The 118,208-nt window shown below is 39.8% G+C and overlaps 5 protein-coding genes across 7 annotated transcripts; all 5 read right to left on the reverse strand.

Annotated features, from left to right (window-relative positions):
* Positions 1-2,822: 2,822 nt before the first annotated feature.
* ncapd3 (non-SMC condensin II complex, subunit D3) lies at positions 2,823-51,687 on the reverse strand. The gene is made up of 35 exons (XM_033612450.2): positions 51,575-51,687; positions 48,503-48,675; positions 46,809-46,971; positions 43,533-43,699; positions 40,670-40,834; positions 40,516-40,577; positions 40,343-40,430; positions 38,150-38,283; positions 36,350-36,422; positions 36,037-36,162; positions 32,177-32,429; positions 31,835-31,873; positions 29,694-29,786; positions 27,049-27,122; positions 26,736-26,870; positions 26,383-26,603; positions 25,959-26,150; positions 25,568-25,665; positions 25,369-25,478; positions 23,961-24,068; positions 21,177-21,291; positions 20,600-20,695; positions 19,983-20,221; positions 18,453-18,532; positions 17,032-17,169; positions 16,302-16,435; positions 15,844-16,052; positions 13,551-13,661; positions 13,113-13,280; positions 12,224-12,336; positions 11,577-11,641; positions 10,998-11,045; positions 7,090-7,152; positions 6,880-6,928; positions 2,823-3,077 (listed from the first exon to the last, which is right to left on the reverse strand). Exons 1-35 carry the CDS (start codon positions 51,624-51,626, stop codon positions 3,008-3,010), a joined length of 4,224 nt encoding a protein of 1,407 aa, XP_033468341.2. The 5' UTR covers positions 51,627-51,687; the 3' UTR covers positions 2,823-3,007.
* Positions 51,688-52,708: 1,021 nt separating this feature from the next.
* On the reverse strand, positions 52,709-56,711 carry LOC117248137 (calcium homeostasis modulator protein 2-like). 2 transcript variants are annotated; one of them, XM_033612879.2, is made up of 3 exons: positions 56,487-56,711; positions 55,663-56,188; positions 52,709-53,624 (listed from the first exon to the last, which is right to left on the reverse strand). In XM_033612879.2, exons 2-3 carry the CDS (start codon positions 56,119-56,121, stop codon positions 53,211-53,213), a joined length of 873 nt encoding a protein of 290 aa, XP_033468770.2. In that variant the 5' UTR covers positions 56,122-56,188; positions 56,487-56,711; the 3' UTR covers positions 52,709-53,210. The 2 variants fall into 2 exon arrangements, with proteins under 2 accessions (XP_033468770.2, XP_033468768.2); XM_033612877.2 differs by having other exon boundaries at positions 55,570-56,188; positions 56,487-56,710.
* A 3,733-nt stretch (positions 56,712-60,444) lies between these two features.
* calhm3 (calcium homeostasis modulator 3) lies at positions 60,445-64,878 on the reverse strand. The gene is made up of 4 exons (XM_033614033.2): positions 64,533-64,878; positions 62,823-62,950; positions 62,583-62,710; positions 60,445-61,415 (listed from the first exon to the last, which is right to left on the reverse strand). Exons 1-4 carry the CDS (start codon positions 64,817-64,819, stop codon positions 60,966-60,968), a joined length of 993 nt encoding a protein of 330 aa, XP_033469924.1. The 5' UTR covers positions 64,820-64,878; the 3' UTR covers positions 60,445-60,965.
* Positions 64,879-67,162: 2,284 nt separating this feature from the next.
* Positions 67,163-87,779, reverse strand: hells (helicase, lymphoid specific). Of its 2 annotated transcripts, none has more exons than XM_033614013.2 (23): positions 87,413-87,779; positions 86,595-86,692; positions 84,544-84,662; positions 81,814-81,936; positions 81,663-81,704; positions 81,544-81,571; positions 81,356-81,414; positions 81,226-81,267; positions 80,893-81,120; positions 79,797-79,979; positions 79,479-79,622; positions 76,751-76,947; positions 75,644-75,737; positions 74,202-74,363; positions 72,982-73,124; positions 72,565-72,709; positions 71,472-71,555; positions 70,572-70,691; positions 70,241-70,357; positions 69,172-69,331; positions 68,898-68,994; positions 68,692-68,768; positions 67,163-67,939 (listed from the first exon to the last, which is right to left on the reverse strand). In XM_033614013.2, exons 1-23 carry the CDS (start codon positions 87,418-87,420, stop codon positions 67,851-67,853), a joined length of 2,559 nt encoding a protein of 852 aa, XP_033469904.1. In that variant the 5' UTR covers positions 87,421-87,779; the 3' UTR covers positions 67,163-67,850. The 2 variants fall into 2 exon arrangements, with proteins under 2 accessions (XP_033469904.1, XP_078016739.1); XM_078160613.1 differs by having other exon boundaries at positions 81,220-81,267.
* A 7,664-nt stretch (positions 87,780-95,443) lies between these two features.
* LOC117248293 (ras-related protein ORAB-1-like) lies at positions 95,444-111,790 on the reverse strand. Its single transcript, XM_033613236.2, has 6 exons — positions 111,411-111,790; positions 106,665-106,737; positions 104,155-104,250; positions 101,265-101,360; positions 98,928-99,059; positions 95,444-96,709 (listed from the first exon to the last, which is right to left on the reverse strand). The coding sequence occupies exons 1-6, from the start codon at positions 111,422-111,424 to the stop codon at positions 96,509-96,511; spliced, it is 612 nt and encodes a 203-aa protein (XP_033469127.1). The 5' UTR covers positions 111,425-111,790; the 3' UTR covers positions 95,444-96,508.
* Positions 111,791-118,208: the final 6,418 nt, after the last annotated feature.

A 118,208-nucleotide genomic window follows, 5' to 3' on the forward strand; every position in this document is an offset into this window, starting at 1 on the left:
TACGGCTGTGATGTTTCATCTCTCAGACCTGCGAGACATTCCTCCATACTTTGCTGAAACTCTGCAGGAGCCGAGGACAGGCTGAAGGGGATCCGTACCCACTCGTACAAACCCCATGGTGTTATAAAGGCTGTAAGTGGTCTGCTACTTTCCTCCAGGAAACCCTGACTGGTCCAGTACCGAGAACCATGCACTCCCACTGAGGCTGTTGAGTATGTATTGCACTCGGGGGATAGGGTGACGGTCTGGAATGGATTTTTGGTACAGTTCTCGGTAATCCACGCACAGAAGTAAACTCCCATCTTTCTTACGTACACAGACTATTGTCGCGAGGAGTATGGGGACCGGGATTTTTTAATCCATCCTCTATTCAGTAGGTCCCCCAAGTACTCTTTCACCTCCTTGTGGAGTGGTTTGGGTACTGAAGTGTAGGTGCACCTTCCTGGAGTTGTGTCACTCAATCAGATTTTTACCTGCAGAGATGGAATACATCCCACGTCATTATCATCTTTTGAGAATGCAGTACACTCTTCTCGTAGCATCTGCTTCACCTTTTCCTGCTGATCTGGGGTCAGGTGATCAACCGACACTGGAGGGTCCCAGAGATCTTGTTTGCATGTGTTCAGTGGTCTTTGTTCTCTGTGCTTTTCAGGAGCGCTAGCTGTGCTGGCTGTGTTTTCATTAGTGCTGGCTGTTTTGGTTGTATTTTTTGCTAGGACTGGCTACTCTGGTGGTGTTCTCATTAGCATTAGCTGGCCTTACATCTACTGGGTAAATAGCCTTGACTTGCTGTAGCTGTCCCAGCACTGTACGAGGGGTGAGAGTAATGTCATTGTTGCTGTCATTAGTGATTGGAATAGCCACCCTTGACCAATTTCCCTTCTGCAGGCAGATGATAGTTTCAGACCCTCTGGCAACTTTAGGACCTCCTCTGGTTCAAAGAGGAATTCAAATAAACACAAGAAGTTTGTGCTCTAGAGAAAGAATCAGCACTCAATGAATAACCTCCTAAGCCCTATGATAAGCTATTATGGCAAGGCTTAACTATACAGACCAGTGAGCAGTGATAACTAACATACAGCAGTAATCCCTCTCAATCATCACTTATGAGCCACTCTCAGGGTGTGGTGGTGTATTTTTCTGTGGAAGCTCTGCCCCCTGCCTGGATTTCCTTATTTCTTATACATGAAGCAGTCAGTCAAGTTAACATAATTAAATAAATAGATTTCCAAAATGAACCAACATTTTAATGTTTATTGTTTGTTGTTTGGGTCTTTAACAGAGGGTGTGGGACAATTTATTGTTTAATTCTTTGAAATTATTAAAACATGTCTGAAAATACACATTAAAATAAATCCATCATATTTTTCCATTCCTCACCTTCCTTGGAGGTAAATACAACGGTATGTTCAGTTTCAAAATGTGCACCATTTTGCTACAGCTTATGGGTTGACCAACATGTTTCTGTGAAACGATGTGCGATAAGGTTTGAGGTACATTTTGTCTCATTTGGTGGGTGTGTCAGAGGTGGTACCCAATCAGCAGTGAGGTGTTTCCCGTTCAAAAAAGCCATTTTGAATTGAATTGAACCTCATGGTATATATGCAGTGTGTTTGCATAACACAACAGGGTGTTCAAGGCACTATCATTTTCACTTGAATAAATGTTTTGCTACATTTTGTCAGGGCAGCCCAGGTCAGGACTGCAGCCTGAGACTGATAGGGCCTTCTGCCTTACAACCCCTGTCTGCATGCTTTAATATGCAATGCAATTTTATACAGTGTATGTAGTAGGGAGTCCCTGGTCTCTCTCTTTCAGCTAAGCGGTCCTTGGCCTGAAAAACCTTGGTCCAAGATGTTTGGCTCTCATTACTATGGCTCAGCTGTTGCTCACTTGAATTTATTACACACTGCAGTTGTTACTCATTAAACTGGATTGATCATTTGAGTAACATCTGGACTCTTAACCTGTCACTTGATTGTTACATAGACATCCAAACATTCCTACTAGAAGAAATCAAGCTTTGCTTAAGTTCAGTCAGGAAGACTTTCTTTATGCTATATCCATTCACAATTCTCTCTCTATCCCACTTCCACCACCTCCACCAATCAGCTGATTATGGACGTTCCCTCTCCTAGTTAGCCAATCCAACTTTGCCACAATCTCCTTCAGCCATTCATGTTGCTGCTGCCAAACTATAAATCTGTTCTCCTCTCTGCTCCTGTCAGCTGTCATATTAGGCGGAATCATCCCTCCTCCACCCCATTCACCTCCAGTCACCATATCCAGAGCCCAGGACAAGCTCATCAAAACCCCACTCCTCATCTCATCACCACCATTACAACCACAAACATCTAGACTCCATAAGGGGGTTCCCTGATCTGCTATGTCTTTACCACACTCCTGGAATAGATTACATCATGGTGGGGTCCCATCGGCAAAGATTTTTTTTGCATTTCTCATACTCTATTTTTCAGACTCATACATTCTCTTCTCTCAGAGGAAGTCTCTCCTGATTGAAATATCTTTGACTGGCATAAACATTCTTTAGAGATAATTATTGAAATAGAAACTGATATAAGGATTTGTTGTCTCAGTGTTAAAGTAATGTAAACACTTCTGAATGTACTGATTTAGAGTTTGGATTTAACAGTGTAATATTTCCACTGACTCTCACTTCAAAGGCTGTGGAGCTGAAAATCAAAACATACCGTAGTATGTAATAAAAATATGGCACAAAAGTAGGATGTTCCAAAGAAAGCACAGATTTTGATCTGACAATAATGTATATATGCAAGAATCTGGACAAAAAATTCTTAAGATGTATTGACATCATGCTCACCTTTATTACAAAAAAAAGACAAACAGTGATACAAACATACCAATAACAAAGATTATAAAATATGAATCAACAGCACATAGATGGAAATGGAGATGTAAGAAGTAATAAAATTAGCAGTTGTGTAAAGACAAAAAACAGAAGCAAAGACATGATGCTGTATGGCAACTAAACTTTAGATGATTTTTTATTCTGGCGGAGAGGAGACTGCACATTCCACTGCCTTGGTCCAGGAGCTCTGAAACACACAAGAGAAATCACATTTTAAATCACATCTTCTGAACAAAAACTGTCTCCTAACACACCTTTGCATGGAGTATAAAATAACAAAAATATTAATGCAATGTGTCAGACAAGCTTCCATTGGTGAGGGAGAAATCTCATAGAAGATACAAACCTGACAAACCTGATACAAACCTAACCTGGACAAAAACAACCAACACTATCTGCATGGAGAGATACCACTGACTGGGCTGTAGGGGTGTACCCTAAAATACCACAATATTTCAGGGTATTTCTGACAAATTAGAAAAAAATATATTATTACTTAATCATTATTAAAGCCACAGATATCGGAATTTCTCCCATCTAACGTTGAAATCATATATTGCATTCAAATGTATAGCGCACTCTAGTGCCTCACTGTTTCAAATGCGTATTGCAACAACAGTAGCCGCTGTGTACCAAATAGCTATGATAACACTGATGAAACCATGTCATCCAATACTTGATGGATTACTTTTATTTATTTTTTATTTAAAGGGACAGTGTGTAACATTTTTAGTTGTTTATTGGCAAAAATCGATGTCTACATTCATAAATATGTCATCACTGGTGTACTATTTCCTCCACCAATAATCTGACTTATTCTTGTAAAAGGAGAATTTTGGATTTGTTTGTACGTTGTGTGGGCAAGTCGTCTGGGGGGGTTGTTTCGATGTAAACCCGCCCCAACAGTCCTACTTTGCAAACACAGCCAGCATGGTGAGGAGGGGGTTTGGCAACTCACGTCACGTGTGTCTGTGTAGGAGCCTGAATAAATATAGATGAAGTAGGCTGGCTGTCCTTGTCTGCTCGCAGGCCTCTCCACTGGTACACCTTCATCTATAAAGCAATTATTGGACTACTCACCTCATACCTCTGCACCTACCTCACTTTCACATCAAATCCATCATACAGTTTGTGCTCTCTGGACTTTCTATCTGCCTCTGTCCCCAGAACTCATACTGAGCTTGGGAAGAGCGCATTCATGTACTCTGTTCCCTCCGCCTGGAACAGTCTTCAAAAATCACTAAAACTTATAATTTAAAACTCAGCTAACAGGCTTTATAATGGCAAATGGAGTGTGTAAATGTTTTACTGCATAGTATTTAATCATCATCATGCAAGTGTTCTTTTAGTGTGTATTGTGGTGCACTGTTTCTGTTTAAAGGCACTGTATGTAAGAATGTGGCCAAAACGGTTTCTGCACTCAAATTCAAAATACTGCTGTAAGTCGTGTCCGCCCCCCCCCCCCGATTCGAGGTTACTGGACAGCAGCATGCTGAAGACTGATTTGTTTGCCCACGGACGGCTGCCATGGCAGGGCCGCGTCGCCGCGTCCGTGATCTTCGGTTTTCCAGCGGACTGCTCAAGCAAGTCTGGCTTCTCTGCTGCTAACGCTGCTGCCGGGATACAGCTAAGGAGACTGCTAATGCTATGTACCGGGACACTGCTAATGCTGCTTGCCGTGCTGCTGTAGCTCAGTCGCAACTGTAACTGATGCTGAGACTCTACTGACTGCATGACTGGTAGACGGCGGTGGGTGGTGCAACAGGCCAAAACACAAATTCAAAACATAAACATGATTTGTGGACCGTAAAATATTTTTTTAAATGCGAATATTCTGGCTGTACTATTGTTGTCGGTGAGATCAGTATGTTATATGAACATTATTCCTTAGTCTCTGTGACATATTAGGAGGATTTTATGACTATTTGCTTGAGATTTCTTACATATAGCTCCTTTAACATGAACTTTTCCTCCTCAGGATCCCCTGTTGCCACCTTCTCTGCCCCATCCAGCCTTCTCCTCCTCTTCCCCCACCAGACTGTATTTGTAGGGCATAACCCCTCCATAGGACTCTGGGCCTTTCTCTCTTTTTTTCATGTCTGTGCTTTTTCTTTATGTGTGTCTTATTATGTTTTGTTCTCTAATGCTGCCATTTTGGCCAGGCCTTGCTCGTAAAAGAGATCACTTGATCTCAAGCAAATCTGCCTGGTGAAATAAAGGTTAAACAGTTCCCAAATACAAAAATGTACCCTGGAATCATTATATATAAATCAGCAGGAGATTACTTCTGTTTTAGCAAAATCCTAAATGATTTAGTTTTTTCCCACCTGGACCTTTATGCTCTGCCATTTCTCCTCTAATCATCACGCTGTAACCTGTGACAGGCTGTTATGCTACCATAACTCTTTTTTGTCGAGCCCTGAGAGTCACGTAGGTTTACATTACCAAGGGTTTAATCATGTGATGATACCGACTCCCATGTGTGCACGGCGAGAGAGGAGAGGGAGAGACTATGTGTTGCTGCCAGAGGAGCTGCTGTATGAGTTCCCTCTGCAGGAAGGGTAACTTCACTATGAGAGTCTGAGAAGTCCGGGGCTGTTCATAAAACATTCAGGATGCCATAGTTTATTCCACACCACTGAAGCTGCTCCTCTTTTTAGAACCACCACCGAGTCAGTAATAATTTTGCTTTCAGCCATGCTTGTTGTTGCCGTGGGTAGCAGTATGATGTCAGTATGTCAACAAGCCGAAGTATCGCGAGTATCACAATATACGTTTTTCGTATCATATTAAAAAAATATACTGGTATTATCGTAAACGAGATCATATGGCACATCCCTACTGGGCAAGGAAGGAAAATATATATATGTATGTATATGTACATATATATATATATATATATATATATAGAGAGAGAGAGAGAGAGAGAGAGATAGATAGATAGATAGATATTCATTTTGTTTGTAATTTAGGTGTACCAGTTCTTTAAAGGGCTGGGGGTTATTCATATCTTTTTTAAACTGTCAACATATCCCATGAAAAGACCCAAACCACAATGCATTAAGCATGTAGTAAGTTTTTGTTTTATTGGTGAACCTTATAAGTTGTAATGGAGCCGAAATGTGTAACATTACCTTTGTTAAATGTTGCTGTTGTTCCTGACTTCATATGAGTAAAGGAAAACTCTGCTAGCTGCTAGGCTAATTTATACAATATAAAATGTCTTAGTTTTGTGCTAATAACATTAGCATTTTGTATTTGTGGGGAAAATGTCTCCAGCAAAACACAAGTGTTTTTTCTGTGAATCTTGGGAGTGACAATGAAGCCGATTGAGCTGATGTGGTTACACGTGGTCTGTGGTTGTGTGGCCAGTTGGATGTTCTGCCAAATATATAAAACGACACTGGAGAAGTCTTATGGTAGTAACATGAACATTCACTTCACAGGCAACAGCTCTGGTGGTAATTTCCTGCAGTCAACATACCAATGGCACACTCCCTCGAAATTCTGGGACATCTGTGGCATTGTGTTGTGTGGTCAAACTGCACATCTTAGAGTAATCTTTTATTGTGACCATCATACAAGGCACACCTGTGTAGTAATGATGCTGTTGAATCAGCATCTTGATATGCCTCACCTGTCAGGTGGATGGATTATCTTGGAAAAGGAGGAGTGCTCTCTTACATGGATTTTAACAAATTTGTGATCAAATTTTAAAGAAATATATCTATTGAATGTGTAAAAAAACAAAAGTGTTGGCGTTTAAATTATTGTTCAGTGTATATTGGAAATGAAAATCTCTGATGGATCATTTTTTTATTCACAAATGCTGGTTTAGATGAATTACAAACACAGCTTTTACCATTTATTTACATGATATTATTGTTACTGTTAACTCCTTCAAACTACATGAGAAAGTGCCAGCAGAACTAGAACTGTGACTGAAAATAAAGACCGTGTGAAAGCAATGACAGAAGTAGTGAACTTACTGCTGCTCATTTGACCGCACATGAAGAACACTGGTCTCCCCGACGAGACCTGTGAGGACACAGCAGACACAGATTTATCTAAACCTAAACCATCTAAAAGTAAATGCAGAGTTGAGGTTGATTATTAACAAGACAGAAGGTTCTCATACTCATTAACTGCTGCCTCAACACCTAGCTAGTAAGATTACGAGAGAAGTCAGAGTAACTTACTTGTTCCTCGGTCACTGAAGATTGCGCTGAGTCCTTCATCAAAAGTTAAATTGATGTTGACACCTGGATTACAGGGAGGAGGACAGATGGACAGTTGGGGTTTAGGTGTGGGGATCAGATAAAAGATCTTCTCAATAAGCTAACAACACTAAAATGACAAAATCTGCAACACATAAAGATTGGACTGAAATGTTAAATCAATCAGAGGTAATCTAAGATTAATAGAAGAACCAGTAGCAGTACAAAACTCCCCCTAAAACTACTAGTTTTTTCATTTTTAGATTTCTGTTGGTGAACAGATTAAACAAACGAGATGCATCGTGTTCATCAGAGAGCTTTAGAGGTGTTTGTAGATGCATGTTTTTAACTTTTAACAGAGCCAGGCTAGCTGTTTCTCCCTGCTTCCAGTCTTTATACAACAATAAGTTAATTATGTCCTGACTGCCAGCATGCAGACATAAGACGGATATCAATCCGAACTTCCTACTCTTGTAAAAAATGTTATTTATTAACTTTCCTTCCTAAAATGTTGAACTTTTAAAGATTAACAAAAGCACATTTAAAACTAAAAAGCATTCAGACTATGAGAACACAGCCATGTGTGAAAGGGCTCCCATGAATTATTAAGGGACACATTTTCAAAGCTTTACTATGACTTTTCAAGGACCCATTAAAAAAAAATTAAAAAAATCCCATGACCATTCACAACGCATAACATGAACACAACTGTACGGTACACTTAATTCCAAAGGTTAATTATATTATCACATGCTGGCCGCAGACACAGAGCAGTAGTGCTCCCAGAGTGAGGAAGTGACAGCTGACAGTTCCGTGGGCCTGTCAGTTAATTTGTTTGACAAAAAAAAAAAAGCTCCTTACATCTGCTCTGTACCTTTGAACTACCATGCTCAAAGTACGCATTGATGGTCTGAGTGGTAACTAATAGCCCTAGGCTCCTAATGTAGATATTACTCAATCTAAAAAATGCTGCACGATTTAAAAGTTATTGAAATGTCATTCAAAAACATCAGATTCAAACTCTATTCAAACATAATTCCAGCTACCTGTCATATATGGAGGGAAAGACTACACGTGGAAAGAAAATCACAAATTGTGATGGTAAACAAAAGACCATGCATCGATGCATAGCTACACAGAGCACAGCTATGTTTCATCATCAGCTAGCTACAGAAAACAAACTTGCCATTTTGTTAGATTAGGTTTACAGTTATCCAACGGAGATTACTATAACAATTAATTTCATCACACACAACAAAATGTTTTTCAAAACTTTCAAGGATTGTACTAATTCCATGACTTTTCCAGGCCTGGAAAGAGAGTTTTTCATAATTGTGGGAACCTTGTGTACAATATTTGCAGTGAGAAATGATTTTTCAAACTGCAGTCCGGTGCTTGACATTTCCTGGATCCATCTTTTTCATTTTCATATCCTATGTAAAATTCTTGTCATTTAGATTGCCTGTGCTGTTTTTGTTTTTAATTCAGTCTACTCACAGTTAATTTCCAGAGAGGGATTGCTGATTTCAATTGAATTTTTGTAGTTTTAAATAGTAGTTTTATTGTCGTTTTTATTAGTATCTGTTCATTTTCGTCATTTTAGCCCCTTTTACACTGCCTGTTCAAGGCGGAAATACAGCGTTATTATGCTGCCTCACCGTGCTATATACGTTTTGATGACATGTTGTGTGTGCAACCCACCGCGGGAGATGTAAAAGGTAGCTTGTAGCAGTTAGCAACTAACTCAAAGATGAAGAACAGCAGCGGTCAATGTCTGCAAATTGTAAAAACAATGACATCCAGGAGCTCCTTACCATCCAAGCATAGGACGAGATAAGCAGCCATATAACAGGGAAGTTAAGTGATTGTTATTGCCATGTTTTGCCATTGTTATCATTTCAAGTGCTGCCAACACGTTTGTTATATGTCACATCAGAGGCGGACGTCGTTGTGCCACATGTAACGCCCGCCTCTATAGCTTCTGCGATGCCGGCATGCTGTCTGAAATCACACACTGGAGCAGCATGATGCAGCTATTGTTTAGTTCTGTGCAAAAATGCAAAGGTGGCATAAAGAAGGGACTCTGTAGTGGGTCTATAGCACCATCTTTGTGTAAAATGGGCTGTTGACATCCCAGTCTCAATAAACATATGTACCAGTGCCTCTTCATGCTTGTGGTGTTGACAAGTTTGATCAAACTGACAAAGACTCAAACGCAAAACATTTCCTGTATATATTTCATTATTATTATTATTATTATTCTTCAGGGTCTTTTTTTTTATTTCGGTTAAAGGAGCAATAAGCAAAATTCATCATTTCTAGACTGAAGGAATTAAAAATTGCTATGTGAAGAACTAGAGGTGTAATTTCATCTGGAGTATAGCATGACCTCACACACCCTCTCTCTGTGTTGATCTCCAGCCCATTGTTTACAAGCCGGTCCAGCTGCGCATTCATGTATGTTCATGTGAATCCCATGCGGAGGAAACACTGGGATGGGTTAATGTCTGGAGCTTGAGTTATTAGCGGCTCGGTCCCAGCAATGGGTCAGGCGTTACGGTTGTGTTAAGTGAGTAAGTTAGCCCGGCAGCCCAGCTAACATTTTCAATTAGCATTGTAAAATGTAGCCTCCCCGCGAGGCTACATTTTTGTAATATATTTGCTGAGATGGAGGCGAGGCTCAGTGACTTGAAGAGCCGATAGAAGCGCTCCATAGCTGTAAGTTACTCCAGTAGCCGGTGGCAGCCGACTCGGCTAGTGCTAACACCGGGAGCTAACGCTAACGTTCCTCCTCTTCTCTGTGAGTAAGAGCGATGTTTTAGCCTAGTGGCTGCCCGCTAGGCTAAAATATCACGTCAGGTTAAAGTGGGAAGAAGCAGCGGGTTTATCGGGCAGCTGAGTGAAGCTGGGTGAAGTGGAGGCTGCAGAGGAAACACCGGGATGGGTTAATGTCCGGAGCTTGAGCGGCTTGCGAGCCAGGCGGGCAGCCTGGCGGGCTCTAGCCGACCCGGATCCCAGCTTGTGCTAACACCGGGAGCTAACGCTAACGTTCCTCCTCTTCTCCGTGAGTGAGAGCGATGTTTTAGCCTAGCAGGCATGGCTGCTCAAGCTCCAGACATTAACCCACGAGCCAGCTGCCCGCTAGGCTAAAACATCGCTCTCACTCAGGGAGAAGAGGAGGAACGTTAGCGTTAGCTCCCGGTGTTAGCACTAGCCGAGTCAGCTGCCACCAGCTACTGGTGTAACTTAACAGCTATGGAGCGCTTCTACCAGCTCCTCTAGTCATTGAGCCTCGCCTCCATCTCAGCAAATATATTACATTTATTACAGGTACCATCATCATTGAAGTAGGCAGGGGAATAGCTCAACACAGCAGAGACCGAGACATCGCTAACTGCTAGAAGAGGCGAGTGGGGGGTGGAGGTGGTGGTGGAGAGCAGAGGTAGAGGGAGGAGTGGCTCATGACACACTTTGTTTTGGTCTACAGGCAGTGCACAACAGCAAACCTAGCGGTGAAACGATTTCGCTTTTTGCTCCTTTAACTAAAATGTTTTTCACACCTTGGTTTAGTTTTTAGTTTAGTTTAAGTAAATTACAATAACCTTGTTCTGTGCATACTATATCTATTGCATGTGTGAGGTTTCTTTCATTTTTGTACCTGTTGGAGTGTTTTTAGGGGAGTTTTTCTTTATCTGAAGCCAGGGTCCAAGGACAGAGGGTGTCGTATGCTGTATAGATTACAAAGCCCCTTAAGGCAAGTCGTGATTTGTGATATTGGGCTTTATGAACCTGACTGACCTGACTTAATACACACTTATGGATGACAGCATGCATTGAATATTAGGTGTGTGATGTGTTGCAGAGGTTCAGACGGCGCTGTGGGCTCCTACCTTTTGGTGTGCTGATGGCTCTGTCAGTCACTGCTCCTTTCGGCATCACTGTGAAGTCAAATAAGACAGTCAGTCAGGATGCTTTCAAATACTGACTCTGAATAGCAAAATAATCAGTCTGAATAAATTAACTATGAAAACTAAGTACTTATGATAATCAGAATAGGGATTCTATGAAATAATTTAATTACACTTTTACTTAAATCTATATTGAGCTTATAAAAGGCTGCATTATCTGCAGTTGTCTTCCTAACCCACCCCAGTACTCAAATAAATTATGAGATGATCTGTTTAATGCTAATCCAGATGAAAACACAGCTGTTGTGGTTCTAAAGTGAAAAGCGGCATGGCTAGTTTATGATGACTTTGTGTTGATGTATGAATCAATGCCCACACAGAATGGTCCTTCAAGTTCACAGGACTGTTTGGTTTATTCTTTTTTTTTTCCTGGTGCTATGACCTCTGACCCTTGAATCCCTTAAATGACACTTCTCCAACTGCTGCACTCAAGGGGATTTTAGATGAGCTCCCATAAACGTGTAACATGAAACTGTAGTTTTAACATCCAACGTGTCATACCTGTTCTTTCCAGAGCGATTGATTTAGACTGGACATGTTCCTCCTGCCTGACTCTGTCCGCACGCCTGATAAAACACACAGAGACAGAAACATTGTCTTTTTTTAAATGATGCCAAGTACATGCATACTGCACTGAAATACAGAGAAACCAAGGGCAATCCACAAAGTGAAAAAAAAAGCAAGAATGGAAAAAGTGGGTACCCTGGTGATCTAATGAAGACACATACCAAACAACTGCAGTGACCCTGATTCAATACCAGCATTTGTTGCATGTCATACCCCCTTTTATCTCTTTCCCAAGATTTCCTGTCTGTGTCTGCACTATGAACTATTCAATAAATGCCTAAAATCTTAAAAAAAACTCTTTTAAAGAAAATAGTAAATAAAAGTAAAATAAAAAACTGTCATAGTCCTTTAATTAACTTCCTAGCTACAACCAAGATGAATTGACCCACTACACCAGAATACAGTACTAAAGTCTGAGCAGAAAGTTAATGCTTCAGTCTGCAAAATGTACTTATTATTGGAGTCACTGAACTCTGTGAGCGACTTAAAGAAAGGGATAATCAACAGTTATAAATCAAAGATGAAAACAACAGCCTGCAGTGAGTTCTTGGTGTTGCTCAGCTGCTGTGATGGAAACCTACCTGTCAGTTTGTGCCAGTCTGGCAGACAGGGGGTTTGGACATGGCGGCTGTGGTGTGGCAAAGATAAACGGAAGGAGGGGCCTGGGCCTGACGGGAGAGCCCTGGACTGAACGCTGAGGAGAGAGCAGAATCACAATGACACCTTCACTGACTGTGGGGAACTCTGAGACACTGGCCTGCCCTTGTTACTAATGCAAGAAAATTAGTTTCATTATAATAACTTAAAATAATGAATAACTCATTGGTCATTCTTCCACAGTCAAAGATGATGTTATCAAATTTCTACAATGGTGTAAAGAAAAGCAGCAAATCCTCACATTTGAGAAGCTAAAACCAGAAACAGCATTTTAACTTAAATGATTAGTCAGTTATCAAAACAGATGCTGACTGATTTGTCAGTCAATAAAAAATGAATCAACTGAATAACAAATTCAGCTCTAATAACTTTATTTAATTACAATTTAATTAAATATTGTAATACAGAGAAACAGTAAATATTGTCTGAAATTAGAATAATGTCACACAACACATCACAGTGTTTAAAACAACTTTTCACATATTCATCCTTGTACAGTGTGTATCTGATAATATATTCAATCTAAAAATACATTTACAAAATATGTATGTTTTTATGACTTCCTGTAAAGCACAATGCACCTTTTTAAAATTGCACATAATTGCAATGCAATGTATTTTTGATTTTTCGAACTGCTAATTCAGTCTCCATCGTCATTCTAAAAATCAAATAAAATGTTGTGCAATAATTGAAGCCTAATTTTGCATATGAGCTATTAAATCTATTAAGCAATGTCATTAAATACCGGCAACTGACACACATAAAAGTTTATTCTTTTAAAGTTGCACTTGAGTCTATGTGGTGTGTTCTAACCTGTGCAGTGGGAATCCTGGTGTCTCCTGTCAAGTTGCAGTTGTCCATCTGTTGCTCCATCTCTCTCTCCTTCTCAGACATCTTCAGAGCAAAGTCAACTTCGGCTGCCAGCTGCTCATCTCCGGAGAAAAACTCCTTAACCTCGTTACGGTAGTCCTGCATCGTCACCTGATGGGAACAATGGCGTCATGGAGAAGTGTCACACAGGTGGGTGCAGCCTTAAAGGGCTTCCTGCTCCAAGGCTCCAATAATGACTCTTTTCATAGTACAGGTTGCTGACCCCTATCTTAGGCAATTCAATACAGTAGTAAAAAAACAAAACAAAAAAATAACAACTTGTTGCATATCATCTTTGTACACCTTTTTTTCTCATGGTGCCTGTCATCATGCTGCACACCAGTCGCATAGAGCATCCACGACTGCGTGCTGTAGTCTCACCTGAAGGTAGGCCATGAGGTCTCGGAGGACAGGAGAGCGTTTCTGCTCCAGCAGGTTCTTCAGACTGATGATGAGAGGAACTGAGTTCTCTATGAAGGCCTTCTTCTGAACCTGTGGATCAAAGCAGGAAGCTCAACTCAATTTTTTAATAGTATTCAACAGCTGGTACTTTTTGGAGGACGCTTGTATCATCAAACTCGTACTGTACCTGCAGCCTGATGTAGACTCACCTGCAATGTTGGGCAGTTGTGCAATACGTTGTAATGTGTTACAGTAATGTAATTACTTTAATGAGTAGTGCAATGTAGTACAATTTGTTATTCAGTAATTATATTACAGTTACTAATACCACTAACACAATTTTGATGTTTGGGGATCAATTTTTTAGCTGTCTAACCAGGAGTTAATGCAGAGTTAATATCAGTTTGGTCTCTCTGTGTTCAGTGGACACAGCAGTCCGGGATGTGCTAATGGCATATGGGTTTTAGGTGGGGGGGGGGGTTGATAAGACTCTACCAATGGAGAGAAAGTTGGGTCCTGGTAATCCCAAAGTTGTCTTATTCAGATGTGTGATGTAGGGCTGTGGTCAACCACAGAAAATCTTGGACAGCTGAAATTCTTACTCTTCAACCAACTGATTGGTCGATGGGGGGAAAAAATCTGCATGTTATCTCTGGATTAACTACATTGGCCACAGTGTGCAGCTTTTTTCTTGATGCCAGCATATTTTTGGATTCTTTGCAATGGGAGTGCCACGTTTTGCTATAAATGCCAGCAGGATGACGAGGCGCTGAGCATCTAATCTGCTTTGAGCACTACACGTTTGGCTTTTTTCTGTTTAATGAGAGCTGAAAAATGTTCCATATTGGTTAATATGCTGCGCTGGTCACTGTCACTTTTCACCCAGCTGTCAATTCAGAGTGGAGGAGGGGCGAGACAAACACCACAAAGACCAAATGTAACATCGTATATGTAAAAGCGCTGAAGTGAACAGCAACAACAACAGCAGAGGAGAAACTCATGCTGCTGGTCACACAGAGTGGCAGGTCCATCCTTTCTCCCTACATGTTTCAGTCTTCCCCTCATCCAGAGCAAGGGTCAGAGCAAAGACTCTAGCTTAAGTACTCCACCTTGTATTTACATTTTTACTTCTGCTGATATTCTGTATCATAGCCAGATGCAACCAAAGCATCACAGCTAGAAAAATGCTAGCACTCCCAGCTGAGCATTTTTCAGAAGAGCACCTGGTGTTTTCAGCTGGAAAACTAGAATTACAACCATGCCACTGTATGCCTCTGCAAGTCAAGTTGCAGTTACAGTTTACATCCATGTCTGTTCAGACTCATGCAGAGTCATAACAGTAAGTAGTTCTTCAAATATAGATGTTGAATCAGCACAGTTTTAAGGTGGACACCCAAGATTAGTGTCACCAATTCAGTATCTGACCAAATGTCCCCTCTTCTGTTCCTGAGTTATGGTGCTGAATATGGGCCAGAAAACATTATGATGTCACAGTGATGTTGACCTTTGACCTTTTGGATATTAAATGTTATCATTCCATCATTTTGATGTAGCTGAGCAGAGAAATATTAGTAAAGAAATGAGTTGTGTAATGCTACTTTCACTGCTGAGTAGAGCTGTTCTCATACTGATACCAGTATTGGAAATGCCTCTGATACTGCCTAAAATGCTGGATCGGGTATGCAAGTCTATGCACCAATCCAATATCATGTAATTCATTATTAAACTGTAAACGCCCAGAGGTCATTATGTCATACAGGCTGGGACATACTAGTACCTTTATTTACTATTTTTAAATATCCCTGGAATGCTGCAGTCTAGAAACTTACTTTAAATGGCCTCTGCTTTGTCACCATTGTAGTTTTCAGAAGAGAGCCCCAGTGCAATCGTAGCCCTTTCAGAAGCATTGTAATCCAGCATTGTACAACAGTGTTTTAGAGACTTTATAAAATGAATAAATCCAACAACAAATGTCTTTGTGATTATTTATCCATTAATCTGAGTTAAAGGGTGTTGTTGTTGCTGGTAGCCATTAGCTGAAGCCTACTGAGTGCAAGATGAATCACATGATGCATTGGGTAACAAGTTGTTATTCCATTTTTTAAACACTTTATTTGGCTTCTTGTAACCGAAATTGGTTAGTTATCAGAATCAGTATCAGCAAGGAAAACTTATTATCGGAACATTTTTACTGCAGAGTTATCATAGTAGTAAAGGATTGTCATTTTTTGATGAGTAACTGATTTGAAGTAACTTAGCCCATGATACTCACCTGTGACACCACCTTCTTCTGTGCAGCCTGCAGGACAGCCTTGGCCATGGTGGCCATGTTCTCTTCCTCTGGGTCATCCCCTGTAGCACCTCCTGCTGGAGTAGATATGGCCTGGAGCTTCATCTCCTTCAGACTCAAGATGTTGAAAGTCTCTGACAAAATTTCCGCACCATCTGCATCAAGAGGTAACTCCTCATCTGCAAAGCATGCTGGGATAGGAAAAGGCAAAAGGTTATAATTCATTTCTTTTTTCAGATTAAAACTGTTCTAGGCCCAAATTAGTGCTTTCTAACAGTCCAGAGTTCACAAAGAAATGTGTTTAGATGCCCCAAGATGTTAACTTTTCCTAAAACGTCCCTGAATGAAGAAGAGCTCAATCAGTTATTTTATACTCCAAGAGAAACCACCAGAGAAAGAAAAACACTTAGACCACTTTCTCAATCCACACATGTGCTCACCTAAGACAGTTTGGTTGATTTTCATGGTGATGTTGAAGCGCTGGGCGTCTGTAAAGTGCTCCAACAGGAAGCGGTAGATGCGAAAACGCTTCTCGCGGTGCTGAGCTCCTTTCAGGGAGAACCGAGCCTTTTCTCTGCATCAATCAAATAAATAAGTCAATGTACTGACAAAAAAAAAAATGACTGAATGAACTTAACAAATTATGCTACATGATACAAACTACTGTTTCAGTTTATTTGTCTTGTGAGATGAAACAGAATTGAATTTAAACCCAGCAAGCAATAGTCGTGATTTAAACGTATTGGCTATATTTAGCTCCGATTTAGTCTAGCTACATGTAACCCAAATCTAGCCGATTTAATTTTGAAATTGATTAAATGTAATGTTCGCCATTGCAGATGGCGTGCGGTATGATATTCAATCACGTATGGAGAGTCAACAGTAATTAAAATATGTTTATCTCCATTTTTTGGACATGGTCTCTACATAGCCGTATAATTGAAGACGTCTACACTTTGGCTATGGTTAGACGTCTACCAAATTTTCACTGACAGCCCAAATTCAGCCGTGATTTAGCCTAGACGTCAGGTCTTCATGTAGACGGCTATTAGACGTTTTTTAAACCAAAAAATGCTTGCTGGGAAGTGTCATCCTTGAAAATAATCACAGCGAAGGGAAAAAAAAGCTAAATGTGGAGTTGACAGAATCAATATCTACACAGCTTCTTACCTCTCACTTTGAGGGAACTTGTTGTAGGACTTGTGTTTGTTGTAGGAGTTAAAGTGGAAGATGCACTCGATGAAGTGCTGGCTGAACATTTCTGGGTTCTTCTTTAGCAGCAGGTGGAGCAGGCAGTATTCGCACAAACTGGAACAGGAAACAGGAGGCGCTCAGGTTTGATACTGTGGTGCATTTACTTAGGTGCTCAGAACAATTTTAGAGCTAAGCACATGTATTTCATCATCAGTTCATGTGCAGTGCCTCATATAGCAGATAATACAGTATGGCTCATATGGAGAAAATGTTTGTGCGCTATGATCTTTGTCTCAGACATTACAATAGTGAAACAACGATTTAGGTATAAAATGTCACACTTTGTTTGTTGTAGATGATTCCTAGACCTAAAGAATAAATAATAGTATAGAATAAATAATAATCCCACCGGTTAATAAACTTAAATAACTTATTACTGATTACAGTAGACATTTTACAGAAAAGATATTCAGCACTGATGCTCAATATCTGCAGAGCACTTTATTAAGTTATTCCTAATGCATGTTCCTGATTCCCAGGAGGGAGCCCTGCTGTGTGGAGTTTGCATGTTCTCCCCGTGTCAGTGTGGGTTTTCTCCGGGTACTCCAGCTTCCTCCCACAGTACAAAGACATGCAGGTTGGGGATAGGTTAATTGGTGACTCTAAATTGTCCGTAGGTGTGAATGTTAGTGCGAATGGTTGGCTGTCTCTATATGTTAGCCCTGTGATAGTCTGCCGACCTGTACAGGGTGTACCCTGCCTCTCTCCCAATGTCAGCTGGGATAGGCTCCAGCCCCCCCGCGACCCTCAAGAGGATAAGCGGTTACGAAAATAGATGAATGGATTGTAGCATCTGCTGTTCCACTAATTATTGATTTAAAAAAAAACCTGATGCTGACCAACAGCTACTGGATGCGTTGTGAGTTGTTGGGGAATGACAGAGATACCCTTTGATTCAGCAACATGTTTAAATAGTCTCCCCTGCTATCGCCAGAAGCAGCAGATATTTCTACAGTTTAAGGTGCATCTCAAAAGAAGCAAAGAGAAAGAGAATGGCAAGCGCTTGGTCTGCGGATGAAACACAAGCCTTGCCTCCTGTTTGCAGAGGGAATCCTGTGTACATTTCTACAGTGCAGAGAGAAATTTAATAACACCCTGACAAAAGTACAAGAAAGTTGTTTACCACAGTAACATCAGTGGGCCGGACAAAAAACTGTTCCACTGGTTCACAAGCACAAGTGTGTCATCAGTTAAAGACACACCTTCAAGCAGGTAGTCCTGAATCCCTGCAGCACTGGGCTGACATGAAAAGTCAGACTGAGTCAAGCCAAGCCAACACATGTGTATGGAAAGGACTATTAGTCATCATCTTTCTATCTATGCACAGAGTGATCTACCTTGCGATGGCAGGGACCGGGTCGACCAGCGCCACCGTGAAGCGAAAGAAGAGAGAGCCCTTCCATTTCACAAATTCCTCCTAGAAAAAGAATAAAGGCAATTAGAGGAAGACATTAAAAAGCACAGTTTGCTAATAGATTCCCAGAGAACAGCCTAGTGGCATGAAAGAGGAAGGCAGAGCTAACTGGTGCAGAATATTCCACCAGGTGGACCAAGATTAAAGGATTAAAAAGTGGCAACCTTTTTGGTGTCCAGTTTGTCAACTTGAACAACTATGAGCTGATTCTTGGTTGAGATTTCCATCAGCAATCAGATGTTTCTTAAGCCATTATTTTCAATCTCAATCAAATTCACTGTGTGGAACTGATAATAAAAATATTTCTCTCACAATGGTTTTAATTGTCCTCTTGGTGTCAAAGTTCAAGTCCAGCCCATTTTAATTGATGTTTGACAAATGCAGGGGAGCTGAGAATGCTTTGAATATATTAGAGGACCTATTGTGCTCAATTTTCAGGTTCATACTTGTATTTGGGGTTTCTACGAGAACATGTTTACACGGTTTAATGGTCAAAAAAAGACGTTATTTTCCATATACTGTCTGAGCTGGAACACCCGTCTGTTTAAGCCCTGCTTCTGAAATGCCAAGTCTGCTCCAATGAGTCAGTTTATCACGTCTCACACACATGCACTGCCACCATCATTACAGCATAGCAACATAGTATAGCGGCATTTCCTCCCATATAAAACTCACAAATAAAAGCTTCTACACTAAAATCTTTACAACCAGACATGTGATCTAAAATAAGGGACAAATTAACATCTGCCACCAAGATTACAGGTTTCCGTGACGATAGCATGTAGCTACATGTAGCTATGTACTTGCACCCAGGGAATGACTATAATGCAGTAACTATAGTGCCATTTTCTGCAAAGAAAAATTCACCAATAAATGTTTTTAAAACCAAATTCATTACATCCAGACACATTCCAGTAGGAATCTGATCTGAAATCAGGGAGATATTAACATCTGAAACAAGATTAGAAGTTTCCCTGATGTTAGCATGTAGCTACATGTAGCAGCATATGTAATGTAAATCCTTGCAGTAGTGGCCAAAAGCAGATGACCCTATATCGAAATCAGTCACACAGTCTTCACAGTCTGAAGCCTGAGGGTTTTGCCCACAGAGATTAATTTTATATACAGTATGTTTGCCTAATTACTTGAAACTTTAGTAACGTTTAATATGAACGTCAGACACTGACAGAAAATAAGGAAGTATAACAGTTCCCATTTCAACTGAAGTGAGTTTGAAATGCCTTTGCTGTTGCTAATTTATAATTCAGTATTTTCAAATAGCGTTTGTTGCTTTTATATAAAGTCAAGTGAAGAAAATTTGAGACAGCAACATGGCCTTGGACTTAAAATTATAGATGTTGATATAACCCAATTTCTGTTACATGAAACTACAATGAGTAATGAAATACATTTTTCAGACTGCAGCCCAGTGTAGAATATGTACAGTTCCCACCTGGAGCAGGTTGGTCAGCATGATGAGAGTCTGCTCCCTGATGACAGCTTCATCGTCTCGTAGACAAGCTGAGATGTTGGGGATGTAGTGATCCACAATGTTGGTGTATCGAACACACAGATCGCACATAATCACAACCACATTGTTGCGCACAGCCACCTCGGTGCCAACCTCCAGCTCCCTGGCAAACACCGGCAGGTACTTCTGGACTAGTTCCTCATGCTGCAGACACAGTTTACCTGAACCACACAGATGCCAATGGAGACAATGGAAACACTCAGTTACAAAGTCCCTCACATATAAGATAAAGCACAACCATAGAAATATACATATAAACAGTACATACATATATACACATACACCTACTTATGTGTGAAACACTGACAAGATTTAAAGCACACAGCAAAAATAAACAAACCTAAAGGCAGAGATAATCATAAAAAGGCTAACTTATAGAAGTGAGTTTTCAGCAACTGCTTAAAACCAACCACAGATTCAGTCAGAATTCTGACTTCTAACTCAGAACTCAAATATAATTTCTACACGTGGCCCTAATCATTGTCCGTATGAAATAAACACAAAGCAGACAGATATAAACTGAGAGATGGACAGTTTACCTAAAGCGATGACTCCATGAGCTCTGACTCTGGTAGACAGAGAGTTTGCTTTGAACTGGGACAGGGGCAGAGATGCTGGCAGCTCCTCAGGACACTCTGTCAATGATCAACATAAAGACCAAGTCATGCATCATACCACAGAATACATTTAATATTTTCTGTTACATTTTTAAGCCCATATGTGTAGGGTTGTGTTTGTTACTTTGGCTTCTTCTAAAAGTGGTATAGAAAATACACTGTAGCACAGAGCAAAGCACTCTACCTAAGCAATATTTTTTCAATTTCATGTTCTTATGTAATATTTATATGGAAAATAATACATTTTCTTCAAGAACTGAAGCTGCTCAAAAAGGAAGGAATCAAGTTAAATCTTGATTGGGTAACTACCAGCACTATTTTACCACAATTGGCTGGTGGGAGGAGTACACCTGATAACACCACGTGTCTCACAGTTCTTTCTGCTAACCTCCAAACCAGGTGTCAAGATGTTCAGTCAGAACACACAGAGAAACATTTCAGAGCCTGTTAATTTGAAAGAGACAGTATCTCTGTTTCTAAAGTTGTCCTTTCTCCGTACCTGCCAGTTTGCCAGAGTGTGTTGTGAGGACGGATTCCACCAGCAACACTGTCCTTTTGCCAACCTTGGCAGGACAGTGGAGTGACGCCACACCCAGGGTGTGGAGGTGTTTTACCTGGAAGAGAGAGCATTTTCAGCTATATCACGTACTGATCTGGCATGGTGCAGCACCCTGAGTGAGTAATATGACCCATACACACTAATTTGCAAACATATCTTTTTCAGCCCTGCATCCAGAATAAATGTCCCAAAACTAAGCTTTTCCAACATGCTGTTGTCTGTAACTTCTGTGGTGACCTTCTATTCTAAATGTTAATGTAGTACAATCCAAGCAGAGCTGTTGTCAGAAACCTGGACTTTCATTGATTTTATCAGATGAGGCAGTGACTCCACAATAAAGATTTCATCACTGCAGTGCAGCAGCTTGAGAATGACTTCTGGCTGACAAGTAGTGTTTATGAGCTGTGATTAAATAGCTATTTCATCCTTGTTCAGTTGTCTGACAAGAGAAACAGATACATATGTAGCTGAGAACGATATGTATTCAGCTGTATTAAACACAGTTGAGGTAAATAAACAGAGGTGTAACAGGCTGACACTCGGCAGAGTAACTGACTGTGAGCAGCCTGTTCAGTCACAGATGACTGTGTAGTAGCAAGGTTAAAAAAGACAGCTGTCTGCTTTCTCCATTATTAGCCTGATCTTATGTTAATTTTGTGATAAAATAAGGATTTGGTCAGCTGGGCTGTCTGTCTCACTCACTCTACACCAGATGCTGGCAGCAGTGTTGGGGAGTGTTGTTCCAGTAATATATTACATTTTAGCATTACCAAAGCAGGATCCAACAGGATTTCGTGTAATATTATTACATTTACAATGTCACGTAATGCATTACCCCCCGAAATAAACTGTTGCAATTGTATGTGCAAGTCATAAGGTAGTCTCAAATCATAACCTTCAAGTCTAAAGCAAGTCCCAAGTCACTGTGGTGAAAATCAAGCAAGTCAAGTCAAGTCCTTGCTATAAGTCAAGCAAGCTGAGTCAAGTCATTGGTCAGGTCAAGCAAGTCACAAGTCAAGTCATACTCACAAACTCATAAAGATAACATAACATAAACTGCATCTAGTGGTGGAATGTAACTAAATACATTTACTCAGGTGCTGTACAATTCTGAGTCTTTTCCTCTCATGCCACTGTCTACCTCTACTACACTACATTTACCTGACCATTTTAGTTACTAGTTACTTTACAAATGAACCCACATGTATCATGCAGATAGAATTGAATAAAACCACATGATGAAGCTCATGATGCCGCTGTACATACTGCCATTCCTCCGAGGAGAACTGCAGGCATAAGGACAGAGCTGTGGTAGTGTGGGAACAAATATCAGCTGGCGGGTCTTCCCCCGCTGTGATATATGCATCATCGTATTTTAAAAACAAAACATAACTTCTCTATATCTAGAAAAATACAAATATTAAATAAAGTCATGAATACCAAGTCCAAGTCAAGTCGAGTCTTTCATCAGTTTGCAACTCGAGTTGGACTTGAGTCAAGTCATATGACTTGAGTCCCCCACCTCTGCCTACAACTGCAGAGCGACACTGGCACACAGCCCCGTTCTTCTGCATAACTCTGGTGCTGCTGTAGCTGACCAGCACACTGGGAACCAGCAGGTGGGTCCTCCAGATCCAGTGTTTTAATTTCCACCCATCATAGTGACTTAATCACAGGCCAATCAGTTTGTTGTGTTAACCTCAACATTTGTTTATTGTGTTTCATATCATAGGCCCACGAATATTTATCCTATCTCATAATTTATAGACTTTGATCCTCTGCCTGACCCTCACTGTTTCCAAGGCTATTCATTTATTTTGAAAAGTCTAGGCTAGTCAGCTATTCTACATGATCACACTATTATTAATATAAACATGGGATTTTAATACAAAGTGGTAACCACTGTATGTGAACGCATGGGTGGATCAGACCTGCGCAGCACTGGATTTGAAATGAACTGTAACAAACTGGAGCTTCAATGCTTTGATAAGCTGCTGTGAAACAACATGACCTCCATCCATTTAAAATGAACATTAGTTCTTCTGAGCTCATTTTGGTGAAAGTAAAGCAAAAGTAGTGTAATAAGTAACTTATTACTCTACACAGAGAGTAATATTTTTAGGTAATGTATTACTTTAAAATGAAGGTAAATAGTAATATGTAGTATATTGCATTTATAGAGTAACTTGTCCAACACTGGCTGGCAGTGATGCTGTTTTGTTGTTTGCCAACTGAAAAGGAGGCAAAGAGGAAGAGATTGAGCTATTTTATGTTGAGGGGTTTATTGTGGACAGAAGTCTCTTCAAAAACAATATGTAAACCCTGTAAAAACAGCATTTTAAAAATAAGGGCTCTAGAAAAATTGCATAGGGAATATTTCACCATTTTATGACATTTTATTAACAAAACAATTTGAGATAGAGAATATAATAGGCAGACTAATAGATAATCATTAGTTGCAGCCCTATTTGATACCAGCAGCGAGATTGTGTGTTACCTTGCTCCTATCTCAGAGCAATCAGAGACTAGGGTGAGCAGTGGATAGTTTTGAGAGATACATGTGTTACAGCTACTCAAATAAAATAAATCATACCTTTTAAAAAACAGATATCTTTCAGGCCAGTGTTTAACAAACAACAGCAACAGGTTAATACTGAAAGCTGAATTTGAACCTGCATGGTAAAGAAGGTAAGAAGGAAATGAAAGCGGAGGGTTATAGCTCACCATCAGTTCCTCATTGAAATTCTGTGCTCCCTTTTCACTCAGGATGATGCTGGCTAAATAAGCCTCACAGATCGACACCAGTTCACCACAGTGCTGGTCCAGAAACGCCTGAAGTAAACAAAATAAATCACATTTAACATGACAGAAACTACAAGTGGGAATCAGGGCTGAGTCATGTTCTGATCAAATCAGGACAGACGCTGATGTGACGTACGGCATTTTAGGAGAATAATTATATTTGGCTGATAAGCTGTGACTGCCCTGTGCTCTGAGGTTTTGATTCTGTAGAAAATCCAAAATTATACAAAAATAAAACCATAAAAAGTTTTTGGGAAGCATGAAAAAAGTTTAGGTTTTAATCCCACAAACCATCATTTAAAAAAATAACATCGTCAATATCAGACTGACACTGGACAAGCCTAGGGCTGCACAATATGCTAAGAGAATTGTATTGCAATTATGTTGACAAATGCTGCAATTTCAATATGAGTTGTGAATTTAGTAGCAATGGTAATTTTGCATATCCCTTTCACTGAAAAAAACATAACAAATGATGATGATGCCATATTTGCTGGGGTCTGTACTGAAGAAGCATGTACTCTTACGTCTGGAATTTGTGAGCCAGGACATGTCTGTAGCACCACAAGGCTTTTTTTTTTTTTTTTTTAAATAATGGTATGTCATGAAACATTTTACATTTTTCAAAAAGTTGCCGCTCCTGCAGTTTGGATAATGCACTTGGCCAATAATATTTTGATTACTTGTGCAGCTCTAGTCAAGCCCCAGACCCTCAGGCAAGCCTTCTTGCTAGGCTGGACGACAGAGGTGCTTTTGGGTGCTCCGAAGATCCCAACAAGCCTAGAAGTATGTGTGTGCCAATTTGTGTTCACTCCCAATCAGAAGACAGTTACCACGTGAGTGAGAGTGTGTTTTTGAAATGGAGATGAGTCGGGATGTTAAATACTCAGTAAAAAATTTTTTTAAAAAATTATTTATTAAATTTTATTTAGTGAGATGTTGTCATGTTTTGAAGGATAATGTGTAAAGCTCATGGTTCGCAAACGCAGTATTTTTTTTCGAACAACCTTTAACCTTGAAGATTAAACTGTGCTCAATTTTGACTGTTTTCTGAGTGTTTTCCTACTTTTAGACCAGTCTATGTTTAACTTCCATTTAATTGTCAGGAAAAAAAATAGTCATCTGGAACATCCCCAGTGCCTTGGCTTTCGATCCTTAGTAGCAGAGCTAACAGTGCTGTCTTCTGACCTGTGGCAGGGGTAGACCTTTGATTTACATTTTGGACCCTAACATTGTTATTTATGAAACTATGCAGAAAATAAAAACCTTAATTACTGTGCAGCTATACTGTATATCAGCAGCTGTCAAGTGAAAAAACAAGATCTCCAACCTGAGTCTGTTTGACATCTTCACTGCAGCCAAGTTGATAAAGAGTCTCCACAGCAGCTGAGATCACCTCCAGAGACAAAGTAAAAGCCTTTAACCATGACATCAGATCACCTGGAGACAGAAACAGATGAAGAGAGAGATTATGTAGGTTCCATACTCCTCCTGTAAATTTACCCATCATCCCATACACATTCACTTACCAACTATCCTGTCTTTGGTGTCCTCATTCAAATGTGTGGTGATGTCTCCCATCACACTCAGGATGTGACAGCAGGTTGTCACATTTACATCCTTTGAACTAAGAGAAAAAAATAGAATTATCGCCACAGCAACCTTGACCTTTGACCTTCAACCACCGCCTTCTAATCAGTTCATTCTTGAGTCTAAGTGGACGTTTGCTATTGCTTTTACATGAATGGGTAGAAGGCACATACATACTGACCACACGAAAACATAATACTTACGGCTACAGCCATTGCCCCCGCGGAGGCATAATAAATAAATAAAAATCATCCAGGTAACACTGAATTCCCCGCTGAAAATAAAACGAGTTTGTAAATGTTGTCAATGAATATTATGTGTCCCTCTCACCTGACCATGCTGTCCCAGGTGTCCAAGATCTTGCCATAGGGCAGTGTGGGGGACGAAGCAACAACCTTAGAGAGCAGCAGCCAGGCTCCAGCGGCATGGTCAGCCTCAGTGTGTGAGATCAGGTTGGTGATGAACGTCTTTGTGAATTTGTTCTGCTTGGACCAGATAGTGAAGGCCCTGCTGAAGTATTGGCTGAAGCCCCAAGACAAAAAAGAAAATCAGTAACAGCTGTGGTGACGTGATTTTTCACCATACAATGAGGCTATTGGAAGGTCAGTTTTGAAAAATTAAACTTTTGCATTTCTTGTGTTTTGACCATTTTCAATCTAAATACAAATATGAAAGTATTCAGTATTTCACACAATTTCTGCTTAATTACTTATGTTGTACGAAAACAAACTGTACTGAATGTAGTTGGTCCAACCTGAGGTTCCTGCACTCGTGACAGAGCAGGCCCAGCAGATCCCAGGTCAGCCTCTGACTGGCATCCAGGTGGTGGTTGGCAGAGTATGGTTTGACCTGGCTGAGCAGCATCTGGTCCAGAGCCTCCAGGGCCTTGTCCTGTACTGAGTTCTCAGAGTCTACCACAGCTGGCACCACACCCTGCAGCCATGCCTTCTGCACCACACTGCACTCTGGTTTAGCCTGGTGGTCAGAGGAAATATAAAATGTGTGATGCATTTTCTTCTCTCTATTTTCTCATCACTAGATTGCTTGAACAGGTAATCACCATGCAAACTGTTTTAGTGTCTCTTAGAGCTGCTGAGTAAGACTCACAGTGAGCAGCTCTCCCACGCACTGCAGGGCCTTCTTCTTCACAGACACAGCCGGGTCTCTGCAGCGCTCCGACAGTGTAGCCAGGTTATCCCAGGTCATGGGGATCACATTGTGCTTCAGAAGACCCACCAAGGCCTGTGGAGTACCAGCAAAGCACAAAGGTTAAAGGTCATCTGTGCATCTCTTTGTTCACCAAAAGCATGCTGCACACAAAGTCAGGTTGAAACACATGTACTAGTGGCTGATCAGGTACTGTACTCATCATTATTTGGATTTGAAACATGAAGCTGTGGCAAAACCCAGTTCTTGATACCTGCAGTGCAGATTTTCTCACGTTAGTCTTAGAGTCTTTCACCCGCCGCAGGAGCAGAGCCAGGTTCTCTTTCACTGCATCAAAAATTGATAACAACACATGTCTTTGAGTCAATGTCAGACTTTGAGTGTATAATAAAACCAAACCAAATTTATTTTCACATACAATCGTACATAGCACAAGTTAGGACTGGGTGATCAAACAGGCTCGATAGGGGATTGCAATACAATCCATGATAACGATGACAAGCTTTGGAAATCTTTTCTCAATATGGATTGATCTAACAGCCTATCACACAGTTGAAATAAACGTGACAACAGTCACTCAGTCTGCAGCCTCTAGTCTCTGCATCTGCTTTGTTATTGTCTACACACACAGACAGCAGCATAACTTCAGAGCAGAAGCCACAGTGGGGGAAATGTAACAGACTTTAGGATATGTATTTTACTGGAGTCAGCAATGACAATGTTCACTGTTAGCGCGCAACAACAGGGAGACAGTATGACAGAAAAACTACATGAACCAAAATCACTTACTTAGGGTAAGGGACAATTTTGCCCAAATATTTATTGTAACATAAAACGTGACTTTTTTGGGCAAGTTAAAAAGATAGATGATCTACTTCAAATGAATAAATGTTTTAAAACTTTCTGGAGCTGAACACATGGGAAACAATGAATATATTATATCGTCATAAAAATATCCATTTGGTTTGCCTTGTAAAAAGCTTGTTCATTTGTCAGTTGATTGCATGTGGTAAATGTATATCAGCCTGATATGTGTGATGTTCATGCAAGAAGCATTGGGTAAATTATTTTAAAAAGTATAATTACTGCCCCGCAGTTGTATGTTTCTCTCACAGTTTACATCCATGTCTGTGAAAACATGGCTGCTTCACACATAGAAGATCTGTACAATCAGCACAGTTTCAAGGTGGACATCCAGGATTAGTGTCACCAATTAAGTATTTGACCAAAAATTCTCCCCACTGTACCTGAGACATGACGTTGAAAAATGGCCAGAACAGTGTTTTATGCAGAACATTATGATGTCACAGTGAAGGTGACATTTGACCTTTTGGAAATAAACTCTCATCGCTTCATTATTTTATCCTATTAGACATTTGTGTGAAATGTTGTTATAATTAGAATATGAATTCTTGAGTTATGGCCCAAAACATATTTTGTGAGGTAACACTAATCTTGACCTTCGACCACAAAATTCTAATCAGTGTATTCTTCAGTCCAAGTGGACATTTGTGCCAAATTTGAATTCCTTCAAGCTGCTGTTGAGATATCACTTTCATGTGAAAGAGACAGATGTAAGGTCACAGCAACTTGCAGAAATGTGATGTCTTCGGGCCACTCTGCCTGCAGTATCTTGCTTCCCCCTCTTTATCCACACCCAGTTTGTTCTACACAGCCACAGAGCTCGTTATGCCAGAGTGCTCAAAGTCAACTAGCATTATTCTCCAAAGCTGAGAAAACTGTTGACAAAAAATAGCTAACACAAGATCAATGATATGGAAGTGGTTTGGATATTTCTAAAGCAATGAAGCGCAGAATATGACAGTCTGAATAATATTCCATCGACACCAACTGAGATGGGAAAGAAAGCAAATCTTTTCCATCACCTGAAATGGTACCATCCCAGTGACCACAGCATTATTTTAATAAGTTACAAGGAAAGCTATCTTGCATTGTGCTGTTAAGGCAAATAAAGCATGTTTGCAAAGTTAAATGTTTACATGTAGAGGTTATTCAATATTCTATAATCACAAAATATATTCTAAACCAAGCAAAATACAATTTCTGCATTTACCCCATCGTAAGCATTATGCCATTTTCACACTGGATGCAGAAGTACCCTGATATGTCAGTTGTTGCGTTGCCACCTGCCAGCAGTGGCCTGGCCGTTCACCCCAGAACTGTATTTCTCTGCACCCATCAAGAAGTGATTTTGCTCATCTGCTCTGTTCTAATCACACTCGGCCTTTGTCTACTTCTGTGTGCATGTGTGTGCTCATCTGTCACTCTGTTTAGAGACAACTCACAAAACTTTGGAAGCATGGAATGTATTTTTTTGTCATTTATCATAATCATATCATTTAAATCATATCTAACATATCCTTTATATTGTTCATAATAAATTATCAGTGTGTTTTCTTGCCAGATTTGCTCAAGGGAAAAAATAGACCAGAGGCTGAAACTATCACACCAGATCATGAGCTGGCCATGAAGCTTGAGGCTGAGGTGCATCTAGTGCGAACAGCCCAACCGGATAACATCCACGTCCAGTGTGAACCTGGCTTTGGGAGCAGAAGGCAACCTCTGTACAGACCCCAGGAGAGAATTAACCTCACATGCATGTTTTGGTGTTGTAAGGTAACCAAAGCCCCTGGACGAAACCTACATGAACATGGGGAAAACATACAAACTCCACACAGAAAAGGTCCTGCAGGCCAGGATTTGAACCCAGAACCCTCTCTTTTGTGAGGTGCCAGTGCTATCCGCTGAGCCACTGTCTCAATATTAATATAAAGGAAATATCTAGACAAATGCACATTCATTTACAAAATATCAGCCTATACCCAATGCATGTGATAAAAATCCTTTGAAAGACATGCTGAGGTTGGTTTGTCTCACCGTCACAGTCGGAGCTGACAGTGCTGCTAATCTCCACAGTTCTGAATGGCAGCGTGCGGTAGGTTTTCTGAGTCTGCTGGGAGCTGAGGCATCCTGAAACACACAGTCACATATATAAAAACACCAACAGTTTAAACAACATGCAAGACAGTGAACCTGGCCTGGCTCTGAAACATTTTCCAGTACCTTTCAAAGGTACTGATTGAATCGTATCCGTAAGACTCTTTCACGTGCCGAGAGGTAACACTAAACGTGTGATCAAATTGTAAGCCTCATTCACTTACTTAAACAACACATTTAATTAAAGTTGCAAGCAGCAATGAACGGACCCACGCACCTTAGTTCATGCAAGGGGTACTGTGGGGATGCCAGTCGATGTGGCTGTGTACTTCTGTTAAAGTCAGACACTGCACACAGTAGTTAGATAGTATTTCCTGCTTGGACTACTGGACACTGGAAGTGACCTATTGCAAAATTAGTATCACTTCGTGTGTCCGCTATGTGGCAGTAGAGAGTACACACTATTTATAAGTAACATTGCTGTATATCATGCATAGACCACACTATGTAAATTTCATGTAAATCTGATTATCTTTGTCACATAAGGCTGCTTTCTGTTGTCAGTAGGTGGCGCTATAACTATGACTCATTATGGGCCTGTAGATGTTTTCAGGCCCAGACTCTCATCCAGCATGTGAAATTTTGGGCAGATTGGACTATGTAAAGTCAAGCTACAACACCTCTCTATGTCACCTCCAAACACTGAAATTTGCCTTGCTACTGAGGCAACACCATTCCACGAAAACACAAAAGCTTCCCAATTTGGCATTGTGACGATATTTACATTATGCTCAAACTTTGAGATGGATCTGTTGAGTCCTCAAGAATGAGCTTCTTAATGCTCTGTACCTGAAAAGTGCCTAAAATGGCATTTTCTCACATACAGTCAGAGTTCTCACAAGTTTTGATGTGTGCACCAAGTTTCATATGTGTAAAATGTTTTCAAGGGTACCAGGGTGTCAAAAATGCATTCAAAGGCTAAAGGTAATTAGGGGGTGCAATAGCACTAATGTGCCATGCCCAAGCCCAACTGCACCATCAAAAATAATTAGTTTGAACATTGTTACAAAGTTCTGTGAGTTTTTTTGCATCCTTAAGTCCTCAGACATTTCGCAGAATGAAAATTAACACACAAATCCAAGATGGCTAACTTCCTGTCGGCCAAGCCCAATCACTGCAGAACTTTGCAATTTTAACCAGTTCCAAACCATGTTGTGTGTGTAATAAGAGAGATGCACGATATTGGATTTTTTCCAATTAGCTGATATGCCGATATGTAACAACTCATTTGACCAATAACCGATACTGATATCCATATATCCACTTTTTTCCCCAACTAACTGCAGTAATCATCAAGTCTCCTCTGTAGTGGAATTAAAATCATAATATGCACACATACTCTTATTGTGATGACCCACCAGCAGATGCAGACATGACATAGAATGCTTTTCAATGTATGTACTATTCATTTATTGTATAAGGTAAGAAAAAGCATTATGGCCAATTCTGACATTTCATTTTAAAGCCGATATTGGCCGAAACAGATGCTGTACCAATTTTATCAGCATGCTCGCGGATTCCGATACTTAAGTTTAAAAAAAAAATAATCAGCCGATACTGATGACGTGCCGATATTATCGTGCATCCCTAGTAATAATTATCTCTGCAAAAACAATAGGTTCCTCAGAATTCCATTGCCAGGAACCACTGGGCCCTGGCGCTTTGGTGCTTGTGCCCTAACCAGCTAGTGATACATTTACATATATATAGTTTTGGTTTTAACCATTTCAACATGTTTGCAGACTGCAGATTTAAACTTGGTGCATACAAGTTGATTACCAACAGGAGTGAGAGCCAAAATCCCAGAAATAAAACTCAAGTTGTAATAAACCAGAATTCTCCTAAAAAGTGAGTCTGACAGAAATAAAGGCTAAAACTGATCTGTCTGGTAAGATTAATCTTCCCCAGCCCCTGCTCTCCAACCAAACTTTATTCTCAGAAACACTTGGTATGTTTTTCACCATCACTCTCTGTGGTCAGTCAAACAACATACTCTGTAATACTGAAACAAAAAGGTTTACCTTCTGTGATTTCTCCGTCCAACACTGTCTGGGTTCCAGCTAAACACAGAGAGTAGACAAGTTACTTGAGTGGAAATGTGTCCACAAAAACAGTTCATGACACAAACACAGCAGCTCTTAAAATAAATAATAATAATAACACTACTTTCCCTTCCATTCTCTAATGATAGAAAGAGTTGTGTGTTTTCATAGTTTAGCTCTACTAAGGGTACTGTCTACTGAAAATAATCCTGGTTTCAGATCCAAAATGAGCCCAAAGTCCTCACATCTACATAACCATACAGAATGGCTGTTTTCAAACTCAGGCCTTTCTAGCAGTCCATTGTATGTGTGCTTTCTCACTGGCAGAGAAGAGGTTATGGACGGCCCGGGTGACGTTGAGTGAAGGCAGCTCCAGACACTGGGCCAAGGAGGCAAGGGCATGGCTTTGGACGGTGGGAGAGTCATCCATCCGCCGAGCGAACAGCAGGCTCTGGATCAGGAACTTGTGTGGCAGGAAGCTACGGAGATCTTCATCCTGACACTCTTCCGGCCTCCTCTCTGGCTGCTCCAGCAAAACCATCACCACATCCACAGAAAACAGCCGGCACACCATCTACGGAAGTACACACTGTATCTATGCAGATTGCACTGATAAGATGTGATAAAGCCTGACTGATATTTAGACTAAAGCTACTGATAGCTAACATCCAGTGGGGGTATTTGGGGCCTGTCTTTATGCATTTAACAAACAAATTTTGTTTGTCCATTATATACTAAAAGGCTGCACTGAGGAATAGCAGGTTCATTTTCACACAAGTCGACCTTTCTGTTTGCCCCAGTATGTGTTTTCTTTGTCTTTTAATGGTTTGCTTATTATATAGGCCTGTTTGATTGTTGTTCATAGCACCACTCTTGTCAAAGGATTTTTATCGTGATTGCATGGGTGTGTTATTATTCTGCTTAATTAATTCAGCTTTCTCTACTGCATTGCATCTGTGACTTCCAACTGGAGCCATAACCCCCCTCTTAACTGCAGAGCCTCTGGACAAGATGCACAGACTAACAGTCCCTACAATACTGCACCAAGAAAAACATAAACTCTCTGTGAAACACCTGCCCAAATCACAATGTACGTTACTACATGATAACTTACAACTAAGCTTAAGTTGAACAAAGTCACAAAAAACAATACTGACTGAGAAATATCATTGGTAATATTTCAAAAATATCATATTGAAGTTAAGAGAGAGATATGTAAGGTATGTTAAAGGCACAGCTTGGATTATTTGGAGTGGGGTTGTGTGAGGAACTTATCCATAGTCAGTTTATTACATACAGCAGATGTCTACTGGCACACCCCTATTTTGGAGAAACAATGTACTGCTATGTTCAGCAGCAAAACATATTTTATCCACCTAAAAATAAGTCTATATCAGTTTAAGGGTATGCTTTATTGAGAATATTTTTACTGTTTTATCTTTTCATCAGACAGCCCTTTCAAACAGGGAAGTTGTTACCGACTTCAGTTCCCCATCATTGCTCTTGTCAAAACGCACCAGACCCCACTGATATAAACAGTCATTTTAGCTCACTGAACACGGGAGCAGCTGGTCTATGCTGCCTCAATCAGTTAGTTAGTTTGTATTATTGTGTGATTTTGGTGAATCTAAACTAACCCTTTTAAACGCCAAAGTCACACAATAACGCACACAAAATAGCTCATCCAGGCAGTGTTAGACCAGCAGCTCCTGTGTTCAGCCAAGTTAAATTACTGTTTTTTTTAACTGAGTCTGACTGTGAAGAGCAATATAACGGCTTAATTTAAAAGTTTGTTTGTAGTACAATAAAGTGGTGTAAATATTCTAAATATAGTGTACACTTACACTGATTTTTTAAGTGGTTAAAATATGTTTTGCTGCTGCCCCTGATTACAGCAGTACATTGCTTAACACCCGTGCCAGTGCTACTGCCTGCTTCTCCAAACTGGGGGTGTGCTGACTGACATCTACTGAAGGTAATTAATTGTGTATGGATAAGTACTTTATACAGCCCCACTTCAAAAGATCTGAACTATCCCTTTAATATCATTCTAAAATCATTAAACCTTCCAGACATGTTTCAAGTCCTGTCATGGATGTTACAGGAATATTACAGTGATATTTCAGTGATAATGTAAGGGAACAACTGCCCCAGGTTTATCTTTTATGTTTCTGTAGCCTATTTTTGATAGCATTTCCCACCTGCATACTGCTTTCATTTCCCCTAACAAGGTCAGCAGCACTCCAGAAAAGTGTCTTCAACAGCCCAGCATCAGTTATTTTGGAGAAGTGCTTATTTATATCAACAACTTGAAACTTAAAATAATGTGCGCCCTTGATAGTAATTTGTTATAAGCTTAGTAAATATCCTGCAGTGTATCTTAAGACAGTTACGTGTCTTGTATGTATATAATGTACAGTACAGGCCAAAAGTTTGGACACACCTTCTCATTCAATGCGTTTTCTTTATTTTCATGACTATTTACATTGTAGATTCTCACTGAAGGCATCAAAACTATGAATGAACACATGTGGAGTTATGTACTTAACAAAAAAAGGTGAAATAACTGAAAACATGTTTTATATTCTAGTTTCTTCAAAATAGCCACCCTTTGCTCTGATTACTGCTTTGCACACTCTTGGCATTCTCTCCATGAGCTTCAAGAGGTAGTCACCTGAAATGGTTTTCCAACAGTCTTGAAGGAGTTCCCAGAGGTGTTTAGCACTTGTTGGCCCCTTTGCCTTCACTCTGCGGTCCAGCTCACCCCAAACCATCTCAACTGGGTTCAGGTCCGGTGACTGTGGAGGCCAGGTCATCTGCCGCAGCACTCCATCACTCTCCTTCATGGTCAAATAGCCCTTACACAGCCTGGAGGTGTGTTTGGGGTCATTGTCCTGTTGAAAAATAAATGATCGTCCAACTAAACGCAAACCGGATGGGATGGCATGTCGCTGCAGGATGCTGTGGTAGCCATGCTGGTTCAGTGTGCCTTCAATTTTGAATAAATCCCCAACAGTGTCACCAGCAAAACACCCCCACACCATCACACCTCCTCCTCCATGCTTCACAGTGGGAACCAGGCATGTGGAATCCATCCGTTCACCTTTTCTGCGTCTCACAAAGACACGGCGGTTGGAACCAAAGATCTCAAATTTGGACTCATCAGACCAAAGCACAGATTTCCACTGGTCTAATGTCCATTCCTTGTGTTTCTTGGCCCAAACAAATCTCTTCTGCTTGTTGCCTCTCCTTAGCAGTGGTTTCCTAGCAGCTATTTGACCATGAAGGCCTGATTCGCGCCGTCTCCTCTTAACAGTTGTTCTAGAGATGGGTCTGCTGCTAGAACTCTGTGTGCATTCATCTGGTCTCTGATCTGAGCTGCTGTTAACTTGCCATTTCTGAGGCTGGTGACTCGGATGAACTTATCCTCAGAAGCAGAGGTGACTCTTGGTCTTCCTTTCCTGGGTCGGTCCTCATGTGTGCCAGTTTCGTTGTAGCGCTTGATGGTTTTTGCGACTCCACTTGGGGACACATTTAAAGTTTTTGCAATTTTCCGGACTGACTGACCTTCATTTCTTAAAGTAATGATGGCCACTGGTTTTTCTTTAGTTAGCTGATTGGTTCTTGCCATAATATGAATTTTAACAGTTGTCCAATAGGGCTGTCGGCTGTGTATTAACCTGACTTCTGCACAACACAACTGATGGTCCCAACCCCATTGATAAAGCAAGAAATTCCACTAATTAACCCTGATAAGGCACACCTGTGAAGTGGAAACCATTTCAGGTGACTACCTCCTGAAGCTCATCGAGAGAATGCCAAGAGTGTGCAAAGCAGTAATCAGAGCAAAGGGTGGCTATTTTGAAGAAACTAGAATATAAAACATGTTTTCAGTTATTTCACCTTTTTTTGTTAAGTACATAACTCCACATGTGTTCATTCATAGTTTTGATGCCTTCAGTGAGAATCTACAATGTAAATAGTCATGAAAATAAAGAAAACGCATTGAATGAGAAGGTGTGTCCAAACTTTTGGCCTGTACTGTATATGTATATAATTTTCATGTTTTCATTCAAGATTAACGTGCAATTGCCATATACTGGGGAATGATTTTGGACAATAATATAAAATACACAATACACCAACATGTAGCGTTTGAGGTAACTGTTGAGATGTGTTACCTTAGTGTGTCTGGAGAAGTTTAACAGCCACTTGATGAAGCGGGCATAGTCTGTACTTGCCATCTGAGACGTCAATATACCCACAGCCTGTGCTCCATGGCTTCGAAACTCACTCTTCTCCACCATCTAAACATCCCAAGCAAAACATTTTGTCACAGCTACACCAATGCATCAGCTAATACCACTGTAACAACAAACTATTCTAGCACTGCAATCTTCTGTAAATAGCTTTGGAAGTGATTGCTTTCCTAACTTTACAACATTAACAGTAGACAAGAACACTACACTACTGAGTGTCTGCTAGACGGTTCACCTGGAAGCAGATGTGCTGCAGGAGGATTTGCAGGAAAGGCAGTGCCAGCTCTTTCAGCTCATCCACAAGATGACTGTAATCACAAACACAAAAATCATGAACAGTCATAGTTTGTAACATGTCTTTAGTTAAATGGCTAGACACATCCCCAAATATTCCTAATGTCCTTGCCACCAACAGATACAAAGAAATTATCAGGAGATGGAGTTGCTTGATGTCACAATTTTTACATTATTCTTATGATGTAATTATCCCAATTAATTAAGACAGATGGAGATACCATAGAGGATTTTTTATAATACATTTCTATTGATTTGTAACATCTAAACACCTCTATGTGGGAGATTCTGACAAAATCCATTTCTGTTCATGTCCAGCAGATGGCAGTAGTGTTCATTTCTTCTAACCACTTCATCATTCGTCATTTTTTTCTTAACAGACATCCATGTGAACTTTATAAATTGGTGAGTTACAGCCAAAAATGTGTTTTGCGAAGTCACAATGACTCAGACTTTTGAAGACCAAAATCTAGTCAGTTCATCCTTAGTATTTCACCACTGGAGAGATAGTCTCGTCATAACACAAGGCTGACTCTACAGTAGAAAAATACAATGTTTGAAATTGCTGTTACTTCGCCAGATTATGAATCTACAGCTGATATTTTATTATGCAAGACACATATAACATTAAAATTTAAAAGTATTGGATCAGACTCAGTATCAAGAGATCCGCAATGTATCTCAGGACACAAGGACTCAGATCAGGATGGGGGGCAGAGCAACTTGACTGCCATATCCCTAATGTTATGCTTCACATTCTAAAGTCAGTATTGAACCACACTGAATCTCTTGTAGCTATAGATGTACTGATCACGATCCAATATTCAGGAAAAAGGCTAATGATTTTCTGCCAATCACATATGAAGCTTCTCATGATGAAATTGCCAGACAAGTACAGTCTTGCATTTATTGGAGTCTGGTGGAGATGATATGGAAGCGTATTGCATTCACTTGACAAATAAAAAAAAGCCCTGTTTTTCTGAGTAATTTTTTTCCCTGTTTTTCTGAGTAATATTTTCTGTTTTTCGTGGTAATTTTTTTCTGTTTTCGTGGTAGTTTTTTTTTTTCCTGAACGAGGAGACGAGATACTTCAAAATCTCCGAGAAGCTCCCACCTGGCACCTGCAAGTGACCCCTGCATCCATGGTGACTCCTGCTCATGGGTGTACTTTGCATCCGTGCTCCTGCTCCTAGATTGCATCCTTCTAGTGTAGGCCTATTGCTCAATGTAACAGGTTAGGTTGGTAACAGGTTGTAACAACGCTAGCTGACAACTAAAATCATGCCCATACACGTTTGTCAGCTAACATTGTTACAACCTGTTTTCTAACCTAACCTGTTACATTGAGCAATAGGCCTACACTAGAAGGATGCAGTCTAGGAGCAGGAGCACGGATGCAAAATACATCCATGAGCAGGAGGTGCCAGGTGGGAGCTTCTTGCGAGATTTTGAAGTATCTCGTCTCCTTGTTCAGAAAAACAGGGAAAAAATTACTCAGAAAAACAGAAAAATAAATAAATTACTCCAAAAAACAGAAAAAATTACTCAGAAAAACAGGGCTTTTTTTATTTGTCAAGTGAATGCAATACGCTTCCGTAAGATGCTATGCTAATGCTCTACATTATTTAAAAAACTATGGACCAACTAAAAATGTTTTACTTTTTCACTTGGTTCAAAAAGTCTCAACAAATTTGTTGTGCACCATATCAAGATTTAGACAAGTAATTCTACAGTTGTTTACCAAACAAAATGGATGGCCCGGTCGCGGGTGGAAAGGACAGTCTGGCTGGGTACAAGGAGTGAGGGCTTCCCTCTGTTGCCTTTGTTCATCATCAGGATCACGTAGAGAAGCTGGTGGAAAACCCTCCGCAGGGACTGGACAACAACATCAGGTACGGTTAGAAATGTCCCTCTGTCAGGGCATTAAGAACTAACTTAACTATATTACTATTCTCATTGTACTGCTACTTGGTGACATCATTACAGAACACAATGTATGTTTTCATAGTTACGCGGATAGCATGCAAATGTATATCTCTGCTGAGCCAAACAGTGCTGCAGCCATAAACTCCATTACTACCTGCCTTTTGGCAATGTGTAAATGGATGAGCAATAATTGTTCAAACCCAGTCCTGCTTGTCGGCCCTAAAACAAAAAGAGAAATGCTGCTTAAAAATCTAGAGAATTTAACTCCCTGGATTAAATCTAAAGTTACGAGTCTTGGTGTGATCCTAGATTCAGATCTCAGCTTCAGGTCCCACATTAACAAGGTGACGAAAACATAATTTTCCCACCTCAGAAACAGAGCTAAGGTATGGCCATTTCTAAATGAAAAATATGCAGAGAAATTGATTCATGCCTTTATTCCAAGCCGACTCAACTACTATAATACACTTGAAAAACACAGCTGAAAGACTTCAGCTTACTCAAAACTCACTCACAGCTCATCTATGAACCAGAACCAAGAACAGAGAGCACATCAGGCCAGTCTTAGCTGCTCTGCACTGGCTTCCTGTTGCATTTAGAATTGATTTTAAGCTCCTCCTCCCTGTATACAAAGCCATACATGGGCTAGGCCCAAGCTACATTGCTAAATCCCTTGTTAACTATTATCCTCCATGAACGCTGTGATCATCTGCTGCTGGTTTATTGGAGGTTCCCAGCAACAGCCGGAAGAAGATCAGGAATGCAGCCTTTGTCAATTGTGCCCCAAAGCTACGGAAAACGCTACCAATAGATATCAGGGAAGCCAGCTCGCTAAATATTTTTAAAAGAAAGCTAAAAATGTATCTGTTCACTTTAGCCTTTAACTAGCTCTGACTTTCCTGATACAGGTCTGAAACTCTTTCTTTTTGTGCTGAACACTGCTGCAAATTTTTTAAGGTGTTGTATCTTACTTGACTTTATGATTTATGGTTTTACAATTCTATGATTTTATTTCATGATTTTATGACTTTATGATTTATTTCATTTTATGATTTTTTTTTAAGATTCATCATTTTGCTATGATTAGTGGGTGATGGATTTGATGGAAGAAGACTGTGGTGATTTCTATTTGATGCACAGTGCCACAACTGGGTGATAGATTCTTGGGCAGCTGTGGCACAGACAATACCCGCAGTGAGGTTAATTCTTGAGTAGACGCTCAGGGGTAATTTAAAAGATGCTTTCAGTTTCCATTAATCAATGTCTGTTGGTGAGTCTGTGCCTGTTGGGAATTATAGACTCTGATTGTTAATGACATGTGAAGGCCTAAAAAGTGACACAAGAAGAAATACTAAGTGAAATTTTGATTAATAAATCTCAAATCACCACCACTTTTAGATGAAAATTGTTGAAGCAGTTAAACTGTTTTTTAAATGCCCTTCTATATTGCATTGCCTTGTTTGTGTCTTTATGTTCATCCTATTTTCATGTGAAGCGTGATCATGATTTACGTTGTGGTCCGTCTGGTTGGGAAACCTGCTTACTATTGTCTAGGCAGGCAGATAGTTTTGTTTTTTTTTCGCTTTCTACTTGAGATTTTGGCTGTTCCTCAGTACAGTGGAGGTGAAGATATCTAATATTTTGCTTGAAAGAATTACTCTGACAGTAAAGAAACTGTCTCCCTCAAAACCGTTGACAGTAAGATCTGTAAATAACCCTGAGTTCCTGGGACATTATTTGTGGACAGGCATGGGAGGCCTAATGTCAGTAGACTCCTTACTGAAAAGGGGTCTGTTCTACTCTGACATTTTTCTATCTTTAGCTTCAAGCTATGTCCAAGTCTTTTGGGAGAATGTGTGGTCTCTATGTGTCACTACAAAAAGGGGGAGGCAGATTCCAGCCACACTGACAAAACCAGAACAAACAATTAGAATCTCTGCTGCCTTTCAGTGAGATAACAAGTGTGCATACTATTGGTCTGCCATAATCCATGATTTTTGGGTCTTACTTCTTTCTGGTCTCCATGTTTTGGCAAGCAGAGCAGCTTCAGGCCAAAGAAAGCCATCTCAGGAACACTCCTCAGCTCGGTGATATCTCTGTACAGAAATAACACAAGTGTCAGCTCTTTCAAGTCCTGGATACACTCTTTAACAAGACGGAGAGAGAAGTAAGAAAACTCACTGTGGAGCAGTAAAGGTTAACTCTCCAATGACCGGCTCAAAGTAAAGCAGCTTGCTGAAGATCTGCAGAGAAAAAAACAAACAGGTTAACTGTCCACACATGAGCACACTGCAGTGTTGTATGCAGCGGGTGTGATGATGGAATCAGTAGTTACTTTTGTGCAGTTGCCGGCGCTTTGTGGTCTATCTTTGAGTGGAAATGCCTGCAGGAGTCTGAGGAGACTTTGAATCAGGAGAACCACAGCATCTCTGATCTTCATCAAGTCCTGGCCGGAGAAATGAACCTCTTCTTCCTCCTCCTCTTCCTCATCCACTTCCATCTGACAATAACAGCGACAGGCTCTACCATTTCCAGATATCCTGTACACTCATACATTACACATTTATTGAGCCAAAATGTATTTGATAATAGATCAATTTGTACATCTCCATCTGTGTTACATGTGTGTTTGCTCAACTTTCTCACTATCTGTTTAGACACAACAAGGGGTGGGAATCTCCAGGCACCTCACAATTCAATTCTATTACGATTCAGATGGTAAAGATTCCAAAAGCGATTATCGATGCATCACAATGCATCAAAATGTTTGATTTCAACACATGATTTATTTTTCTCTGTCTTTTAAAATATAGCATACTTTATTTTTGGTGTTCCATAATTAAACAAACAGATTATTTTACTTGCATACAGTGTGGCTCTTGTCCAGGTCCCTTTCCCCTTCAACCTACCTACATATCCCCACTTTTAAACTAGGGGTGCCAATCAGATTGCGTCCATCTGCGGATGCTCACGCTTGTCCATTGAGGGATATACATATATATGGGATATACACAAGCCTGCGTAGGGTCCAGTGTTTTCAAAGCCTGCTGTAATATTTCCCCTGAAACAGTATGCAATTCACGCTCTATTCAATAATAAATCTTATATGGTTCGCACCCTATTTATTTTAAAAAGTTAACTGCATTGATGAATGAATGAATTTGAAAGAACATTACAGTCTCCTGTATGTATAAGAATAACATGAGGGGGCTGCTGTGTTGTTATTTACGTTATGCCAGCAGAGGAGCTGCGAGCAGCCTCTCTGTTAGCGCCAAAGAAACCCAAGACACTGGGCATGCCAGGCACAGGGTTTTTAAGGTAAAACAGACTGAGCAGAGTGTTATTTTCCTTACAACCGAGGTGTTGCAATTTGGTTAATGCTGCAGCGTGTGTTGGTCAGCCGGTTTATCGCTGCTCCTCTCGTTAATGTTAGTCTCTGGGTGAGTAAGTAAGTATTCACAATATAATTCATGTTCGCCTTGCAAATGTAATTATTTAGACATATAGTTTCAACATTCTTGCAACCGTTGTCTTCTGCAAAGATAAACTGGTACAAGATAACTTTAGCTCATCTTTGCTGTAGACTGTGCGGGTGCTACATTGACTTTGCAGTTGAGCTCCACCTCTTTTGTTCCGTCAACATCATGTTATGAACAAACATCCTACTATCCTACTATTAAATGGAGAAACCTCCGTCCCTCCATCCGTCTGTCTGTCATCATCCGTTTTCCTCCTCACTGCTTTGACCTACTTCTCTGAACTTGCACATAGGCTTTCATCTTGGTCATGTGCAGACAGCCATGACGCCGTTTTTGCATTTTCCCCCACATACTACTACTACACACTACTGTTTACATTCATGTTTTTGTCCACTACCCATTCATACTGTGAGCACCATTAGCAGTGCGAGCTGCGCATGCGCGGAGACCACTTCAAAAACACCTGCGCTGGGACCACAGTTTGGCTGGGAAGCCTTTATCTCCAACACTTGCGGATGTGTGTACCTGTGTGCCCGCGCGTGTCTCCGTGCCGTCAGCCAAAACTATACCCCATGTATTTTGCCATAAAGCACATTTCTAAATACAGCGTGCATTGTTTGTCTTACATCAATATTTATTACACAGCGCATTTACAGTGCTCTGATTTTGCATCTCCTCTAATATACTGTTTTTGATTTCTTATTCCTCTATACATAACACATGTTTACACAGTTTACATAATCGATTATTGACATTTGTGAAACGATGGCAAATCGAATCGTGGCAAATTTCTTGCTTATTCAGTCTCTCTGTTAGAGTTGCTTGAGTGCTGCCTGGGTGAAGACAGACAGTATTTTGTGGTGGCCTGCCATTGCATCTCACTGGTAAAGGGGCTAAAAATCAGCTTGTTCACCCAGGTGTTGTATTTCCATTGCTGCCAATTGGAGCTGGAGCCAATGAATACCCATGACTACTTCAGAGCAAATGCTAATTGTAACCTTTCCCATTAAATACAAAAGCCAGATGTTAGCGGGTGTTAGTGGTTTTTTTGTGCAGTGGGAAATGGCTGAGCTCAAAATAACATGTCCTCTCTATCATTTACAACCAATTATCAATGTATTTTTTTGGCAGATTCGCTCATGCACAAAATAGACCAGACGCTGAAAGTACTGCTTGTGCCTCGGTGCACTTTTGCTTTTCATTTCAGCCACAATAGTAGAACAAACAAGTACAGGAGGGGCAGAGCAAAGGGAGACTGTCCACTGGTTAAGTGGTTGCAAATAATGGCATCATTCTCTGGGACGGATAAAAAAATAGAAATAAAAATGCTAAAAGGCACTGCCAAACATACTTTGGCAGCCCTGGCTGGCCTGCCAAGTCTATGTACTAGAAACACTGATACAACATAAAAAACCTTACCAGATGCAGTGAAAAACATTTCACTGACCTGATAGAGACGAGAAACCTGCTGTTGATAACTAATCCATCAGTGTTTTTTATCCTCAAAGAAGCATTACCAATGCAGTCAAAAAGTTCACAGAAAGGGATATTCCAAAAATTGGTCTTTTGCAGACGTTCATGGTAACTGACATCATGGCAATCAATTTGGACCAACAAAATTCAACCTGCTAAGTGGCACTACAAGTGAAGTCAGTGTCTGTATTCAATTTTGAGTGATCATATCTTACAATTGCCCTGTGGGTTAGAGTGCTTTCTGACCTCTGCAGTGTCTTTCCGCTGTGGTTTGGAGCGTTTGCCCTCTGCCTGAGAACTCTTCAGTCCATCCTTCTTGCGCTTTTTTCCAGAGTCCTGAGGCCAGCATTGAGAGGTCAAGTCTGAACATATGTCCATCAAAACCTCATGGAAAACCTTGTTGGCGATGCTCCCTGGAAGAAATAAAAACACTATGCATCATCAATAAAGAAACTTATTCCATCTTATGCAATAAGACAGAAACAGAAAACACAAGAAAGATATGTTGAAACACTTTGATGAAAGAACACAGATAATGAGATGAGGTAAATGATTCTCTGACTTGCTGTGCTGAAGCACTGCTGTATGCGTGGGGAGCCTCAGAGTCATTCATAATGGGAACAGCTTGTGAACTTAAAGGTTCCCTGGGGAGTTGTTTTTTTTTTTTTTTACCTCTGGTAGCATTATGGGGCTGTTTATTTATGAGGGGGTTGTTTGGTTTGTATTGTGCATATGTCAGAAGACGCACATACACAGTGGTGCGATGGACATGTGTGCCAGTTAGTGGTGGGGAAAAAAAATCTTATCTTCTATGATCCACAACTTCTAAAAACTGATTCTGAAAAATAGTATTTTTCCTGTCCGGCAACGTCAGTTTGCTGCGTGCCGTTCAGTGTTGCGTCAGTAGTGGTTTACATAGCTGTAAGTTATGTCAGAGTTGCAGCCCTTGCAGCAAGCAGTTTGGCTACTGGCTAGTCATTTGCTGCTAATATTAGCTCGCTGTTTCTGTTCTTGTTTTTATTAGTAGTGTAAAGGGCCTTCAAGTATCTTTTAAAGCTATAAAAATGAAATATATATAATAATAATAATAATTATTATTATTGAAAAGCTGTCCATACATGGGCAAATTACTCAAATGAATGGAATAAATAATCGTAAACAAACTTTACTCTGCTTTGATGCCATAATTTGCCACACCATCTTTCTAAGAGAATCGATTTTTGGGTTGTTAATTGTTTTTAATTGAGAATCAACTCTATCCCAAGCACCAAAATCGGACTGAATTGTAAGTAACCAAAGGATTCAAACCCTCACTACCAATGATTTTACACTACTGATCTACAGGTGGCAGTAATGTGGCAAGAAATGCAGCAATATAGGGGTGGGTGATATGGCCCAAAATAATGTCATGATATTTCACGGTATTTTTGCAATAACGATATTCTTGAGTGACAATATGACAAATTAGTAAAAATACGTTATTATTAATTTAAGTACAGAGAACTGCAACAAAATAAGTAATATAGTTTTACATGTCAACCCGACAGTTTGCCTTCAGATATTCAGTAAAAAAAGAAAGAAAAATTATCTCTCATTTTTTTAGTTTGTAAACAACAACAGTAACTCAGAGTGAGATTCAGATTCTGTATACAATATTAATAGTACAAAAACTAAGTCTACCACAAATTACACCTTTAAACAGTTCTCAAATACAAAAATGTAGCCTGGGATCTCTCTCTCTCTCTCTCTCTCTCTCTCTCTCTATATATATATATATATATATATATATATATATATATATATAGATATATATAAAATCAACAGGAGATGTCCCTCTCTTTTAGTAAAATACTAAATTCTCTTTATACATCAGTGGTGAGGAGAGAAGTCAAGCTACCATAGGAGCAGAGAAAAAGAGCTGCTATGGAAGCGGGTATGTATGTACAAGCAGAGAGCAAGTGGGGGAAAATGTATTTAAATCCGAGGGCGGCGAGGCAGGAAAAAGGACAGGAGTGCAAATGCATGTCTTGATCTCTCATTTCTTAGTTTGTGAACAACAACAGTGACTCAGAGTGAGATTCAGATTCAGTATACAACATCAATAGTTCAACAAAATAAAATCTGCCACATTACACATTTAAACAGTTCCCAAATACAAAAACGTACCCTGGGATCTATATATATATAAAACAACAGGAGATTTCCTTCCCTTTTAGCAAAATCCTAAATGACTGATTTGGGGATTTTTCCCCTGGTTGTTTATGCTCTGCCATTTCTCCTCCAATTATGACGCTGTAACCTGTGACAGGCTGTCATGCTATCACTATGGCACAATCATATATATGTATGTATTACTAAAGGTTTATGACAAAATCACTTGACAACATAACTCCCCGTGCACACGGCGAGAGAAGAGAGGGAGAGACGCTGTGCTGCTGCCAGAGGAGCCGCTGAACGAGTTCCCTCTGAGCGGTAAGTCGCTAAAAGAGTCTAAGAGGTCCAGGGCTGTTCATAAAACATTCAGGACGCCACAGTTTATTCCACACTACTGAAGCTGCTCCTCTTTTTGGAACCACCATGGAGTCTGTAATAATTTTGCTTTCAGCCATGCTTGTTGTTACTGTGCGTAACAGTATGATGTCAATATGTCAACAAGTTGAAATACTGCGAGTATCACAATATAAATTTTTCATGTCATATTCAAAATTATACCGGTATTATCATGAACGAAATAATATGGCACACCCCTACGCGTCAACAAATAGAGTAAAGAAGACTGCAAGCTAGTGAACAATAATCTAAACAATGCTATTGCAATTCAAGAAATCACTGGTTTATTGCCACTCGCTCCTTTTTGTAGCCATCAGTTGATGAGATAAGGGAGTTGAGGAAAAACAAAGACGAGCAGTGAAATGATTGCCCAAACTGTTCCTTGTAAACCTAATCCTCAATTTGTACTTACTGTAGCTGAACACACTCACAGTTTTCCAACATTTCAGTTGAGCTCTCTTTCAGGTTCTCCTTTAAATTAAGTGGTTTTGATAATCCAGATAATCTGTTTAGTTCTGAGCATCTGACTGCTCTTGTCAACTTGTCAGACTTTATTGTAATGATGTCACACTGTCTATAAATCTCAGTAATAAACTTGATGAGGACAAGGTTACCATTACTAACAGAAATGATAACCAGCACTACAAAAAAAAAAACAATACCTAAATTGTAAAGAACCAGAACTATCTTTTAAGGGTAAACTCCTAGGAATATGTCATAGATGACAAAAATACACTCAACGTATTTTTAACAGCTCACCTGTTAATAAACCATACAATAGGTACTGATTCACACACAGGCAGAAATCTATATCTGTATAATAACAAAATCTATATAATATATACTTACTGTTTCAATAGTGCCAAGAAGGAAAAAAAAGTTGATACCTTATCACTACAGTTTTCTGACTTTGTGGTTGCGCTAAATCTATATGCAGACCTTCTCAGGTGTATATTTCTCAGATTTCCATACCTGGGATTCCCAGCAGCAGCAGGTAGAGTGAGGCAGCATGCAGACCTCTCACCCTCTGCTGGATGTTAGCTGTCTTGGCTTTTGCCGCCAGGACAAAGAAGGACAGCACGGCCACCAGAGACTTGATGGACACCCCATTCTCCCCAAGAACCGCCCAGATACTCTGCAGTGCAACATGGGAGAAGATAGTGCTTACTGCTGCTATCAGACAGGGAAAAAAGATATCTGACAGACTGAAGTTTTAGCATCAAGAACACAGATTACCTACATTTCAGGGAGCCGCTTTCTTCAGTGCATAATGAAAATATTTTTAAAAAAAGAATGTATATTTATTTGTTGGCACATTAAAATTACTATTATGAAAAACAAGCTTAGACACACTTGCAACTAAATATACTCACAAATACATGAATTAAAAGCTAACAAAAGCCTGTGCAGGAGAGGTAAGCAGCTTAATGCGATACAAATACCTAAAAACTCAACACAAGACAGACAGGACTGTACTCAATTTAAATAATCAGCTTCATTCTCACAGTTTTAGAATGTAGTGCTTTACAGCCCACAGTCTGAATGTTTTGTGACAGTTCACACTGAACCTCAAGTATCAATGGATGCAAGGAGGCAAAGTGTGGCCTGCAGGTCAGCATGCCTTCAACGTCCAAGTTTAATTTTTTTTTATGTTGGCTATGTGTGTGGGGGCTTTGTATGGCTTCCTTGTTTTGTAGTTTTTAAGTTAAAGATTTAAGACTTTTTTATGCACTTAACAGATCTATTTTTTGTTGCAAATTGAGCACTTGTCCTTTTCCAAGATAATCCATCCATAACATCATGCTACAAATGTCACAAATTTTGAGGGAGTGTGCCACTTGCATGCTGACTGTCGTCGACTGGAGCGGTTGCCTGTGAACTGAATGTTTATTTTACTACCTCCAGCTGTCTCCAATGCTGTTTCCATTAATGTGGCAGTACATTCAACCAGCCACACAACCACAAACCACGTGTAGCCACACCAGCTCAGAACCTCCATATCCAGCAACTTCACCTACACATGGTCTGAGACCAGCCACCTGAACAGCTGATGCAACAACTGGTTTGCACAACCAAAGAATTTCTGCATAAACCATCAGAAACCATCTCAGAGAAGCTCATCTGCATGTTCTTCATCCTCACCAGGGTCTTGACCTGACAGCACTTCATCATCGTAACCTACTTGTGCAGTTGTGAGGTGTTGGATGTGCTGTCTAATTCAGGGAAATGACATTAGAGATGGCTTATGGTAGTGAAATGAACATTCAGTTCACAGGCAACAGCTCTGGTGGACATTTCTGCAGTCAGCATGCCAATGGCATGCTCCTTCCAAACTTAAAACTCTGTGGCATTGTGTTGTGTGATCAAACTGCACATGTTAGTGCTGTAATTGTAATGTTATCCACACCTGTCAGGTATATGGATTATCTTGGAAAAAGAGGAGTGCTCACTAACACAGATTTGAACTAATTTGCAACCAAAATTTGAAATAAATTGATCTATTGAGTGCACAAAAAAGTCTTAGATATTCAACTTAATCTTGTGAAAAATGGGAGCAAAAACTATTATTTTTGTTGTACATGATTTCAACTTAACAAATTAAAAAAACTGCCTGTATTGCCTTCTTAATAATCCTTTTTGTGTTCCCCTGAGCAGAGAACTTTTACCTGTGAAGATCCATCTCTGCCTGCAGACTCTTGTTGGTCAGCAGCATGGGTCAGTAAACACTGGTACAGGGTTCTGAAGGCCTTGTCTCCACTGACTGTGAGTTCGTCTTCTATGGTGTCATCCAGTGGTTTTCTCTCTGTGAACTCTAAGTCCCACACTGCGTCCACCCAGGCTGGAAATCACAACAGTTATCACATTACCTAAAGTGATACAGTACAACAACAGGCAGTATTTTGAAAGTAGTAGTACTCTGTTTTTTGTGTGATTCTAAAAGATGGTACATGGGTAAGGGCAAAAACTAAATGTAAGACAAAAACAAAAAAAGGGAAGTATTTATCTTAATTTAAAGCAATATTATGACATAATATTTTTCCTCAGAACAATGTTGTTTGTGCCAAGTTGCTGTCAGCACTCTGGTAATGAAATCTAAGTGCTGTTTCATAGGCATTAATGATTATATATATATATATATATATATATATATATATATATATATATATATATATATATATATATATATACAGTACAGGCCAAAAGTTTGGACACACCTTCTCATTCAATGCGTTTTCTTTATTTTCATGACTATTTACATTGTAGATTCTCACTGAAGGCATCACAACTATGAATGAACACATGTGGAGTTATGTACTTAACAAAAAAAGGTGAAATAACTGAAAACATGTTTTATATTCTAGTTTCTTCAAAATAGCCACCCTTTGCTCTGATTACTGCTTTGCACACTCTTGGCATTCTCTCCATGAGCTTCAAGAGGTAGTCACCTGAAATGGTTTCCACTTCACAGGTGTGCCTTATCAGGGTTAATTAGTGGAATTTCTTGCTTTATCAATGGGGTTGGGACCATCAGTTGTGTTGTGCAGAAGTCAGGTTAATACACAGCCGACAGCCCTATTGGACAACTGTTAAAATTCATATTATGGCAAGAACCAATCAGCTAACTAAAGAAAAACCAGTGGCCATCATTACTTTAAGAAATGAAGGTCAGTCAGTCCGGAAAATTGCAAAAACTTTAAATGTGTCCCCAAGTGGAGTTGCAAAAACCATCAAGCGCTACAATGAAACTGGCACACATGAGGACCGACCCAGGAAAGGAAGACCAAGAGTCACCTCTGCTTCTGAGGATAAGTTCATCCAAGTCACCAGCCTCAGAAATGGCAAGTTAACAGCAGCTCAGATCAGAGACCAGATGAATGCCACACAGAGTTCTAGCAGCAGACCCATCTCTACAACAACTGTTAAGAGGAGACTGCGCCAATCAGGCCTTCATGGTCAAATAGCTGCTAGGAAACCACTGCTAAGGAGAGGCAACAAGCAGAAGAGATTTGTTTGGGCCAAGAAACACAAGGAATGGACATTAGACCAGTGGAAATCTGTGCTTTGGTCTGATGAGTCCAAATTTGAGATCTTTGGTTCCAACCGCCGTGTCTTTGTGAGACGCAGAAAAGGTGAACGGATGGATTCCACATGCCTGGTTCCCACTGTGAAGCATGGAGGAGGAGGTGTGATGGTGTGGGGGTGTTTTGCTGGTGACACTGTTGGGGATTTATTCAAAATTGAAGGCACACTGAACCAGCATGGCTACCACAGCATCCTGCAGCGACATGCCATCCCATCCGGTTTGCATTTAGTTGGACCATCATTTATTTTTCAACAGGACAATGACCCCAAACACACCTCCAGGCTGTGTAAGGGCTATTTGACCAAGAAGGAGAGTGATGGAGTGCTGCGGCAGATGACCTGGCCTCCACAGTCACCGGACCTGAACCCGATCGAGATGGTTTGGGGTGAGCTGGACCGCAGAGTGAAGGCAAAGGGGCCAACAAGTGCTAAACACCTCTGGGAACTCCTTCAAGACTGTTGGAAAACCATTTCAGGTGACTACCTCTTGAAGCTCATGGAGAGAATGCCAAGAGTGTGCAAAGCAGTAATCAGAGCAAAGGGTGGCTATTTTGAAGAAACGAGAATATAAAACATGTTTTCTGTTATTTCACCTTTTTTTGTTAAGTACATAACTCCACATGTGTTCATTCATAGTTTTGATGCCTTCAGTGAGAATCTACAATGTAAATAGTCATGAAAATAAAGAAAACGCATTGAATGAGAAGGTGTGTCCAAACTTTTGGCCTGTACTGTGTGTATATATATATATATATATATATATACACATACATACACACACACACACACACATACATATATATATATATATATATATATATATATGAATTTAATGTATACATATATTAATTTCATGTTTTGTCCACACATCAGTCAGAAACCCAAAGACATACTATTTACTATAGTATAGGACAATTACATCTGTGAAGCTGGAACCAGCTAAATTTGGGCATTTACTTTACTTAAAAAAATTACTGAAACAAGGAATTATCAATAGATAACACAGCTGGTCTTTATACGCTTGGTTTATTTGACCTATTCTGCATATTTAACTGCTGCTGCTCATGAAATATTCGTATTGTTTATTGTTAATATCCAGTATATGTATTTATTTCTGCAGCTGTTCCTACACCTAGCCTAATAACCACACTGCTGAGTTATATTATTTGGAGAACCTTGCGCCAAACTCCTTTTATGAACATATCAATTTGACGTTACCTTATCAAAAAGTCTGGAAACGTTACAATATGGCTCAAACACCTTTAGAGTTAGCAGCAAGCCTCTACTCTTCACTTTGACAAAATAGCTAAGTTAACATTGTGTGTCCAAAATACAGCGAGTCTTCGTTAGACAGTAGTTCGCCGAAATCACCACTGGTTCGCAACAATTCGGATATAAGGTCTAAACTTTCGTTTTAACTACATTTTGCTTCCAAGGCAGGCGGCACTGGCTAATTTGCAAAATTTATGAACGGAGCTTGGAGCGCTGTCTTTCCTGTACACCAATACAGAGCACATAACCCGGGAAACTGCTAACGTTAACGTAAACAGTCAACTTTGCTTGACAAACAGCCAGGGAGACTGTGTTTATCCAAACGTACTTAACAATCGCGAGCAGATAAAATAGAGAAAAAAAAGTCGTTTACGCAATTTTACCTTTTGGGATTTCATTTAACTTGAGAAACTGCAGCGCAGATATTAAATCCATCTTATTTTGAATCAGCCCGCCCGAAACTACAGACTTTCACACATGCGCAGTGGAAACTTCCCGCGTCACTTCTTCTTTTTTTCTCACGTTAAGTCATCCATTTACTCTCTCAGCTTTCACTGCCGCCATCTATTGGTTTGGAGGAGTATGTCCTGATTGATAGCGCCACCCAAAGGACAACTCCTTATCTATCTATCTATCTATCTATCTATCTATCTATCTATCTGTAGTCTAAGATAAAATAATCAAAGGAAATTACAGTAGGCTATTATAACAAGTAATAAAATGAAAACACAGTAGTGTCTTACTTGAATGTGTGTGTGTGTGTGTGTGTGTGTGTGTGTTCCTCTAGTGCTCTGGATGGTAGATATGCTTAATCAGACTGTATCTTTTCAATTTTGGTTTACACAAAACTTCCAGCTTCACTGTGAAGTCACACTAAAACTACAGGATAATCAACTGGCAAATGTTTTGGATTGCAGAGATATGTGAAATTGACAAACTTGTTTAGTTCTGTTATAATTTTCAGCTGTAACTGTTACCTTTAAAGATATATAGTTAAACACAGTGATCTGACCTGTCTGACATTTCCTCTGTGATCATTTTATGTATTGTGTTGCTTTGCTAGTGTCCTTGATAAACTAAATCTACTGGCACAGAAGCTAAGCAATGCACTACTGAAGACTGGGCCACAGCAAAAAATGTATTTTAGCCAGGTAAAAAAAATAATTGTTTAAGTGTACACTATATCTGGAATATTTTCACCTCTATACCTACACACTAACTGATCAAGGCAGCGGAGACCAGCAACTCCCATGTTCTAAAATTACTGTTTTTGTCCATGGAGTGGCTTTGAGATAGCGGCCTCAGTTCCCTGTCGGAAAGGGCTGCCTGCTGACAAGATAAAGTGTTAAAATATTCTAAATATAACACACACTTGAATTGATATTAATGTTTTTTTTAGGGGGCTAAAAACTAACCATTTCATTTGATGTCCATGATGTAGTGGTTTTCTACCCATGAGATGTTGCAAAACAACCATTGGGATTCCGTCTGTAGTCAATAACCAGCACACATGCAACTGGGGCTTGCTAAAGCGCTTTTAAGGCATTACAAATTGTACCATCCATACCAGATTTTATGGCTTATACAGTCAAAAGCTTTCTACATATTTATGAAACAACTAAAAGTTGGCTTCCATTCTTGTATGCCAGATAAAGAATACATGTGAAAGCCATTTGTCTACCAGCTGACCAAATGTTTCAAAATAGCAATACAATTTCATTAAGAATACTAGAATAGACTTTAAAAACACAACTGAGGGGACCTATTCCCCCATAATTCAAAGGAACTCTAGAATCATTATTTTGGGACTGAGGGATTGAAGCAGTCCAAACACATTTACAGTACAGGTAAAGTAATAGAAATATTGTGCGTGATTTTCAGCTTGTCTGTTTCAGAAAGTTACTAAAATTGTCAGAAATTTCTGAAGGAGGTTGATGATCCAACAAGCAGCCTGTCAGAAATTTACCGATGACTTTATGGTTGCAGTCAGTCACTTAACTGCACTCTAGTATAATTCTTTCAGTTGAATGTGTCCATCTCTTTCTCCATGGCCTCCACGTTATTCTCCAGGCTGTACGTGGCCCACTTGTTGAGCCTGCTGTACAGAGGCAGTCCATTCTTCTCCCTGTAGAGGTAGACACCAGTCACTCTGTTCCAGTTAGTGCTGCAGATAGGACCAGCGCTCTGATGCTCTGCCAGCTGCTCCTTCTCTTCCTTCTCCAGTGCCACAAAGCCAAAGAAGCTCTTAACATTCTCTGCAGCCAGGAAGAGGGCATGGGCAGATGCCGTGCGTTGGAAGAGGGTCTTTTCATTAGAGCGGTACTCAGACCAGTAGTCCTCCTGTAGGTAGCCAAGAGGAGAGGAGCAGCGCTTCACACACAGCATCAGGAACACCGCCAAAGACATTCCTGCCACCAGCAGCCAGCCAATCAGCTGAAAAGACCAGACAGTCGTGAAGTGAACTTTCTATGTAAGTTCTAAGTCATTGGATCAGCTACATTTGGGTCTGCTGTTTGCATATTAATTAATACCTTTGTCTGTTCTATCTTTATATCTGTCAATGAAAAGTGCTGATTTACAAGTGTTTGTGTTGTTTTAGCAAATATCTTCAACCACAGCAGAGCAGCTGATACATATCACCAGCACGACTGTGACTCTTTAAAGCACCATTAATCAATTACATTAAAGCTGTAGTTGGTAACTTCGATAAAGAATAACCTTTTCATACTTGTTAAAACTGTCATTATATTAAACAACACTAAATGAGACAGCTGTGGGGGAAAAAGGATATTCCTCTGCCTACTGTATTTCCTTGTAGCATCTCTAATGGCCTTACTGCATGTGAATGAAAACAACCAATCAGAGCCATGGAGTCTCTAACGCAGTGTCAGTCATGTCAATCACTTCTCATTAACTGCAGTTAAACTTCCAAACTAGGCAGTGCTGATCAAATTTGAATAAAGATTCTGTTACTAGTTATCTATGTTCAGAAACATATTTTACTGACTGTTTAGCTTTAAAATGAGAAAGTTTGTTACCCAGCTGCCATGTTGAATACAATTAAACAGTGTACAGAGCACCAACCAACTTACTGATTTTACAGCTAGCCATCGCCATCACCAAACCCACCACATAAAGTCATTTTTAGCATGTACAGAACCAGCATATTGTCACATTGAACTGGGTGAATTAAGGTTTTATTTCAACCATACCAGGGTTGGTGATTGTCATAACAGTGAAAAGACAAACCAAGATGGGTTCTGTGAGAATATTTTGTTTCTGTTGGCTTTGAATGAAGTGTGTTTGACCATGATAAAATTGTTGTTACTTTAAATGGAGTCTGGTGGGTGTGGCAATAGCAATTTTGGGTACGTTTCTGGCTCAACAAAAAGGATACTCTCACAAAAATCTCTGTAGGGATCCTTTCAATTATCTTGTCAGACATTTATAATAACAATCTGAGTGTCAGTGGCAAAAACAGGAACTTTAAGTGGACATAGATGGATGGTGCCAACAGGCCCTGAGTGTTTATGCCGCAGCCTGGTCGTTGTGCTTGCTAAATACTGGACCAATTTCAAATAATGTTGTTGTCATTCATCACTTAGACACAAAAACATGGGAAAATTTGGGTCCTGGTTAAAAATACCACTTAACTCTGGATTTTAAAGTTTATTTGGTGTGCAGAAAACCACACAGCTCTCTTCAGCATGGCTGCGAATACTTTGTTTTGCCCCTCAGCGTAAAAGGATGGTACGTTCTGTGGGTGTTCCCATAGATATCGACTGTATCTATAGATGGAGGGGCTGCACAGAAGGAAAAGGCAGATGGATACACCATTATTCTTTAAGAAGTGGTTTCAGCATGTAAGCCCTACTAAAGCCACAGTTGTTTTTATATTACTGTTTGTGGTCAGATTAAACAAAGAAAACACGAGTTAATCAGTGAGCTTTAGAGGTGTTGAATGGTGTGTTTTGGAATTTTGCACAGAGTCAGGCTAGCTGTTTCCACCTGCGTTCAGTGTTCGGGAACTGCCTCCTGACTCAAGCTCTGTACTTAATAAATACCACTTTCCCTCCAAAATTAGCATTGGTATGCAAGTTGTTTTTTTAACAGGGAAAAACCCACTAAAAATAGGCCATAGACTCCTTTCCCATTGCCAGTAAACCAGTGTGTGTAAAGTTCGACATCACGGGCAGGCAAGAAAACAGGTTAGTAAATAGTAGAAAGCAGCATGGAGGCCCGTGAAAACTTAAAGAGTTACAGGATAGCTATCAATACTCTCACTTAACTTGTGATAAAAAGCAAATGAACATAGCCTACTTTCCACAATGTTTCCACAAAGAATAAAATTAAGACAAAACATAAAGTACTCCACTACCTGAGATTCATATTTAAGTCGTCGTTCAATTTCAGGCCAGAAGCCTTGCAGCTCTTTTGGAACACTTTCTTGACACGGGAATTTCGCCATTACCTCTGATCCCTGATCTGAAGGGAAGCCCTCCAACGTTCTGGGGTCAAGAAACTCACTGAGGGCACATGTGTATGCCTTGCCCCGGAGCAAAGAAAGAACTGTCCATGTTAGCGGAGCAACCACAGCTCGCCCAATGATGGTTCCCAGCAACGCAAAGGATGCAGCTCCCGACAGCTTCCGGCAATTTCTGAGCCGACACTCAGACACCAGGTCCCAGGTGCTTTTGTTCATCATTATTCCTATGAGGAAAAATGCCAGTGCTGGAGCACCAATAGCAGCCAGACCGTAACAGTAGTTCCTACCAGAAGAACATGGACAGTCAAAGGCAAAAACACTGTATGCAGTCTGGCCAGCCACAGTGCCCAGGGCGATCAGACCATTGAAGATCATCACATCTTTGCTCTTGAAGAAGAGGGACATAAACTTAAAGTTCTCTGTGACGAGTGCATAAGCAGCCATGTTGAGAGGTTAGGTCTGTCCTGAGAATAACACTGAAGAGCTGTGCTTGGTTTACACCAACGGCAGGCTGTAGAGAGAGAAAGGACAGGGAAATAAATAAGAAACTTGGAGTTCAAGAGAATTTTCTGTTTCAGACAAACACACTGCTTTGATATTACTGTAGTCTGAAGAGTAATGAATGTTTTTACTGAACATATTCAGTTTATTCGCAGAAAGTGTCACACTTTAGTCATACTTATAGGGTTTCTAAAAAAAGAAGTCAGAGACAGTTGAAAAAATACTGAGACTTATGTTTTTTAAAAAATAAACCCAGCCTCCTGATTGAAAACAAAGAGTCACAATGTAAAGTAGTCATGCAAACTCACGCTGTGGCAGTGACTTGAGGCGGGACATATGACTCAGCCTTTGTAGTCCATTTTCCACATCCAGTGCAATGACACCTCGGGAAAAACTGGGAAAAATATGTTGAGTCCGACACATAAAATCGACCTTATACATGTAAGACTAAAAAGAGAAGTCCCTCTTCTTGTGTGCAACTTCGACTGTGTGAGCAGTGTGGGCACCAGTGATGACTCACAGTCAGGAACTGCCCTCCAGCTTTCTAGTGGAAAAAAATGTGGTCTGTAAGTGAAAACATGTGTTGCTGATCACAGAACAAAATGGAAGTAAAAGCGGGACTGAGCAGGAACTGAGAGCCTGGATGATCACACATCAGGAAAATGAATCACAGTTATAGACATATGACTGGCCATGAAATTGGTCTGAGTTTGAGGGTAGTGATTGATCCAGATTGAATTTCATTCAGAATTTTAAACTAAGTTTTATAATTTTCTATACAAAGAGTTGCAAAATACATAGAGATGTGAAAAATACAGAGAGACGCTTGAGGAATTGCTACAACCTGTGAGGCGAGAGTCACGTGACTGATGGAGACAGAGGACGGCATCAATAAACACATTTTGGTCGCCTTGAGAGCTAGCTTACATTCAGTGGTGGACCTAGCACATTGGGTGCCCTAGGCAAGTACCCCCCCCACCCCCCCCAAAAAATTTGTTTGCTGCAGTCACCGTAGTGCACATTTATTACCAAAATGCAAATAACCTAGTTAACAATAACAAAATAAGATAGAAATATGTGCAGATTTGCTTTCAGTAACATGTTGTATATGTATTAAAATAATCATATAGGCTAAATCAACAATCAACAAAAAAGAACTGCAAATTAACTTGTTCAGAAGAATAAACAATAAGAAATATATGACATTGTAAAATTATAATAAAATGTACAATTGAACTTTCTAATTTAACTGGGGATGCAACGATTTTGAAATTCTGGGCTGATACTGATACCGATGTTAAAAGCAATAATTTCACCAACAGCCGTTACCGATGTTTTTATTTTGGTGTTTCTTTTGTTTGTTGTCATTATTCATTCCTCCTTTCTTCCAGGGAAACACAGAAATCTACACTATTAAATAATAAATGAACAGTTTTTAAATCATTCAGTCCTTCATTACACTACCTTTTGTCAGGACTTAAATATCTGAACGAACGAGACGGGACCCTCAATGCAGATCAGTGAAAAAATTGCTTTATTTACAAAAAAGTGCACGCTCTAAAATGTGCCGTGAAGTGACAAAAACAAAGACAACGACGGGGATCCAGGGCAGATGAAGGAGCCCAGGTGATGGAAGACAACATGACGGGGCTGGGCAAGCAAGGCTGGGGGCAGGCAGGTGGCAGGGCTAGGAAGCAAAATACAAGTTAGTTTGAGGCGACAGTATCCAACCCACAATCCTCAAACGAGCATAATCCAAAACCAATCAAAGAGCCAAAAAACCACAGGAGCACAGAGCAAAGAATAACAAGGCCGAGAGCGTTACCACTAAGGCTGAAACAACGAACTGGCAGAGTGAAACGTGAAGCTGGACCGTGAAGTGGAGATGAGAAGTAATCAGGCTGATGCTTTGCAGGTGCGCAGGAGAGTGAGAGCAGGAGACTGGTGGCCCTGCCCAGCCCTGGGGATGACAGACAGGGAGGACAAGACAACACAAACACATGACACAAGAGGAGAGAAAAACACAGGAAAAAAAAAACAAAGACTCGGACAAATCCTGACACCTTTGAATGAGCACAAATTCTAAAAATCTATAAAAAATAAGCAAAAAGTCGTTTTAATATATATGATACATCATAATTCCCTCTCTAATATCTATTTTATAGTGCTGTAAAAACATCAACAAATTTCTCCTTAAAACAGTTAAAACTGTTCAATATTATTATCAAAGTTATTATCAGCGTGTAGAAAAAATGTTTCAATCGGCTGGCCTCATCGCTTCAGGTATAATGTTACTGAAGGCACAGACAAAAAGAAAGAAACCTCAGGACAGACAAAACGATGTGTCGAGCAAAACTTAAAAGTTTAAAATAATTTTGATCGTAACAAAAGCAAGGGTTATGCAGGAACCGAGTTTAAGAGCGTAACGGGTTCAGGCATAAAGAGTGTAACTAGAAGGAGGGATGGGATGTTAATCAGCAACTTCAGATCTGGAAGGTTTCCAATTGACACCTTTACCACACTTGACGCCAGGATGACGGTGAAAGAGTTCCTTAAGTATGAGGTGAAACGGCCAAAGCAATAAACATCTGACCCTCAGAGTGGCCCATCTCACCCCTGTCCCTTTTGATTTAGGTTTTGGGAGAGTTCAGAAAGGCTGTTCCTCCTACAGTCCTAACAATATAAATTATCACGTTTTAATGTGAAACTTTTCATTCTTACAAATTTTTTACGTTCTTACAAACTTTTCACGTTCTTAAAATATAAGTTATTATGTTTTAACCTGAAAAATATGTTGTTAAAACGTGAAAATATATTGTTATAACGTGAAAAACTTCTTGTTAGAACAATAAACTTTTCACGTTTTTCAGCTTCGAGCTGAGGTTTTTTCAACTGGAGGAGCTCAGAGCACTCCAGCAAAAACTCCAAACACTTAGAGTGAAGAAATGCAAGGCACCTAGCAATGCAAAAAAAGCGAGCAAAATGCTTCATTTTCATTCAAAACAATAACAAAAAAGCACCTCCAGCTGCTACAATGCTTTCTGTGTGATCAGGGCCAGAATGCTGGCATAACACCAAGTTATACTTATTCATAGTGGAAACTGATTATTTTTGGTAATTTTGAAAATACGGTTCAGGTTCAGGTCCGTGTCACTGATTAATGCATATGTTTACGGGTCGAGCGGAGAACAGAAATGGCAGTTGATAATGCATAATCCCGGAAATGAGTTGGCAATTTTGGACTTTTTTGGATGGGTTTTTGGTTAGATGCTGGAAATAATATCTGTGGTCAGCATAAAAGACCCCATTCAAGAATTTTGAAACTTGGTGTGTCGTAAAAAAGATGGTTGCTAACAAGTGGTTAAACGAGAATACTGAACGTCATCATGCACAACACGGCTTTACAGCAGCGCTGTGGTAGGGATGTTGGGTTGTGTTACCATGGTGTCATTTGTTTACAGCTTAACATTACCTTTTTATGTCTAGTGATTACATTTAGGCTTCAATAGTCAAAAACGGTGTTCATTCGTGAAGACTATCTTGCCAAACAAAACATCTAAGTATCATAAATATTTGTTTGCCACAGATCTGATTTTCTGCAGTAATCCAAACTTTGGTGAAAAAAGCCCATTGGGTTCTTGACAAGGGAACCAATTTTCGCGTTGGCTTACAGAAAAACATCATCCCTGGAGCACTCTTTACCATCTAAGTGGATATGTTAGTTGGCTACTGTAGCTGGCCAAATTACTTTCCCAGCTAACGTGATCCATGATACTAACTTATGCATTATGACAGTCAGAGTTAATTTAGCCAATAATACATGATGGAACTGTTGAGTGGGTTTTCTACTAGCCAGAGCGATGCAGGGGAGAGACCAACGAGCTAATGGTGATCTGAACTTTTGTTAGCCAGCCAGCCAGCTTTGACTTAGTTACTCTACATGATCTGCCTCCCTATGTTTTTCTTTTGTATTCCCAGGTCTGTTCTTACTGTGCCATGTCTTTTTTGAATTTTTCCTCTAGCTCTTTCCGCTCATTCTCCATCTGTTGCACTTTCATCTTCCATCTCTTCTCTGTCTCAGCAAGCTGTTTCCTGGACTTCTCCTCCATCAACCATGTTTTTTTTCTGTGGTTGTGACTATGTCAACACCGTGTACACAAACACATTTAATACATATAAAAGTATTTATTAGTGTATGTTTAAAGCAGACAATAAAATACAATTAAGTGATAAAAGTAATAATAAAAACAGAAATTTTGTGTGAATCTGTGAAGTTATTTGATTCCAAATGTCCATTTGCATGTTTCCATCAATCTGAGTGGGTGAGCTTCATGTCAACAACCTGTATGCAAAACCAACCAGACCAAACCCTAACATAGTCAAATTACCCTCGCAACATGGTTTGACTCTAAGAACAACTTTTTTAAAGCAGTCCAAAACACAGAGAAACACGTGGAAGATCTTAATCAAGATATAAACAAACAGAATTGTCATTTACATCATTAACATCTTTGAACAGAGATAGGGGTTACCATCTCCACCCATATACCTCCACCTCTTATCCCCTGACTGTGATGAAACCTGTGCAAGTTCAATTTGCTGACTGAAGATCATGAGATGCAGTTGAAAGCGTTGAATCATTAGTAAGTGGACCTCTGACCTTAGACATCAGTGACTTTAGCAACGTTTATGGCTACACTGAGATAACCTACATCAAACATGCTGATAGCTTAATGATAGTGATCTGATCATCATGACGTGATTCATCCTACAGCACTGAGTGTGTCCTAGACATCAGAGTATAAAGTCTTCCCATCACGGTCCTCCCAGGTAACACACATCCTGGGTCTGTGGGCCATCCTGGTGACGTCCAATTCAGGTTTATTGTAGTACCACTTGTTGAGCAGCTGGTTCACCTGTTCCTGCTTTGATACCCCATGAAGTCTCTCTTCTTCTTCATCCTCCCACTCCTCTTTGGAGTTCGCGATGAAGAGCGGGTGGGGAAGACGGAGAATGGCATCCTCCCTCATGTCCTCAAAGAACTGCACCACGCATTTCCGGGCAAAGTCACGAGCATGCAGGACGCAGGTTTCGTCAAAGAGCTTCTGCTCCACGTCGAGGTAGTTGCTCCAGTAGCGCGTCTGCAGGAAGGTGGCGTGGTCATCGAAACAGGGCTTGATGAGACGTCCCATTGCTCCCAGTACAATCAGGAAGAGAAGGATGGACCAGCCAACTGCCTAGACAGGGCAGGAGAGTTAGCTACACAAAGCCAACAAAGGCTATCAGTCATTTGCTGCAGTGACAGTGAAGAGCCCACGGAGAGCTGTGAGTTAGACGCAGCAATTGTTCATGATACTAAAATCTGCACATGCCAATACCTGCCTTAAGCTCAGTACTAGAACTGACACATTACCTGTCATTATGTCTAAGTCAAAGCAGTGCCCACCCTCACCTGTTAATAAAAGTCCCGTGACCCACACCAGTGAATAAACATACACAGGCTACAGTCACACATTACGTTGGGTTCTCGGTTCTTGAGTTACAAATCCAGCGGAGGAAAAGTCTCTTTCACTGGCTGTGCTCCATGCCCAGGATGGTGAAAACATTCCCGCAATCAATGCCAGGTTAGGAAACATCTTAGCATACTCCTTCCACCACCATAAAACCTCAAAATGTTCCTCCTGAGGTGTCTTAAACCGGATGTAAGCTGTGACCTTATCCTCAGGCAGCAAATTTTTATTGCTAGAGTCCCCCACATCAATGATGAATGTGAGGATGGGGTCAAAGCTTTGACTTGTGTCACTGACTTTCAAAATAAAAGGAATTGTGGCTCGATAATAGTGATTTAGAGGTCAAAAATATTACACATACACTGCACATCTTTTTCATTTGGTTTATTCTGAAAAATTAAAAAAATATATTTTTGTTCTCACTTGCTGCCTGCCCGTGCCTAGTTCATTTTTACCCATGACCATATCCATGAATTTATATATATGTATGTATATATACTTATATATGTATATATGTATATATATATATATGTGTGTGTGTGTGTGTGTGTGTGTGTGTGTGTTTTTAACAGAACACAACAGCATCATTAAAGTTCAGACCCAACTTCTGTACATGTATTAAAGAGTTCTTCTGTGTTGCCTCCAACTTGATACAATATTTCTGAATGTAGCTGACTGATATATGGAATGATGAATTTGATAGAATTTGCAGTGGTTGATATGGTATTCTCAAAAACATGATACCTCAAGAATGCCTTGAGGGAATTTCTTGGCACAAATAAACACTTTGAGTCAAGGATGAACTGATTAGGATTTGCTGGTCAAAGGTCAAGGTCACTGTGACCCTATCCGCCACATTCTCATATGTGTATGCATACTGAGGCTACAGCTTACTTGTGAATAGCAGCGGACATAACGGGAGACTGCTTTGCGGAAAGAGCTGTTCTTGAAGATAATGTCCTCCTTACAAGGCACTTTGGCCATGATTTTGATCACATCCAGACCTGTATTATTGGGTAAACCTGAAGAAACAGAACACATGATATGTCATACAGACCAATAAGAGACAGCAGAATAGTATAGATTGTAGTAAGATCACTCATTGATCATGTATTTCTCTGTGTTTGCTCATACCCGAGAAGAGTGCAGGGTCTACACTAACACTGAAGGCACAGATGAAGATCTTTCCATCCAGCAAAGTGACCAAGATCCACACCATCGGTGCCAGCAGGGCCCTCTGGATCATGGCTGAGAACAGGTACCTGCAGGAGGACACTGGACCAGTTTTCATCCTCACATTTCTTACAGCTTGACCCTCAAACATCACCTTTAGCCTGTCACAGCCTCCTGCTACAAATAAACTATCGATGGTGCCGCTGCAGATCTTGCAGAGTATCCTGGTGTCAATCGTGAACCTCCTCAACCTGCAGAGAAGAGCTTCTGTCTTGCTGTCACTGTGCTGGTGTCTGTGTGGTGAGTCCTTCACAGAAGAACCCGAAGCTGCAGACTCTCTCTACGGAGGAACCTGAAACTGCTGACTCTCTCCACAGAGGAACCTGAAGCTTCCTACGCTTTTCACAGAGGAACCTGAAACTGTTCACTCTCTCCACAGAGAACCTGGAAGCTGCCGACTCTCTCCACAGAGGAAGCTGAAGCTACCAACACTCTTCACAGAGGAACCTGAAATTGTTGACTCTCTCTCCATATTGACTGTGTCGTCTTCCCTTGCCCTTGTAATCTCTTTAACAACACCTTTGAAAACACTATTAGCTGATATGAATCATGGGTCCTGCATTAAATTCCATGCACGTCCATCCAGAGGATCATTAATATAATAATTTTAAGCATCCTGAAACCCAAGGTAGGGGCTAATGCTGTATAGCTCCCCTTTAGTTGCCCCAGATGAATCCATAAAATTGCGTCAAGACTGTATTCAGCTCAGATTCTTAACAGACTAAATGTTAATGTTTATATTTTTGAGACTTTGCACAATCTGAAAAAAGTTCAATGTTTGTCTTTCAACGTTAGCTTCATTTTTGCTCTTCTTTAATTTATCTCGGTGGGCTGATGTCACACCTGGAGGTTTGAAGTATTCTCTCAGTCCCTTTGTTCACTTCTGACAACCATTCATAATTTAACCGAAATGTTATTTGTGAAAAGATGTTCATCTTTGTTGTGCAGAGTTTCTTACAATGGCTGTTAATGTAGGCTAATTACCAGCTGAATATTATCAACAGTTTAGAAGACTTGCAAAGCGGAGTGATACATGCATAATTAAAAGTCATAATGCTGTTGTACTCATGGTAAGCCTTTTGACCAATCAAATCACTTGGTTAGAACTAAGTGTTGTATAATTGAAAACAAGTTTGAAAACATGTTAATAGCTCAGACTTTTGCAATAAATACTTAGCTTTGTTTTTGTTTAGTGCTTGAGGCCTTTAGCTACAACTTTAAAGGCACAGTACACCTGCAAATCTGTGGTGTATGTGTGTTTAAAAATGAATAAAATCATAAAAATGTTAAGATGTTTTTTTCCTTTGACTTTTATAATGTCAGATGACATCATTGTATACTTATATATCCCAGGCTGTCCTGAAAAAAAAAAAATCACTTGTGCCTTACAGTTCTACATTTATACATACACCATAAAACTTTAATTAAAAGCCTAGTCCCTATTAAACGCCTAGTCACTTTTACTAGCCTGGTGTGGCTACACATTTTGACAAATAAATGCCTCTGTCAGGACTGTTGATTTCAGTGATTTAAGCAAACAATAGCCCGGATTATTGATTTAAGTTTTGCGACACTGTTTTAGTAAATTAAAGAAGGCAATATTTGACTCACTTAACCACAGCAGGATTTTTGGATCGGTTCCCCATGGGTCTCATCCACTCATCCATCATGACGCCCGTATGTCTGTTGACCAGGACCCCCAGGAAGAACAGTATGATTGGTGGGACGATCATCACTCCCAGAGAGTACATTTTGTTGTACTGAGGAAGGCACGGGCAGTTAAAGTCAAAGCTAGTGTAGAGCTTGACGCTGACCAAGGCCAGGATGATACATATTCCATTAGAGATGGACTCAGAGTTGGACTGGAAGTACTGCAGGACTAACTTCAGACGCTCCATAGCTCAAATATACTGGAGGTAATGTTTAGGGTGGAGGTAAAAACAGCAAGGAGATCCAACTGCTGCTTGGTTTTTATTCAACCAGTGATGAAGACAGAAATTGTTTTAGTAATGTACAGTGTTACAAAATGTTTTAGCTACTGTGAAAATATGCTCATCATCAGAAAATCTGTACATAAAGTCACCTTACCTTACAATATGAACTAATCCTTTGTGGAAAAAAAGTCTTAAATCCACAATTTAGCAGTCTTAATAAACAACCTGAGCTCTTGTGGGAAGATATCAGTTAAGGAGTGAGTCCTGCAGTGATCCAGGGAGGGTCTGAGAATGCATGAATACACCTGTGCAGGTGACAGAGCTGTGTGGCCACACCCTGTCCCACATCACAGGCTTACAGAGAGAAAAGGAGCTGCAGCAGTAGTTCCAGGTAGGGCTGTATTGTAGTCAGCACTGGGTCTGAAACTCAACTTCAAAGCATATGAGACTGTACAGTAGATCAACCACCACTGTTGTGGTAGTAAAGTGTAACATACTGTGCCTTTCAATATCCTTTCTACCATACGATTTAGTATACCACAAAAAGATGTAAGTCTGCCCCAATACACAGTAGTCTTATTGCAGTATGCCAAAAATACCAGGATATTCTACTTCATCTGGTCGCTTTTTGCAGTATGCAAGCCAGCATGCTTTTCTGGCTATTCTGTAGGGGTTGGAATCACCAGACGATCCATTCATGTTACAATATCACAATACTTAGGTCACAATACAATATTATTGCAATTTTGAATATGTAACGATATGCTGAGTATTGCCATAAAATATATTGCTATACATTACCTTTTTTCAACTGTAAATTATGTCTCCAAAGGAAAACTTTGTTAACATCAGTTTTATATAACAAGACTAAGTTCTCAGTCTGTTCATCTTACGTCAGCCATTTTATTTTGCAGCAAAATGTATCTGTTGGACTGAAAAAGCAAATGATTATATTATTCTAGTAGACTACCTAAAGTTTAATTTGCATTTGTAATATTAATAATTGATGTATTAAAAATAATCAATACTTGGCACTGTGTGTCTAAAATATTGTGATGATATGCTGCGTCAATTATTTCCCCCACCCCTACTAATCTGACCCACAGTCCTCTGCACAGTGATAAGTCACATCAACTGAGCCACAGATGACAGCTCATTGACAGCTGTCAGAAGCCACAATGACAGATGACAGCACATACATGTGACTCATGACCAGTCGAGCAGTAATAAGAAGAATTTTAATTGTTTAAATGAACAAAATAATCATAAAGATAACCAACAAAAAAGGACATAACTATGAAAATAACAATGACAGAGAAATGCATATGTAATTTCACTGTGTTGAATATAAGTTAGCATCTGCAGTGTATGCAGTTATAACTTAAAAGATAAAACTACATAAATTGAAAAGTAACAACAGCAGATCCCCGCAGGTTGACCTCCATCTCTGGTGAATGGCATTTTGTTTTATCTTCAGGGTACAGATATATGAACAAGAGGGTCAAAGTTCAAGGTGCAATGTTATGTAGAAGTAGTATCTCCATGCAACAGTAGGTCATTTCTACTTTCTACTCCCACAGGGCTGACACAAAGAGACAGACAACTACTCACACTCACATTCAAAGTCACCATTTAACCTAACCTGCATGTCTTTGGACTGTGGGAGACACTGTGGGAGACACTGTCTCCCCATGTCACCTACACTGACATGGGGAGAACATGCAAACTCCCCACAGAAGGGCCCCAGCTAGCTGGTGGATTTGAACCTATAACCCTCTTGCTGTGAGGGGAGAGTGCTAACCACTACACCATCACGCCACCCCAAGCCCAGGTACAGTGGGTTCAAAATAGAAGTTTAAATTTTCACACATTCACATGACTAAGCACTACACTTCTGCTTATTAACTTTTATTACATTTCTGTTATTACATTATGAGCCATTATTACATTGAGTTGCTACAACATTTATTTTAATTTTGTTTTTCAGTCACGTGATGATCAAAGGGAAAAGTGAAGTTATATTTAAGGTAAAACAGAAACTCATGGACAACATTAAGAATTCATGTGTTGGACTGATCTACCCTCCATATACTCACGCCTGTTGCTCAACTCAGGGAGCACAACATGAAAACTTTGTTTGAATAATAAGAATATCTCAGTTATGAATCATTTATTTGATCTAGCTCCAACAATGCATCAGAGAGTTACAACCCGGCATACTGACGCACACCACTTATCCTGTTAAAACAGTATTCAACAGTATTCCCAGTGTTTGGGGGGCACTGTGGGAATAAACACAACATAAAGTTATCAATTCGTAGTTTATTTATATAAAAAGACATAAAAGAACATGTATACATGACCTGCAGGAAAGTGCGTTGATTACAACATTGTTAAAGATAATACAGATCAGCTGTTTGGAATGGAATAACCTGATTACACCATGTCACTACGGCTTTGTCTTGTCTAACAGATGCATAGACCATGTCAACAGCCGGTGAAGGCAGGAGAAATGGCATCCTGAGAGTGAAGAGAGCATCCAGTCAGTCAGTCTTCTAGTCTGATTTCTAATTTGTGAACATCTGGTGAATGGAATGTTGTGGGTTTACTGGCAGGTTCTGGTGTCCCCTGATAGTCTTAAAGCCACTGCCAGGGAGAAAATGAGCTTAAGTATCTGGGCAAACTGAATCTTTTTCTTTATCTTTACCATGAAAATAATCAAAATATCATTGATGACCATCAAATACCCAAATGACAGTCAACTCTTAAACAGGGAACAGTGGTTAACGACAACAACAAAAAAAAAACTCATCAAACAGAGAACTATCAAGGTAGTAAACAAAGTAAAAGACAGAATTACACGATTCAAAGTCTACAGACAGCAGTTTCAAGGTGTTTTCTCTACAAGTGACGGCAGTTGTGAGCCATCTAGGTGCAGCGTCAGTTTCTCTTCAGGACTGTGGTCAGAAGTTGAAGTCTGAACAGTGATGTGTTTTCAGGTCAGCTTGATCTCTGACGACTCTTTATCATCGATGACTCGGAAGACTCCCACCCTCTCTTTCTTCATGTTCCCCTTTCCTTTGTCTGAAAACAAACAATACATCACTTCAGCTTACCAGTTGAACAGTGAAAAGATGGTTGATACAACTGAGATGTGAATCACAGTTTACACTGGCATGGAGTTATTAGTGTAAATAGAAAGTGTGCTGTGAAGAGTCAATTGAAGGGACAACACAGTTATACTTTGCAGATATGTTTAAAGGTTTACTTCATCCCAATGACCAAAACAAAACATGAAGACGACTCTTTGTTGGAATGACAATGCTGTCTGGGTCCTCAGTTAAGCTCCAGGGGCTCCACAGTACATGGAACTATTTGGATTTATTGTGCAGACAGTATGAGACATTTGGCTCAAATGGCTCCTTTCACCCAAACTGTCCTCTTAGACAGTTGAGGGTAAAGCGAGAAACTGTTTGTTTGGGCAAAGCTCTTTCTATTATCCAGTTTGTTAAATGAATATGACCCATAGTTTAGAGAGAAATGGGACATTTTGTATGATCACAGACAAGAAATTAGACATTTTTGGTGTAGTTGTACCGCTAAATACAAAAGAGAAACAATTTACTTTCATCATACAGTTGACCTTAATGTATTCTGCAGCTTCTACAGTAAAAGACAAAGGATGATTATTTTTTGATGATTACTGTACAGATTGTGTTGCTGTCAGCTGTAGGTCAGGGAGCCTATATAACTAGAAGACATTCAAACCTGTGTTGCCCTGCAATCATTTATTCTGCACGTTCCCCGCTGAAATACAGACTGGTGTATCTCCTTACCCAGCAAGTCGCTGCGATCCAGCAGAAGCTCCAGGTCCTTGTCGCTGATCACCTTCCCCCTTGATGCTTTCACCTCTCTGAGTGGAACAAAGTTACAGCCAAATGTTACTCTCCATTTATGTGGAGAAGTTCAGTTCAAGTAAAGACCCAGTTTCAGTTCTTTACATTGTCTGAACATTCAAACTGGGTGGAGGATGATTTCTTACTTCTCAGTGCCTCTGGCTTTGAGCAGCTCCTTCAGCTCATCCAGATCAATGCAGCTTTTACTTTGGTTCAGCTCAGCCTTTGCACCTTTGAACTTATCTGTGGAGAGGAGCAACAAATTATGAAACAATCATCAAAGTCCACATTTGGAAAATGTTTCAGACACATGGTTTTTGTATGTAATAATAATTGTGAAAATAATACTAATCTCCTGCTGCAGTGAATGGAGTTAAGGGCCTGTACGGCTGGGTATGCCATGAAAGTGAAGCAACTCACTCTTGTGGATGACCATCTGCTCCAGCTTCCTCTTGGCCGAGGCCCTCTCCAGGATCTTCTGGTCAATGGTGTTGGCTGTGACCAGGCGGTACACCACAACTGGTTTGGTTTGCCCGATTCTGTGACAGCGGTCCTGAGCCTGCAGGTCTGACTGGGGGTTCTGAGAGGGGGATGAAGCATCAGCACTGATGACTAACACAATACGTGTACAGGGAACACTTTAAATATAAGGAGTGTAATAGTACACAAAATTCAAAGTTCAGTTTGGTTAGATACGATTCAGTGCAGTCACTGTTTGGTACGTTTTCGATACAGCAAAAAGCAGAAATGTAGTAGAAAATGTTAAATGTATAAGAACTAACATAATTTGGGCTAACGGTAGCTGCTGAGCAAGAGGCTAAAGCCACGCAACAGCTCTTGTGCCCCAGTTTGGGTGCTTTTTACTGTGCAACCATGTGTGAGCTTCTGGATTGGCTACTGATGAGAGTCTGACTGGCAGTGGCTTGTACCTTCAGCTAAGGGTTTTTGAATGTTACAGTGCTACTGGGTTTAGCTGCTTAAGATAGTCTGTTGCTGTGTGGCAGCTCATTCTTTGGCTCGGTGTGTTTGTTATCCATCAAACGTCCTCATAATTCATAGCGAAACTGAAGTGACTCCAAACACCAGACCTGCAGGTTATCAGAGGATCTTCTATTTCTTGTCTGGTAATGGTGTTACTAACCATCATAAACTGAGCTAACTTAGCATAGCTGCCTCCTTGTGTGTCTCAGTGGAGTTGACTGTTCTGGTTTAGGGGTGGGAAGGGCAGACGGCATGTTGCCTGTTCCATCCTGTGGACTGCCTTGTTGAGCACAGTGGCACTGACAACATTGTATTAAACACAGTTTAAGCTGTATATCTTATTTTCCAAGTGTAATACGATGGGTTCAACGTATCATCCTGTTCGTAATGCGTACTGAACCGAAGGCCTCGTACCAAACGGTTGAATACAAATATGTGTATTGTTACACCCCTAGTTAACATGTTTCACAAACAGGTTTACTTTACTTGATATTTAATCTGCACCCACCCAGTCACTATCAAAGATGATGACAGTATCAGCTGCTGTCAGGTTGATCCCAAGTCCTCCTGCTCTGGTGCTCAGCAGGAACAGGAACACCTCGGGATCTTTGGAAAACTTGGTCATCTGGAGAAGAAGAAGAACCTGATGATTACTAAATACATATACTCTGAAGTCTGAAGGCAGCAATTATGTTGCTTGCTAATTCTTGGTCCACACAAGAGCTTCAGAGTGTTCTACATCTCCTAACGAATGTGCTCACAGAGCAGCCTGCTCTCAGTGCTTTACAACATATAGAAAGCATTTATGCACAGTTTTGTTCAACTTGTCCAAAACTCACATTTTCTTCTCTGTCGGAATAGGACATGCTGCCATCCAGTCGGCTGTACTGGAAGCCCCGCAGATAACAGTAATCCATCAAAAGATCCAAGATGGATGTCATCTGACTGAAGATTAGAACCTGGACCACAACAACCAATCACAAGTCAGAAAGACGCTGGCATGTAATATACCAGACAACAAACAGCTGAGCAGAGGATTGTCTACACAAAGCAGCACTATTCAATAATAATACATGCTACATCCCTTCACTGTAAAATTATAATTAACACAAGCCTCTGATATGCTTAGTTTTACAATTACATTATCTGTATATATCTAATTTTGGTTGACTGCGTAAAAAAGCCTTGCAACTGCTTATTTCCAGGCCAATGACAAAGTAATATTGATTCCCTGAAATCTGGATCTTTTTTTGAAATATTATTGTTTTGGTCTTTTTATGATGAAGGGACAGTTCATCCCAAAATCATAAATCTAACTTTTCCTCTTTCCTTCTATTTATCACTCTAGATATTTTGGTGTGAGTTAGCCACGTGTTGGAGATATCGGCCATTGAGAGATCTGCCTTCTCTCCAAAATAATGTAACTAGATGGCACTTGGCTAGTGGTGCTTAAAGCGCCAACTCTACAGCAATGTCTCTTTCCAGAAATCATGCTGTGGTGACTCAAAATAATCCACAGACCTTGTGTGAGCAGTTTCATGAAGGAACCAACTGTATCACAACACAGAAAGATGTGTGCATCTACTGCTAGCTCATCTAGCACAATTGAGCTAGTTAATGTTATATCTCATGCTGTCACGACATTAACCTCTCGGCTGTCAGTTGTTAGTTTGAAACTCTTTATTAATCCTTCACTTTGGCTGACACGTAGTGACATGGCCACTGTTGTCCTGTTTCACCTTATGTCCCCTTTTCTTCAGTGCAGGCAGCAGTGTGTCTAGTATGAGAAACTTCCCGGAGCTCTGCACCAGCTGTTCATCAATCTGCAGGAAGGACAGCATGACAACAAAAGGAATATGTCACAAAAACAAAGATAAAAACATGTGATAGTACTGCCATGCCAGTCATTGCAGTTGGGTATTGTTGTTTTTTTTATCTCAACACTGATGCCAAAACAATACTTGGGGGGGGGGGAGGGGGGGGGCCACAAAATGGTGTTCTTGCCTTATTGTAAAGACAATAAGTGAACTTGACTTTGAACAATACATTAACTTTTTAACAGTTTGAAGTGTACTTAAATATATAAATCTGAACAAATACAAAACACTGTTCACAAATTCACATAATAGCTCAGTGGCCTACCAGCTCAGTGGCCTAGTGGTAGAGTGTCCGCCCTGAGACTGGGAGGTCGTGGGTTCGATCCCCGGCTGGGTCATACCAAAGACTATAAAAATGGGACCCATTGCCTCCCTGCTTGGCACTCAGCATCAGGGGTTGAAATTGGGGGGTTAGATCACCACGTGATTCCCGAGTGCGGCACCGCTGCTGCTCACCGCTCCCTCAGGGGATGGGTCAAATGCAGAGAACAAATTTCACACACTCAGGTGTGTGACAATCAGTGGAACTTTACCTTTACCTTTTACCTTTAATAAATGAAACCTAACCCAACTACAATAATGTACATTAAATAACAGTTATAGTTTTAACAACAGCCAAATATATTTTGGGATTAATAACTGTCTTACCCAAGGGAGAGAGTCAACAGCCAGATATTACTCCATTATCTGTTTAGAAGCAGCTGAGACTGTCACTATAATGAGAAAAGCTGGTCCACCTTTACAGTCCACCTTAAGGAAGACTAAATTCCCTTGCTAACTTCAAGGCCTATACTTTAATCACCAGATGACAAGCAAGACAGGGGAACTTGTCCTGGGTCTTCAGTTGACAAATACCGTGCTCCCCCGCACAAATTAGGAAAAAAATTGCCTTTGGCCACGGCTTTCGCTGGCATAGAGACAGTCAACCCCCCGCAAGTTCACAAAAGCGTGTTACCTTAAACTCCTGTGTGGCAGGGTCCAAGGGGTACTCCACTAGGTAAGGGTGGTTACAGCATCTCTTTAGCAGCATGAGAATGTTCTGCAGCTTCAGGTTGATCTGAGCATCCAGCGGGCTCTGGACATCCAGCACTGGAGTGGAGCTGGAGGAGATGAGGGAATTCAAGTTAGACTGATGCACAGCCACAGATTGTGACCACATGCCTTCGAAACATGGCAAGGTTTGTTAAACAACTGGCACTTTCAAACAACAAGCAAAAGGTTACAATATTAGCAGACTATTGAGATCAATGAAAATAAACAAGCATGTGATGTTAATAAAGGTAAAGACAAAGTTGAGCAAAGGCTAGGCAAGCATCACAATTCTACTCTGTTCTTTTAGTGTGGAGCTGAGATGTGTGTAGGCAGTGCTGACCTCTGTTCAAGCTCCTTGCGGACCCTCTCAAGATATTTCTCCAAGTCATGCCGATTGTCGCCATCTGTTTCGTTGTAGTCCACCACCCTTCGACTTCTTCGCTTCGGCCTGCCACTTGACGTCAACATTACAGGAGCCTCCGCCTAATCACACCAAGAAAGTAGACACTTAGCTTTATGTGTCTTTTTTAATGTAGATTAAACTGACTATTTGGTACATGTCACGTTTTTAAACGTGACATGTAGAAAATGACTCTTAAATCATCCTATTGATCCCTCTGTCCACCTGCGGACACTGATTAAGGTTAACAAATTGCTAATGGTTGAAGCACTGCTCAAATAAGGCGGGGCACATTTATTTGTACCACAGTACAACACAAATCAAAGGGCTTTACATCAGACATAAATCTAGAACTACTGCCTCATGGTTGCATGAGTCCAAGTGGACGTTTGTGCCAAATTTGAAGAAAGAGGCCTATCCTGTTCACGAGAATGGGTCAGACACATTGTCACAGTAACCTTAACCTTTGACCACCAAATTCTAATCAATTTCTTTTTTTTTTCAATTCTCTTTTTATTCAGTTATTTCAGGGTTCAGTCAGACAGCTTAATCATACTCAAAGGGCTTATAGCCATATCTTTCCAGGCCTTCTCCAGTTACAGGAGAAAGTAACATGAAAATGAGTTACAATGTGTAATACAGAAGCTAAAATGGACCGATAAAGTAAATGTAAATAAAAATATGAACAAAGAATAGCTAATACAAAAAAAGAAACCAAACTCCACGTATGAACCACAATACTGGAGTGTCTCTTCATGATACTCTAATCACTTTACAAACAAGGATTAAAAAATCCAATAAAAATAAAATAAAATAAATGCAAAGGCATAAAAACAGATAAAGACATGTAAATAAGAATAATGGCAATGTCTACTTTAGAGACCAACGTAAAACAGAACAACCATCTTTGATCAGGATCTCTTAAAGTTCCACATATAAAGTGGAACTTTATATTATCAGTCGATATTGTCTGATTCTGACATATCTGCAATAAGCCAATATCAGCTGGCAAAGGGTTGAGAAAAAACAACAACTTTAAGAACATGTTTTAATTCTAATATTTAACAACAGAACTACATTGTGTAGAGAGAGTGTTGGTACTGTCACTGTAGCTGTGAGGAAATAAACCTACAGAGACACATTTACAAATCCTTACAGACCTTTTCCTGGCCCAGCATCTTGGCAATGGTTTTGTTGACCACAGCAGTGTAAAAGGACTCCTGTTTGGCCGTCAGAGGAGCGTAAACAATGATCTCCTTCTTAGGAGGAACCTCCAGCGCCACGTCTGACTTCAGCCTCCTGAGCAGGAATGGAGTCAGAATCTGAAATGGAAGATAATGCCTATAAGTATTCTGTATCCACAGGAAGCCTGAGGAGGCCAGTTTAAGTGTGTTAAACACCATATATTGTCAATATATATAAATGATAAAATAGATGACACAATCTCTTTTCTATATCACAGAATAAAGCATTTTGTGCCTTGAGGACAGGAAAATGATTGTACAGTGAACCATCATGACTGTGCTTGACTGTAGAGGTTTCCTTTATTCTCATGCTGCTCACTTTATCTTTAAACTTGATACAATTAATCATTGTTCTGTAGGTTTCGTTACAAGAGTAAAATATTATCCTCATCTCTGTGTACGGTAAGTTGGCTGATCCTCACTAGCAGCAAGAAGAGAACTACATCCTATCATTTTTATTTATGTAGGTCTCCTGCAGGAGCTGCCTCAGTACAGCATTTCTCTTCTCGGCACAGCAGATCTCAGGACTGTTAAACTCAAGCTTCTTCTTGGCTAAACAACACACTTGGAATACTTCTACTACTTTGGACTTTTATAAATGGAATGAATGACAGAGGGTTTTTACATTCAATACATACATAGCAGTTTAACACCAGCGCTATAATAGTAAACACACTCTGAACATATTTAAAATTGCAACGTTTTTGTTTTTGAAGCCATTTTTCATGAGTCAAAATTAAAGATCTAAGACTTTTTCTGTGCACACAAAAGAATTTTCTTTCACATTTTGCTGAAAAAACGTTGTAAAAATAATCCATGTACCTGACAGGTATTGCATATCATATCAATCTATCAATACATTAATCATGTGAAATTATATAAAATAAAATTTCAGTGAAATGTAATCCTGCCAGTTTCTTCAATTTGTGCATCCAAAAAAAAAAAAAAAAAAAAAAAAAAGGCAGTGAAATTTCTGAGAATTTGGCAGTACATCCAACCATCCTTGACGCTGTATGATCAAATTGCACATTGTGAGGTGGCCTTTTATTATGACCATCCAAACACACCTGTGTAATATTGTTGCTGTTTAGTCAGAATCTCTATATGCCATGGTGCCAGGTGGATGGGTTATGGATTGCGTTGGCATAAGATCACCAACACAAATTTAAACAGATTTGTGACCAGAATTAGAGAGATTAGCCTTCTGTATGCATGGTTCTTTGATATCCACTCAAAATGGGAGCAAAACAAAAGCGTTGTCTTTATATTTTTGTTTCAAGTAGTGAACACATTTTAGCATGTCTACGTGTAACAGTCACCCATGACTGCACTGTGTAGTGATGGTCTGGAGGACTGACCTGGTGCAACATGCTGAGGATGTTCTGCTCGCGCTCAGTAGCCACCACATTCTCTGCTTCAGTGATGCTGTCGATGTCGAACCACGACTCAAAGCTACACAGTCAACGAGAGGTTAAAGGTCTGATTAGCTGATAGCACTTTGTGATATGAGCCATCTTTCAGGTTAATGGTGTGAGAATGTGCAGGATGGGTCCACTGAAATATCTGCCCAAGTCTGTTTCAAACCGTGCAATGTCACTTTTGAGCCAGGTCAGATTGTGAAATGTATGTCTGGCGAATCAAAGCAAGATAACGTAAATAGAGCTGAAGTGTTTTTATTTTTTTCTTAACTTCAAAGGTGGCACTTCACAGATAAACTGTACATGCCACTATGATATCTACATATTAATCTAAAGGCACCTACAGCATCAGGCGAGTAAATTTTGTAATTTTATGCTGTATTGTGATTGGCTAGAATATAGATGTAGGTCCTCAATGTAGTCATTGTGCATGTCACATGATGCAGGTCAAGTGCCGGCCCTAGTACACACTGGGCATGTCGTGCAGCAGCCCATCAGCAGATGACCACACAAAGTTATTACTACTTTAACTAAAGGATCTCTACCTCTTCCAACTCTGGATTATCTTAAAAGTATGTGTGGACAGCCCCTGAATAAACTTGATTTTTCACCAGAAGAGCTGATCTTCAGAGCTATGACTCATCAGGCAGCATCTTTTTGGCCATTGTCTTTATAATGATGGGATTGTGGGTCGTTTAGCTCAGGATATTTCTCGCCATCTATGAGTCTCTCCTCATCCATCTTTCATCATACACTAGCCACAACAACAGCTACAGAGCTCTCTTTACACATCAGTGGTGAGGAGTCAAGCTGCCATAGGAGCAGAGAAACAGGGAAACCATGCGGAGTCAGTAATAATTTTGCTTTCAGCCATGCTTGTTGTTGCTGTGCGTAACAGTATGATGTCAATATGTCAACAAGTCGAAATACTGCAAGTATTATGATGTGAATATTTCCTGTCATATCAAAAATTAAAACATTATTATCATGAACAATATGATATGGCACACCCCTAATCAGCACTCAGTAATCAACATGGCTCCATACCTCTTGAGGTCATCAAACACCTCTGGCAGGAGGAAGTTGAGCAGAGACCAGAGCTCAGCCAGGTTGTTCTGAAGTGGCGTGCCAGTCAGCAGTAGTTTGTTGTCAGTGGGCAGAGTCTTCAGCTCCCGCACCAGCCGACAGTTGAGGTTTTTGATCCTGTGGCCTTCGTCCACTATCAGGTACTTCCACTGGAAGCGCTGGAACACATCAGACGTGACCTGGCTTCTTATACAATACTCATGACAACAGTGAAATTAAGGCTGCAACTAAACCTAAAAACCTAACCTAAACCTAACCATTTCCAACAGCCCAACATATTGTGCTGTATCATCTTTCAAAAGGGCAAAGTTTCATGGCAGCTCAGCAGTGATCGGGGGGGGGGGGCCTTACAACTATGAGAAACATTATTATTTATGGCCTCCCATTCCTCCAACAGCTACATTAGACACGTGTTTTTATGCCTTTGTTCACCATCTGTGCTGTGATATCATCACTTGAACACAGTCACCAAAGTAAAAAGTGTTCATCGTCCTGGTCAGAGTTTTAAATCCCAGCACAGCACGGAGCTGAACTGGATGGCAGTAGGAGGTTGTACCAGCTTCTGGTTTAAAAGTAGTTTACACTGAAGCGGAAGACATCTGAGCAAGCTAACAGAAATGAGTCCCTCTGTCCCGTTTCCATCACTGCTCTCCTTTACATTTAGTTTTGAAAATTAAGATCTGTAAAAGTATTAACACTTGTAAATGATTACAACCTGCATTCCTCTGCGTTCAATGATGCAGCTTAAAGAAAACTGCAGTGATTCCACTGAGAAAATGAGGTTGGACTCAGGGCTCCTCCACCTATGACCGGAATCACCGACATTCAGTGTTTAGGGGCAGCCAGTCAAGGGATGGAAGCGTTTCAAAATGTTTGATGCAGGCTTTCCCACTCATTTGTGCAGCCCGCCACGATTGAAACATCTGCCGCCACGTTTTGAATTTTTTAAGCTGGATCACTCATTAGGTGTGTTGGTGAAATATATACCTTTCCGTTATGAAATGCTTCACACTCTCACAGCGCAAAGCACACTCTGGGTACAGACGAAGCAGCAGAACGTAAGGTGCCGTGAAAGTGAAATTTCACCATTTACTGTGCTGGGTCACTCACAAACAGCTGCTCCTCTCATTCATCGATCTGACCAGCAAAAATTATTTGCTATGGCTGATGCATGTGGTCCTCCTCTGCTTTAGACAGACTTTCAGCAGCATGAGACGTGACGGGCCAGGCCAATCAAAACAGTTTATTAAATATGGAGCGTGTTTGAGACGAAAGGCCTTTGCACACCGACTCTGTTTTTTTGTCCAAATTGTCGCACTTCTATAAATAAAAACGACCTCATGTTGTGTCAATCACATTTACACACTGACTCTGAAACTTTAGTCCGTCATTGAAGTTTTTGGAACAGGTTTGATTTTCTGCGTTTTTGGCATCCATCAGACGCCTTTACAGAGTTGTTTGCCCAAGAATCAGTGAAGAAGATGGGGCTGTTGGACACATCCGTGACAAGACAGAAGAACAGGGCATACAGAATCATTTCATGACTCAAATAGCTCATTCTCAGCAGGTTAGATAGTAACATTCAGGTGGATGATGATAAGAGGAGAAGGATGTGGACTGCATACAGACAGAGAGAGACAGTGTGGAGACAGAGACAGGACAGCTCAGCCACTTCATGCAGCTGCGGTGCCAAAGGTAAGTCACAGGGAGAGAGAGTGGTGACAGATAAATAACTCCATTAAAGAGAAGCAAGAGAGGAAATGTGTTTTCATTTTGTCTCGTCCTACCAATTTTCACAACTCACAGAACAAAATAAATGCATCTGACTCAGTGTGCAAGATTTCTGTGCCCTATGATTTTTTTCAGATGACTGATAAAAATATGCATCTGCAAAAAAACGGACTCAGTGCGCAACGGCCTTAAGACTGTAAACAGGAGCACCACTGAGGCACTTTCAAAAACAACCAAGAGACTATCATTTCAGTATTGAATAAGGCCGAGTATCTAAAAACAGTGTCATGAGGCACCAACTGAATTATGTTGGTCTTACCGGTATTGAAAAGCTGTGAGGAAAAGGAAGCCATAATTCTAGTGCTTGACGTCCGGGCAAGCGCGTGTTGTGAACCCTCTTGCTGTTCTTGTTGGCACTGATGTTAACAGGTTAGAGCGGTCAGTCACACAGTACGTGTGAGCAGTGCAGCTCAGGCATAGCAGCTCACAGAGATTCAGTGTGTCACTTCTTTTCCTGTGTGAGCCACACGTTTATGGAACTTGTCAAGTAAATGCTGCTTTTTTGCAGCCAATCCATCCGGTGTTATTTTATCCAACCAATGTGATTTGACCAACAAATCAACACAAAAGTTTTGATACATGCTGTCTATTTGTTATTGCCTTGGAAACTAAGAAAACACGACCTTCTCTATCTTCACCTGCAAGCAACATCAGAGAATTCTAACAGTGAGTCCAAAGGATGGCTGTACTTTGTTCAAAATAGATGCTCACTGTGTGAAATACAACCAATGCATGTCTGTTCTGAATGTATGCACCTTGATATTCAATAACCACAAACATACAGTCTGCCTCACACTCCCTGTTGATGACACCCTTTGGAAATCAAAAATGAACTCAGAGGTAACAGGCTAATTAGATTTGTGATTGGGTCTGACGTTGTCAGGCTGCAAGTACCTACCTGCAGGAATTTTCTATCTATCATGGAGATCTCAAAGGAGGTGAGGACCACAGGACACATGCTGAGGGGCCCCTGAGGCCTGCGGATCTGCTTCAGTAGCTTGGCCCTCTCTTGCTGGGTGCCGTGGTAAAGCAGCACAGACACCTGGGGTAAACACAGGACACTGATCACACTGCTGCACCACAGCAGATACTAACAGACAAGTTACCAGAAAAACTCAGCAACAACCTTTTAAATCTAAAGTGAAAGTCAGCTGTTAACTTCACCACTGCTTTGAGTTGTATGTTTTTCAGTCATTCAGAGGACACATTCTCCTACCTCTGGTGTGAAGCGCTTGAATTCGTTGATCCAGTTGGGCAGAGTAGAGAGGGGGGCCACCACCAGGAAGGGCCCCATCACTTTCTTTTCTATCATCATGGCGACGTGAGCGATGCACTGAATGGTCTTTCCCAGTCCCATCTCATCAGCCAGGATCCCGTTGATGCCATTCTCCCACAGCATCTGATACAGAGATCGGACAGGTTGCAGGGTTACAATCAGCAGATACTGCGCACTGAACAACACCAAGCGGTTCGGTGTGACTGGAGATCAAAAAATGACTGAATCATCAATCCGCTCTGTTATAATAAACTATACAGGCAAAATAAACATTCTCTTATTTGCAAATCTTTTAACAGACACTTTTCTATTCTGGTGGAGAGAGTCCAAGATATTGAAAACACCAACAGACAACTAAGTATCTAGAGCTTTAAATCAATAGGTAACTCACATAGTGGCGCATCACAGCTCTCAATGTGGACAGCACACACTGCACGTCATACTGTATACATTTTGACATGTGTCATACACTGCTGGTGTGTGTCCACAGTCCTCTACACTTGTGCCTGGGAGTTTGAAGGACCTCTGTGCTTACTAGGCTAAGGAATGTAGATCTCTATAGAAATGCATTAGAGCTTGTGACCACATGGCCTGTTTTTTTCAGCGGCAGCATCTTTTTTTCTGTTTTTCCCCAATAAGGAGTGCACAGCGCCCTGCGCCTTTTCTTCAGAGTGCTTCAGAGCATGGGAGGCGAATGGATTTATTGACTTAAGTATGTCCTACTCCGCTACGATAGGTGGCGATATGCCCCATTTCAGCTTGTTTGCATTGGACCTTTCTGTGGTTGTGGTTCACAGACCAAACAATCGACGAACAAGTTAGCTACAGTTAGCTAACAGCAAACTGGTACCATGATGGAAAGAGTGGTATTGAACTGAACTGTGAATTTTATGAACCATCACACCCCTAATAATAATACACTTTATTTTTACCTTGGGAAAGTCAGATTTTCAATCTGTAGTTCAAACTAAAAACACTGTCTACCCATTCAAAGAGACAAATGAATAATCACTTTCCAAATTCTCATGCTCCTCACCCTCAGCCACTCAATGCCTTCAATCTGGTACCACCTCATGACCCCTCCGTCAAAGAGCTTTGGCTGCTGGCAGGGCACCGGCTGGCCGTTGACCTTCCTGTGAGGATCCAGGAGGTGCTTGGCGTTGTCTCGCACTGTCTCTGACAGACGGTTCTTGATATCTTGGTTGGAATCGCTCATCTTCTCGATATCCTCAGCTTCTAGTTTCTTCTGGGCCGGTGCCTCGTCCTGATATCAAATAATTGATAAAATGACATTTCCATTTTCCCTTCTGAATGATTAAAATCTATTATCTATCCACAAGGAATAGGTCAAAATACAATGAACCATTACCGCTTCCTCCACTTTTGCTTTCTTAGCTTGTGACATGATTTCCTGGAAGACAAAATCAAGAAGAACCAATGTGAGCAGATCAGTAAATGGCAAATCTCCAAAACGGACAAAACATCAAATGAGAACTTACTTCTTTGGACATGACATCTGCTATTTTGTAGTCTTCATCCCTCCTCCTCTTCTTTTTATCTAGTTCAACAGGAAACAGAGTCACAAACCTCATACACACTAAAATGTATGTGGATTTGAAGTTTACATCACCAGGGTTTATGTCACTTAAACTGGTGGTTTGTTGTATTTAGCATAAGAGCTGCTCACCTTTCTCAGGCTCTGCACTGTTCACGGTCTGCATTTCAAAGACAAATATACTTCTGTGAGCAAGGTTTGAAGAATATTCTAATGCTAAGTTGAAATGTTTTTAGTAAAGCTTCCCTCACCTTCTTGGCCTTCTTTTCAAGTTTTTCCTTCTTGAGTTTCTCCTGCAATCAGAGTAAAGGTGTTGTAGTGACTCAGACTGTTGTGAGCAGGCGCAGACACACCACAGGTTGTTACTGCACAACTGCTGTTCAACACACACACACACAGTACCTCATTTTGTTGCTGCTCCATTTTAGTCAACAGGAATTTAGAGTAGATGTTGCTCTTCTGAAGCAAATGCTGAAGTCTCTTGAACCGCATGTCATGAGAATCCTTCTCCCGTGATTCCCGGGCCTTAAGGTGAGCATTGCAAAATAATCAGACATCAGTGGCATTTTGATACCAGCGCCAATACTGTACAGTTCTTTATAGCTATATCAAAATGACTCTTTGAGGAATATTTTCTACAAAAACCCTTTACATTAATGAAAACTCAGGTTGTTGAATGTTAAATGGTGTCTGAACACAAGCTGCTGTAGAAGAACTTTTGATACCAATGCTGGCCTTACACCAAACAACTTCAAACAGTTTCACTGTCGCAGACAAATTCCAACGTTGGGATAAAATCCTGAGACTTTTTACTCAGTTGGTGCACGCTCCCGTGATCTCAATCATTTGGTGCAAGGAGATCATAACACTTAGTCCGAGCTATCTTAAGTCAGTCCGTTTCTCGCCTTGACATTCCGACAAACATCTTTAATTTTATCTTAAGTTTATAGTCAAGGCTCATGCAAATACTGAAGTTCACTGACGTGAACATTAGGGGTGGGGGGGAATCGATACAGCAAACTGTTACGATATTTTGCGTGGCGATATTGTATCGACACATGGACACCAAGTATCGATCTTTTATTAAATACATTATTAGTTTTTGCAAATACACATTTTAATTAGACGTCTAAACAATCAAATGTCGCAAGTTGGCACAAGAAATATAAGTTGCTTAAACTAATTAGTGTTTCATTCATGTACAAGGCCGCCACTAGTGGGTGCTGCAGAGCCGTCAGACAGCAGTCCCTCTCCCAGTGGTAATGCTTGACTAATCTGGAGTTTTAAAACAGGGCTGTGGAAAAAATGGAGAGATGTCCTCTTGCAGAACCAGTGTGGTTTGGCAGTACTTTGATCTAGAAAATGAATTCAGCAGCAATTCATTTTTTTGAGATGTTATATTAATGTTAACTTTAAGTGAGTTTTTGTCAGATAATGTGTAGGGTTACCTTCATACTGCACAACGCAAAATACCTCTCATTTCAGCTGAACTTTAATTATGAATTAGATGTTGTTTTATTTACTTTAAAGTGAAGTGCTGTCATTTCTGAGATAATCTGCAAGGTTCAATGTGCCCCACATTTCAGGCAATTTATTTATATTAGATTTTATTTTAGTGGTTAACTTTTTGAGTTGCCATCATGTTCACATTCATACCACATGACACAAAGTGCAAGATCCCCAATTTTAACAAAATCTTACAGTGTGTGAAAAAAAAACTCCCATTGTCTTTAAATATGTCAGTCAGTACATTTAAATGCAGCTTGAGAAAATTGAATTATTGGTTTAGTCCGACTGAAATTGGACTATCCATGGCTCGACTAACACATCTGGATAATTCGATTGAAAATCGAGCTATTGCTGCATGTATCAAGTCGGTGTTCTGCGCATGCACCACTTTTTCCTTCGTGGGCTTTTACCCGGAAGAAGGAGATGACGTAGCAGCAGTGCAGTAACTCCCAGAAAAACAAACAAACACCATGGCGACCAAGAAGCAGAAGATACACTTCTGGACGGATGAGGAAACTACATTCATACTCTGACAGCAAAAGGAGCTAAACATTTTGAAGATTATGGATGGAAGGAAAAAACATGAAACACAGATTTATTTTAAAAAGTTTCTGAACAAGAACCGAACTAGTTCAGTACGCACTATATTAAAAGGGACACAGCGCTGCCTATCGAGGCGAAGTCAGACATACTAGGTCTAGGGCTGTCAACGAATATTCTAAATTCGAATTTGAAAAAAAAAATGGACCTTCGAATGTGAAAATTGATATTCGATTGTGGAGAGAAAAAAAAACACCACCGCAGCTGTCCTCTTTGCGAGTGTGCATTGGCCTGGGCCGCTGCACTGAACGCACTGCATAAACGCCAGGGCCACACTGCCCGCAGAAGTGCTGCTGGTCGACAAGAGGTTCTGCTCCCAGCTGTTGTCTCCGTCACCCCACGGCTTGACACATTCGCTCGCGGCTCGTGCAGAAAATAGACCAGACGCCAAAACAGAGCTGCGCGGCGCGGCGCGGCGCAGCCGGTGTGGATGACACAATCGGTTAACATGGGCGGTGTGGCCATGGGTCAGAGAGGGGGGGGGGCAAGCGAGAGGTCCGCGGTCGTTTATAACGTAATGTTATAGATAATTGTTTTATGTGTTTTAATGTGTAGGTATGTAAATGTTTTCAAAGATGTTTATGTTGAAATAAAAATACCTACAGGTAGTTATGTTTCCTTGTATTAATACATATACAAGTATGTTTCCTTGTATTAGTTTGCCCTCTTGTGGACATAATGCGAAAAAAAAATTCGAATGGTTCGAACCCATGAGTTATTTTTAGAAGGAATATTTGAACGTCATTTTTGAGCAATTTTGACAGCCCTAACTAGGTCAGAAATTCTATTTTCTCTTCTGTATGTATACCCAGACAAGATGAGAAGTCCAACTTGACTGTTTAGCCGAGCTATGAGCTTAGCTCGACTACTGTGTGCATGTAAATGTACTGAGTGTGTCAGACAAGTCTTCCAGTTTATAGTAAGCGTTAGTGGGATGGAGGATTCAATGCCCAGTCCCAGACCATATACTGATTTACAAAAGGGGGAGGACATACATCCTAAGGGAATTAATAAGCAACATACCTTTTCCATCATCTCCTTTTCTTTCCTCTCCCCTTCCTCCATCAGGTGCTTCTCTTCTTCCTCCATTTCCTTAGTGATGACCACTTCAGATGTCATATTCTCAGATTTCACACTGACATCTTCAAAGAAACAACAGTGACAGTCAAGCTAGTGGCTGGATCTACAGCCCCATGTCCTCATTCATTTTAGAAACAGCTCCGTATCTTTTCAACCATGATCAACTTTTATTACTTCTTGGATGGCCATTTATAATGTAGGTAATAAATACACAATTACCTCACTATCTCAACCTTTGGACAGAAAGGTAAACCACATTAAATGGATAGTACACATTTTTGAAGTGGGCTTGTATGGGGTACTTATCCACAGACCGTATATTATACTGCTGTTGAGGGGACAGCAAATAAAAAGTGTTTTAGGCACTTAAGAGAACGCCTAAAAAAAAAAAAATCAATATCAGTTTAAGTAACTTTAACTGTATTTAGAATATTTCCACATTTTTTCCTTAATGTAAAACGGTGATTTCCAGCGGGAAAATGAAGCAGTTACATCCCTCTCTTCAAAGTCAGACTCAGTTGAGAAAAACAATAATTTAACATTGCTGAACACAGGAGCTGCATTACATTTTAGAAGACCTTATGAGCAGCAGAGTGACCACATATTTCAGTTTGGATTAAGGCCCTTAAAGTATGTTACTTCATATAAATATCTTGGTCTTGTTTTTAATGAAAATATGACCTTCTCCGATGGAAGACAATCATTGGCAGAGTCAGCAGGGAGAGCTTTAGGGTCTGTAATGTGTAAAATGAAATTGTGCCCTGACTTAGGTTTTTTGACATTTTCAAAACTTTATGACTCAATGGTTGGCTCAATTTTATTTTATGCAGCAGGCATGTGGGGTTTTAAAGATAGCCCTGACAGTAATGCTATTCAGTCTCGAGCCATGAGGTGCTTTCTCTGGGTTAACAGGTATACTGCTAAAGGGGCTACTGAAGGGGACATGGGATGGGTGTCGTGTCTTGTGAAACAGAGATGTGGTTGTTGAACCGCCTTATTCAATTGCCAGAGGATAGGATGACCAAAAAGATTTTTAACTGGGATTGAACTCATAATCAACCTTAGGCAAAAGAGGTTTCTATATTATTTTCATTTTCTGGTTTAAATTATATATTTAGGAACAATTTGCAGTGTAATATAAACATAGTGAAAGAAAAACTAGTTAAGATTCACAATGAACAATGGAAAGATGACATCTGGTCCAAACCAAAGCTCAGAAACTAGGTTCAAATCAAAGTGGGGTTCCATACAGAACATTATGTAACTTTTAATTTGAAGAGGGGACAGAGGTCCCTTTGTGCCCAGTTCACTGGTACCCTTCCTCTGGCTATTGAAGTGGGCAGATATAAAGGTATCGCAAAGGAGCAATGTATATGTGTTCTTTGTGATCTTGATGTTGTTGAAGATGAATATCATTTTCTGTTTCATTGCCCTTTATACTGTGATTTAAGAAACCACCTGTCTGAAAAAAATCAGTAGAAAAATCCTGATTTATTTTGGTTGTCCGAAGGTGAGATGTTGCATTGGCTTTTTGATGAGGAGACCTTTGCTTTGGCAAGATTTATAGAAAATGCTTGGCACTTAAGACAGAGAACGTTGTACCCAACATAATAAGATGTTTCTGTTATGGAATTTGGCTGTTCTGAAATGTTTGCTTTTCTTTTGTGGACTTTTTGTTATTGATCTGTCATGTGACCATCCAGGCTGTTGTTTTGGTGAGTGTCTTGTAAGCCCATATGGGCTGTGCACCACTTTGTGCACGACACTTAAATAAAATCAATCAATCCATGTCAGACTCCAGCCTGCTTCTCCAAACTGGGTGCGTGCCAACTGACATCTACTGTGTGTAAATAACTGTCATATGGATACAACCCCACTTCAAAAAATCCATACTATCCCTTTAATTAAAGTTGGATTAGCTCAAGAAAAAAAAAAAACAGTAAACCGCTTTGGGGGCCCCTGGGGGTCACAGACTGGGGTTCTTTGTGACTGACCATTTGCAGCACCAGTCTCCATGGCCGTGCCCAGCGGCTCCTCAGATTCATCAGGTTTGGGGCAGTGAGGGGATCCACTTCGAGTTTCTTCCTTCAGGCTATCAGCATGAGGAAGAACACAAATCAAAACCAGAAGATGAGTTTCTCATTTCTGCCTCTGTCTTTTAACTCACAGTCTTCATCCGGACACGTTAAGACAAGTGACAGCTCACAGATCTGCCAAGGCTGGTATGAGCTGCCAGGCAATGAGACTATCACTGGATCACTAACCCAAGTGCAGTCAATAAAGTGGGTGTGTAGATCATACAGTAAATTCCAGCATGATTAGCAAATTCATCAGAAATGATCAACAGCATCAGATATTCACAGTCATAAAGATAGAATTAGTCTTGTTGGTTTAACAGGGGGCGGGACTGACTCCATTCACATGTTGAAAAAAATTACTTCGCACTGAGACCTACACCGTCTGTAGGTTGAGTTAATGGACTTACAGCCTACAGCACATGCTGTTTTTTAATATCTACAGACACAATATAGTCAATTACGACAGCCCGCAGCATCAACAAAAGAACAGACAAATGATTCTGAGTTTCACAGACACTCTTGCACTTTTTACAATGTGGTATTGCAGCGTTGAGACCCCTCCCATTAGGAGGTGATCAGTTCAAATCTCAATAAGGACTTTAACTCACCCTGCAAATCCATACGGCTCCATTATCTAATATACAGCTAAGGAATGCTCTATTGCCTAAAGCTATGATAAAATCTTAGACTGACAGACACGTTGTATTCTCTTAAGCAAAAATAATTTCACTTACCAGCTCATCGTTCCAAACAGCGAAGCAGACGATTGAGCTAACGTTACTAATTCAACACTTCGAGATAAGTTTAACTAATAAATTCCAAATAAGCGATTTTTTGTGTTACACAAGCTAGTTATTCAAGCAGTCCTGAAGTAACAACTCGCTGGAGTCGCTGGTCAAAGCTAACGTTAGTTGGCTAGTGGTTATCAATCTCGTCTTTAAGTGTGCAGGGCCGCAAATATCACAATAAAACCCTGAAATATTGCCTTACATAAAACTATACAAACGTCTATAGGAGACCTGTCTGCATGCCACTATGCTGCTCTGCAGAATGCACAGCGTGTATCCTGAAGCACGGTAAGCACTTACAAACGGTAAATACACGTCCGGTACATACCTTTTCAAAATAAGACAAGGTACGCAAACTTTACACTGGCGAGGTGGCTTCAGAAAGCGTGGTTGTCTTTCATTTTCAAGACAAAAACTCTTCACTTCCGCTACATTCTACATGAATCCGGATCACTTGACGCAGCTCCTTATTTTATTAGGGGCGGGGCTATTCCATTTCGCGCCAGTTCGGACGAAACTACTGCTGGTGAAATTAGGGGTGTGTATGATTATAGTGTAGCTATATTTTGCAGTATTTTAGGAACAAATACGAACATTAGAATAAAGATAAGTAATAGAAAACATTTAGAAAGAAGCGAAAAAAATCACAGGGTTAAATGCAAAGAGAAAACAATTTTACAATACAGCCACCCCTCTAGAGTGGAAATATGTGCCACCACCCAATCTGATATTTCCCGCGAATGCCAGTTGCCGGCAAAGGCTTATCTTTTCTTTTCTCTTTTTCTTTTTTTGGTGTCAGATTTAAGCCATAGTAATCCATAGTCATTATGTGATATGTAATGTAATTATACTATTTGACAAGATTAACAAACAAACTATATATATTTATATATCCTTTATTTAACCAGGTAAAAGCCTCATTAAAATTAAAAATCTCTTTTTCAAGAGTGACCTGGCCAAGACGGCAGCATGAAACATTGTTACAAGTTACAAGGCAAACAGACATATACAACTGTCACACACAACAAATGATTAAAAAACCACTGTATGCAATTATCACGAGATACAAGGCCAGGACAAGAATAAATATGATTTGGGTACAGTTTCTGAAATGATTTAGGAACAGTCACATTGACTTAAAGAGCAAATTTCTCAATCCTTTAAAATCGACTTTAACTCCCCTGCGGTGATCAGCTCTGCCAATTTCAGATCCTTCTGAAGATTATTTCAAAATGAAGGAGCATATACACAGGGGTATTAATTAAATGCTATTAAAAAATATTTAGGGCTTTACAAATTTCAATTGTTGGTGGGTTTTACTATTCTTCAATCCATGTAATGTTTATAATATTGAATGTCTATTTTCAGTTGCATGCGTGGTATTGTTTTAGTGTTTTTTTTGCAATCAATATTCTTATCATAAAAAAACTTATTGTCTCTTTTCAACATCTACCTATCCAAAATAATGTTATACATAGGCATTCATAAAATAAATAACAGTCTTCAGTTTCACAATTATTAAACACACACTTTCCAATAATATCATGAAGGTTTATCTGTTTGTTGACAAAAGTTTACCTGTATTCTTTTAGAAGTGTTAATAAGGTCATCATATTGCACCTGGTTTTAAAGTATTTGTCATGTATTTGTTCTTCGTGGGTTTTAAAAGAGATGCAAACAGTATTTCTACAAATAAATGACAAACCACACATGATTGTGTGGTCTATATGTTTAGCTCATGCTTCTTCTAAGCAAACTTTGCAGGATTTTTTCAATAAGCAAATGCATGCACAAATGACACCAAATGCATTGAATGCCTAGACCTATGAATGTCCAGTCAACCTCACAGGCAGTTGTGTAGGAAGTATTCAGATGCATTAAAAGCTCAAATTAATAAATGACGGAAATAACATACCTTGGCATAAGAATTTGTCCCTCTCTTAAAAACTAGTTAAGCTTAATCTTTAACCAATCATTATGCACTTTAAGGAAGACTTACAGAGGTGGGGAGCTCTACCTGTCTCCTGGTTAGGCAGGAAAAGTGTGCTCAAATTGAATAGATGACTTAGATTGTTGTAACCGGAGGCATTATGTTTATGGTTTGTCTGTGTCTGTCAGCCCCATCCTTGTCCAACATGATATCTCAAGAACGCCTCAAGGGAATTTCTTCAAATTTGGTACAAATGTTCACTTGGACTCAACAATGAACTGACTAGTCTTTGGTGATCATAGGTCAAAGGTCAAGGTCACTGTGACCTTGTCTTTCCCATGCTCATGAACACAATATCTCAAGAATGCCCTCAGGAAATTCCTTCAAATTTGGCACAAACAATCACTTGGACGCGAGGATGAACTGGTAAAGGGTAATGGGTCAGAGATTAAGGTCGCTGTGACCTTGCATTCATCTCATTCTTGTGAACGCAATAACTTAAGAACACCTTGAGGGAATTTCTTCAAATTTGGCACAAACATTCACTTGGACTGAAGAATAAACTGTTTGTAATTTTGTGGTCAAAAATCAAAAGTCAAGGTCAGCGTGACCTCACAAAATATGTTTTTGGCCATAGTTTAAGAATTCATATGCTAATTATGACAAAACTTCACACAAATGTCTGATAGGATAAAATGATGAGGTGATGACATTCTGTATCCAAAAGGTCAAAGGTCAGCATCAGTGTGACATCACAATCTTTATAAAGCTTTTCTGGCCATTATTAAATATCATATCTCAGCAACAGAAGGGGAAATATTTGCTGTCACTCATCTTGGGTGTCCACCTTGAAACTGTGCGTATTGTGTCAACCTCGTGTGTGTGTGTGAAGCATTCATGTTTTCAAAGACATGGATGTAAACTTTCAGAGAAACTTGACTGGTGCGCAGAGGCATACAACCACAGGGCAGTATTCTAGTTTTTTTATGCATTTAGATAAAATGTTTACACAATTCATTTGGCAGGGTAAAGAGACTAGAATTAAAATAGGTAATTAACAGAGAGGCAAACCCCAAACATGCAGCTTTATTAGGCTGCTCAGATGTGCTGTGTATATATAAATGGATGAATCCAGATGTTATAAATACATGGATTGATATGGATTCTACAAATTGTGATTTACTGACAGTAAAGGACTGCCCCATTGTAAATTACAAGAAGGTGAAACTGGAGGTTCAAAATAACGTTATTGTTCCCAACACACTGAATACATGAAATAAGACTAGGTTTTGTTTCCAACTTACAAAATCTCTTTTTACTTCTGGGTTCTCTATGGAGGAATCCAGATTCCCCACCCTCATGCCAGGATGTAGTGTTTACGGTCTGGCAGGAAAAGGGTCTGGGCAGACTTGTCTAACTCTATGACAGAGGAACAATGGAGTCATTTGAGGGTTTTAAGAGTAAATATTCTTTACAACAGTCTAACTTTTTCCACTATCTAAAAATAAGACATTATGTACCAAAAAATATCCATGCTCCAAATGCACCTTTCTTGGAAGGCATTCTTAAACAACTTGTAACAAAAATATTTATTTCATATATTTACAAAACCTTTCTCTCAAATCCTAAATACTTATGGAAGTTTTTACTGGACTTTTTTATTTGTAATCCACACAAGGCAATCTACAAATGTCTACCATGATCCACAAATATGTATCCACAAATATTTCAGTATCCACAAACATGTCTTTTTACATTTTTCGCGGGGTGTTTTTTTTTTCATTTATCACAGTAAACTTGGTCATGTTGCAGTTAAGATAGAGGTACCTACGTTTTTTTCCCTTTTTTTTTCCCTAGGACTTAAAGGAAAATCTTAACTTGAGTTGTTTTGTGCAACTGGCCCCAGGCCCTCTATGTGTGGTAACCATGGAAATGGCTTCTTTGCACTTAACTACTGTATAACTGTATTTTCTGCAACATAACAATGCTTGTTGCACCTGCTGTGGTTTCTAGTTTTTGTTGCTTGTAATTTTTGTTAAATACTCTGAGTTTAGGTTTGTTTAATTCTTGTGAGAAAGGTGGTTCTGTATTTAGAATTGATAATCAGTTGTATATACACAGAAAAGTGTAATTGGTTTAGACTAGGGTTGTTGTGGTATAATGGTTTCAAGGTATATTGTGATATGAAAATTGACTGTAATCACACATGTATATTTGCTTATCCCTGATATTGTAAAAAAAAAAAAAGTGCAACTGAACAGAAAATCTTAACTTTAAGTTATTTTCAAAAGGGAGAATTTTTTACATGTACTTCCATTAAAAAATGGTTTCAAGTTTCAAATACAGTAATAAAATATTTGTTTAACCAGAAATAACCCTCATTCTGACTGATAATAACAATAATGCTTTAATATCGTGATACTGTTAAATTGCAATATTTTCTGAGATGGTTATTGCACCGTGCTGTTGCAACCCTAGTTTATATATAAGGCCACAGCCAGTGATGTTGCATCTGATTTTGTTGCCTTAAAATAATAAAATGTGGTGTATAAAAACAAATTGCCTTGCAGAACTTAACAGAAGTGCAATATTAAATTGCTGGAATACACCTTTATCTCCTCCTGATGATCAGTGTATTTGATATCTATTGATCAGTCCGATAAGGCTGAAACAAATGTTGATATTCTTTACACTGACTCCGTGTTTCATACTGTTCAACTAGATCAGTCCTCAGCCACTGAGGCTTCACCCTGAACTGCTGCTGTTGCAGTATCTGCTCTTTACCAGCAGAGGTCAGTAAATGTCACAGATGAAATCTTCACCACGATATGCAGACCTCACACTGACCAACATGGAGAGGAATGACTTTTAGTTATCACAGGTTTATTTTTCCTTCTATAATGTATATACCTAGTGAATCATACATCCCTCTTTCTCATTCCCTCATTTCTTTCTTCCCTTTGTCCTTTCTGTAAATCTTTCCTTTTCCTCCAACTATACTTCACTTCTTGCTTCTGGACCTCATATCTTCAACGTTTTATTCTTTTTTCTCTCATTTGTTCCCATACTCTGTACTCTGTTTTTTCCCCTTATCCCTCTTTTTCACTTTTGTTCCCTTTTACTTCATCTCTTCCTATCATCTTGCCTTTCATCCTTGTTGTGATCCTTGGGATTAATAAATTATTATTTCGTTCTGTCTTATCCTTTAATAAGTGCAACCCTGATTCCCAAAAAATTGGGACACTGTGTAAAACATAAATAAATACAGAATGCACTATTTGCAAAAACATTTTTTCCTATATTCAGTTGAATACAGTACAAAGACAAGATACTTAGTGTTCAAACTATTAAACTTTATTGTTTTGTTTGTTTTTTAAAAATATACACTCATTCTGAATTTGATGCCTGCAATTCGTTCCAAAAAAGTTGAGACAGCAGCATGTTTACCTCTGTGTGACATCACTTATTCTTTTAACAACACTCAGTAAGGATTTTGGAACTGAGGACACTAATTGTTAAAGTTTTGAAAGTGAAATTATTTCCCACTCTTGCTTGATAAACGACTTCAGCTGCTCCACAGTCTGAGGTCTCTGTTGTTGTATTTTGTGCTCCATAATGTTCCACACATGTTCAATAGGAGACAGGTCTGGACTGAGGGCAGGCCAGTCTAGTACCTGCACTCTGTTACTATGAAGCCACGCTGTTGTAAAATGTGTCCGATTGTCTTACTGGAGTAAGCAGTGATGTACCTGAAAAAGACGTTGTCTAGATGGCAGCATATGTTGCTCCAAAACCTGTATGCACTTTTTAGTATTCATGGTGCCCTCACAGATGTGCAAGTTACCCATGATGCAACAGGCAGTAAAACAACCCCATACCATCACAGATGCTGACTTTGAACTTTGAGCTAGTAAAAATCTGGATGGTCCTTTTTCTCTGACACCCATGATGGACTCATCAGACCACAGCACACTTCTCCTCTTAGTGTCAGTCCATCTCAGATGAGCTTGGGTCCAGAGGAGTTGGTGGTGTTTCTGGATGTTGTTGATATGTGGCTTTCACTTTGTGTGGTAGAGTAGTAACTTTGTAGATGCATCAACAAACTGTTTACTGACAATGGTTTTCCAAAGTCTTCCCAAGCCCATGTAGTGATATCCTTTATAGAATCATGTTGGTTTTCAATGCAGTGCAGTCTGAGGGGTCAAAGGTCATGGGGATTCAATGTAGGTGTTAGGCCTTGTTCCTTACATGCAGAGTTTTCTCCAGATTCTCTGAACCTTTTAATGTTGTTATGGATTGTTGATGGTAAAATCCCTAAATTCCTGCAATTGTGTATTGAGAGAGGTTGATCTTAGACTTTTGGACTCTGCCCACACATTTTTCTCAAAGTGGTGAACCTCATAAAAGTCCTTGTTTGTGAACAACAGAGCCTTTCATATCCAATAATGACACTTTAATCTGTTACCAATAAACCTGTTTACCTGTGGAATGTTCCAAACAAGTGTTTTTGGAGAATTCCAACTTTCTCAGTCTTCTTTTTCCCCTGCCCCAAATTAATAAACAATTAAGTTAATCAGTTTAAACATTATATATCTCGTCTTTGGACTATATTCAATTGAATATAGGTCAGAAAGGTTTTGCAAATCATTACATTCTGTTTTTATTTGCGTTTTACACAGCGTCCCAACTTTATTAGGGTCTGGGCAGCTAAGCTGCCAGGACACTATTGTAATCCTAGGTATTCTTCTTCTTTCTTCTTTCTTCTTCCGAGGAAATCATACTTCCCTTGGGTGTACACTCACCAAACTTTGCACAAAGGTCCAGTCTCATGCCAGATATCTCAGATTTTTGATTTATCAAAAATTGAGCCTACAGTGCATCAAAATGTTTGACTTTAAACGGTACTGTAAACATTTACATGCAAATTCTTGCTAAATAAATCTTCAATGTTCATGAAAAAAATGACAAAATTCTAGAGTCATGGTAGATGATGTGTGGCAAATTTCAGAATTTTATCTCAAAAACTGAATTTTTGACAGCATTTTGAATTTTGCTCTAATGTGAACAATTGGAGTCAATGTAAAAATGGCAATTTTAAACATAAGTTTTTCACTTATAGAGCAAATCAATGATTGTTAAAATAAATTACCAACATCTCCATGCTGTCTAGATGCAGTATGTGTATTTTCAGATTTTTGTTTCGATAACTGAATTTTTTACAGTGGTTTGAAATCTGCTTTTCCATGCATGGACGGCTGCTAAACCTGCACGTCTCGCTTAGTCAGTTTGTGAAGCTACACATGAATTGTCACTGACTACTTAGCTCAGTGAGATAGAAATTGATTCTTAGTCTCAGAGGTTGTGAGTTCAAGCCTCAGCCTCTGCTCAAGGCAGGTTGTGTTGCTAAATTCCTGAATGTCTTCCAATTCTTCTGCTTGTTGCTCAGAATTGCCTAAAAATGCCCAGACGGACCCATCGCTGCGCAGCAGCTATAATTGGAATTGCAGTTGTTGTAATATATATACTTGTCCTTTAAATAATACGTAAGAAGTATCTCTTCTTGGCCACCATTTGACTATATGTACATTCCAAATGTAAGAATAATTGTAATCATGACAGGTTTCACTTCCACCAGCGTGTTCTCCGTAGACAGTTGAACACTGGGTGAATCATACTTGTGTCAAAGGTTTCAGAGAAGTCTGATCACATGGGTGTTAGTGTGTTTCTTTGGTGGCATGTTCCATGCAACATTTGAGATGTCATGTTTTAGAGAAGTGCTGGCTCAGATGCTTCCTCTCTCCTGACGTTAACGGACGCTCCGGTGATTCAGGCTGTTCTCTCTGTCAGTTATGTAGGCTGGAACTTGGTGGGATTTCCTGTGAAATCTGCTGACTTGCTTTAAGTAGAAACTGGGCCACACTCTTGCAGTTTATGATTGAGGTTAACTAGCTAATGAGTATGTCCACATACATGTGCCTAGTATGTCCACATACCTATAGAGCTCTGTCCTAACATTCTTATTCATACAGAGAACACTAGTCCCAGAGTTCCTTTCAAACTGAATTCAGTTGCCTTTATTATGAAAACAAGAGAACATTGTATTTTTATATATGCAATTCTGTACTGAGATTACACAGCAATTTGCAAACAGACCCTATGTAACTGGCAGTAGATATGCCAAATGAATGTAGAATAAATAATTCAAACAGGTTTTCTACACATCTCACCAAGAATTGCAGACAGGTCCTCCCATTTCATACAGTCTGGTCGTACAATATTTATTTTCAGTTTAAGTGTTACATGTTGAGCAACAAACTTACAGTTGTCTTCAGCCACAAATTTAATGCAGAGATAAAGAGTCAAGACTATCCCAAGAAGTAACTGAACACTACAGAACTGGCAATCAGATTTTATATATGTATGTACATAATCTTTATGTACATATACATATATTGTTGCACTGGACTTTAAGATGCTGGACAGTGAGACACTGCAGTGCAGAGGTTGGTGAGAAAAATAAAAAACACCTTCAAATGGGGACAGACTGAAAAGACAGACACACATGCTGATAGAAACAGCAAAAATAATCATTGAAGGAAAAAAAGAAACAGAACAGGTCCATACAAACAGAAACCTTAATGAAACTGATTAATTTACCAACCCCGCTGAAGGAATGCAGAGAAAAACACACACACACACACACACACACACACACACACACACACACACACACTTACTTCTCAGGAACCTGCCTTCAGAGGGCCAAATAAAAGAATAGTCTCTGAGAGGTCTGAAATCGGGGGTGATGGGGAGTCAGGGCCGGGTTGAATGATCACCTATCTGTAGAATTAGTCATCAATAACAGGACAGTATGACAAGAAGGATGCTTTATTTGTTTTTGGTAGTGCGGCTATACTATGTACAGTACAAATACAGGCAACTTCATCTTGTTCTCACATAGACATGTGAACCATGTCTCCCCTGTCCTGTCTACTTGTGGTGGGGGCTTTGCTGGGACACAGTGGAGTTGGAGGGGGATGGCGGCCAGGCTGATGGGCCTGCAGACGAGGAGGAGGGCAGGATGACGGGGCAAAGTGTAAGTGGTTTCTCTTTCAGCAGCATCCTCCTGATGAAGGCTTGACAGTGGTGCCGGGGGTCAGCTTCACGTTGGGCTTCTCCCCTCCTCCGGCTGTGGCCCCGGGGCCCATCCTCTTCTTGATTTCAGCAGCCATGGTCATGAAGGCCTGCTCCACATTGGTGGCATTCTTGGCGCTGGTTTCCAAAAAGGGAATGCCCAGAGAGTCTGCAAACTCCTGGACAAAATAGGGAAGAACAAAGCGCAGAAGTTCAGGCATTTTTTTGCCGTTCTGAGGTTCTTTTCACAAATTATTGTATTAGTGCAGAGCAAAATATCATGAAATGGTGAAAAAATAACATACTAAACATCACATGACTTAACAGGGATGAGAAAGAGCTGGCGTATGGGCCAATTTGATCTCAGTCAACACAATGTAGGACAAAGAGAAGCTTAATGTTAACCCTGTCAAATAATATTGTACTATAGTGTGGTGTTTTTTGTGCTGCTAAAACAGTCTATAATACTTTGAAAAAACTGAGCAGCAATTACTTAATGATAGAGGTAGGAGCTGGCTGTGACTCTTGGTCATTACGCCTGAGCAGTATCAAGTATTACAGGATACCAGGGTATTAACAAATCCAGACAGAAGGATTTTCAATACCATCACGATTAAAGACCATCATCTTTCTATTACCCTCATACTGAAGAGACTGTAATGAGGATGTTGCACATAGCACTGCGCACTAATACAGTCATAAACTGTATACCCCAGTGAAATTCCAGGAAGGTATGAAAAAATAGTTACCACCCAAGCCTACTGGTTAAACCTAGCCTTCCCTGAGAGGACTCCCTCTGGATCAGAGCTCTGATTTTACTGCCCGAGCCCAATTGGGCCAGATTCAAGCCTCGGGTCAGGTTCTCGCCAATTTACAGGTGTGTTGTTGTTTTTTTTTGTTTTTTTTTTAAATGAAACTGGCAGCTCCCCTATGTAAAAGGTAAAAGGCAGGAGTTTTAATGAACTGAATCAAGAGGGAATAGGGGAGAAAGAGGGGGGAAACTGTGACTGAGAGAGGGAAAGTGATGGAGCAATGGAACAAGTGGAGAACCAGGGAAGAGAGATAGATCGCGCACGCAAAAGGTTGAAAAAGAGAGATAGAAGGGATTCAAGGCAAATTGGTTTGCAGTATTTGCCTTTGCCTCCCCAGCAGTGGGAGAAATATGCATAACATGCAGTGAAGAGCGCTATTCATCATCTGCGTGCAGCATTGCCATGGACTGCCGTTCGCACTAGATGAGGGACACAGCCCATTGTGCTGAACCTGTCGTGCACGAGATGACAGACTATTGAAATAAGGCAGAGGAGAGGTAGAAGTTGTGCCAGGAAACACATCAGCCCTTAGTAGGGTTAGGAATCACCGGAGAATCCATGATCACAAAACAAAATTATTCAGATTTTAAACGTGCTACTATATGCTGAGTATTTAGATAAAATATATTGTGATTTATTACCTTTTTCAACTGTAAATTACGTCCACAAAGGAAAACTCTGTCAACATCTGTATTATCTAATAGGAATAAGTTTTCAGTCTGTTTATTTTACTTCAGCCATTTTATTTGCAGCAAAATATATGTAGTGGACTGAAAAAGCAATAGATGATATTCTTCTATTAGGCTACCCACAGTTTAATTTGTAATTGTAAAATTATAATTTCTATAATTCAAAAGTATCGTGATAGTTTGCTGTATTGATTTTTTCCCCCACTCCTAGCCCTTAGCTTGTAATAAATGTTTTAATATTTTGGACAAAACTGTGTAGGTTGATGTACAGTCAGGCTTGCTTTTTTGGGCCCAATCAGAGCTCTATTCCAGACCCTCAGCTGGGACTGGCCTATTTGACTTTCTTATTTTAAGAGAGAGGTTTCAAGAATAACACATTTTTTGGCTTACTTAAATAAGCCATCTTTCAATAATCTCCAACATGTTATACTAATGCAAAGACACCAACTCCCTTACCAGCAGGTATGATACAGTACAGAAAATAATCCACAACAAAAACTTTTAAATATGAAAATGTTCATATGCAACTGCTTCTGTGTGAGGGAGTAAATACTAAAGGATGTGCAACGAGCCAAAGTATTTGTATTTTATCCAAACTTAAGTGGAAATATGCACAGCAATCCTGTTTTGCTCTTTTAATTACACCTCATTTAGGATATTAAAGTGTTTATATTTGTGTTCTTAATATAAATTTATAATAATTATGAACACTTGATTGTAATATAAGACATGGCTGTGTTGTTGATGTGGTACATGTAAGGGATTGGGTGAATACCACAGTAAACAAATCAATTTTACAAATATTTCTGATGTAAAGATTTGTAAAAAATGTAATACTTGTGCTTTGCAGAATAACAGATTCAGCTCCACCTCTCATAAACACCCAGGTGCCTTACCTTTGCTGTTGTGTAATCCACCACCTTCTTTGTCGTCAGGTCACACTTGTTCCCAACCAATAGCTTGTTGACATTTTCACTGGCGTAGCGGTCAATCTCCTGTAGCCACTGTTTGACATTGTTGAAGGACTCCTGAGACAGGAAACGGTTAAACATTAGGACTGAGCTAAATCTGCCACAGGACATCAGCGGCTTTGACAGAGTCAAATGTAAGACTTTTTACACAATATGGATGTATTTTAAGACCAGTGTTCACTGTTGTTGGCCCTTTTTTGTCTGGAAGTCAGTTTGAAATATAGCTAGAACAGAAAACGACACATGAACGCAAATCAGAAACAGTACAGAATAATCAACTCTGAGCAGAGGTTATGGATCCATTCAACGGTGAAGAGCTTTCATTTTTACAGTTTGGGCAAACTTCAAACTTCCAATATGTAGACAAATTGTGTCGCCACTGTTTACCCTCAGCCGCTGTGTGAGGCACCAAAAATGCTTTATTTTGCCACTTCATTCAGTGGAGGTGGGTGGAGTTATGAGGTTTTGCTGACAGACTGAGGGTCCAATGGAGTTACAAGATTTAGTCATGAGCTCTTTTAAATACTTTTTATTGGTTAAATATTTGTAAAACTAACATAAAGATGTAAAAAATCACGGACGTGAACCAGCTCCTCTTGCTCCGCTGTCTCTGTGCTCGCAGCCATTTTCACACTGAGGCAGGTGCGATGATGTCATCGACGATAGGACGGTAGAGCGCAAATCTCTACCGTGGCCAAATTTATATCATTTCTACCGTCTACCGCATATACCGTGCAGCCCTACCCAGTTGTATGCCTCCGTGCACCAGTAAAGTTTCTCTTACAGTTTACATCCATATCTGTGAAAACATGAATGCTTCACACTCACTGTCTCCCGGACGGCACAGATGATCTATACAATTAGCAAAGCTTCAAGGTGGACACGCAAGATTAGTGACACCAACTCAGTATCTGACAAAATGTCTCTCTTTCTGTTCCTGAGATATGACATTCAATAATGGCCAGAAAAATGTTTTACGCAGAACATTATGATGTCACAGTGAAGTTGACCTTTGACCTTTTGGATATAAAATGTGATCACTTCATTTTTTTTATCCCACGAGAAACTTAGCATATGAATTCTTGAAATACAACCAAAAATATATTTTGTAACGTCACACTGACCTTGGCTTTTGACCACTGAAATCCTATCACTTCACTGTTGAGTACGAGTGAACATTTGTGCCAAATTTGCCAAATTTCCTTGTGGTCTTCTTGAGATATCATGTTAACAAGAATGAGATGAACAAGGTCACAGTGACCTTGACCTTTGGCCTATGACTACCAAAAACTTTTCGGTTCATCGATGAGTCCAGGTGGACATTGATGCCAAATTTGAAGAACTTCCCTTGAGGTGTTTTTGAGATATTGTGTTCCCAAGGATGGGACTGACGGACAACCCGAAAACATAATGCCTCTGTCCACGGCTATTGATGGCATAAAAAAAAAAAAAAAAAAAAAAAGATGAAATATGGAGATATAAGGCTTCTGCCCATCAGCGACAATATATTACATATTATATATTACATGTATGTCTGAACTGAAGTCCACAGCAGGTGTTGACATGCTCTTTTGTTCCATTTCCAAATTGTTGGCTCTGGATAACATTAACTGTACATCACTTTGTTTAAACTGAATCATCTCAAATGGTTTCAGGGGGAGTCTCTTCTAGTTCCACCACCACATATTAAACCAGCTCTTGAATGTAAAATTAAAAAAAGAACTTCTTCCTGGTTTGTAAGAGCTTCTTGTGGTAGAGAGTCAGAGTCAGTTGTTTTGGCACAAGGACCCAGTGGACACAATGAGCTTTCCCAGCTACCACGTGTCTGCATGTATGGACCAGATTTATTAAACATGGCAGACACCTTCAAGCAAAGTTAGCCAGGGTCTAGAAACTTCACTCCTTTATATTTAAACGCTATCAAATTACATCATGCTTTATAGATCTTGCAAAATTATATATATCATGTGTTATCAAACAACATCCAACTGCTGAATTATTCATTCTTGTGAAAACATAGAGCCTCAAGCCCAACCTTAGAAAGAGATTTGACCTAATACAGACCTGGCATCTCGTCATAATACGTCTTGTGCAGCAAAATTAGAATTCATTAGAAACTGACCAATAAGATTCTGTCTCACCATTGTAGGAAGTTCAACCATTAATGAACAAATGAAAATGTGCTTTTCAGGCAAAATCTTATATCCTAGTGCATGAATAAATAATTTTCAAAGGTATGAAATGGTGTGATGTCATACTAACCTGGTCCGTGACATCGTACACTACAATGATACCATGAGCACCTCTGTAGTAGCTGGATGTGATTGTACGAAACCTCTCCTGACCCGCCGTATCCCACTGTCAAAGGAGAAAGAAGAATACAGTTGATGGCTGGCTTTGACAGATGACACTGACAAAGACAAAAGCAACAACACACTTATAGCTTTTAATGGTCAAATGTGATACAATGTTATCACTGGGCCTGTGGCCTAATTTTGATTACTTGAGCTGACAGCAACCATTTCGCATAACCGTTATTTTCCAAAATAAAGGGAATTTAAATCCAGTGTTACAACACAACAAATAGAAAGTCAAGTGTTTCCATCAACTGATTTGAGGTTAATAAAGTGTCTTATTGAGCACAAGGTTCCAATATCAGGAAAATAAACACAGAATAACAGAGCTTGGCTGTCTACATCTTACTACTGTTGGGCAGGTTCTTCTGTTTCAGCTTGAATAAGACCGTATTTGGTAGCTCTTTAAAACAGCATAATGACAAAGAGGAGTCAATAATGGCTCCCTCGTACAGTGGAGAGTCTCTCCTACAGGTGTGCCCCGTAAAGCGTTACATAAGTAACATTTCACAGGGTATGTGGTAAAAGACAGCATTTGTGTAAAAAGAAAAACGTCAGAGCTGAGCTGCTGCTGATAGAAGTCATTGACCAGCAAAACAAATTCACAAGAGACAAAACACAAGTATTTGGCGTTGCGTCTACATAGCGTTTATTGTTGTATTTTGTTTTTCTCAATTGTTCCCCATGAGGAGAGAGCACATGTAGCTGCATGCTGCTGCATACAGAAAAAGCTTTTCTTTTCTTTCTTTTTTCAGAGCTCTCCGCCTTTTTTGTTTGGCCACTCTGAGTACTTCTTGTTGAAAAGCTCTGAACTTTTCAGAAAGGTGCTGGTGACTGGTCACTGCCCCTTCTTTAGCTAGGCTACTGTCTACTATCACAACAAAGACAGAAAAGCTTATTTTTGGGAGTAGATCTGCTACATATTTTGTTGTGCAAATCTGCATTGTAGAATGACAATGAAATGGTAATTGAAAATCTTGGAAACGTATTCTCAAAAAGGCTGTAAATATTCTACATTTTTCTCCTGGTCAACAAATTTCATATTTTAAGCCAAATGACAATAATTGTATCTACTAACAAGTGTGTGTGTGTGTGTGTGTGTGTGTGTGTGTGTGTGAAAGGTTGATATATTGCGTCAATGTCAAGGATGCGTTCCCCTTTTGGGCACAGAATTCCGCTGTAACATAAGAAGCTATTGCAACTGCTGTTTGATCAATTAAAAGACACAAATTGATTTAACCACCACTACAACTAAAAAAACTGTTACAAGGTAATTTCAATTCAGCGCCTGTCGTTTTCAGTGAGTTTGGCACTTGCCCCCATATCAAGGAGCATAGTAAGGCTCCTGCAATAACTGTTCTGTTAAACTACATCATCAGTAATGTTGGTCCATTGTAGCTAAATGTGTACACCAATAGCATTGCTAATATTGTCTTAGCATTAAGAAAATGGAACCATAAGGGGCTAACATTAACATTAATGGTAACGCTAAATGATTAGTCCCAGAGCCTATTGTCAGTAACCTTATACAGTGGAATTTGTAATAACAAGAACACTAGCTAACCTTACACTCAAAAAAATGTTAACGCCAAACTAGGGATGCATGATAATATCGGCACTTCATGGATATGGGCAGATATTAACTTTAAAATGAACTATTGGAATCACCCAACATACTGATAATATTGGTGCGTAATTGGTACAGGCCAATATTGGCTTTAAAATGAAGTGGCCAACACGCTTTTCCTTATTTTGCACAATCAATGAATAATACCTACATTGGATAGTATTGTAGTTCATGTCTCCATCTGCTAGTGGGCAATCATGATACGAGTATGCATGCATAATATGATGTTAATTCCACGACAGAAGACACTTCGTGATTACCAAAATTAGGTGGGGGAAAAAATTGGATATATCAATATTGGTATTGGTTATCAGTCAAATGAGTTGTTACATATCGGCATATCGAATATCGGCTAAAAATCCAATATCATGCAAACGTTACATCCAAATTATGATGGCTAGTGTTCTAAAATTACTTATTTTGGATTCCAAACAGTGATTTTTGCGAAAAGGTGACACATTTGCACCCCTGATAATCAGACATGTCTCGAAAACAAATGTTTGTTTGAAGAGAAACAACAAGAAATAAGCATATAAATGTGTTGAAATTCTAATCCAAACACACTTCATATTGCTTTGACATCATAGGATTTATGGTTTTCTATCCCTAAAAAAAGGCATGGCCTTGACGTTTTTGCAAAATACCTTTATTTGCCATTCTGATCTAAAGAGCTCCATCGTCGATAAAAACGATCAAAAACACATGAGTGAGCAACACTGTTGCACTAGGTGACATGTTCCTTCATTACCTTAAACACACACTTAGGTTTATTTTGACTCGACCCCTAATGCACTTTCCTGCTCCACCAAACACTCTCTACAGAAACAAATGTGTATTAATCTGCCACTGAAAAAAGATCCCAACAAATACACAATTTCCTCCTGTTTGAGTAACATTTCAGTAGGAATCAATGGGCTTGGGTTGAGGGCCACAGAAGAGGTAGAGAAGTAAAAAGTATTGAGAGGCAGACCAACATGTGGTTGCTTTGGGTCTTCAATGGGCTTTGTTGACAATAAAAAAAATAGAATAATGGCAGACTTATCCTTTAATTTATCCAGCTATACAGATGTGTGATGGAGAAAAAGTTCTCCTGTCCTGAAAAACTGACTTTCTGAGGGATCCATGATAAATGAAGTATGTTAATATGAAAGTGAAGTAGTATGTTACTTACAATCTGAAGTTTAATGGTCTTTCCATCTAGTTCTATGGTTCGTATTTTGAAGTCCACACCAATAGTGCTAATGTAACTTTCTGTGTATGTGTCATCCTGCAAAGAGAAAGAGTCAAGAGTTAGATGGCTCACACATCCTATTCACTTCCTGCTTAACTATTTACACACACACACATACACACAATCAGTAGCCAAGGTCAGGGCTCTGTGATAACTTTTTGTTCCAAAGGAATACACAAAGAAATTTAGGAGCACAGTGAAAAATGTACAAGTAACAGAGTTTATTAACAAACAATATATTACATACATATTTATACGTGCTTGCATGTGTGCGCATGCTCCTTCTACTTGTGCGCAATTATAATGTAGGCGAAGGCCTTAATATATTGATAAGCATTAAGGCCCTATAAAAACTGTTTTAATATTTTCCAGATTCCGTTTTATTTTTCTGAAATTCCATGTTCTTTGTTTTACTTTTTCTGACTAATGTGTTTCATGATTTTCACACATTTTGTCTTCAAAAAGTCTGTATAATCATGAGGTGGATGAATTCGGTAAGAAAACAAACAAATTTTAAAGAATTTGATGTAACACTTGTTCTTAAATCAAAGAAAGTAATGAAACATTCCATCCTTTTGTAAAATAAGGTGCTTGCCATCTGAGCTTCATATTGCTCTGCTCTCAATTTAGGTGTTAGTTGAATTCCTCCCTTTTATGGATGATGTAGCTTCTCAAAGAGTCTCTCCCACATGACTGCATGGTCCAACAATAACGTTCATTGTCAGGATTTGGTTTTGCGGCAACCAAACATCAGAGAATAAAAGTAATTTCCCACACAAGTTAGTGAGATTTCTTAATTTATAAAAGGACACACACATTTTATAATTCCTGGGAATATATGTATAATTCCTCCCATATGTGAACATGACTTTTCTTTTTTTTTCTATTTAAAATAAGTTAAATCTCATTTCATTTAGGTTTTTTTTTTTTGTGCAACTACTGGAGCACTCCATAATCATTTAATGTGAGTACTCGAATATAGAAATTACTTACAATGCCCATCGCAATATTGAGCCACTTCAATGCATTTACAGTTTAGAATAAACGGGTACTTCAAGTTTAGCGCCAACTAGTTTGACCACAGAGATGCGGGTGGTGGCTAGCTTGATGCAGAAACATCAGATGGTGCCTTTGGCTCACCAAGAAGCACAGGGGGACAAACCAGCTGCCACTGAAGTTGGAGACAAAACAAGCAAAATCAAGTCTCCAAGTAGAGCAGATGTACATAGCTCGAAAAGCAACGTCTGGATGAAATACATATTTATATATTTATATAAATATATATATATATATATATATATATAATTTTTTTTTTTTTTTTTTAATTTTACCAGCCTTGGTGTGTGTAGAGGAGCTGAGCTCTGTTCTCGGTGAAACACCAACCCGTAAATGATGCCCAAATACAGTGCACAGTTTTTTTATTTTTATAAATGGCATTCGCATTTTGGCAAATTCCATGATATTCTGCATTTTACTTACACCATTCTGTTTGCATTTTCAGCATTGTGGAAAGCAGAAGGCCCTACAAACCTTGTTAAAACACTGAAACTGATTTTTTGAAAATATATGTACACCTTAAAAACAGCTTTTAAAACAATGACACAGCTTTTTAAAAACACCTAAGTGTTGAAACACAGCTTTTAAAATTAAGTGTTGCAAGAGCATTAAGGGGGAGAGGGGGTTACTGTAGGTTGTAAACTTAGCTTGCACACTGTGCTTGTAAATGATTTTTCCGGTTCACACATATCTGTTTTTATGGCTAAATGCGAGTAAAATACGTGCACTGTAGAACCCTGAAGGCAGGGCTGTGCGAAATGGAGAAAATTGGAAATCCTGATATTTTTGACCAAATACTTCAATACTGATATTGTGATGGTATTGTACGGTTGACTATTGGTGCTTTCCCAAATTATTTGCACAATGAGATTTTTCCTAAACGATTACCAGTAATGTGGATATGATGACTATGTGGGTAAAGAACAGCTAGAACAATCTGGTTAGCTCAGAAAATTACATCACTGTGATGCAGCCTTTAAAACCAGGACAAGACATTACTTAGGATATTACTATAACCAATATCTCAGACCAAATCTAGTCTCGTGTGACGATATCAATATAATATTTATATGTCGCCAAGCCCTAACTGAAGGTGTTGGTACAGTGAAGGTTTCAATACAAACTGGGAGAGTGAATGAATGAAGTCAACTGCTTAAGTCTGCACATGTAAAGCATCACATCCTGTTCACAATAACGCAGTTTCTTACTGAGTTAATGAGAAACCCAGTTAAGTTAGTTATGATGTTGTTGTCCAACTGAAGACAGCTTTAAACAGTCTGCATGAAATGACCACACAGTTAAGACTGAAATGCTGTAAGACTGAATGCTGAACTGTTTTAAGGGAAACTGGGTTAATACAAAGATACTGTATGCTCTATTTTGGAGAAACTTACTGCAAACCGGAGAAGAAGGCAAGACTTTCCAACACCAGAGTCACCAATCAGGAGCAGCTTGAATAAATAGTCACTGTGAGGGAAAGGTAAAAAAAGAAAAGTTTAGTTAAAGGATATTCATAAATTGTTTACCAAGAAAGTGGGTTATAGATGACCCATTACATATAAATGGGTTTGGAAGTAAAGCCCTGGGAACACACGTCTGATTCAAGATCTCACACTGCTCATTCTTGGCAGTGATGCGTCATGTACTACTTAAACCTTCTAGTTCTTTGATTTAATGATTTCAGTAAGATGATGCAAGACAATCACCAATGATTAGATTAAACTATGCTCATCAGCATGAGTGTCATTACATCATTTGAAAGCGTGCCTGAAAGGTCTGCATTTTACAAGAAAAGGAAACACTCAGGACAATGAATCCTGCTGAGCTCAGGCATATTTTCCGAAGGCAACGCAGGAAGCCGCGTGATCATGTGAGTGGACATCGAAGCCAACTGAAAGGACCAGGGACAACAGATTAGAGACACATGTTGTTATCTCTTGTCTCCAGTCTGATCTTTGTTTATTGAGCCTATGTTACAGCTCAATAGTTCATTTTACTATACTATTGAACAACAACTTCACCTGGATTTTAACCCTTGAATTTCATTACTGCTTATCGAATCCTAAACAATTACAAACTGGCGCTCTTTCTGGACTAGCACCAAGTGATACATTTAGTTTTTGTTTGTCTAGGCACTAAGGAAAGTTTCATTAGATTTCCAAGCACACAAGTCTGGGTAAGGCCGTGCCCCATGAACCGCAGGTTTTCTTCTCTGCCCAGATCACTCACACCTGTTTGCTGTCAGCCCAACCACTCACTCTCACTCTCACTCTCACTCTCACTCTCGAACTCATATGTTGTTTTAGGATTGATATATCATCAGTGAAGTAAGCAAGCATGCCTGCGTCTATCCTTGTGTGGTGCACTCCACTCACATACCCGAGACTGTGAGACAGACACACTCTGGGCAACCCAGGCAAAGAAGCCCATTAGTACAATGAATGAAAAAAGAATGGACAGATTATTATTGAATCATATTTAGGGATGCACAACAATATTGGCACGTCATCGGTATTGAAAATTCACAACACGTGACAAAATGAAAAGACGCATTTCTTCCTCTGCCTCTCTCCACTAGGGTTACCTATCTGGCTGTCACCACTCCCTCCTTGTCTTGAATTTGGCACTGCAGCTGCATGAAGGAGCCTCTCTGTCTCCACATTCTGTGTGCCATTCACATCCTCCTCCTCTTCATCATCATCCACTTGAATATTACTATCTGACCTGCTGAACGTGACCTATCAGAGTTATGAAATGATTCTGTGCACCCCGTTCCTCTGTCTTATCACAGCTGTGTTCCACCGCCACATTTTCTTCACCAAGCCTTGGTCAAACAGCTCTCTTAAGGCTTCTGACAGATGCGAAAAATGCAGAAAATTGAACCTGTTCAAGGCAAAGGCCTTTAGTTTGCACAATGAATGAATATTTCCTCCATTGAAAAGCATTCTATTTCATGACTCAATCTGCTGGTGGGCCATCACGATCAGAGTATGCATACATAATATGATGTTCATTCTACTACAGAGGACACTTGATGATCGCTAAAATTAAGTGGGGAAAAAGTGGATATAAATCGATATCGGTATGGGTTATCAGTCAAATGAGATGTTACATATCGGCATATCGGCTTTTGGCAAAAGATCCAATATTGTGCATCCCTGATCATATTATTCAACAACAGCAACCAAATCAAACTGTATGACATTAATTTACAGGTTTGATAAACTGCATGAAGTGACTTGTGAATATTAATTGTGTTTTAAAAAATAAATATTTTTCTGTTAAATAAACACATCACCTTCTTTGACCCCGTCCCTAAAAGATCTGAAATCAAGAATCCTTATGCCCGGTTCAAACATGCTAGACTTTCTGTTGGAAGGACAAGAGGTGTTCCAGATGTGGCTTCAGTTGTCGTTAACTATGACACACGATGAAACAATGAATCATTGCATACAACACTGATTGCCGTTCATGATCCATGCCGACACCGTACGTTGCCGTGTCGGGCTATAATCGGGCTGATATCGTGTAGTGTGAGCCAGGCATTAGGATCAGAATCGATAAGCAGAATCAGAATCCTTAAAATCCAAACGATACCCCACCCTAAATATAACACTGCCTATTGGTTTGGCATGCTCTTGACAGCATTTGGACTGTAATTTTGTCTTTTCATTTGGACAGAAATTCATTTTTAAACAGTGTCTGGGTGGATGGGATTCATTTATTTTTTGAGGGAGAATGAAGAAGGAAAAACCCTGTTTTCAAAAATACTCATGTAGGCCTACATGTGGACTAGGCCATAAAGTATTTTCAGTGTAGTTTGCTGTGGGATGTGACTGATGCTCAGATTTCATTAACAAAAAGCATTGTTAAGGCATAGGACAACTTGCGTACTAAAGGCAGGGCATTCTACTATTACACTGAGATTATCCAGCTCAATGACCACCTTCACACTGTCATGCAACAAGGTGGGTCTCCACAGTCTGCGGCCACCATTCAAGTCTAAACTACACCCTGCATCACTAACAATTACGCACTTGTATAAAATTAGGCAATATTATGATAATCCTTCACTTCCCTAGAACACAGGCAGCAATATCAAAGTGTGCAGCTATACACATTTCAAATAGACTGCTTAGCCTGTCTAATCTTTGGTTTGTCACTGACCCACTAATGTTCCGCCATTTTTCTGTTTCTTCCTTTTCCTACTGATTCTCTGCAGCACCACACTCCCAAAAAGTCAAAGCAGAGATCCACTGCCCTGGTAAAATAATAAATAGATCTCTTTTCTTTCAATTTCAAGGACTTCTCCTGCATGTAACATCCCCAGGTGTGAAACCCCAAGTAAGGCCATGGACTGCCTGAGTTGTAGCAGAGGAAAATAGGCTACTTCTTGGTTTAAGAAAGATGCTGCTGTCCTGGTCACAAATAAATCCCTGCAAAGAAACTTGGTATGTCTTATTCATATGCAGCCTAATGCTTAAAAAGCAGGTGAGATATTGGTAACAACTCAAAACTAACAGTCTATGTATTGTAGTAAAAGCAGCACTTAGCAGTGAACCTACTAATACTGCACCAATAGTAGAGGAAAAGCAATATTTTACAACTTAATTCTGACACATTAGCTGAGCATGTTAGTCTGAGTATTATCAAGTCTCCCAGGAGTGTCCCAGTTCCTCCATCTCAATGTAATAAAGTTTAGTAAATCCCTCTTCATTAAGCCTTGCTGTGGACAATGCTCGGCTGACCTTTCACCACTCAACACAACACCACGATGACCAAAAACAAGACTTTGAAAAAATCTGGGGGCTAAACTAGGCAAAGAGTCAACTGTGCTACCTTGCTAGTTACAACAGGTTTCTCTGAACTAAAAACCTGCCAATTCCACCATTAATCTCCTAACTCTCGCCTATTCACTGTGGTATCCATTTCAAACAGAAAAGTTGAAAAGAAATTCCTGCAGGGCCTGTAAGAGATTTATTTTTCATTTAAATGAGAAGTTTTGTATTCAACATACTGAATTTTACTCTAAACCAAAATTTGGTCTAAATATGCCTCCTTTTTTAGTTGTGATTCTGATTAGACCTTGCCTTGGAGTATCTAAGAAGGTGAATCATGAATACATGATTAGGCAGTCCGCAGAATAAAATGGGGATTGAATACCACTACTTAGAATAATAACAAGATAAAAGGATTACACAGTAACAGCTTGCCAAACAAGGAAAACTACTCCAAAAATTCTACAGTCCACTCATGTCTACACGTATTAATGTAAAACCAAAGACAGCTGAAGTAACTGATTGCTCAAGGCTGCTGTGGTGAAATAGAGGGCTTGTCATATAGCATGTGACCTACACATGACTGAGACGTTGCTTCAGCATTACTAGACCATATGACTGACAACTGAGTCATGCTCAACACCAGGTACAGCGTAAACCCAATTAACTGGACGTAAACAACAGATGACTGCCGCTACAGTATATGGTTGCTAATAGCAGCAAGGAAATAAGTAGGCTATTACAATGACACGCAGACTGAAGTATAACCATCAGCAACTTATGACGTTTCTCAAAAATGTAATCAAGGAAACCCTCATTGTCGAGTCGTTTTCATGATGATTTTGTGAGTTCAATTAGCTGATCCTAGCTATGTGATGTCATCGGTTATAGTGTTGCGTTGAGATATCAAAACGAAAACAACTATTAGCGCAAAGACAGAGGGATTCGCGGTACAGTTACCGATAGCAGTCAAAATTCTTCAATGCGCCTTTGACCTGTATTTTACATCAATGTTACATCTCAGCGTGAAACGCAGCGAATTGAAACCAGTCACTAAAGCTACTGCCGCTGGCCCAACAGCTGGCTATCAAATGTTGACAAGCATATAAGGAGCACTTTGTTTGTTCTCAGTTACTGATCGCCTATTACGTGTTAACACCAACATTTTGCTGATAATCCCTGGGAAATGTTCACAGTATCCCAGACACACACAGGTGAACATTAAGACTATTGTCAGCTGATGTTAGCCGCTAACTTACTTGATTTCAAGTTATTTGTAAACGCTAACTTACTTGTTAGCATATAGATACCATTAGCTAGCTAGCCAGAATGTAACTCAGCATTCTTAAGTGCGATACTTACTATTCGGGATTCATTGTTGACTCGTTCTATAGTGTATCCCCCCTCGTGAAACGTCTCCCTTTGCTTGTCTGTAGATAAACAGCAGTGTTTAGTGATGAAAACGGGAGCGGTGGCTAGCTTACACTACTCCCAAAGCCACGACCGGCTAGCTGTTTCTCTGTAGAAATCCAAAATGGCTGCAACTCCAACCAGGAAACAGCTAACATTAGCCAGCTGGTTAGCCAAGTCAAGAATAACACAAAATACGCGACTTAGTTTTTCGGATACCCTGTCTTTGAAATCAGACTGTTAAAGCGAATAAACAGGAGATGCGTGTGGATATCTGGATTACCCTCTCACTGAGTGAATGTCGTTACCGCAACAACGACCTGTCAAGCCCGGAGAGGGATTACGTCATTTAGTGAAACGTGGCAAAGAGGAGTCAGCTCGTGCCCCGTGTCAAACTACACATTATACACAACTTCCGGACAAAAATTTCAACATAAACCTCACCGACGTGTATTTTGTAGGCTCTACATTATGATTCTGCTCAACATTGATGGCAAAAGCATTATTTCCGATAATATCCCTAGCTTGACACTCATCAGGCCTCAGCTGGTTAGTTCCCCATTCAGTTCCACGGTGCAGTTTGGTTTCCTGTTCATTCCATCCCACACTGACATTTTCAGTGACCCTCAGTCCCCAACACTGTTTACTAGTGAAAAGAAAATGCCATCTTTTAATTGATCTATATAATGTAATACAATCAAACCCGCTTACACTGATCCAGAAACTTCTGTCCTAAATAAATGTGTCATGAGTCATGACTGTGTCATCACTGGTTAGGAAATAGGTGTGAATGGGAAGACTGCTCATGTCAGCACCTGTACACAGGGAGGCTCCAAATAATACAAGTTAATAGTTCCTGCATATTTTCCATAATGGCACATGAAAAGAATCAGTGTGTGACTCATTTACATTCAGTTTCAATAAGAATTAACTGAGGAGAGGAGAGGAGAGAGAGTGATCTCTAAATCCTGAACCAATTCAACATGAGTTTGTGAACCTTGTTTCCAAAAACTCACTTCAGGGACCAGCCCATATTCCCTCAGCACTGCAAATAAAGTAAAAATAGTTGCAAGTATTTATTAGTCAAGAAGTGACCTGCCTCTGGATGATGAGATGTCTGAGGGAAATTTTAAAACCCACTTTAAGAGGATACATGTGGAGAATTTTGAGGAACACAAACAAAAGTTCGATGCAAGAAATAACATCTTGAGGGGCTGAGGATGCTTAAAAACCTTACAGAACGTGCTAAAGTGTGTTATCTGATATGATTGTTGTGCTAGTGTGTGCCAGGGGGGCTCGATAGTGGCCCATTGCAGCCCTCAGGACATCTCACCTAGATATACAAGATTTGGCAGCACATGTATCACCTATAGACTTCAAAAATTTTTTGTCTGGGCCATATTCTAAACTTAACAGGAAGTCGGACAACTTCATTTTAGTGTGGAAATGTATGCTCAAACCAGGCTCCATATTTTTATAAACTTCTCCTAGCAGATAAACTTGATCCACTTAAATGTTGTTCACTTTAAACTCAAAACCTTCATGATGCCAAATTGCAAATCTTTTGCTTCTCCGTCAAACAGCGATGTCATGGCAGCCTGGCAAATTTCAATGTTTAAAGACAACACAGGAAGACATTGTAGCTTGACCTTACATTGTCCAGTTGGTCCAAAATTTCAAAGGCTGGATAAGAGTCCAGGTCTGACAACATCTACAGATACTTGATATACTTATAGCATCACCTACTGACAACAGGAAGTCAGCCTTATGTGACAAAAATCACACAATTTACATGAAATTTATATGGAGTGGTCTACACAATATACTATACAGCAACATGATGTATGTGTGTGTATCCTACAATTTGCAGTAGGTCATTTCCAGCCATAGCGCAATGCACTCCACGCAGTAAACAACATCAAGTTGTGCACATAGTCCAATGGTTGCATAAATGAATGGTCACGTCATCCAGAGTCCCACCAGCATCCCCAACATGCACAAATATAGGAGGGCCTGTTTATTACTGCTTGCAGCTTTAATTTTATTCTTATTTTTTTTTGCTGCACAAATATATTTTTAAGGGGCCAAGTATGGTTGAAAACTCACAAAAATTGGCACATGCTCAAAACAAAAAGCAAAAATTGCAAAGTTCTGCAGGGATCGGGCCCGGGTACGGCAAGCAGGCTCCTGAGGGCCTCCAAATGAACACCAGGGTTGGGATACAGTTACTTTGATCTTCACGAAATTTGAGTGGATCATTGCTCATCTTCAAGAGCATATATTCATTTTTATGAAAATTATTCACTCGACAGGATGCCAGCCATCTCAGCCTTTACAAACATGCTTGGGAACTTTAGGATGCACAAAAACAAACTCAAGTTGCACACATGTTCACACTGGTAAGTACTTTGATTTGGTGAAGAGTTGGGTAAAGGAATATAAATGACATCAGTGACAATGTTTAGGCAGTCTAAGGTATCACATAAGAAAATACATGATATAGTGTAACCCTGTTATTTTAGAATAGGAACCTAATAAATACCTACCATAAGTTCCCAGATTGTTAGCCCAATATTACCTAACCTCACATCTTGTAAACCTGTCGATTTGCACCACAAAAAATGACATTGTAAACTGGGAAGACTTCCCTGTACACTGTGGGACATATCCTAAAGAGATACCATGTACAGAATATCGCCAGACTTCTCTTTTAATTCTGTCCAATCTTTCTACATTGACTGCTACTTTCTTACTCACATGGTGCTTCTCAAAGTCAAGGAAGTATTCTTCAGTGGCTGAATTTCAAGGAGGCTACATCATCGAATCCCGAACAGGACTGTTCCAATGTCAAGGATCCTCTAAATTCTACCAAGTCCTTCCTTAAGAGAATTTTCAAGTATGCATGTTATTATTAACATCTATAGTGTATCCTTAGCCTCCATGAAGTATCCACAATTCTTTGCACACGAGTTGCTGCAATTGAATGCAGGGCCTCTTCAATAACACACCTGGGAACTAACTTGCCTGTACCAATGTGTGTTCGCTGACTGCTAGGTAGGAGACTTGGAAGGACCCGTTCAACCCAGGATGCATCAACTGTAGGTGAAAAGGGAAAAAAAAAAAAAAAAAAAGCTAAAAGTTATCATGGAACTACCCCTGCTGATTACTTACATTGAGCCAATTATTTTACATACAAATTTTCAGTAACCTGAACACTGGATAAAGTCAACGTTCAAATTCTTATTTTATTATGTATGACTGTTCAACATAAACAAGTTGTCCCTGAATGAAAATAAAACTAAATACTTAGACATTGAAAAAAACAATGATAAAGCACAAATTATGATAGATAATATTGACATACAGACATCCTTAACTTTAATTCATTACAAATATTGTATCGTTCTTTCATACTTTCATACATTACTTACTGTGTGGAGGTTTGGGGAAAAACATATAGAGCAATCACAAACACGATTTCTTGCTGCAAAAGAGAGCCATCAGAATCATAAACAAATTTTTTTTTGGGATGTGTCTTTTTATCACTACATAAATCAGAAAAAACTGTCAAGTGCCATAAAAAACACTTTCGTAAAAGAAATGTCAGAATCCAGGCAAGAATAAACCAGGAAAGCTCGGTGTACCTAAGTGCTACTGAGGTGGAGATTTCTAGCTCAGAGTACCAGAAAAAAACAAATGTAAAATTCCATACACAGCATGCATACATGGGGCGGCTGTGGCTCAGGAGGTAGAGCGGGTCATCCACTCTACCGAATCCCAGGCTCCTCCAGTCCACAGGTCAGAGTATGAGCCAAATACTGAACCCCAAATGTAAATGCACAAAAATGGTTCACTGAGTATCAGGGGTCACCCTGTATGGTAGCCTCAGCCACCAGTGTTATGTGTTAGTTATGTGTGTGTGAGAATGTGTGAATGTGGCATGTAGTGTAAAAGCGTTGTGAGTGGTCAGAGGACAAGTAAGGTGCTATACTGTACAAATACAAGTCCATTTACAATTCTAGACTAAAAATAAGACACAATAGGTGAATAGCAAAAAAAAAAATCCATAAAAACTATGCACTTTTTGCAAACATTTCCACAACAGCAAACCAAACATTTCCACAACAGTAAACCAAACATTTTCTTTCCACAAGTCGAAAGAGGTCATGTTAAGGACACAAAATGGCCCAACATCTCAAAACTTTGACTGGTGCATAAAAAAATATGTTTTCACTTGTAGTGTCTCCCAAACTGGAGTTGATGCCAGAGACTTTGAAATCATGAAGCAGTCCGACTTGACTGACCTGTCAGTGCAGTAGCCTTTCCAGTTTCCTCTAAATGGCCATACCAGACAAAGAACACAGCATAACAAACACAGAGACTGAAACCAACATTCCAAACAATCCGCTTTATTCAGTGACTTTGATTGAATTACATTATAGTGAACAGTCTGAGGTTGTAAAGGCTTTTTTTTAGAGATTAAGGCCATGTCCATGTTCTATTTGTCCAATTTTTGTCTCTATGGACTACAGCGTATCTTAGAAAGACAGTAGTCTGAATTCAAACAGATTGACAGAGACAACTATAGTGCACAGATTCTGGAAAGAGATGTTATGGTGGATCCTTTTTCTATACTGTGAGCACTACATCCATCTTCACTGAACTTTGGTGGAGGCAGGAAATCTCACAGACAGAACTAACTGGAATTTGAGTGAACTGAGCCTTTAACTAGTTAGAACACAGAACAATTCAATCAGTGAGAACAGATCAACAGTGTGTTCTGTTGCACATGTGGACAGTCGCCACCTGTCCTGTTAAAGCAGTCTGATAAGAAGAAGGTTAATCATGAATCCCTTGAGGAAATCAGGTTCACCTAATTCAGATGATAGTGCAAGAAGTCATATCCTACAGTACAGTACATGGTGCTAACTGATCAGAGGTCAGACTGACTGACTGAGCTGTTCATGTCCTCAAACACAGATTGAACTGTCTGACATCAAAGGAGTGCGTCTCCACAATAATCATCCATTTTTAAAAAAGCTATTAGAGAGTGTTTAACTTGTGAGTGGTGTATTACAGGTCCAGTGTGTAGGCTTTAGGGTGATATATTGGCAGAAATGGAACATCATATAATAAGTACATTTTCTTAAGTGTGTAATTGCCTGAAAATAACAATTGTGTTTTTTGCTGCCTTAGAATGAACCGTTTATATCTACGATGAACCTACGAGCAGGTCATCATCTACAGACATTGCCATGTTGCACCACCATATTTCTACAGTAGCACAGAACGGACATGACATTAGGGAAAACAGATTAACTGTGTTAGTCCGACTAAAACTGGACTTTTGAAATACGTGTAAACACGTTATTCCGACTGAAATCGTACTAAATCGAATTTCTCAAAGTTGGACTAACACACCCAGATAATGCCACTGGGAGTCGAATCGCTCCTGCATGTAAACAGTCAGTCAAACCCAAACTGGCCTAGGCGCTCTACACATGCTCCACAGTTTTCACCCCGGGCTACGACCTGGAAGTCGAATAGCGTTAAATACAGAAGAAGTAGCCTGTGACAACACGGTGAAATCTACATCCAGAATTGTGCCTTTTTGGATGGACGAGGAGACACAGTTCATGCTGTGTTAGCTAAAAGAGTTTAATATTTTAATATACATTGATGGGAGCAGAACACAGAATGGTCACCTGTTCAAAAAAAGTGTCGGAACAGCTGGACGATGCTAGATTGTTTGGTCTGTGACATAATAGGTCAATTGAAAAAAAAAAAAAAAAGGTCCAATACTAACAAGCTAAAAGAGGCATATCGCCACCTATTGTAGCAGGTTCGGACATACTTTGGTCAATAAATCAATCTCCCTCCTGTACTTGTATACTTGGACAAGGACAGTAGTCCAATTAAATGACACAGTCAAGCTCTAACCGCACAGTAGCTTCACTTAACTGTGCATGTAAACGTACTGACTGACTCAAGACAGGGCCAAGCAGTGTTGGGGAAAAACACAAATTTTTAACATGAAACTGCTTTATTAAGTGTTTTTCATTGTTTGTCTGTTTGTTTTGGAGGGAAGAGACCTCTGCAGATAATTCGGTTCCGGTAAAAAAAAAACTCCTCAACAATGAACACTGAAGGAATTCTAATTGGGTGAAGTTTCAGCTGGTTGCAATCTGCATCCTCACTGCCAGACGCCACTAAATCCCCCTAAATCTTTCATACTGCTCCTTTGAAAACATGAAATAAAATACAAATACAAAATGATGAACTCCTTGTTCCTATTTTTGTCTTTAAATGATCATTTTGATTCAATCACAAAATGAATGTCAAAGGCTTTGATATGGTACTTTTTGCCCCCACAGCTCCACATGTTCTAGCTGCTGCTCTGTGGACTCTCTGACTTAATTTCTGCTTGCACATATGGAAAGAAAGGAAGCATGACTATGACACAGGAGACAAACTAAAAGGAAACAATTACATTTAAAGGCCTGTCTAAAACTCTGTTTGTGATTCCATTTGAAAATGTGATTGATTATTTAAAGACAGACATTACATGTGACAGAGATGGTGATCAGACAAGAGTTAGGCTCAATCCCGATTCCACCCCTTAGCCCTCCCCCTTAGCCTTACCCCTTAGCCCTCCCCCTTAGCCCTACCCCTTAGTTTTGCGCGTTCACGTGAGGGGAAGGGGTATCCCAATTCTCCTGTGGATCGAGGGCGAGTGCCAAGGGCTAGGGC

The sequence above is a fragment of the Epinephelus lanceolatus genome, chromosome 17, assembly GCF_041903045.1.
Source record: "Epinephelus lanceolatus isolate andai-2023 chromosome 17, ASM4190304v1, whole genome shotgun sequence".
NCBI lineage: Eukaryota > Metazoa > Chordata > Actinopteri > Perciformes > Serranidae > Epinephelus > Epinephelus lanceolatus.

Bases quoted from the DNA above. Each gene is read 5' to 3' on its own strand.
- ncapd3 (XM_033612450.2), bottom strand. From the start codon at position 51,626: ATGGATTTAATATCTGCGCTGCAGTTTCTCAAGTTAAATGAAATCCCA. The intron at 21,292-23,960 runs GTGAGCTATAAC...TCTCTCTTCCAG, and splicing joins ATTTCAATGAGGAACTGATG to GTAAAACACCTCCACACCCT. The intron at 13,281-13,550 runs GTGAGACTACAG...TGTTCCCATCAG, and splicing joins ACCTCATGGCCTACCTTCAG to GTGACGATGCAGGACTACCG.
- LOC117248137 (XM_033612877.2), bottom strand. From the start codon at position 56,121: ATGGCTGCTTATGCACTCGTCACAGAGAACTTTAAGTTTATGTCCCTC. The intron at 53,625-55,569 runs GTAGTGGAGTAC...TGGTCTTTTCAG, and splicing joins GACTTAAATATGAATCTCAG to CTGATTGGCTGGCTGCTGGT.
- calhm3 (XM_033614033.2), bottom strand. From the start codon at position 64,819: ATGGAGCGTCTGAAGTTAGTCCTGCAGTACTTCCAGTCCAACTCTGAG. The intron at 62,951-64,532 runs GTGAGTCAAATA...GTCCTCCTGCAG, and splicing joins AAAAATCCTGCTGTGGTTAA to GTACCTGTTCTCAGCCATGA. The intron at 61,416-62,582 runs GTAAGCTGTAGC...TGCCCTGTCTAG, and splicing joins ATGTCCGCTGCTATTCACAA to GCAGTTGGCTGGTCCATCCT.
- hells (XM_078160613.1), bottom strand. The intron at 69,332-70,240 runs GTGGGTGCAGAT...TCCCCCTCTCAG, and splicing joins TCATCTTTGATAGTGACTGG to AACCCCCAGTCAGACCTGCA. The intron at 68,995-69,171 runs GTGAGTTGCTTC...TCCTCTCCACAG, and splicing joins GCAGATGGTCATCCACAAGA to ATAAGTTCAAAGGTGCAAAG.
- LOC117248293 (XM_033613236.2), bottom strand. The intron at 99,060-101,264 runs GTTAGTATGACA...TTCCTGTCTCAG, and splicing joins TGTACGATGTCACGGACCAG to GAGTCCTTCAACAATGTCAA. The intron at 96,710-98,927 runs GTAAGGCACCTG...TATTTTGTCCAG, and splicing joins TGGATTACACAACAGCAAAG to GAGTTTGCAGACTCTCTGGG.